General features: G+C 46.9%; 1 protein-coding gene and 1 long non-coding RNA gene across 3 annotated transcripts; both read right to left on the bottom strand.

Annotated features, from left to right (window-relative positions):
- Positions 1-52,253: 52,253 nt before the first annotated feature.
- On the bottom strand, positions 52,254-59,799 carry LOC125760157 (uncharacterized). Its single transcript, XR_007417798.1, has 2 exons — positions 57,710-59,799; positions 52,254-57,589 (listed from the first exon to the last, which is right to left on the bottom strand). It is a non-coding gene; the product is annotated as an uncharacterized LOC125760157 (long non-coding RNA).
- A 128-nt stretch (positions 59,800-59,927) lies between these two features.
- On the bottom strand, positions 59,928-124,385 carry LOC119373411 ((Lyso)-N-acylphosphatidylethanolamine lipase). 2 transcript variants are annotated; one of them, XM_037643441.2, is made up of 7 exons: positions 109,454-109,539; positions 97,219-97,370; positions 76,830-77,123; positions 70,668-70,937; positions 64,397-64,511; positions 60,961-61,147; positions 59,928-60,335 (listed from the first exon to the last, which is right to left on the bottom strand). In XM_037643441.2, the coding sequence occupies exons 1-7, from the start codon at positions 109,531-109,533 to the stop codon at positions 60,222-60,224; spliced, it is 1,212 nt and encodes a 403-aa protein (XP_037499369.1). In that variant the 5' UTR covers positions 109,534-109,539; the 3' UTR covers positions 59,928-60,221. The 2 variants fall into 2 exon arrangements, with proteins under 2 accessions (XP_037499369.1, XP_037499376.1); XM_037643448.2 differs by lacking the exon at positions 109,454-109,539 and adding an exon at positions 124,023-124,385 and having other exon boundaries at positions 59,929-60,335.
- Positions 124,386-144,179: the final 19,794 nt, after the last annotated feature.

Genomic DNA, 144,179 nt, shown 5'->3' with positions numbered 1-144,179 from the left:
AGGCTGGACATTGTGCAATCGCGGGAGCATCTACTGACTGTTTCTTGATTTCTTAATGTTGGTGTTGCTGAACATTGGGTAAGAGGTGTAATAAAGCCTCCGTTTTACGGTTCCGCCCATCGCGTCGGTAGAGGACGTCTCGTTGATGCGGGAGTAGACGCGCAACAAAAGGTTCCTGTTACCAAACGACAGGTACTTCGCCAGTACAGCTTATATACCGCCAACACATCCAGCGATAGATAATTTTCTATCATCCGGCCTATCACGAGTACAATCGTGACGAGCCACGACCCAACGTATAGTGATCTTTGAGATGCGTTGGTACTGATGTTACGACAACGCCAAGAAACACTCGTTCCCGTAGATAGAGTCATCGTTTGCATTACGTACGTGCACTTTTCGTCACTGTTGCACCGCACGTCGCAAGGTAACAGGAGCTTCCATACAGATGGCTGTTGGCGCTTGGTTTATGCAAACTTTTACGTATATTAGGGAATTTACGCCCTTCCGTGATAGTGCTCCGCTTTAAGGGAAAATATAAATGCAAGTCTTTTTGTCCAGACTATGCGATTGTTCGAGCATCCTGTGTAACAGGGCGAATTAAGATAGTAAGGTGACCTTTCTCTAGTATTGGTAGACGTACCCATACTAAGGACAATCCTTTGATGGCACTGGAAACACATCGATTAGATATCAGTCTTTCAGTAAGAGCCACGAGCCCTATTTTGAGTACTTCAGCCTGCCTTACCGAACTACAGTAGAGTGCCCCAGGTGAGCGCAGAAAACACCTTTACTCTGGCTTTTTTACCTTGGTTAGTCGTTGATCACTTTTCCCATAGAGGACTCCCAGAATGCGTAGCCACAACATCAACCACTCAACGTAGGCACATAGCGCAAGTGCTAAACCTCTCTTCAATATGAAAACTTGGTATAAGTACTCCATGCTCGTGCTCGAAAGTTTACACAAAATTAATATCAGTGTCAGTAAGCTGCCGAACCTACCGTTTATATGCAAGCAAAATATTTTTTAAAGCGCCTGGCATTCTAAAGCGGTTATCTGGCGCCAGGCAACAGTGTACCGCATAGCTTTCACCAAAGTGGTCTCCATCAGGCCCAACAATCGCGATTTGTAAAGCCAGTTGATGACTTCATAAAACGTTTGATGCTTGATATGATGGGCGGTGTTTAGGTGAAGGTCTGAAAGAAGCGTCGCGATCAGACAAAATGGTTGACGCTGCTCGATACAAAGAAAAAGACAGCTCGCGTGTTGGTCGAACAGTGAAGGACGGACGGCGCGACATTCGTGAAAGCGATAGCTAAAGGTACACTATTAAAAATTTTACGCCTTTAAGAGTGTTTTGTTGTCCCATGGTTACCACCCTTACCTTTACGGATATAAATTATTTTATCACGCATGACAGCGAGCTCTACCTACATACACAATAAGAAAAGGCGTCGTTAAAGAACTGCAGGCCTGCTAATAATACTTATGCTCTATGCTCCAACCACCTGTCAACTCACCAACCTCGAGCTATGGGAGAGAGAGAGAGAGAGATACGAAGAGGAAAGGCAGGGAGGTTAACCAAGCTTTGGTTCGGTTGGCTACCCTGCACTTGGGGTGGGGGAAGGGGAAATAATAGAAAAGAAAGGGTAAAGAAGAAAGAAGAAGAGTAAGAAAGGGATGGATGAACTACACAACACGAACTCGCGCTGTTAGTTCACTGGCGCTCGTGAAGTCCGGTGGTCCTCAAGAAGCACAAGAGGGCTTTCGTGGCCTTGCGCGTATGCGAGACCGTAGGCCAAGGTCCCAAGATCATCTTTTCTGTCAGCGGTCTTGAGTCCAGGTGACGGAGCTTGACTTCCATAGTACGTCGTTGAGCTTGGTATGATGGGCAGTGGCATAGAATGTGTTCAAGCGTCTCCTCGCAGGCGCAAATGTTGCATGCCGCACTGCTGGCCATTCCAATGAGACACGAATACGCATTCGTGCCGCATGTGGTTGGGCGTGGCGAGCTATGGGAGGCTGCGATGTCTAGCTCTGATCTGGCTGTGCAACAACAGCTAACGGACTGGGCTTTAGCAATCGCTGAGCTACCAGCCACTACACGCAGCCATGAGCCAACCCAGCCCTAGAATGTAACCGCATGAGGCTCGAACGACTCAATAAAGTTTTTGACACCACCACAGTCATAGCGTAAGCTGTAGTAGCGGACTTCTTAGAGCCCGTTGTAAACTCTCTCAGAGCACCTACTGCAAGTACGGTTACGAAGTACCCACTACGCCATAACATCCTCATCATTTCGCGAAGTAGCTAAGTACCCACTAGGCGTCTGTGAAGCAGTGCTAGGCAGTATCGAAGATACATGTATCTTCGATACTATCTTAGATACTTTTTGGGTATCTTGTATCTGTATCGCGATACGTCTCACAAGACGTGTATCAGTATCTGTATTTCTGATACAATGAAGAATGTATCGTGTATCTTAAGATACAAGATACTGCGATCGCAACACCGCGGTTCGAAACTATATAAACGTTGGTTGAGCTCCGCTTCTCAAGCTGATACTGCTCCCACTAAGCCACCAGATTAAAACTAAAGACAATGACATTATTTTATCTTTTCGCCAGAGTTTTCCAGCGAGGGCAGGTGATGAGCTCTGAGCGTCCCTATTGAGCGAGCAGAGTCACGTGGTGGCGCTCGCGTCGTCTCGACAAACGCGAGAACGTCTATGCCCAGACGACATTTTGTTTTCACGGTTTCTTTTTTTTTAGTTGTGTCAGTGCTATGGCACTTGGCTCTTAGCTACTATCCTGTGCCGCGTACTCCAGTGCGTGCAGTGTCTGTTGCACAAATTCTGACGCCGCTGTAGTGTCGTTATCGAAGTTTCTCTTGCGTTGTGCGTCGTTACGCAGTCTGAAGAATGCAAGAAAAGTGGTTGCTTTGCGTCTCGTGGCTTTAACACATCGGCGATTTGAAGGAATTCGTCGATGAAAGTTCCTATTCTCTATTCTTTCTCTATTCGATGAAAGTTCCTATTTTCTTTCCTCTTTCTTTCCCCCCTATCTTCCTTTCCTCTATGTTTCCCCTTTCCCAAATGAGCAGGCAGGCGTTGTGGCCCTTCAGGTGGCAGTTGTCAGCCTGTTCCCTCCCTATTTGCTCTGTGTATTCGTGTTTTCTATGTATTCAAACCAAATAAATAATAAATAATTCAATGAGTTTTCAAAATCATAATTGGATTGTTAGCACTTCTTTCTAAGCTGTCCCTTTCCATCCCATACATTACCAATGTCTCTGTATTGCTTTTTTCGGGTCTACTTACGGCAATATGTCTTTAACGTGCTGGCAACGTAAGATCTCTCCTTTATTCTTACTTTTAGCTGTCTACATTATTTCTGCTCCTGTCTACAGACTTATATTCTACTTAAGTTTAGTGTTACGTCAAGGCGACGTTGAGAACAAATATTTAATAATCTGCGCGCGCTTAGAGTATACAGTAACAAAAGTTCTGCCTACTGCTGAGTAAAATAGCGAAATTGAGTTCTCATTATAATAACGTAAATTATTAGGAGCCGTCTCAAAGTTGTTAGCAAAGGGATTGGACAAACATTGTTATACGAAATGCTCCGTTTTTCTAATGAGCGTCTCAGCGAGTCGGATTACGCTATTTTACATAAGCACTGAATTTTCTGTTGTCTTAGCTTAAATGCCTAATTGTCATGGCTGTTAGGGGTTACTCACCGCGGTGGTCTATATAGTGGTTATGGTGCTTGACTGCTAACCCGTAGGTCGCGGCGGCCGCAATTCGATGCCCGTGTGCTTATATTCAAGTTTTATAACACCACGTGGTCAAAATTTCCGGAGCCCTCCACTATGGCGTCTATCATTATCGTATCGTGGTTCTTCCGACGTTAAACTCAACAATTATTATTAGTTCTTGGGAGTACCGCCTTATCGTGTTCCTATACCTATTCGCTGCGTTTGATACATAACCGCTTTTCTATTTTACTTAGTTATGTTTGTTTTTCTGTCTTAGTCTTTTCTAAATATTTTTACTGTTACTAATCACCAGGTAATCGGAGCTTAAGTGGCAATATAGTGTGAATAGCGGCGGTGTCCTGCGGCACTTCATGCAACTATAGAACACGTCTGACACGTTGTCTGGGCTGCAGATGTTCTTTCATAAAAGAGAAATTGTTAGAAGATCGCGCATTACTCAGTACGTCGCTAACAAAGGCTTTACGCCAGCAGATAAGTAGAATATAAAAGTAATTGCAGTTTTATGTCCTCTACGTAAAAAAGATACGTCGCAAAGAATGTGGCTACCAATGTTCTCGCTGATGTACACATGTCCGATGATCGGATATTGCGAAAACCGTGATATGTTTACGGGAGAGGTAGGACTTAACGACGGTATTTGCACCATTGAACGAAGGCATCTTATTGAAGATGGCAGCCCGCTAGCTGGTCGGCAAGCAGAGCATCGACTCCACTCAATTACAAAAGCGCCAGGCAAAAACCGTTATCAGCGAAGTGTATAAAGAGCTGTCATGGTAAGCAGCTAAAGTAACCCTAATAAGTTGTTTCGGAACAAAAGAAATATACCTTCAGCAAGAAATGCAAAACTTTGGCGATACTAACAGATATTTCATTCAAATAAAACAAAAATGGTCGCAGCTAATAAACATTCAAGCGAACATTCTTGTGCATCTGCGTTTAGTGCTGCATTACCGTAAGTACCGATTTATAATAACAAATTTCCGAATGTATCGAAGTATCTTAAGATACAATTGGAATGTATCGTATCGGATACAATCAGCGTTGTCGTATCTTGTATCTGTATCTCAAATACTTCTTGCCTTAGTATCTTGTATCGTATCGCGATACAATTTCAAAGTATCTTTGCCCAGCCCTGCTGTGAAGCAATATGTGCACCTACGCGGCTGCACACTTTGTTAACGCGTGCCTGGTTGTGGTGACGGATTATGGCTGAGCCTTTTGTAATGGGTGGGCAGCTTTAAACTACCCACTCAATATGTTTTCACATGGTGCGACGCTTGGTGAGATTTTACGCTTCTGCCACGCAATATTTCCATAGCTGCCAACGTACGTGATACCTCGCCCGACATGGCACTTTCAAGCACTGCCGGTCCTCTGTGGTAGAATACTTGACTACCATGGAGAATCCCTGGGTTCGATACCAGCTCGAACCCTGTTTCTTTTCTTTTCTTCCTCGTTATGCGCAATAGCTGCGACGGACACCGGCTCAGCTACCGGTACATCGCCACCAAGATTGGCTGTTGTTGCGAGTTCATAACATCTTACGATGTAAATATTTGTAATAGTTATGGCGCGCTCTGGTGTGCACAGAAACTTCTGGCAAAATAATTTCGCATCTGTATGTACGAAATTTGATTTATCGCACTTTCCTTGTCGTCTGTTGCAGCTATCATCATTTTTACATGATGTTGAAATGTCGATAAAAAGAAAATCGTAGTTGTTCACATACGATTTCACCTTACCCTTTAAACCCAAGGGATTTGGCCATGGAACAATCGAACACCCTTTTAAACTCCCAGAGAGGGGTTCAAATATCTTGGGTTTCGCCTCAAGGATCCTAATTGAAAATATTGCAGTTCGCATAGTTCCAAATGGCGCAGAGCAAAAAAAATTGCCGCGTATCTGCGTGCTTCGCTGCAAATGTCGTCTAAAGACGATAGAAGAGGCGCTGCGTGAGATATGGACGCCATCTGGCAATACGTCGGGAAACATGAGTGCTGTGTTGCGGGCTGGTAGTCCCGGCGCAGCAGCAGGCGAAGACCGGCGGTGACCAACGCGACCGGCGGGAACGCCAGCCAACCCCGAACACGCGGTTTGGCGCGAAGCGCCGAAGCAGAAGAAACGTCCGCACTCAATGAGTGCTCTCCACACACTCTTTTATTTACACGTCGCCTGGGTAAAACAGGAATGCCAGAGCGGCGCCCCATGGCATTCGTACAGTGCAATACTGAACCGAAACCGAAACACGACAATGAGCTCGTGCAGAGGGCACGGAGGAAGGCAAGTTTCAGCGCAGTCGCATTTTCAGCGCAGCTTAAGAAACTAGGGTCTCTAGAATTACGTATCTATGTATTTTCTATTAAAGGAACACACCACCTAATACTTACCTAGTGATGTTGCGCCTCAGATATGCGTAATGTTTGCTTTTTGATCAACAATGTACAAAAGTATGAACCTAGTCAGCCTTTCAAGATGGCTGGCCCTTGGGCAAGTGCTTCAACTTTTGCCGGGTGGCTGAATCGAGTGACGTGCCGACAAACAGGAAGACAGACAGACAGAAAGACAGACCAAAATTTCTGCATTAAGTTCCCCAAGAAAGACTATCGTCTTTAAAAAGAAATTGCGATGACCCGTGTATGGGGAACATGCAAGGAAAGTCAAGGCAAAGCCCATTAAGTTTCAGGATCGTCTCAGAGACGCGCACGCTACTCAACACACTTGCAAACGCAACAGACACCAACACATCCGGCAGTCCTACACAAGTGCCGAGACGTTGGTGTTGGTGTGCGTGCGTGTTTAGAAGCGCGTGCTTGTGTGTGTGCGTGCGTATGCGTGTGCGTGTTTGTCGTGAAGCGTCGTCATTTCTCAGGGATATATCAGTTCAAAATATATTGAAGCTGAATTTAGTCTTCTTTTTTTTGTCTTATAAAAAAGATTGAGTTTGCTAATAACATTGCAGTTTTGATTCTGCTTTTATTAATATCGGGTGCATGCTCCTAAAACTTTATCTGTATTCTATTACTAAGCAGATTATTTGTGGCAAAATATTCCTTTTGTCAAGACGTTTATTAACGGGGACTCAGCGACGGCGCACGGCAGCGACAGTCAAAGCGGGGCCGACTCTCTGCACGAGGAGCGTGCTCTCAGAGAAGAGAACGACCCACTGGAAGGCGCTTGAGAGGACGACCCATTACTCAGTAGGAACGCTTCGCTACACTTTAATTAATATGCTGCTACAGACTCCAGACGACAACTGCGAAGACCAATTCGAGAGAAAAGGTGTTGGCCAGTCTCGAAAATCAACAGATATACGATTATAGAAGATGAATGCCTAATAACGAACAATTACGAGGATCATAAAGGTGGCTCTTTAAGTGTCTTCCTCGGGTGAAGTTCTCCACTTTTATCACTTTCCTCTCGGCGATCCGAGCAGCGTTCCCAAGATCGAATTGATTGGTGCACTGTTGCTATGGGTAACATCCGCTGTTCTGGATGTTACGTCTGCAATCCCAAACAATGTCTATTTTGTGGGGAGTGAGCATCAGGTAATGTTTGAAAAGGAAACGAAAAGAAGCCTAGAGAAGTAAAATCTATAGATTGAGCACGAATAATGGCCCCATCACGTATTCACAAAACTGCGCAGTCAAGCTTAACGTAGTACACGCGGCTTTTGCTCTGAACTGCCACTCGTACGATGTTACCCAATAAGAAGAAGACTGTACTTACAAAAACAACAAAAACTGTCTAAATGGTTTTTACTGATGACATCGAAAATCTGCGGTCTCCGCTGATTACTTTTTTGGGCTGCTGTGGGGGAGAAGGGGGGGAGGGCACGTTGGGGCCTAGATGTTGTGCTACCGAACGATGGACGTGGAAAACAAGTGTTTTACGCAACAATTTGCGCCAACACAACACGAAAACCACACATAAACATGATGAACTCAGATCGTTTGAATCAGATTTAACGAAATAGTAAAATGTCGGACCACCTTGTGGAAAAAAGGGACAGCTTGAACTAGTGGTGCAAGGCTGGAGTCAACAGCGGAGCTTGTGATCGACCTAGCTTCCTGCAGTTTCTCTAGGCTTGGCTAAGTTATGCTAGCCTTGGTCTAAATTGATCTTGGCTAAATTAGTCTTGACATAATTAGGATTAGCTTAGTTAGTCCTGACTTAATTAGGTGTGGTTTATTTATGATTCAATTAATCAATTCAGTCTTAATTAGTATTGGCTTAATTAGTCAGTCCAATTAGCTAGCTCTTAGTACGCCTTAGCTAAATTATCATGACGGATTAATTTGCTTGATCTCTCGCCCATCAGTGTTATCATTCATTCCGGACAAATCGGCTCACGTTTTGGAGAAGCGAAGCAGAAGATGAAGAAGAGAGAGCACGTGCCGGTTCATGATGATAATTTCTGTTCGCACGACCCGGAGCAACGAAAAGCTTAAACAGCTCCGCTGGTAAAGCAACAGCATACGCCTTTGGCCAAGCATACGCTAACATAAGGTACCATAGTCACGCATGTAAGCTATAAATAAATCTAACCTACTTTTAGAAATGCCAAGTCTGAGACTGTCGAAGTGGTCTCGTGTCTTTTCTTGTCCCGTCTTTTTAGCGCTGTTTTTCACTCGTAATCACGAACCAACCAGCCCAGATGCGTACCCTACTACATGTCAAAGTCTGTCTATATATCTAGATTATCACAAAATACGCTGTTATGCCATGTCAGGAAAGAAGTTGCGTAAATAATAAAGCCGATGAATAATTTATTCAATAAAGCAAAAAAATATCGATATTATAACAAGTATACGAATTTTAAAATGTTATTCTCACCTATAGGTCCGCATCTGTACCCCGAATAGAAACGTATAGTCCCTACTTTTTTCTGAAAGCTGCGCGTTTGAAATGCTCTATTGCAGGCAAACAAAACTGCATTACTCGAACGGGAAAGCCTTAACAATTGCATTGGGCGTGGCGCACTGTCAATTATTGTTTGCTTCTCGTGCTGCGAATCTCTTGCCTCGTACTATAAGCCCACGCAAATGTCACGGTATTTGACGTGGTGTCTATCCTAGATTCCCAGCCGCCTTCCCGTCTCTCGGCGTCAGCCCGCAACAAAACAGGCAGCGCTCGTCCTTTTGCGAGCGCACCAGTTTTCTATCGAGTGGGCGTCACCAGCCAGAGGCGTGGCGGCGAACTCCTTCGTATAGCTACTGTTGTGGACACGACGTCTCCTTTATTGTGTTTTGGAAGAAAAACACGCTCATTTCATCAATAATGATGACAATGGGCGGGGTCTCAACAGCTAAAACTGCATCACGAGCGTTTGTGTGCCCTTTTGAGTATGAGACATACCGATATATTCTTGTTGCGTAAAGGATGCTCTATAAGAATGAAATTTACGAGTTACCAGCATGCGCCGTATTGACTTTCTTTCTCTGTGTGCAAATTCTCCATTCATGCTTAGGACTGGGCAGCTCTCACAAAAAGGGCAAAGGACAGAAGAAGTGCGCACGACATGCGCTGACTCTCAACTGAATTTTTATTCAGAAAAACACACAAAAAATCAAGCTAGAAAAGTTATCGAGTCATGTGACATGTGCTCCAAACGAAAATAACTTTCCTGGCTGTTGCCCCCTTAATACATGCGCGCAACAAATTCTATGTCAAATTACCGCACGTGCTGACCAAATATTCGTACTCCTTATCCCAAAGCTTAATCGATGGCTGGCTAACGCATCTTTCGTTCCTTCGTCTGATGTGAAAGGCCTCGATAATTTCTCGGGCAAGCTGCTTTTTATGCATAGAAAGTGGTGTCCGTAAAGTGTGGGGCACACCCGCACTCACAACAATTATCTGCTAGGTGGGAATGTGTCGCTTGTGTTAATGTGTCCTTTTTGTGAGCGCTGCACAGTCCTAAGCACAAATCCATACCAACTAGCTCAGTTTTCTATTCTAAGTAAATTCTCTGTAGTTTCAGGGACTTTCTTTCTTTAACTCGATTCCTCCCTATACTCGTGCATGTGCCACGCGCATATATCAAAATACATCGAGCGTAAGGTGTTTGTTCTTTGTTCATTTGTATTCCTTAGTCTCCCCGTGAACCGCTTTCCACCACTGTTTTGTAATTTTTCTTCTTTTTTTTTTCAGGCTTCCACGTGTGGACATCCGCCTACCAACTTTGTATGCAGGCTGTTCGGAGACGCGAAGGTTTACTCTTCGCCTTATCTTTCATCTGTGCTGTGTTTGCTTGTTTTTCCGGGCTATAGGCGCTTCGACGTGCTTTCCAATACACCAACGCCTCGTTGGCCGCGGCCGTAGCAACAGCACATCACAACGCCCGTCACGCGAGCGCTTTATTTCAATTAGCAGCGGTCTACTACGCTCGCCTTCAACGGCGCGTAAGGATTAAAGGGGAAAAAAAACAAAACAAAAGAAAGCCCAGTGCTCCGCAGGAAGAGGTGAAACAAACCGGAAGGGGCTCCTACGCAAAATCTGCCGAGCGTTCATGATTCGCCGCAAAACCCGAAGTTGAAAGTGCTAAGCCCTGATAAAGGGGAAAATAATATAAGAGACATGGGTACTTACTCTTGGCGCATTTTTTCCGTATAGTTTTCCTTGTATTTTTTACTAAAATGGCTGGGATGCAGAACATTAACAGATGTCTGTTCAAATTCTTTCGTTGAAAATTCTGCGCACAATAAGAAGAAACAAGTTTAAAGTTCGTGCGCGCGTGACAAACTTTTAAGCGTTCACGCAACACGTCAGACCAATACCGCAGGAACGTCTTGGCTTTCTTTTTAACCTCTCGCTCACTTTCGCGTAGCAACAAGAAGAAAACCGCACAACGACATAAATGTACAAACGTGCGTTATCGAAACATTTCTTTCCCTTGCTTCCTGTACTTCGGAAGAAAATAAACGGCATCAGGAGAAGAAATTTCAACTTCAAAAGAGACGGCAGTCGTCAGACATTTCTCAGAATTCAATTTGTGGCAGCGAGGAACGCCTCGAGTACCAATAATTTCTTGAGCCGCTTAGTACTTACCACTTGCTACTTTAATTTCCATCAAAAAGGCGGTCCAGAACAGGGTCTATACGTTGTTCATCGTTTTTTCAGTGTTCACGTGGGTGGACGCACAGGAAAGGAATACTCGCCAATTGAAAATGATACACGTACATACACGCGTTTAACAGTCCAGTAAGAGTGCGCTCACTATCATCTAATGAGGAGGATCCGTACTGCATTGTATCTTAGTGGAGAGAGGATGGAGAAAAAGAGGCAACTTACTTCGATGTACGAAATATCCCTAGGGAACACTGCGCAGAAACCACATAAAATGTCCTGCAGTGTCTCAGTATCCATCCACGCATGAATGCGGAAGTAGCCAGCGCAAGCTTCAGATTCTAAGGAAAGTCATGAGAAACCTAAATGAATCTGTAGCCGAGTCTATATGTATAGTAACACAGGCTGCGAGAGATGTGCCATGTGCAATGCATGAGAAAACAAGTAATGAAGAGCACTTCCGCAATTTCATGATGTAGCTTAGGATTAGAAGAATGGTCAGAAGAATGGTTAGAAAGGTTAGAAGAACGGGTTTAGTGGTGTGTGTCATTAGCCCCTTTTCAGGCGGGATGCTCGTATTGCCATCAGCTTGCAGAGGGCAGCGGCGGCGAGGCTATACTGTCCATTATGAGGCGACAGTGCGTGCATGGTATGGCCGAACTTAATTATTTGCCGCGTAACCTCCCACCAGCGACTCCGTCAGCTCATCTATTGGGAATGGGCTGCCATGGGCCAAAGGCCACCAGTGCGCGCCGGAACTTTTTCTCTCCGCCAGCTCTTCTCATATATAACGCATCTTCGTCGACGACTGATTGCTATGCCGCCTCACTTATTTTTCACCTGTGTTCCCCCTAATGTGCAGGTGAAATTGGAATAAATACGTTTTTTTTAAACGAGCCTTCCTTTGGGTTTAGCAAGGTTCGGCACTCTTTTTTTTCTTTATTTTTCGTTTCTTCGTTTTTACTTGATAAGCACGCAAGCCGAGATTTAGAAAACACCCTAATATAGCACTGGTTGTTGAGGGACAAATTAGGGCCAGTGGGCGCGTCTTTATTCTTCATAGTCAAATAATAAAGCACGACACAAGTCTGAGGAAATTGATATGCCAGCTCACATATATCTGAAAGCTGCACGAATGAAATAGCGCATGATATTGAAACTAACTTCTTGTTTGGTCTTAAATTTCCCATACTTGGATTCCCTCATACTTGGCTGAATATATAAACGCAGTTGGGTACGTGCCCGTTCTTAGAATACTCCAATCACGTATATACCACTGTGGCAGAAAGGGTATGATAAAGAGGCGACATACATCACTGCGCGTACACGATGGGCGCCACAATGATGAAGTTCAGCTTCAAGATCACCGAATGCCGTCGGAATGCACACAACATAGAAACTATGCGCTCCCCCCCCCCTTTTTTTAAAGGGTACCCATTCGCTTCTTTAGTTGATCAACCAGGCATTGGTTACACTGCATAGAGTCCTTGAGATGAAGTAAGCCGTACAGCTTGAAATCGCCGTGTTCTTGGTATTTACGCGCTTCTTGATACTTCGAGTCGTTCTGACTTGAAGGAAAGTAAAAAGAAGCACCTTGTGCCGCCAGTCACTCGAACGAATCTATGCCTCACACCACCTCCTATCCGCTGCCCCCCTTTACCACAAGAGCAATGTAGTTTTCTTTCTTTTCTTCTGTCTTCACTTCTCAGGAAGCATCCTGAACAAAGCCTCAGCCTGAATCCTCGAGTCGAGACATCACGTGACTGTCTGAGACGAGGTGATGTTGACAGAGAACAGCAAATGACGCAGAAGGATTGTCTGGCGTCGCCGCTCAATCGCGCACAGCAGTTTTCGTATAGGAAGAAACGAGGAACAAAAGTAACAAATTCGGCGCAGGGAAATATAAACAGCGCCGGCAAAGCGGCGCAGCAACGCACAAGAACGTGCGTTGAGGATCAACCCGTCCATTCGATGGTTTCCACGTTGCTTTCGAAAAAAAAAAAAAAAGAGCGCAGGAAAGCTGGTATTGGCACCGCTGCATGTCGTACAAGCCTGCGGTTGTAATTTCGAACATAAAGGGAAAATAATATTTAAAAGGTCGATAAATCGAAAAAAAAAAAAAACGGGTCGATAAATCGTCGTCGGTCGTCGTCGCCAAGGGACCTTCGCGCTGAGCGCACGCCGCTATTTTATCCCAAGGCAGCGACATCGAGCGTAAACGAGCAAAAGCGATTGTCAAAGGTGCCGTACCAAACGTACAACAAGTGTTAGCCGCAAAATTTTCTTCTCACTTTTACTACCCTCCAACGCGTCCGAACTTTATCGCTCGTTTACTGCCCACTGCACGGTATCGACATCGACCGACCGAGACGAGCGAGAGAAATGATTCCAGTGCAACTGCTGAGCAGGCAGCCGTGATGGCTCAGCATGAAAGCAACGGCGCCGCACGGTTACGCGAGCGCATCCGTCTCGCGGCGAGCGAGCAACGGTCGAGCCGGGGGCGCTTTCTTTTTCCGTGACCGGGCGCACCCGGCGCATCCACGCCCGCAGCCTTGGGTCGAACGGCACGTGCCTTTATCGCTGTCACCGAGGGACCTTTCTAGAAGCGAAGTCGAGCACCGCGCGCACACCGTACAACACGCGAGCCTCATCTGCATGCGATGCCGTGCATGGGACGGTGGCGGACGACCCAGTTTGCGAGGAGGGCGGCTCTGTTTGCATGTCTCGCGTAAGGTAGCCAGTTTCCGTTTCACTTTATCGATATACCATACGCGCCGGCCTCGGGCAACTCTCGGGACTGGTATATGGCAGTGTTCGCCCTTAAACGCCCTTTATTTTCCGTTGGCTTGGTTTCTTTCCTTTTCTTCTGCTCGCCTACTGGAGCACGCGATCCAGCCGCGAGACGCCAACAGGCGCAAGAAATAATCGCTTGCACGGCCGGTGGTCGAAGCCTCGCAAGTGCGACGTGCGTGCGGCCCTTCTTTATGCACGCTTCAGAATTCGTAAAGCGATGCCTTTGCGATGCACGGTCGACACAGCGCGTAGCCCCGATTGAGACAATCAACCGGCGCGGCCACGCTCCCGCTTTTACAGTCTCTCTTTAAGTGCGGGCGTCACGTCAGATGACCTTAATAACGAATTAGAGGGATGTATAACATAAGGAAGACGAAGTGAACAATGCCTGGACACTATAGAAAGGTTAGCCTACAGCCGGAGTGATTGAGGCATATACTGACATGGCGGTATACTCGTTTTGGTTATGTTCAATATTCAAGAACGGATCGTTTTATTTAGCGAAGCGCATCTCTGCGAAACGAACGTGATGGGACACGAGCATGATAAATTATTATGTCATGCCGTGTGAACGTGTTTTCTAAGAGCTTCAATGACTGCAATTCACATGTGATTCACCTTTAGTTCATCTCGATTTACATTTTATATACCTTATGCACTAATTATCCCTTCTAATCACTTGGCATACCCTTACTACATTAAGTCCCCTCCTCTGCGCTTTCTTTACCTTACGCGGTGCTGCACTACATAAGGGATCGGCCCACCTTTTGGTACCATTCGTGTCCACGCCGAAGACACTGGTTATTTTTACTTATGAATCATATAAGGCATTGCTAAATTATACGCCACATTCTAGACAAGTTGCTGACTGCTCCCGTGTAAGTGCGATGGACTTAGTATCAACACGAAAGCAATCGCGCATGTATGGTTTTTATTCGCAACGATGACCAGAAGAGATGTCCCAGATGAACTCTCGCGATACCGCGGCTAAACGTACTTGGAACCGTTCTTTCGCGTGAAGCTAATATTACACCATTCGATCACTTTTTTCGGAAGCATCCACTCTACAGCTGGTTCCTATGCTGACGCTCTTCTGTCCGAGCATTAAACTTTAACGCTCTGTCCAGAGGCAATAGGCTGTGATCTCATCCGGCGCTGCGGTGGTATACAGTGGTTACAGCGCTCGGCTGCTGATCCGAACGGCGCGGGTTCGCCCCGGCCACGGCGGTCGCATTTTCGATGGAGGTGAAAATGCTGGACGCCCATGTAATTCAGATGCACGTTAAAGGCGCACGATTCAGGCGCACATCAAACAACCACCGATGGTCGAAGTTTTCCAGAGCCCGCCATCACGGCGTGCCTCATTATCGGTTTTGACACGTAAACACTCCAGCAATTATTGTCGACCATATATTCGACCATATTGGTAGTTATTGCACTCTTTCCACGCTTTTACGCTTGAATGAGCACAATTACTGATTTAAAATGTTCGACAGGTGTACGAGAAACATTCGTATTTACGAATACTGAATTTGATTCGGAGATCAAGCGCTCTTCATCTTCAGCTACTGGTCTCGTTACTTGAACGTTTCGAATATTCGCACGCCCCTAATACGGACCTCTTTCTCTCTCGTTCTTGTATACCCGCAACCCCTCGCGAGCCAAACATGCATCTGGTTGACTTCTCTACCTGTTATTTGCTCGTCTTTCTCTCTATCAGCATTACAAAACATCCGCCTTCACCCTTGTTCTTTAACGAGACAAACACATGTCACTGAGAGCAACTGCAAAAGATCCCGCTTTAATGATTTTCTTTTTAGCTCCTGAATGGGCTATGTTGCCTTAAATCGACTCCTGTTCACGCGCAGGAAGTAATCGTGAATGGATGAGAGGGTCCCGGTGTGACTGAATTTTCTCACTGGAAAAGTTCGCTGCATGTTCAAACACTTAAAGAGGCGGAAAAAGCTTCCAACTATACGTGATACGCATCCTATCTCCAGCGGTAAAATAGGAACGCTTACTTTTTGGGCCGAGTTAACGCGATAAAGACGCCCCAAAAGCATTGATCGTTATACCCTCCCTCGTCCTCAAAATCGCGTACCAAAAGAGTTAAAACACTTGGCACGACGTCCAACAGCGAAGACGAAATACTGAATAAATGGGCTAGGTTTGTCGAAGGGTGAGGCGTCTGTTCCCTCTGCTTCTTAACCTGCTTTGAGTGTGCATTAGCATTTCAAGTGCATCCCGCCGAAGGAATATGTCTGCACGAAGGCGAGAGCGGTAACTGTCAAGAGCTTAACAGCCAGCAAAGCATCCCGACAGAAGTATGTGGCTGTGGTCGGTATCGGTATAAATCAAACAGATGGTCTCCCCATTGCCTAAAGTGATTGAATAAGCTTGCGAGCAAAATTAGTGTTTATGCAGAAACGACTGATATGTACGAAAATTGTTGTAGAATATAACGCGAACAACCTCAGAGAACTTTTCATTTTTTTTTTTCTCTCATAAAATTGTGATGAAAGCCAGCGAATACCAACAAGGAAACAGTCGATAAACACGTCTTCTCTCTCCTTCACTCCCCTCGCAGCACAATTCCTCTCGTTTATGGCGTAAGGAATTACGAGCAACGTTATCTAACACAGAGGAGACGCTTGTATCTCAACCATTGAAATCTCGAATTACCACCTAGACGTGCGTACGTAGCTCCATGTACAGACTTCCTAAGTTCTTAAAGCAAATGACGTTTTGCCGCTTACACTGAGCCCGATATACGCGATTTCGGTGCCATTAGGTCTTAATGTGGCGTCGAAGCGGCGCGAGTCGCGTCAAAATACGTTATACAATGAATTACGGTGACGCTGGCATCGTGGCGCCGCACTGTAGAAACCGTGTTTCAGCGCCGCCTTCATTCGCGAACGCTTGGCAAGTTGCCTGCAAATGGAGGGTCGAAGTAGAAAAGGAGCACGTCGTTAGCAGTCGGGCGCTTTCGGCAGCGGAGAGAGTGATGACTTTGTGCTGGCTGTGAAGAACGTTGAGTGCAAAACACAGCGGTAGAGTAGCTTCGCCATTAGGCTTGCGAGTGATACCGAGGGAGGTTATGGAGAGACCTGAGGCTTTTGACATAGCGCGTCGACTAAGCGGTGTTTTATACATTAAGGCAGGCAGCGACTCTGGATAACTTCCGAGAGTGGTCTATCGATTCCACCAAGTATATCGTCCGTCTATATGATATTGAACGTTAGAATAATTACTTTAGCCAGAAAGGTTTCGGAGTTGCAACGTTGTGCCTGTTGTAACAGTGCATTGTGGGTTACACTGGCCTACATAAATGCCGTTCTGTTCTTATATAGAACTCATCTGCCTACTGCTATGTTGCAACCGGCGAAAGTGGAACACTAAGCGCTACCGTTCAAGCCAAACCCGTGGCTGCGGGACGCTTACGTTTCTGTATTATCTACTTTTTCGACTTTCAACATTATTATGTTGTACAAACAAGCAGTTTATTCAGGACTGCGTAGCAGCATAATCCTGCCTCCACGAGCAGCGTGTTCCGCTACATAACTTATTGTGTCTACTACTGTGTATACAGGCACCGCGGTTGTACAGTCTTTACGGTGCCCCGCTGCTGACCCGAAGGACGGGGGTTCGATCCCGGACACGGGGGTCGTATTTCAATGGAGGCAAAAGTGCTAGAGGCCCGTGTACTTCAGATGCACGTTAAAGTTGCACGATTCAGGCGCACGCCAAAGAACCCCAGGTGGTCGAAGTTTTCCGGAGCCCGCCACCACGGCGTGCCTCATAATCATATCGTGGTTTTGGCACGTAAACACTCCAGCAACTATTGTTGACTACATAATCGACCATGTTGGTAGTTATCGCACTCTTTCCACGGTTTTACGCTTGAAATAGCACAATTACCGATTTAAAATGTTCGAAAGGAGTACGAAAAACATTCGTATTTACGAATACTGACATTGATTCGGAGACCAAGCACTCTTCATCTTCAAATGCTGGGCTCATTATTTGAACGTTTCGAATATTCGCACGCCCCTAATACGGACCTCTTTCTCCCTCTTCTTTGTATACCCGCAACCCCTCGCGAGCCAAACATGCATCTGGTTGACTTCTCTACCTGTTATTTGCTCGTCTTTCTCTCTTTCAGCATTACAAACCATCCGCCTTCACCCTTGTTCTTTAACGAGACAAACACATGTCCCTGAGAGCAACTGCAAAAGAGCCCGTTTTAATGATTTTGTTTTTAGCTTCTGAATGGGCTATGTTGCCTTAAATCGACTCCTCGTGGTCTGCTGGTAATTCGTGTGTTTAAGCCACGCTGGTTTGCAGTGTAATACTGGCTGGTAAGCCCGATTTTATACCAATCGACAGCCGAGGTTGCCCTCTAACTCCTCGCCAAAATAGCAAACATAATGGCAGACTGCAGGCCTAAATCCCACGTCGGCAAGTCGCGCAATCTCTGAGCCGCAGAAGTGTGCTCACCACTGTAAGGAAGCGTCACGAGCAGTAGCGCGCGCCCGTGAGTAATCCTATTAAGCCGCAAGTCGGCTGAAAATACCATTGCTGATACTTAGCTCGTGCCGCGGGAGCAAAAGAAGCAACACCAGGCCACTCGACTTGGATAACGACAGCGCAGCGGCTCCAAATAATCCTGCCCGTATCACCAGACGTCAGCTGATTTTGTTAATTACTCAGCAGCATGCGGATTGCAGGGGCAATCGACGCTCCTCGTATATAGCAAACGAAGTGCAAAACACTCGGAGCCTTTCGGTATGATTATCCTTGTTTAGTGTTGGTAGTTCCCACTTCTCGTACTTGGAACCGCTTGAGCTGCAATGGCTTCTGCGTCGAGCAACCGGCGCCTGGCGACGTCCCCGCTGACTCCGCGTAGTGCGCTACGTGTCGCTGCTCTCCGACATCCTATTAACTAGTGCACGATGGACACAGAGAGAGAAAAGAAAGAATACGTGCTTCCGCGCCGTTGAACGCTGAGCGTATCTCGACATTGAGCAACGAGCTGGCCGCAGCACTAAGCCGGGCAGCAGCGAATAAAACCAGGAGCGAATAAAACCAGGAAGTAGAGGATTTTATTCCCCTCTCAAACTACGCCCCAGTTCGCACGAGCCTTGCGTACTAAAAGGGGTGTACGACGAAACGAAGCTGGGCTGTTGTTTTACCTTGGCGCCTGCTCGGCGTTATGTCCGCCGAGTCAAGGCTTCGCGAGACCAGGGAGTAGATATTCGTATTCTCGGGTCCAATAACGGCTTGTGGAAAGCGAAGTTTGTCATTTGCGTATAGACGTGTCCCAACTAAGATCCTATGCGAGGGACGCGCTTCACAATATTGTGCACCCAGTTGTCTGGCTCTTCGTCGTTCGGCCACCACTGGTCGCCGAACAGTCGACACTCACTCACTCACTCACTCACTCACTCACTCACTCACTCACTCACTCACTCACTCACTCACTCACTCACTCACTCACTCACTCACTCACTCACTCACTCACTCACTCACTCACTCACTCACTCACTCACTCACTCACTCACTCACTCACTCACTCACTCACTCACTCACTCACTCACTCACTCACTCACTCACTCACTCACTCACTCACTCACTCACTCACTCACTCACTCACTCACTCACTCACTCACTCACTCACTAAACAGAATCAATAATTAGCTAATGTGTTTGCGTATAACCTATAAGCATTTACTGTCCGAGTAATTAACTAACTGAACGTGGAACGTGAAACAGACTGGCGGAAAGACATACTATAGAAGTCAAGGAGCCGCACAAAAGAACCGCTTTGCTCGCGGGGCGTGCTCGTGGCTGCCGTTGTGTTCCACGTGGGCACGCTCGCTGAGCGTGAAAGTGGCGCCCGCCGCGGAGACGGGCACCCCGGAGGGATCCCTCCACGCCTACCGAGCAAGTAACCGGACACGCACTTGACCAGAACAATGCGCTACTGCCGCCTCATCGTTGTTCTATATGTAGAACAATGCATCATTGGCAGCCCCTCACGGGAGCACGCGTTTCCCGCACTGGGAAGCGTGGTGGCCGCATGTGATGTATTGCGAAAAGGTTCCTCTGGTCGGCGGCCACTATGGGAAAAGTACAAAGGACACTCGACACTGCCCGTGACATGGGAACGCACAATTTTCGACGAAACATCCGAGATACGCGGGGTGCTGTCGAAATCGACGTCTCTGCCTCTAATGGTCATATTGTCCCGACCGAACAAAACAGAGGCCGCTCCAAAGAGCATGTTCTCGTGTCACAGTTTACAAGAACACAATATGTAACGCGCTTCGGGAGCCGTTATACTCGGAAGCGAACAGAGATTGCGAAAGCAAACATATGAGAGCGGGCTTCGAAGCAAACGGTTTCATGTTCTTTTCGTAATTCCATCAAGTTTTTGATGCCGAGCAAGAGAAGTAAAAACGAATCTCAAGAAAACGCATACTTAATAAGAAAACACTAAAATAAATCTAGAACATAGAGCCAGCACGTTTATACCATGGTATCGCCATTTAGTTCGACATTTAGAGATGAATCTGTACATTCTCCTTGAAGCGTTACAAGTCGACCACAGCGACTTCGAGATTGCGACCTTCGTGAATGGCGCCAAGATCGCTTCTTATAGGGTGCGACAAAAATTTGCGGACAATTGCTATTTAAGACAAAGAGGGAAAAAAAGGAAAGAAATAAACGCTTGCAACGGTCAGATGCCGTTGGGAATATTGTGCTTCGGCAGCAGGTGAAGGACCTGTTGCAGAAGCTCAAAAAGACAATTATGGCCGATGCGAAGCCGTTTCAAATGGAAGAGTCAGCAACGAAGCTTTCTGTACACGACACCATTAAGTGTCATTCTTAACTAATAGATTTGCTTGCCTATACAGAGTCTGTGCCACCCGGAAGTTGGTGACCGCGACCTATTAAAGCCACATCACCTTCAGCGTGGTATCATAATTCCGAATAAACACCTGAACGGTGTCATATACATATTAGAGTATCATTGAGAGCGAATGTAACAAGCAGTCACGTATAGAATTCTAAAAAGCATGCAAATAATGTTATTATAGAAAAACTGCCCGACATCAACGCGCGCTATTTTATTTCATTACGTAGCCGCTGTCGAAGCACATCAAGTTAATCGAGGCTCAACGCAACTGCCTGTTGTTCTAGTTGAATAAAACAGCCAGTTATATTTAAGAGCCTTCGAAAAAAAAGGGCAAGGAGGTCGATGTAAAATTTTGGACCATACATGTGTTTTTGTCTAATGAGTAAATTTATACTTTATATGCCCTCCGAAAGAAGTTTGCTTTATTCAGACACACATATAAAATGTATCATGCCAACGAAATGAGACAAAAGGAAACAGGCAAAGCGTGCTTCCTGATGAGGCGTACAGCTTTCTATTTGTAATGCTTGTTGTCAATATATGAATACTCGACAATGTACGAATGTCAGCAAATAAATTCTGCGTTCACTGATGCAGAATTTATTTGTTTGACACCAATATGCCAAAAGAATTGTTTTCGTCTTTCTTTCATACTTTCTCCCGTTCTTCGGTTGGTTTTATCTAGTTTCCCGTTGAGTCTTTTCGCGCTCCCTTATATTCCTAACATGTTTTTTTTCTTCGTGCATTACGTCCTTTTAACGCGACAGCGTTAAAGAACACATGTACCAGGAAATGTGTCGGCGTAAGCGGCGTTGTCCGTGAATGAAAAATTCAGGTGGATCCAAATAATCAAAGCCAGGGCTCGAACCGGTATCGAACCCAGGCATTCTGCGTGACAGTCAATTACTTTACCACATAGCCACGCCACTGCTTGAAACTGCTTCGGTAGAAGAGCGAAGCACTTTCAAGCTTTCCAAATACAGGCGTCATGTCATGTGAGGAGTGACGTTAACAGGTGCAATACTGCGTGGCAGAAGCGCAGAATCGCACAAGCCGTATACATTTACATTTTTTATATACATTCGTTTTGCATTGCGATTGAACAATCAGGTGTGAATCAGGTGTGATTGAACAATTCATGGTGTGAATCGTTCACACCATGAATGAATTCATGGTGTACTCTACCACAGAGCGACGCCATTGCTTGAAACTGCTTCGGAAAAGAAAATTCACCGACGATTACGATACTGCCTAATGCGAATTCTGAGCGCAGCTTCGTGTTGGGGCAAGGACAAATGTGTTTGAAGTTGCGGCTTTCCGCAAGGTATCTACTACGCCATAACTCATAATTTTTGTGAAGTAGGACAGCACCCACTACGCCATTATTCGTCTTTCTGCGAATAAGCGAGGTACCCGCTACACATCTGTAAAGTATTATGTGCACTTTGTTGATGCCACATGTGGCTGATGACGATGAAGAATTATGTCTGAGCACTTTGCAGCGAGTGGGAAGCATTAAACCACACACTCATTGCACAATTAGCATTGTGGGACGACTGGTTGTTACTTTACTCTTCTGCCACACTATATTACATAGGTTAACGCGATTCCTTGCCCGATATGACGCCTGTATAGGGTTTCTTTTTTTCTTTTTTTTTTGCAAATATGTTTCAAGCACTATCGTTGCTCTGTAGTGGAATACTCGACTGTCACGCAGAGAGACCGGGTTCAAACCCCATTCGATCCTGGGTATTTGTTTTCTCACTCTATTTTTTCTTGTCTATCGGTTACTTTTTCATGTCTGTCGGTTATGCCACTGACGCCACCGATGACGCCGCTCAACGCAGGAACGGGCGCCTAAGAGCTGCGCTCTAAAACACATGAATGTCATGCAGTGGGAGGAGCCTCCATAACGCATTTAATATTGCGTGGCAGAGGCGATAGAATCGCGCCAGGCGTCACAACATGTGAATTGTGCAACGAGTGGGTGTTTTAACGGCCCACCCATTAAAAAGCGCTCAGACATATTTAATCATCATCAGCAGCAAAAACAAAAAAAAAGTGAGCACCTGCGTAGGTTAGCGTGTTGCCTTACGGTCGCATAGTGGGCCCTTCGCTGATTCGCAAAAGGAAGAATTATGTCGTAGTGGGCACTGCGCAACTGTACTTGCAGTAGGCATTCTAGGATAGTTTGAAACGGCCAATGTTACGAGCACAGACGTTTGTGTCCTTGCGGCACGCTTGAGGCATGCATCGAGAGCCGAAGCTAGGCTAGCAATTGAGAAGGCGATGCGCACGGGACCTGATTACGCTATCGGGTTCTAATTTTGAAGGCGAAGCTTAAGCGTCCTCCCTTTTATTTTTTTCTTATCTTTTACCCCACTTTCTTCTGAGAATCTGTCTGCCGTGAAGTCGTGGCTTCCGTCTATGGCAGTGACGGCCGCGTATATACGGAGTAGAAATATAAAAGTGGAATTAATTTAGGTGCACATTAAATCACGCTACATGGTCAGAAATAATGAGGGGCTCTCCGCAGTCACACCTCTAGACAATATCTGTTGTAGCAAAACCACATCAGCTGCTGTCGATTTAGGAACTTGATGATCATATTTCTCAAGCTTTGAACCACTCGCAAAGTTTGTACGCCATAAAGGGTTATGCGAACTACTGCGATAACTGTATTGCACCGCCACTCTACGGAGATACAAGCTATATACTGACAGCAAAAAGTTGGTCATTACAGACTTCTTATCAGAACACCCTGTTTTGACATGAATACGTCATCGAGCTACCGAAACCATTCCGACCATTCCTAATATTGACGCGGTGCTCTCCGAAATTAAATGAAACAAAGTTTGTAGGGCAGAGTGAGAGACAGAAGGGAGAGGGACGTGATGGAGGCATTGTACGTATACATCAAGCCAAGGGGTGATGGCCGCGTCGGTGCAACGTCTTTATCCATTCAAGATAAGTAATTTGGTTATATCGGCAACACTCTACGGTTGCTTTCACTATTATGCGCAGTTGATTGAGCATTATAGTGATGCATGCACACTTTGAGCACCCTTTGATGCATACACACTTTGATGACGTCATCATGACGTCACAGATAGAAAAGAATCTGTGATGTCACTATCAAGTCACATATCGGGGCGTCACATGATGTTGTAATCACATGACATCGTCGTTTGGTCAAAGGTGGGCTGATCACGGAGGCAGTGCAAAACCACTTTAGGTGCAGAAAGTTTGCGGGGGTTGGCGTGCGAGGATTAACAAATCGACTAAGAAAAAGAAGACGGCTTTCGCCTTCGAGTCGTCTTAGGCGAATGCATTAAGGACCCTTTGAGTTTTTATTTCGAAAGCTGTATGGAATTTCGAACGTAATTGCTCTATCAGCAAAATCTTTTCCACTTACTGTGCACGAACGCTGCCAAAAGTAATAACTGATAGATAGCAAAGGCAGTAGCACAAGGGGAAAACTGAGTAAGCGGAAAATAGGCTGCAGAATAGATGTTTTATCGAACGCTGCGATTGCTACCTTTGAAACAACCGAAACAATTTTCTTTGTTAATGTAGAGGTGTCACGGACATTTTGTTTTCATGCTTTGCAAGATTTTATGCAAGCGAAAGAATGGGCCTTGTAAGTACAAATCAGTGGGTGATAGCAAAGCCGTGTGACGTTAGCACAGAGGCTCAGCCCGAGTACTGCAATGCACGGCACTTCGTACACATGTATTTAATTTCTGGGGTTTTAAGCGCCAAAACTACAATATTATTACGAGGCACGCCGCAGTGGGGGCACTCCTGATTAATTTCAACCACATGGGGTTCTTTAACGTGCGACTAAATCTAAGCACAGGAGTGTTCTTGCATTTCAACGCCATCGAAATGGGGCCGCCATGGCTGGTATTCGACACCGCTTACAGGAGCTAAGTAGCACGACAACTTACCTGTTAAGCGATGGATTTGGTAAAGATATAAGAAAACTACAGACTTGTTCAGGGCTTCACAAGCATGCTAACCTTATGTGTCCGTGCACCAAATTGTGAAAGTTCTTGCGTTACCCGAAGGACTGCAGGACTTACTGCTTTAGCATAATTAACTTTATCCCTCAATAAGCGTACACGAAATTCGTTAGACGGCACCTCGCTTGGCTTGCTTGGCTCACACAACTTTAAATGACAACCCGATTCCCGAATAATAAATTATCCGGAATGTCTTAATTAAGTAAAAGTACTAATTGTTATTTGAATGGGGTATTCGATCAATCGCTCAGACAATGTTCTCGGCGGAAAACGAAAAACAACTTTCGTGCTTTTGGCCTGTGACGAACTAGCACTGTGGGGCTTCCGCAATGCGGGGCGTTGTTTCTGACACCGTAAGGCGGCGCAATTCAAAAGCGTAACGAAAGTTTGTGCCCACCTGCAGCTTCATTAACGTCACCAAAAGGCTCTTTATACTGGCTAACCCTGACTTGCGCAAGCGACTTACTTTGCCTTGTCTCGTCTCTACCAGAACTTTGTTGCGTCACAATGACCCGTTAATTACATGCACTGCATCACAGCTTTGAATACGATCAAGCCCTGTTGCACTCACCTGTACAATGCGTCGCCATGGATTCGCGACACGCCAGTGGTCTTTGCTGATCGTAGTTGGGTATTGTATTTCAGTTAGTACGGTAGAACCAGTTTCCTCGGCAACACATGCATCCAAGCGCTTTCGATGGCAACGCGCTGCACAAAGTGCGGTACATTCTTTGGAAGGCGCTTCGTGGGCCAATACTATTTTCGCCTAAACCGACGATCGATACGATAAGATACGAGAACGTATATATATAGACGTACCGAGAGATAGCTGAAAGAATACCAGGTAGGCTACGACAATCCCAAGGTGATCACTTTTTACTACGAATTGTACGTTTCTTAACATACAATACGATAAATACTTTAATCAGCTAACCAATTACCCGCTTACCGACTGCGCATCTGTAGGGATTCTAGATTTTGCGACCTTAATTTTTTTTTTTTTTTAAGTTTGGGCTGTACGGGTCTTCTTTCTTCTCGCATAATGTGCCCGAGAAAACGCTCTTCTGCTTTACGGGTTCCTTTTCCTTTTTCTTTACTTTTTCTTTGTGACACAACATGAACGGAGAAGAAATCGGTGGGCACCTCAACAAAGAATGTTTCGCATTAAAATTATGTACGCCTGAGCAGAGACCGTCAGAGGTATATGACGTCACGACGATCTGGCGCGAAAACTTCAAGGTGGTGTAACCTCAAGCATTTCCTTTTTACAGTGGTGCTGTATATGGCACACCTCCTTGATTTCTTCATGTCGCAGTCCGAATGCAAAAACCCTTAGTGCCCTCTCGGAAGTAGTGGAAGAACGAACTTTCATGCATTGGTTCTTCCACCGCTTCCTAGAGGGCAACCGGGGTTTTATTACTTTAATGTTTCAAATGTGTATTCAAAAGTATACGTACAAGCTAAAAGCCCCTAATAGGGACTTTTAGCTTGTACGTATACTTCTCTACGTTACCGTGTTACCGGATACCGGATGGAATCTGCGCATGCGCGAACCTGTACGGAACGTAAACTACTCGCCGGATAGGCTTTACGTTTACGGCCCCATTTCGCAAATCCACCTTCGTTCGTGGCTACTCGCGATATCCGCATTGCGGAGACTCCAGCCGCCGAGTCAAAATAAGCCGAAGTGCGAGCGCCACTTTCGATCACCTTGTTTCAGCCGGATTATTGAGGCTACAGCGACCTAGAATACCGAATCCGTAAACGTGAGAGGCCTAAAGCCCCTGAAAGGCTGGATAGGTGGCGACATCTAGCGGGGCCAAGGTGAACCAGGCAAGCACAAAATCGTTATTGCAGAAACATCGGGCATTCTATTTCCAATGTAAATGCCTTGCAGCGGCATAATTACGAATGAGTTGCCTTTTTAATCATTTTTTCCCCTGAAAAACACTAAGCGAAAACAAACGTGTCCATGACTGTGGTTGCACGAAGCTTCACAAGACGTCGACACCATCGTCCGGTAACCCGGTATTGCTACAGCCCTTTGCGTATACCGGGATACTGCACACTCTAAGAACCTGTCATGATTTTGCCGCAGCGTAATTCAATATTTTCTAAATCAAATGCAGTTTAAATGCAGTTACTATCACCATTAAGTGGTTTGCACAAACGTAAAAATATACGTTTGCGTACGTACGTAAACGTTTATGTATGGCGAGCTAAAACTTTTCTAAAACATGCGTTCCGGTAACACGGTAAACGCAATCCGGTATTCCGGTAACATGGTAACGTTAAAAAGTATACGTACAAGCTAAAAGTCCCTAATGTCTCTGTTTACTGTTCTTGTAAACAAGACCATGAATGAACTGAGAAATTTAGAGACGGCGTCCCTAGACCAGTGCTTACGCTGTTCGCTAGTCAACTATATCTATTATGATCGCTGCGGATCATTAAAAAAAATGCATACGTCTTAGGCGTATGCATAAGGGACCCTGTGAGTTTTTTGTCAAGCATCATCGGAAGCGGGAGCCAAACTGAGGCGAGGATAGGCGAAGAGTCCTCTTTTTGCTCAGAGGAATACAGGGGTCACCATATGGGGAGTGGTCTCTCCGACAACTGTCGGGAGTAGGGTCAGTGCAGAACTGTCGGAGCGAAGGGGCTGCCGTGGAACAGTGGACTCTCGTGGAGTGGGCGCGTTCGGAAGAGAAACGCGCGTTCTCTGGGTGAGGAGAAACAACTTTATTGAGCCGACATAAGTGTATTCACTTGCCGCGTGAGGTGGCGGTTAGACTGTGCTTGCCGGCGACCTCTCCTGCACGTTCCGCAGTCATCACCTGGGTGTTGGTGTTGGAACGCCGCAGCAAAGAATCCCACCCACCCCTTTTGTCGCAAAACCTCTAGCGGCGACGCCGATCAATTTGGTGCGAGACTACAGGCCACGTGGGACGAAGCTGACTTCGGGTGCTCTCTTGAATAAGGGGTTCCTGTGAGAACTCCTTCAAACGACGCAGTTGATTGAGGTTAGAAGGCTGTAGGATTGGGCGTGTTGGTACAACATGATCAAGCGTGCATATCAGCGCAACCGACAAGAGGGGACAGAAGAGAGGACACAGAACGCTGAACTTCCAACAATTCATTTCTTTGGAAGGCCTTCGCTTTTTATACAGTTGCACACTGGTACAACAGCCGTGCGCGGAACATAATGATATTGCAAGAATTCATTACGTTAGCAAACCTAAGTACATCTTTTCTTTATCAGGGGAAGCGACAGAGGGAGTGATTGAAAGAAGTAATCCTCGAAAGAAGTAATCTCGTTGAAAAAAAGTAATCTTCCTTGAAAGGAGTAATCTTTTCCGCCTCGATGATTTTGCGTGTGGTGCGATCTCTGCATTTTGCGACAGTGCTACAATCTTGAGGTTGTGGCGAATAATTGTGGTAGCCGACTCGGAAGCCTATGCGTAGCGATGGCGTGTAGTTTGTCGACAACACTGCGCAACACAGGTCCAAATCCGTTCCCTCGTCACTATTATGTCTGTGAGTGTCGTCGGCCCATAGACGTACGGGTAACTCGTGCTAGTCTACAAGGGATAGACAACCTCGAAAGGTTTAGGGTTTGTTTACTTGTCTGTCGTTGTTAGAGGCTGGATCCGAAGTGAGCAGTGGAGAGTCAAATTGTTCTTTCTGTGTTTTGAGGGAAACAGGGCCCAGCATCTGGTTAGCGGTTTCCCCAAAACCGGCCGGGAGCAGGATTGGTGCGGTGTCGGCGATAAAATAGTCGGAGCGATGGCTCAACCATCACAAAAACCCTAGTACAGCGAAATGACGCAATATTTCAGCTATGGAAGACGCTGTCAGGAAAAGAAACAACCTATCGATTACAACTGCGCAGTCAGAATCGGTAATGAAGATCCGAAACGTACCCTCTCGCGATATCATTTATTACTCGCTGAGCACTGCTGCGGAGAAAACTTAGGCAGAAAGCATCGGTTTAAGATCGATGAGACGGAACACACTTGAAGCGCTAGAAATTGATCGCCTCGTCGCACCATTCGTATACGAATGGAAACTGTGCAAAATGGCACAAGGGTGCAGGACACAACCGATCGAAATATAAGGCGCGTCGATAGTTGCCATATAAGTGCGCTTTCACCTGTTCTGCACGTGATCGGGTGACGGCATAAGGTCACGGCACCTCGTTCGATTTTTGCGCCATCGCTCAACTGAAAAGCGCAATCGGTTGAGCGAAGCTCCGAGGGCGACGTTGAGATTTCCTCATTGACGCGCGACTTGCTGCGCCCCGTCCGAACGGATTTATACTTTCAAGAGTATCGACACGCTCGTAAACGGCTAATAAATGTACGGTTATAATTATCAGCCTGATTGCTGATTGTTTCGATGATTTAAATAAGTGCGCTCAAAATAATGAATTGCTTATTTTGAATAAGCTAACTGTCATCTCCCGTTAATGACTTAGAAGGATTGATTGTTGCGCGACATTGTGAAAAGAGCACACTAAAAACAAGGACACAAGAGAGACGAAGGCGACAACGTGAGAGCTCATGTTGTCTCCTTCGTCTCTCTTGTGTTCTCGTTTTTAGTGCTCTTTTTACGCAATCGTGTTTATGCATGTCACTTGGTGAACTCGTTATGCTTCGGGCTGTTTTACTAATGCACGCATTTTATAGGATGTATACATATTCATGATGCTAGACTGCTGACCCGAAGGTCGCGCGATCGAATCATGGCCGCGGCGGCCGCATTTTCGGTGGAGGCGAAAATGCTCGAGGCCCGTGTACTTAGATTTAAGTCCACGTTAGAGAACCCCAAGTGGTCGAAATTTCCGGAGCCCTCCACTACAGCGTCCCTCATAATCATATCGTGGTTTAAGACGTTAAACCCCAACAATTATTATATAATAGGGTGCACAGGAGACTTTCTGTGAACAGTCATGCTTCTTCTTCTTCTTCTTCTCTACAACAACAACAACTACTACTACTACTACTACTACTACTACTACCACTACTACTACTACTACTACTACTACTACCGCTACTGCAACTAATCATTACTCTTGTTTCTCGCTACATGCAAAAATATTAATAATAACACTGATATTATTTGGAGAATATACACTTGTAAACAAGGCCTGGTTAAATGCCGCTTCTGCTGATATGCCATCACTTCATGCAGCTTGCACTTAGACGTGCAATATACATTGCCTATCATCAATAGCACGTAACTTTTCCCGTCTTTTCTTCTCGGTAATTACACTTTGCTTGACCTCCAGATTTTGTTTTTCCGATAGTCGATGTCATGTTTGAAATGTTTACTGGCGCGACGTTCACGCGCCTCGCATTGGTTGGCCTGCACAGACGCGCCCCGTTCAGCCTGGCGACGCCACAAGCGTGCCAAGAACCAGGCATCAAGGCCAGTAGGCAAAACATAGCGCGTGCAAGTGCAACACCTTCAAAGTGATATGCATTCGTAGTCCCATTCTATAGAGAAGAGTCAATATACGCGTATATATTCGGACGAGAGATGTACAACTGTCTTCCAGGTGTCAGTTCTTTTCATTCCTGTTTTGGTTTAACAAGTTGAAGTAGTCGTGACATAGACGCGCTTTTAAATGCGAAGCATTTCTTAGCGAACCTTTGGCACTTTGAGAGTTTCTATCTACGTATCTATCTAGCCGCCAACGTCTGGGTGCTCTCATGATCGCCTCCTTAACTTGGTGTAGACCAAAATTGGCATGGGAGGGTAAGAGGATTTGACGAATATGACTGTGGAGTCATGACATGAATAACGTGAAAATCTTGTCGCGTACGTCGTCCAACCCTTTCCTCCCGACACGTGTGGCACATACCCGTTTACCACGGGCCGCTGTGTACAGGTATGCGCCACAGGTGATTGACATTTTATATCTACCCATGAACGGCGAGAACAGACATGGGTAATTTAAATGTGAGAGCATTAAGAAAAACAGGACCTCGGCAGCGTTGACCCGGCATATGGAAAGAATAGAAATTAGGATTCCAGCAGGAATCGAACCCAAGAATTCTGCGTGGCAATCAGGTATTCTACCAAAGAGCCACGCCAGCTCTACAAACTGCTTTGGAAAAACAGCTTATGCAGGCGTCATGTTGGTGGAACGTCAATTGTGGTTGTGGTGCTGGCTATCTATAATTTTACAAGAAAGCAATTAACACTATATACATGTGTACTTCTACGATACATGAGTCATATCAGATTAACGTCTGTGGTTTCAGTGTTGGATCCGCTTTTACAGCAGTCTAATAAACATTACATCTGTATTCCTATGATTCAGCAAGCTATATTGAAGCATTGCTCGACCCTGGAGGATTGACGAAAGTTACGTATGATATTCACATGATTGCACCATAAAGTGCACTTAGTTTCGATAATACTGACGTATGTTCTCTAACGCGAGGGCTGACTTTACGTCGCACCATAACTTACCCTTTAAACGCCATTGTCGTCGACGTGCCTGGTAAGCCCACGATACATGTGTACACAGCTACTACACTTACAAAAACACTTCGATCCACCTCGTAACGCTTGGCTCAACGCCATAAAATACAGTGTAGAAGTACTCGCTGAATGCTTCGCATGAAACCGATTGCCACAATGCGTGAGATCTCCCGAATTTTTAACGCTTATCACGCAAAGTCACGGTGTGAATTTCGCGTCCATCATGTTAGCGCGTACAGCCGCCCAAATCTTTAACTATCGTGCGCGAGCGCCGACTTTCTTGTGCGTCAGCGTCGTACGACGGAGCCAAGTTGCAAACAGGGCGAGAGCAAGCGATGATATTTCGATATATCTGAAGCATGGAAGCACGTATGGCGCGGATATCGGCCCTCTTACAAGGAGAAAAAAAAGCGTTTGCGTCGCCAGACAACAAATGAACGATCCACATTTGTCAGCTTATCTCATGCGTGGGGGCGTGTGACGTAACTGCGGATTTCATTTTCTCGGTTGCTTGCTGATCTTCGGAATATAAGATACGAGCAAGACGCGCTGCCCGTTCGTCTGAAGTGAGTTAATGCAAGGTGACGTTTTCATGAAGGAACAGCCAAGTAGACGATGGGCCCAGCTGAGTGCGCTTCGTGGGCATGCACTTACTCTCGCCCTGTTTGCAACTTGGCTCCGTCGTACGGCGCTGACGCACAAAAAGGTCGGCGCTCGCGCACGATAGTTCAAGATTTGGGCAGCTGTACAGCCTGAATAAGTGAGCTATAGGTGCACGTGTGTCGAAACGTATAGTTGCGCACATAATACCCCTTTTAAACGTCAGTGTTTGCAACTGCGTATGCACAAGGGTGGCATGCACAGTTGTGAACACTCAAGGGTGCGAAACTTACAGGTCACGCAGATTTAGTGATTACCTTCTATGCTTTATTTGATTTTTCGCATATATCGAGGTTCATTTAAATTTTCCTAACCACTTCTGAATGCGCTTGCAGAATTTAGTAGTAAAGAGACTACCGCATGTTTGCTTTAATGGGGTAAGGTCCAGGCGTAGTGGTATAAGTGTATATTTTTTTAGATTCTTCTAAGAGCAAAAAGCCAACATTATGCAATGTTAGAGCCAGTGCTTTTTTTTATGATACAGTGTTCAGGAGATTTTGGCACTTTTGTCTAGCCCCGGCCACTCCTTTTCAGAGATAACAGTGTACGTGAAAGTCACAGCAACGAAAAGAATAACAACACGTAAAAGATTAGCTAGGCACAGTTCACATACCGTCAATTCACATAAAAAAAACACACTCACATAAGATACAGTCTCGTCAAATAACACTATAGTTCATATAAAATGTAATCACACGAACACTGCATATACTGCAAATAACACTAAACGTCCAGTCACTTAACAGTACTGAAATTCGAGTTCGCAAATTCCAGTCATATCGATACAAAATGAGTTCGCACATGAAGCGACACATGCGACACAGTCAGGTCAAAATGTATGCATAAAATGAGGTTTAGAAAGATTTTATATTACGCGAATATGAATACACTAGGCTTCACACAATATATAATAATAATAATATCTGCGGTTTAACGTCCCAAAACCCCGATATGATTATGAGAGACGCCGTAGTGGAGGGCTCCGAAAATTTCGACCACCTGAGGTTCTTTAACGTGCACCTAAATCTAAGTACACGGGCCTCAAACATTTTCGCCTCCATCGAAAATGCAGCCGCCGCGCTCGGGATTCGATTCCGCGACCTTCGGGTCAGCAGTCCAGCGCCATAACCACTAGACCACCGTGGCGGGGCTAGGCTTCACACGAGCTATTCATGTTTCTTTAAGGTAATTTTGTGTTCTAGTGTACATTACGAGTATTGATCATATACTATACGTGATGGTCTGTATGTTCTACTTTACCGAGGCTAGTTCTTTTTTTCTTTCTATTTCAGCATAGTGAGTGTTTCTCTTTTATGCTGACCCAAATACTGCTACTGAAGCCCCACTTCGCATCTCATGAGCGGTTTCAGAATAAACAGCCGTTCGACGCACTGCAAGTGTATTATGCATGATGCCCATGCAGTAAAACTGCCATACACGTTTTATGATCCTACCAGCTTGTAACTTGTGCTATTCTTAGTTGACAAATAACAAGAACCCTGTCCATTAGAAACATCTTACTTCAATGGATCTTGCTAACGTGAACACGTATAGCGTATATATACATAACCATTTGTTTAGAAAACCAGGAATCCTGGTGCATACATTAAAGTGGAACAGAAATTGGCATGCCAAAGGTCCGCTATGTTTTCTCACGAATTATGACCCCGTTAAGAACTGACAATACTATTTTAGAAAAATGCAACATGTGCGAGACATTAAGCGCCCTTTTTTTATTTTTTTTCATTTCCTTTGTGATACCGGCATATCATTATTAGTTTTCTCATTCCCCCTATGTGTACTGATTATGTGTCGATTTCTTGCTGGCTCATGCCAGAATTTTCATGCTGTGAACAAATAACCGACATCTATGACTGTTGACTGCTGTGAATAAATAACTGACATCTGATGACATGTCATAAAAAATGTAAATACCATATAATCGCAAAATAAAAAAAAATGGACAATTTTTTATCCTACCGTGGCAGACGCGTCAGACTTCTGAATGAACGCTACCACCGATCGCTGCACAATTTACTTGCACAACAGATTTTCGTTCTGCAAGCGCCACGATCTTTTACGGTTGACCAAGACAAGATCTTCGTTCGCGTGTCAGGGTGTGCGCTGCTAAACTTTCTTTATCTTTTAAACCAGCTAGGTGGTCTGCTGTGTTCGGCAAAATAATTATTTCTTGTAGAACACTAAAAATTGGAGCCCGTAATTAAAGCATACATTAGTAGTCGCCGCTGCCGATCACCAGCAATATTTCTTTTGGTTGGTAAGAGAAAGAAGAACGCAGTGAAGAGCTCACGTGCAGTGTACCACGCTTGCAGTAGATTTTTTTCTATGCTGTGGCGTCTGAGCCTCACGGAAGCCCAGGAGATCCACCACCCAACTTCACGTGCACACATGTAGTAAGTGGCTGAAGCAAGCTTTTTCCAATCTAGAATGTTCAATAATAATAAAAAAAACGCCCTAGGCTGCAGTGGGAGTGCGCTACGGTTCCGCATAGCAAGAGGCTGAAGAAAGCATTTCGCAACCTGAAGCGTTCAATCAAGACAGCCTGGGCTGCAATTTCAATGTGGCCTGCTCCGTAGAAAGCGCCTGAAGCAAGAGTTCCCTAATTTAAAATGTTCGATTAATACGCCCTAGGCTGCCATTTGAATGCGGGGGGCGTTCCAAAGAATGGGACTGCGACCAACTTGGCAAAACTATTGGGCAGGTGGCTCGACTCTGGTGCTTTTCTTATACTCTCTTCATTTTTTTTTTTCCAATATCCTTGGAATCTTAACAAGACGTGCGTCTGACACGAGCTAGGATTCTGCCAACCTCTTGACATCTCGAATTTTGCCACGAATGCTAAACCGAATATGCAGCCATAAATTACTCAGCAGTTAATATCTAATTCAGAATGTCCCCTTGCGACTGTCACTCTTTCCATTCCTACAATCTCAGGTTTTATGTGTCGCAATCGGCTTCGATGCGACGGCTGTTAGTTAACATGAACCCTCAACCTTCTGGCCCCGTCTCATTCGTAATTAAAGGTGGAAATGCGGGCGGATATGCATGCCATGTTGCATCTTTCCCAAGCCCACTGGTAATTACGAATCTTTACATACCTGATTAAAGTTAAAGTGAACTACAATTCGTAAAGGAAGGAATATAAAGCTTCGTATCCGGAGTCACACTGAGCAAAAAAAGATGTATAGTAAGCTTTCACAATTATCCTAGCATATTGCTTTACCAAGAATTCTTAATTAAAGTCTGCCATTACGTGAAGAGCGTGTTTATCGTTTTTCATCACCTAATATGGCAGGAGGGTACTTCGCGCTGTCTTTCTTTCGTTTTGTGTTTGTGCGCGTGTGCTTGTCACTTTAGCGTATCACCCGAGGATATATTGTTGATGTGTATGTCACAACGTCCACGATGACGCTGGCGTTTTTGCAGTGACGGCTTTGAGCTAGAGCAGCGAAGGACCGTCGCAAGAAACGTTCCACTTGGTTGTCACATGCATTACAGTTGCCCTTGAGTTGCCGCTCGGCAACTCCATGTATACGTATATATACACTTGACCATGAGGCCTTTTGTGCAGCGCCTTGATTTTTCTACTGTTCAAGGCTGTCAAGAAATGTGCGGTTAGCGCATTCTGTATATTAAATTGCAGCTCAATCTTAACGATTTCTCGCCGGCCTCATTATTTTGTTCATCGCGTTGTTGTCGTTGAGTAACTCGCCTATAGAACGCCCTCAAGTCCTTAAATTTTCTCTTCCATTTGTTACGCACTTGTCTTTCGCTTCGTTGAATGAAAACTCTCCTTTTCCGCAATTCTCATTTTATATTCGATGAGCTTATTTTCTTACATCACGTCCATTTATTCTCTCCTTTTGATATTTTGTCTCGTTTGTTTCCGTTCTGTTCACTGTACAGAGAGGTGCTAGAATTAAGACACCATGGTTCTTTCTGGGCGTGTTTAATAAAGAACTTATTACAGCAGAGGTGATAAGCTTTTCGTTATGCCGCGTGGCGTGACCTGAAAACTCGGCTGGCGCGCCACCACTAGTGCGAAGCTGCCTTAATTTATTATTATTATTATTATTATTATTATTATTATTATTATTATTATTATTATTATTATTATTATTATTATTATTATTATTATTATTATTATTATTATTATTGTTGTTGTTGTTGTTGTTGTTGTTGTTGTTGTTGTTGCTCGTTGAATGGGGGTGGCGGTGGCCTTAAGTAGCCTATAGAAGGCAAAACGATGTCTTCTCGTGAGGCACGTGACGGCACTGCATTATTGGCAGTACACAGGCTAATATATAAATTTTGCATGTCCTCGTGTTAGCTGTGCACGAGGGCTCCGATCTGCGGCCAGAAGCATGCACGGGGTAGATCAGAGTTCTTGTCACTAACCGCAGTGTGTATACCACACTGAAGTCGCGGTGAGGCTGCAGGCCCCGCACACAAGCGAGGTCAACTGGATTGCGTGGTGGTTAGAGCGGTCAACAAGGTCAATGGACAAGGTGCGCGCGCTGTCCTCCGCGGCAGCGTGGAAATATAATAGCGCGCCGTCGTTACACTTTAGTTCCCACGATACAGTTTACGCCGGAGCACATCCCGTAGCAATCCGCGCGAACGAGAGCTGCAGATTTGTGGCGGTGTGAACGCGACCCACGTTTCGCTTCGGATCATATACAAGCCTGGCGATGATTTCGCCACCATCATCAGTTCGTGACGAAGCTGGTCGAGGAGATCACGAAACGATAGACGACACGAAGAAACGTTCTATTCTCCCTCATGAAATCGGCAGGAGGTTGAGATAAGCGTGGCACAATTTAATCATGCGCTCCCCGGCAGCCGAGGCTTCCACAGCAAGTGGAAAAAAAGAAGAGGAACATGAGAGTAACTGCAGCTCTTCTTCCTTTAGGCGGCAATGACGAGGAAATGATTTCGAATGGTTCCGTGCAAACATTTTGTGAGGTCACTGTTGAACGCCTGGGAACTTTCGGCACAGTGCCAGTTCTAATGCTGGGCTGGCAAATGGCCAGCCTTACACAGAAATGGTAGCCTGCATTAAAAGGAGATCAGATCGACTTCATCCCCCCCCCCCCCCCAACACCTCGCACCACACAAAGGATCAACAGAAAGTAATTTTGTTCAGCAGCCACCGACGATGATTTTCAGTTTAAGTGAATGGCCGAACGCGTCTGTAGAAAGCTATTCGCCTCTATTCAATAAATGTTGTCGTTGTTGCTGTTGTTTTTCATGTAGACCGTGTACACGATTTTCAAGATTTGAAGTGCAAAAAAGTATCTTGCTCACACAAAAAAAAGCAAGACACTTAATCATCGTTTTTTTTTTTCCTCGACGCCCTTTGAATAGGCTCCCTTTTTGGCGGAAAAATTATAGAGCTTGGATTAAGAAAATAATGCGCGGGCTTTTGAAATACAGCGCTCCTTGTACTTTAATATAGAATACATTGTAGTCTACACTCACAACAGAAGGCTAATTAAATTTACGGAGGCTTTCATCCAAGAAAAATTGAGGATAAATGAAAGAAGTGACTGCACTCTCTTCATTGGCTTTATCTGCAGCTTCTTCTTGGTAGATAGCGACCGCCGACAGGTATACCATGCGATGCCACTCTGCTAATCTTTTAAAACGCTTAGGGTACGACCTCTGGTTCGTACTTTAAAAGCTACAACATCACTAACATTCATCTGTTCTCTACATCGCTCTTTCTCAAGGATAGAAACAACCACCGTACGAGGAGATATTTCTAACGATCAGCGTACCCTGCGCGTAAATCGGAAAGTCTTAAGTGAGCTCATATCGAAGAAACTAGTTTGGGATCTTTTGAAAGAATGAACTTTTAATCTTCTATAGAAAAGAGAAGATGATCTGGTTAAGAGTAACTGCTGGAGGTGTCACAGTTATTCTTATTTTTGAAAATGTGATCATTGGCATAAATGACTGTAGATACGTGTGGAACGCGTATACGCCTGTTTCAGCGTGATACGTCTGTGAGCTGTGGTTGGGACCATGAAGCCACGCGTTTTATGTTGGCGGCGTAGCAGGATGGAGGCCGGCGGCTTTCAAATGACGACCCTGCATACGCCTGTGAACAGCGGCACAACCACTGCGAATGTTCAGCTGTGGCCCTTGACGCACGACATAAGCAGCGTGGGCCCGTTTTCCCAAACAGCCCTTGAAGACGTTTCCAAACACTTTTGAGTGAGCAAATGTAAAAGCCACCACAACGCGGACGACCACCTCTTCCTGATGCGATAGGCCATCCTTAGAAGTTTGGACCGATCGGTGGAATGGTATTTCGCGCGGCATATTGCGGAGGGTTCATTCGTGGGAACGAAATATTCGCCACAATGTTGGCGTGCGAACGGTGGAATTACGTCCAGTACCCGTTAAGTGTTCCCGCCAATATCAGTCATTCGAGCTTTTCTTCGCACGACTAAAGTATTTACCGCTTACCGCAGCTTAGTTTTCGCAAAAATTTCGCGACAAAACGTTTTTTTTTTTTTTTTTTGCTTCATATGTTTCAGTTAAGCACTTGGTACCGTTGCTTGCCATGCGCAGCCCAAAAAAAAAAAAAAAAAAAGAGTCACAGCCATGTATCTATGCATAACCTTCCGATGCCGCCGAGATCATGGACGTGCGTAGGGTTCGCCATTAGGGGGGGGGGGGGGCGAAGTTTCACCACAGCGCCCCTCCCCACCCGTGGGTCGAGTCCGAAACAAAACAAGCTTCGCAACGGATGCAAAAGCGAAAATGGGGCGACGACGTGCTTCTTAAAGGCCTGCCTTTGGTCACCGGCCTTCCGGAGGTAAAGGTTGGAAGCAAGAAGTCCTTTGAATGAAACACCAGAGTACTGGGGAGTAAGTGGGCGGGGGGGGGGGATATTTTACAGAGTGTAACTCGTAAATTTTGCCGGATCTCAAGGGTCGGATCAGCGACGAATGGGTCGCAACAGTAAAGTTATACTGTTATATTATACATAGTTATATTATACATAACGTGACCCAAAGACACCCTCCACCGACTACACATCGGCTTCTTTGAGAAAACCGGCGTACTAGAGGAAAATGGCCACAGATGCCAAACGAACTGCTCACGTGGCGCCATCTACAAGGCATTACGAAAGGCTGAATTCCAAGGCCATACGGTAACGCGCGAAATATGAATTGTTATTTCCGACACTATGACTGCTATCATAGGACCCGGTGCACACATATAGATAAAGAACAGATTCATTATTATTATTATTATTATTATTATTATTATTATTATTATTATTATTATTATTATTATTATTATTATTATTATTATTATTATTATTATTATTATTATTATTATTATATTGCCAGTTGTAAGGTGTCTTGGCTGTTTAGAGGCACTATAATGCACAGTTGATTGATTGCACGATTAATTGATTCCTTATATAATTATTCATTTATTTATTTTCAAATGTAGTTGCAAGTAAAGTTTCACGAAAATGGACAGCCTTACACTCATGATCTTGGTATCAGGAAGCACAAATTCAACGAGGTCCCAAAAAATGAAGGATAGCAAGAAATTAAAAAAATATTTATATATCATAAGTCTGGATGCGCTCATGCGATCGAAGTGTCATCGCGAGTTAGACGAAAGTAGAAAGATATTGACAGCGGGAATAACAGTTTCTTCCACGTACAGCTCTGCTGAAAAAAAAAGGGAAAAAAATAATGCGGTGTGAGGCATTCGTAAATGCTTTTTTAAGCAGGTTCTTGTTATCTGGCAATGGCCGTACACTTGAGTAGAAAGCGACACTGTCTATATATTTAAACGAACTCGAATCCCTCAGAAATTTCAGCCGCTGACACTGCGAAAACCAACACTGCCGACCCTTATCGTAGATACATAAAAAAGCGTTGCAGTGCTGGACGTGGAAGACTCATCGTCATATTACTCAGAACTGGCTTCCAGACAAGACGTTGCCATATAGAGCGGAAAGCTGGTGGCGCTCGAGCAAACGTCAGCGCAAAAAGCGACAGAACTTTTTTGTCTGTTTGTTTTAGAAAAGCGCTAGTCGTCGAACGATAAGGCTTGCTTCTAATGACAAAGCTCGCGTAGGTTTCCCCGTTTTTATCACGAGACGGAAACACTCCTACACGCCGTTCGGTAGTAGCAGTGGGTGCAATCGAGCAACGTCGAGCGTTTGACGATAGCTGACCTGCTGATCGTGCGCTGATCGCGAAGAATCACCAGTTCAAACACGTCCATCGCACTCACCGCCTGCGCTGTCTATTCGCGCGTACAAAACAAGCTCAGTGCGATTTAGTTACATACGCCACGCGAGAACACGTGTAAAAATACACACTTACTGGGGACAGGCGTGTGGCACAGGTACAAAGAAAAATATTGATCGTTTTCTGCATGTCCTTAATTAATGCAGGACACTGTACATCAAAGTGCGTTGTTTTAAGGCGATATATCTGTTTCATATATTTATTATTCGACAATAAATCACCAGTTGCAGTACAGCGCTTGTGTTTGCTTCTTTTTATGTGTACGTATTCGTTGCCCTTTTGTGCGCTGCCTATTCGAAAATCATGGCTCACCAACTAGCCCATCAGTACAATTTAAGCAAATATATTTATTGGTTGGCCACACATATAGAATATTTGTAAAGTCAGTGTTACCGCGACCAGACACCTTCCGCGAAGCCGGAAAAACCCAAAACGAAAGACGCGTGGCTAGTGTGGGAGCTCCACGCATCCGCACCAGCGACAGCTGACGTCATCAATTTTGACGCCGCATGCTCAAGGCGAGCTAATCGTTCATCAGTAACGAAGGACATCGTCGTTTGATTTTATCATGACAGTACCAAATAGTTGACCGTAAAATTCATAAGAAACTCTTTCGGCTGAAAAGCAACCTAAATTCGGCAATATACCCGGAAATCATAACACAGAACGACGTCAAGCTGAGATATCGGCGGCAAAGTTTCGCCCGAACTGCGAAAGTCTAAGTTTGGTCTTCGTTTATTAGGCAATAAACAAATCTTTCTTTTCAAATAAACGAAACATGAATTTAGAAGGATACTGTGTCTGTTCTTCACTCAGTTTAATTAACACTAGCATAACCAACCCGCATATATGTACACCTTAAGTACTTTATGGCGCCCCTACGAGGACATTTATTCGACCATCCTATTTGTGCGTTGATGATGCGGGCTGTGAGGCTTTGTGTGTTCATTTCAATTTTCTCACAATGATCACATAACGCTGCAATAATTTACACAAACGGCACTTACTAATATTGAGAAATCCTTGTTGCCTGTACATTGAGTAAGCGCATGCGAATTTCCTCTATGATGGCTTCTATAAATATTGACAGTGGCTCTATATAACGCAAGGAGAGCACAGGCAAAGCCCATGCTCTCACGAGACACTAATTAGTTTACTTTTGACTCACCTTTATTTATCTTTAGCATATGATTAGGGTTTAATTCATTCTGTTGTTTGATTCACATTAGATACTTGATTCACTGTGAATCGCCATTTGATTCAACAATAATTGCTGAGGTTTTACGTGACAGAACCACAATATGGTTATGAGGCGCGCCGTAATGGAGGGCTGCGGAAATTTCGACCACCTGGAGTTCTTTAACGTGCACCTAAATCTAAGTACACGGCATGGCATGGCAAGAACTTTATTATTGTCCAGAGAAACTACGGCTCGAGGGCAAAGCCCCCAGGCTAAGTCGGTGGCTCCGTCCACGTAGGCACTGGTAGGCCAAAGGCGTGAGCTCTCCGGACGGCCAGGGGTTGATCTTGGAGGACTACACTGGTTATACGCCGACTCCAGTCCTCCTCACTGTTGAGATCCGAGGCCCTTTGGTTGGGGCACAGCCAGAACATATGATCAAATAGACACGGAGTGTACTCGGGCTCGAGTATTTTGCCTCCATCTAAAATGCGACCACTGCGGCCGTGATCGAACACGCGACATTCGGGTCAGCAGCCGAGCACCGTAACGACTGTACCACAGCCGCGACCTCCCATTTGATTCACTTGCATACCCCGATTGCTTTACCATTATTTCACATTTGATTCGCCTTGAATTAAGCGTAATTCACAGGTAATTTACCTTTAATTCGCGTTCAATTTGCCTTTCACGGTAATTATCACTTTTAATTGATTGCCGTACCCGTATTATATTAAGTCCATATCCTCCCAAATTTAAGCCTGCACCTCAACTGGCATTGCACCACACCCGGCATCGCCTCACCTTTTGGTATCGTTCGTGCTCACGTCAACGGACGCCGGTTTTTACAGCGAAAGCTGTTATGAGATCATTTCAACGGCCGTTCTTGGCGCCGTAGTTGTCCGCCGGCGGCGCCGCCGCCGCCGGTGTCCACAACCGCTGTTGCGCGAAGTAAGAAAAAAGAAGTAAAAATATCCAGGACGGAACGGGGTTCGAACCTGGGCCCTCTGCGAGGGAGCCTAGTATTCTATCTGAGAGCCATTCCGGTGCTTGAAACTGTTTTGCCAAAAGACCCTATGCAGGCTTCATGTCGAGAAGGAACCACATTAACATATGTAATATATAGCGTGGTACACAATATTAATGAGAACTAACAGACAATAATGCCAAGGAAAGTATAGGGGATGTTTTTAGTAATAAATGTAAGGTAATTGTGAAGAAAGAAAAGTGGACGAAAAGATAGCTTGCCGCGGGCAGGGACCGAACCTGCGACCTTCGAATAACGCGTCGATGCTCTACCAACTGAGCCGCGGTAGCTCAGTTGGTAGAGCATCGACGCGTTATTCGAAGGTCGCAGGTTCGGTCCCTGCCCGCGGCAAGCTATCTTTTCGTCCACTTTTCTTTCTTCACAATTACCTTACATTTATTACTAAAAACATCCCCTATACTTTCCTTGGCATTATTGTCTGTTAGTTCTCATTAATATTGTGTATAACAAAGAAAACGAGCCCTTGAAATTAACACTTCTTTCCTTCATATATAGCGTGGTAGAAGAGTAAAATAACAACCAGGCCACACACTGCGCGAATTCTGTAACCAGGCGTCACACAATACGAATTGCGCAACGGGTGGGTTGTTGAATGCTTTCAACCCATTACAAAGAACTCTGCCATAATTCTTCATCGTCATCAGGCACACCATCAACGAAGTGCACATAATGCTTTACAGGTGTGTAGCTGGTACCTCGCTTCTCCGCAGAATGACGAATAATGGCGCAGTGGGTGCTTCCCAACAACTTCACAAAAATTATGATTTCTGGCGTAGTGGGTTCCTTGCTGGCCTAATTGTATTAGTAGCTCCAACAGAATTTATAACGGGCTCTAATGCCGCTCTTCCACCTTTTGCTGTGACTGTGCTGCATTTTACGCACAGGCCTGGCGGTTTTCTTTCTTTGTTTTTTTTTTACTAATGAATAACTCGCATCGTCCACCTTCAGTGTTCTTTCTATAGAACGCACGGATGCCCCCGACCGTGCAGTGGTAAACAAGGTCCACAATAGCAAGGCAGTTTCTTTGTTGGCCAGAAAAATTCGCGAAGCTCCGCTCCGCAACACCAGCAGCCATTTCGAGCAGCATGCATTGTAGACGATGCGGACGGTCTGAAATGTGAGATTTGACGACGAGGAAACGGGCGTGCGTAGAATCTTCGGACGCACCTTCTTCAAGTTCGTCTGACGGCAGCAGGAAAGAACAGTTGATCAATTCAGCTTCCAGTAAGTGAACCAAGAGCACCCTCCTCGAGCTGTTTGGTCGAAAGTGGCCTTTATTTCATGACACTATCGCTATAGTTACATGTATGTCTGAAAGTGCCAGAGAATTATGCGTCTCCCGAACTGTTGAAAACAACGATTGCCATGCAGCTGTACTTTCAAGAACGTAAAAGAGAACTATTATCAATTCGCTGAAGAGAAAAAAAAAATTGGCAAAGCTTGCACTTTGCTGCGCCAGGCTTGAAACAGCGAAACTGGACGATTCTGAAGACTAACCTGGTTGCTTCTAGGTTGTTTCTAGGCCTTAGCTAGGTGATGCAGGTTGTTTATAGGTTGCTTCTAGGTCATTGCTGGGCTTTAGCTAAGTGATGCGAGGTTGTTTCTGCGTTGATTCTCAGCGGAGAGAGATTCGAGTTAAACCATAGCAGTCACAGACACGACATGGATATCCAAACCGCAGAGACAGAACCTAGCGCTGAAACCAAGAGTTCGCACCTCTCATAGATCTACGGGTACGTCGTCGTCGGCGTAGGCCTTCCATCGCTTAGGGGTCTTCTCGCAACCGCCGTTGCCTTTCCCTTTCTCTAGTATTCTCTTGTTGTACGATTGTACGTACTCGGGGTCTTCGGATCGCCGCCGTCGCTTTGCAGCCATTTGTTGGGCTCTGTTGCCTTCTTCATTTTTAGTGTAGGAGTGGTGGTGGTGGTAGCACCTTTATTCAGAACTCCGGCAAACTCGTGGAGTGGGCCAAGGCCGCCCCCGAGGAGGACCGGAGACCCTGACTCCTCGCCGCCTCACGGGCTTGCTAGATGGCCCACGAGCTGCGCAGCGTGGCCGTCCACCGCGCTGTAGCTTCATCTGGGGAGACTGCATTTTCTTTGCCTATGGTTATGAGGCGCGCCATAGTGGAGGGCTGCGGAAATTTCGACCACCTGGAGTTATTTAACGTGCACCTAAATCTAAGTACACGGGCTCGAGTATCTTAGGCACATTCCCATATCTTATGCACATTCCCAGAAATGCGCCTAAAAAATGCGTATGTTCAGCCACACAATTTGCAGTTATCGTCTGAATAGACGTCTGGGTATATCCTCCTGAGGTGAACGGAAGGCTGGGTTTGTAATTGCCTCCAATCTACCGACTGGGCGCTGTCGAGTTTGGGGCTTGGGGGTGGATAAACACGCCTGGATTTTTTATAAAATTTTGTAATGTCACAGTATCGAGTCATTCTGTCCCTATCTGTCCAGCCCTCCACTGGATTTCCATCCCCTGGAGAGGACCTTTCTGCACGGGCGCGGTACGTGAGACCTCGCGCTACGCGGTGGACCTCTCCATTGAGGTTGGATACGGGGGTGTGGGGGGACGTATGAGCCGGGAACCATATAATGTGTCGTTCTTCCTTCTCTTCAGAGGTGATATAGTTCGCGTTCGCTTTGAGGATAGCCGCGGCCTCTGGTGAAATTCTGCCTTGTGCATAATTTCTGACCGCCGCCTGCGAGTCACTTAGTACATATCTGCAACCGGGGCAAACGATGGCTAGGGCGATCGCCATTTCTTCCGCTACCTCGGGGTTTTTACCTCGTACACTACACGAGCTGACCAATTGTTTATGAGTATTGAGGACTGCCACTGCGAAGGCACGTCGATCCGCGTATTCTGCTGTGTCTACAAACAGCGCTTCCTTGTCCCTACCGAATGCTTGTCGTAAAGACCTGGCTCTACTCCCTCTTCGACCCTGATTGAGTTCGGGACGCATGTTCTTAGGTAGGTTAGCCACCTGGAGCTTTTCTCTGATCGAGCTGGGGAGGGATGTTTTGTCGCCGTGCTGCTTGTGATAGGCTATCTCCAGTTTGTCCAGGATGCTCCTGCCCGTTCGTGTCCTGGTTAGTCTCTCGAGTTGCGAGATTTGTTGTGCCTCTATCAACTCTTCGAGAGTATTGTGAATGCCCAGCCGTAGTAGAAGTTCCGTGTTTGTGCTGTCTGGAAGGCCCAGCGCCATCTTGTGTGTTCTTCTAATTAGAGTGTTAAGCTTGGCCTTTTCAGCACTGTACCAGTTGTGGTAGGCGGTCACGTAGGTTATGTGACTAATGATGAAAGAGCGTATGAGTCTGACGACACTCGCCTCCTTCATACCCAGATGTCTGTTGGTGATTCTTCTGATGAGCCTCATCGCGTTCGTGATTTTAGCCTCCAGATTCCTGATCGTTGCTCCGTTGGCGCCATTGGATTCTATGATGAGTCTGAGCACCTTAATCTGCTTGACCCTGGGTATTTCTTGTCCTTCTTTGGTGCGTACGCAAATTTCTTCGTACTCAGCATGCCGGATCCAACACTTGGGGGGTCTTCCCTTAAGCATCGGGCGGTAGAGGAGAAGTTCAGATTTTTCTGGTGAGCAGACAAGACCGGTTTCTACGAGGTACTGTTCCACTACCTCAACCGCGGTCTGTAGCCGCTGCTCGATTTCTCCGTCGCTTCCCTCGCATACCCAAATCGTAATGTCGTCTGCGTATATGGCGTGATGCACTCCCTCTATGGCGTTTAGGCGTTCGGGGAGGCCGATCATAACGAAATTAATACCCTTGTTACACAGACAGCCTAAACCTCGGTTAGTGTAACCGCGGTTCGCTTATGTTACACGGTATGCGAAACCGCGGTTATGCGGTTAACCGCGGTTGTACCAAACCGAGCTCGGCGACCTCGGTTTGGCGGTTAAACGAGAAAACGGCGGCCTCCATGGATGACGTGTGCACCCCGGCGAGCGTTCGTGAAAAACGAAGGAATTGGCCTGCACGAACCACGGAAAGCCTGATTAGGCTTTGGGGAAACAATTTGCGTCATCTACGGAGCAGCTCAAGGAATGCGAAGGTGGACGCGGCAATAACAGCCGATTTGAACGCCGGACTACCGCCAGACGCGGAGCCATTCACGCCAAAGCAAGTCCGTTTTAACCGAGGACGCTTGTGCGCCGTGTAACATCGGCGAACCGTGGTTGGCGCTAACCGTGATTCAACGCGTTTAACCGTGGTTGGTCGTAACTGCGGTTAACTTGCCTGTGCAACAACGGTATAAAGAGCATCGGCGAGATGACGGAGCCTTATGGGGTGCCAACGCTGCCCATACTCCTGTCTTCTGATGCGAGTTTGCCCAGCGTTAACGAGACACTCCGGTTAGTGATGAAATCCTTAACGTAGTTGTACGCTAGGTTGCCTAGATTTAGTGCGGCCATCTTGCGTAGTATGGCTGCGTGAGCTGCGTTGTCGAAGGCTTTCTTGAGGTCTAATCCTAGAATGGTCCTGGTAGTTCTCGTTTTGTTGTCGAGTACCTTGTGTTTGATTTGCAACATAGCATCCAGCGTGGGGAGATGAGCTCGAAACCCGAGCATGCTGTCCGGATACGCTTCGATGTCGTCCAAGTGTGCGTTGATACGATTGAGGAAGGCGTGTTCCATCAACTTTCCGACGCATGACGTAAGGGATATAAGGCGAAGGTTGGCAAGATTTTGAGGTTTTCCGAGCTTGGGGATGAGCACCATTTTCGCTCTTTTCGATTGGTCAGGTTTGGATCCTCGGGTCCAGCATTCGTTGATGTACTTGGTCAGTTCGGAGATGGTCTCGTTGTCTAAGTTGCGAGGGGCCTTATTGGTTACCCCGTCGGGTCCTGGGGCCGATTTGCCGTTGAGCTTTTGCAGAGCGGCCCCGATTTCCGCCTCGTCAAAGTCTTTGTCCAGAGAGGGGTTGTTTTCCCGAGTATTCCACGTGGAATAACCGGGTTCTGAGGGGCGTATCTGTCGCAGAGCTCGGAGACGATTTCTTCCCCTTCCTTGGTGTGTGTGTGTATTATCCTCCACATGGTTTCCCTATGTGTTATCGTGGTCTTCGTCGGGTCTAGCAGATGTCGGAGCAGGCGCCACGTGTGACCGGTGCCAATCCGTCCGTCCATCGTGTTGCAGATCTCATCCCATTGTTGTTTACTAAGAGCTCTGCAGTGTTCTTCAAATTGTTTGTTGAGTAACGCAATGCGTTTCCTCAACTTCCTGTTGTGTCTTTGTTTCTGCCACCTGGCCTGTAGTGATCGTTTGGAATCCCACATGCGCACCAGGCGGCTGTCTATCTCATCGACGGGAAGACCTGGCGCCATGTTCTTTGTAACATCTTTGACGTTAACCATAACTTTTTCGGCTCATTGTTTGATGTCCGTGATGGGCTCGTGAGTCATTCCAACCCTATTCTGACGGAACTTATCCCAGTCTGTCCATTTGAATGTTTTGTCGACTTCAATTTCTAAAGTATCCGATAATTTAGTTTCGAGAATTCTGTGGTCGCTGTCAAGGTCTTCGAACGTGTTTTTCCTACTGGATCCTCTCGTGTTCTTCACTAACGTTGGGTCGGGCGTGGTGTCTCTTGCCAGCCGCGGTTCCCATTCTTGTGGGGGAGCTGGGGTCGGTGATGAGTCAGCCCTGTCTTCTGTATATCGTAGGCGTAACCCCACGCTCCGTGCGGGGCGTTAAAGTACCCCGATTAGTAAAGGGTACGAGCCCGCAAGGTCGGCGGCCCTCCTAAATAGGGTTAGGAAGCGCTGTCGTATGTGCGCAGGGTTGCTGTATAGATTGAGGATGAACGTGCTGGATTGGCTTTTGCTTTTGGGTATAATTTCTACGAATACATGTTCACCTTGCGCTACTGTAATGTCATGACGAACGACCACTAAGCCTTTCCTGATCAAAGTAGTTACCGCGCGGTTCTCCCCAGAGGAGGGACCGATGGCTTGGTAACCTGGAAGTTTGGATAATTCGCGTGTCTCTTGTAACATTATTACATTTGGTTTTGATTTGTTTTTAATGTATTGTTGCAGGACTGGTTTTTTAGCGGCGTAGCTCCTGCAATGCCACTGCCGAATCGTCAGCTCGCCTCTTTTACCGCGTTTGCCTATTTTGTTCTGTTCGTGAGGTGGAGGAGTGGGGAGTGGTGGACTGAACGACCCCAGATACTGCCGCGGTGCTTGTAGCGGCGTTTTGAAATTGATTAGATGCGACCCCAGTTGTGGGGGCCCCTGCAGTAGTAACTGGCTGCAGTTTGGCTACCCTGAGACTTAAGGTGGCTACGTTGTTTAAGTCTCCACATTATGGTCGAGATCGCCGTGAGATTACCGACGGCTTCTGCTTGGTCTTTCAGTGCACTTTGCATTTCTGTTAATTCCTGCCCTAGATCAGTAAGCTGCGATCCGTTTTGGCTGATAACTGCCGGAGCCTTTTTCTTAGGAGGCGGAGGGTTGTCGTCTTCCTCCATGCGATTATCGGGGGTTTATCGGGGGCCCCTCCATGCGATTATCGGGGGCCCCTCCATGTGAACTATTTAGGCGGGGGGATATGCATGCCTTACGATTATTCTTAAGCTCCTGAATTTCTCTCGTGAGCTTTGAGATTAATTCCCGTAACTGCGCATTTTCCCGTCTCATTTCTGCTATTTCTCTAAAAGCTGCAGTCTCCCCAGATCCGCCGCGGCGCGATGAACCTTTGACCACGTCTGCACAGCCCACCTTCTAGGTCGCATCTTCCGCCGCCAAGCCGCTTCCTCTGCTGCGAAGTCGCGATCGGGACCGTTGTGCTGGTGGTCCGGACGTATGGCTCCTGGATCTGGGTCGGGCCGGAGCTGGTGTGCGGCTCCGTGATCTGGACTGTCTGGTTCTTGAGCGGGCCCTAGAGCGCGAACGGGATCTGGCCTCCAGGGAAGGGCGTCCAACTACTTCCCTCGTAGCTTCCGAGGCTAGGAATTCTTCCTGTTGTCGCTGTCTTTCCCATCGTCTTCTTTTGAGTATATACGGCATGTTGAATCAAGCCTTGGATTCCCTGTCGGCCGTTAAGTGCTCACCCCCACAAAGCTGGCAACAGGGATTTGGTGGTCGGGACCTGGGTTGGCCGTGCCACAGCCTCTGCAGAGCCGGTCCTGCGGGCTGGGGCACACGTTCATGCTGTGACCTAGTATGCCGTACTGGTGGCACAGGTCCAATTGTTTTCTGTATAACGCGCACTTGATCAGTGCGCCTCCGCAGCAGACGAAGGTAGGCACTTTCAGTCCAGAAAAGAGCACGATGACATTGGTGGTATTGCTGAGTCGTTTCGCAGCGATTGCCGTAGGATTCTTAGGGCTAACAATTTGGGCGGTGATATCCCGAGGGGAGTCCTCGAGAGGTATCCCCCTGATGACTCCCTTGGAAGTTAGGTCGGTTGCCGATTCAACGCATTGGTCTCATAGGCCTAGCCGTAGACCACGAGATGCTCGACTCTTTGGTATCTGTCTGCGTTGGATTCACTGGAGGTAGTCACTACGATAATGTTCTGTTGTACGTTCAGGCCCACGGTGTCGTCTTCCCTGTGCTCCCCGGGTATACCAGCAGCTTGATAGACGCACGAGGCCACTCTGGCCGCTCCTAATTCGGCAATGTTGAGTCCTCCCTTTGGGCGAATGATGATTTTGAAATCACCCTTCGGTAGATATGGCATACGGCTGGCCTTGATTAACTGCTGTTTCAGCTTCTGCTCACGCTGCTGCTTCCTACTGCCGGTGGCGGGGTGGGCGCCGAAATCGCTGGTAGCGGCTCTCTCCGTGGTTCGCTTTTTCGAGCCGACAGTACTCCAGCCCGTGCGAGCCCGAAATTCTTCTTGGTAAATGTTCTCTCCTTGCACGAGAACCTCCATTTCTTCCGTCTAGAGCGAGCGCAAGTTTGACGAAAATTTGGCGTAAAAGTCCAAGAAATGGAACTCCCACCTTGAAACTGGTATCAGCAGAATCCCGGCAACTTGCTGCAAATTTCAGCGATCCTCTGTGATTTTCGCTGCGAAAACGTTGACGAAAGACGGAGCTGACGGGAAGTGCGTCCACTCCGTTGGCGATCCTACCAGTGACGAGTAGTAGGATTTACCGAATTTCTGTGGCACATACCCGTTTACAATGGTCAAGTGAGGAGTAGTGGGATTCACCAAATTTGTGTGGCACATACCCTTATGATGATGATAGTTTTTTTTTTTGGTTCGCCGGACAAGGAACGATTTTCCAAACAGCTTCGCTGTTAAAATCCAAATCGAAGGGTACCTTTAGTTATTGTGAACCTTTGTAAAGTTATTGTGAATTTTTCCATTGTGACTGGCTTGCTGACTGTAGGCGCTCATGACTGCAGCCCCATCACCAGTCTGTTTTCGCCATCAGTAACAAATACACGGAGTTCAATACAACGTAGATAGTGAGCAGACGGAGTTCAGCAGAATGCACGGTTCAAACCGCTAAATGTTGCTACCTGTGCGCACTGACGGCTTTCTTTGTTTTTTCTTACAGGGAAACTGTATATGGCTAGGCTTCCATGTTTTCTTCGTTTCCGTGCGTTAACAGAAAATCTGGGCCGACCCAGAAGGCAGTGCAGCCAGGTAGTGAGTCTCACTAAGTCGCGAAGCTATCACATGCACCTAGCGTTTAGCCGGGTGTCCTTCAAGACACCCCTTTTGGGAAATAAATGATTCAACGCTACCACCGTACGTATATGATGTAGATCGTTGACCTTGTGCACACACTGCGTGGTATTGGCCAGTACATACTCGGATACCGAAACTACTTTGTCGTCGTCGACAGAAGATACGGGCCGATCCTGAAGACAGTGAATTCAACGATATCTACTTGCATATCACCAGCACTTGCTAGCGTTGACTGTTGGGTTGGACAGTATCACCAGGTACACGCAAGTGTGGTATCGAGAAGTTCATGACCACGCCCTTTGCACGGTTCGGTATTGATGAGCTAACCCCGATGTTCGCTGGAAGCTTCAATGTGCACATTTTAAAAGCAGACAGATGATTTCCTCAGTGTCCATGATCCAAGCCACTCAACCAATGAACAACGGTTGTGTATAGACTTTGGTCAATAATCTGTCTAAGCTTGTCACCGAACCGCTCAATGTGCATCACATTTATCGCAAAACTATCGTTACTACCATTACCGAATGAAATAAACACATGCACCCTTGACTAGCAGTGTATATTGTGCTACAGTTCCGCTGGTCTTCCCACACCGAGTCAAATGGCTTCTCCGTTATCTTATTCTTTTATTTAGTGGCTCCGGGACAAATTTACTGAGGCAGTTATAAGGAAGCTCGCACTCACCGTAAAGTTCATGCAGCCCTCAAAAATACGCGGATAAAGTTAAGCTTCGTCTTGTTCTTAATTTCCCTCGTTTTTGTTAGCGTTGCACGAACTAAACGACGACTCATTATACATAGTCGTGAAGTCATCTGTGACGGTTCAAAGCGAAATAAGTACGAAGAAAGCCATGATAGGGCCTCAGGTTAAATTTTAGCGCACGAGATTATTTATTATGCACCGAAATGCTGGCCAGACGAATAATTCTGCGCGCCACTTAAGTCGGAACGCGGACGTCATCAAAGCCGCAATAGCATGTTCAGTATAGTTGCACGCCATAACCGCTGAGCTGCATTCATTGTGAGCAAGGGCACGAGCAACAGTCGACAGACCGTCCGCATCGACTGCTCGGACGATACATGTGCAGCGCGCCTTGTGATTACGTCCAAGCTGAACAAACTTATTCGGCTTTTGGTCTTTCTCACTTTAAACCCTACCACCAAGAGTAGCGAAAAAAGTTGCAAGGAACAGTCTACAAAAACAGGACAAAAGTTTCGCAAGAATATGTATCGATTACCCTTATTCCTTACGTTTCTTTCGATTACCAGTCAATGTACACGCAAGAAGAGCAAAAAGGCAGTGTAGCCAACAAGCGCTCGTGGAGGTGCACATTTATTTTCCATAGAAATTTACACATTCATTGTTTATTGGATTCACGTGAAATTATCGGGACGCTTAAGATTGGGCCCCAATCTTAAGCGCACCGATCATTTGTCGTCTGTATCATTTTGCGGAGTCCGCAAAAATGACACAAACGTACACATTCATGCGCACAGCAGTTGCGGGAAAATGCAAGCACTGCGGAGGAGCCACACTAGATAATATCGATCATTTATAGACGCCAATCGCCAATTAAAAATTCCATTCACTGCTTTTGCGTGCCAAAATTACGATATAATTATAACATACGCAGTAGTAGGGGACTCTGAGGCTTCTTTGACGCACATTTAAACATACGTACATGGGCGTTCTTGCATTTCGGCCCCATCGAAATGCGGCCTCAGTTTCTGGAAATCGAACCTGCACCCTCGAGCTTAGTAGCGCAACACGTTAGCCGCTAAGACACTACGGCGAGTCACCCATTGTCAATCACAGCGTCAAGTGTCAGTCTTCAATGTATTTACATATGTACACAACTCATGGAGACCTTTATAAATACTTGAGTTCGTTCTGTCACAAAATTAACAGTAATGCGACGACATTGACACGCGACGCCGCTTATACAGGCGCAACACATATATATGCAAGTACAGCTAGTTCACTGAAATAAAGACAACTGCCAAAAGCAAGCACACACACAAAATAACAATATTTGGGGTATGACGTGCCAAAACCACGACATGATTATGAGGCACGCCGTAGTGGAGGGCTCCAGAAATTTTGACCATCTGGTGTTCTTCAACGTGCACTGACATCGCACAGTACACTGGCCTCCAGCATTTCGCCTCCATCGAAATGCGACCGCCGCGGCCGGGATCGAACCCGCAACCTTTGGGTCAGCAGCCGAGCACCGTAACCGCTACACCACCGCGGCGGACAGCACACACACGAGTTCAAAGAAAGGGAACGTGTGCGCTGGGTAAGAGGACACTTACACTGAGGTCCACGAATTGAGCATTCAGATACGAGAAGTGCAATAATGAAAAGCAATAAATGCTTTTTGTTTTGCTTTCGTACATGGCCACGGGGGATTTTTTAAATTATATCCAATTTCTTTTTGAGCTCCTGTCCACGAGTTACCTCAAGAACTCATAGAAGCAAGGTCCTTTAAATATTGTATAAAAGAATAGAAAAATACAAAAGAAAATGCAGGCTACGAGATTTCCTCGTTTCTTCCGCGAAGGCACCACGCATACCAAGAGTAACTATAGAATCGCTTCGGGCATCTTTCTCAGCCACTGAAAATTACAGCGGTGCTTTTCGAAGGAGCAAATAGCAAAACAAAGTATTGGAACTATAATGAGAAGAAATATTGTAAGAAAGACGGAGCGGCTCTAGGGCTCATGGCTCGCGGGGACCCGAAGAAGAGGCGAACCGAGTGCAGTATAGAAGAGGTTCATAGGACATGCACTCTCCCTATTTCTATTCTTACAATGGCGCGGTCGACAGGGAACACCATCCATGGTTTCCATGGCATGGATCCCGTGCTCCGAATTCTTTCGGCGTCTAAACCGCCAAGGGATGCGGTCCACGCTCCCTTGGTCATGGATACTGCCACCGTGAGTACTGGCGTCACCGCGAACGTCGTACCTGGCGCCTCGGGCGCCTCGATAGTCAACACCATGGACGCGATGCGTGCCGCAGAGCTGCTCTCCAAGCAACTAGACCATTACCGCCATGGTAACTTCCCAATTCCGGCTTGCAGCTTTACCATAGCCGGCTACGTGGGAACTATCGGAGTTTTGCGCTTTCCAGGACGACGCAGTCCTGTCGGTGAAGACACCCAATGCGCGCGCTCGCCACGTCTGGCCTGACCACAAACACTAGCCCGTTGCAATAAACCGCCTTCGCGGTGCCTCCAAAGCATGGCAACACTGCGAAGGCATCGGGTCGTGGCCTGAAGTGAGTGCAGCACTGGTAGCTGTTTTATGTCGTACTCACCATGCCACCAGAGAGTTCAACAATACCTCCACCGAGGACGGGGCTCAGCATGGGCACCACCTCGAGGATGCAGTTATGCAGACTGTGCTGGCGATAACACCCGACTCGGCATGTCTTTACCACTTCGGTTGTCGGACTTTCCGTCGGTATGCGACACGAGACCAGTATTACCAGAGCTCGAGACCACTTGCCAGCTACAGAAGTCGGTGATGGGGCCTTCGAGTTCGCTACCGCTTCAGCACATGGGGGTACCGGTTCCTCTCGTGCTTCACAAACTACCAATACAGGAACCGGACCAGTCTATGGAAACCACATCCACATATTCGAGCGGATTCATTGGCCAAATGTACAGACAATCATCATGCGCCGAGCGAGATCAAGGAATCTAATGCGACCAGCACGACTGATGTCCTAGACCTGCCAGAACAACCCAAGACTCCTGTCGATGGAGTGGTTGCTGACCTCATCTCCCAGAGTAAGGACAGCTCTGCTGCACGCCACATTTCGACAGTCATAGACATGACCATGCAGCCCAAATCTACCGATTGCTCGGCTGCTAAGTTCGTCTTCCTTGAACTTGACATTACCACGGTTCCACTACCTCTCACTCGGGCACTGAGAGACATCTCATTAAGAAAGGGCCGGGCGACCAGTAGGGCAGATGACGTCGAGGAACTGCCCACGCGTTCTAAGCCCCTTTCTCAGACGATACTGGAAACACAAGTTTTGGATCTGATACAGCTGCCTCCTGTGCGGAGGGCTGAAACAGTGGACACCGATGACTCGGCTGCACGAGGCATTTCGACTGGCTGGCAAGAGCGGATCGGCGAGCTTTGATCCATCGGCGCTAATGGTGCGTAGACGCACCCGACTAGAGACCAGATGATATCTCTTCTGCCATAGCGCTTCAGTCCGGCCAGCCATCGTTCAATGTCCAGAATATCCTGCAGTGCGTTCTGAACTGCAACGGGACAGTTGTCAGAGGCACTTGCAATCCTCCCGTAATAACCAGTGCCACCAGCTAGACACATCTTCTGCAGCAACCACACCGAGTAGCAGCGTGAATGAGACTACGAGACAGCAGATTCCGCTCGCCAAACACATTCAGAAGCTCCCCATGCAAAGTAAGTCGCATTGTGCCCAAGTGCAATATAGACGGAGATGCGCTCGAGCTCAGGGCTTGCGGGAACAGAAGAGGAGAAGGGAGGGTAGAATATAATAACCTTTCCAGAGAACGGCTGTTGTCCCTATTTCTCTTCTGAAAAAAATGCTACATTTCTCATCTTACAATATGTACATATGTACATAGGAATATAAGCGGCTTTTTCGAACTCTACAGCACGCTCGAATAGTCTTTACGAAAATGAACGTGCAATATATTATTATTTATGTAGCATAACATTGTACACTCAATAATAAATAACTAATTCCTGGGGTTTAACGTCCCAAAACCACGATCTGAATATGAGGGACGCCGAAGTGAAGGGCTCCGGAAATTTCGACCACCTTGGGTTTTTTAACGTGCACCTAAATCTAAGTACACGGGCCTCAAGCATTCTCGCCTCCATCGAAAATGCGGTCGCCACGGCCGAGATTCCATACCGCGGCCTTCGGGTCAGCAGTCGAGCATCATAACCACTAGACCACCGTGGCGGGTGACATTGTTTACACTGGAGAAACGAGCAAATGTAATACAACATTGAACACTTAAAAGTATGTAACGACAAATAAAAATAGAAAAGAGCAAGAGAATAAACTGGCCTCAGCCAACGCAATATATAATTGTAAATGTAGCATAGCATTGCAGATTCAAATCACGCAACGACAAGAATGCAATACAACATTTTACGGTAATCACGGATTCAAACGCGACATCAAATTTTTTAATATAACGACTGTATGCGCAATTGCTCGAGATAAGCACGTCATGTAGCGACGAATCCGGTCTCTAAAGATAACGTTGACTCTGATCTGCGCGTTCGAGTCGAAATTACACCGATGTGAACCAAACTGAAGACAGTGGAAACAAAAATATGTGCGTTACCTATCCCTAAATTGTCCTGTTTCAATCCGTGAGTACTGTACACTTAAAAGCATGTAACGACAAATAAAATAGGAAAAAAGACAATAAAATGGCCTCAGTCAACGCAATATATAATTGTAAATGTAGCATAACATTGTAGACTCAAATCACGCAACGACAAAATGCAACACAACATTGCGCACTTAAAAGCATGTAACGACAAATGAAAATGGAAAAGCACGAGAAAATAAATTGGCCTCAGCCAACGTACATTTACAACACAACTGAACGTGCAACATCTAAACGAGTTTTAAATCACTAGGACAGCAGTTAAAGGCCAAGTGCAACGAAATTTGGCACAGCGTAAAGAGCCTAGTGTAAGATTCTGTAGATATATGAGCAGCCCTTCAACATTTGAAATACGTGAGGAGGTATCACGAAAACCTCAGGCAATCCGCTCCCACTTTGTCGCTTTCTTTAAGGGGGCAACCATTGACTGATTCCTGGAGTAGCACGCGTTCCATCCAAGTACCCGACCGAGATAAGGCGGCGCACGTGGTTCTCCAGCGCTCGCTGAAACATTTCGGAGGAGGCATTCTAGGTCATTCGTCATACAAGTACCAGCCTTGCGCTTTGCCAAGATTGCTTCACTGGTCCTCACCACCAGCCTATTTTTATGCGCACTCCAGGACGAAGGCCTCTCCCAATTATCTCTAATCTACCCTGTCTTGCGCGAGCTGATTCCATTTTATGCCTACAATATTAACGCGATAGCGTTGAAGAGGTCGTGTCGCAGAAGTTCCTGTGTCGGCGTCGTTGTGAGCGAAAAATCAGCGTTGTCCGTGACCGAAAAATCGAGAAAGATGAAAAAAAAAAATTCACTGACGATTGCGATACTGCTTAATGCGAATTCTGAGCGCAGCTTCGTGCTGGGTAAGGCCTACTGTGTTTGAAGTTTCGACTTGTGAAGTAGGACACCACCCACTACGCCATTACTCGTCTTTCTGCGAATAAGCGAGGTACTCGCTACACATCTGTAAGACGTTATGTGCGCTTTCTTGATGCTGCATGCGCCTGATGACGATGAAGAATTATAGATGAGCACTTTGCAGTAAGTGGGAAGCATTAAACCACACACTGGTCGCGCAATTAGCGCTGTGTGATGACTGGTTGTTATTTTACTCTCTTGCCACGCTACATTACATAGGCTAACGCGATTCCTTGCCCGACATCACGCCTGTATAGGGTCTATTTGAAAATGAGTTTCAAGTATCAGAGTCGCTTTGTGGTAGAATACTCTACTGCTACGCAGAGGGCCCGGGTTCAATACCATTCCATCCTGGGTATTTTTTTTTTCATTTTTATTCTTTCATGTCTATCGCCTACTTTTTCATGTCTATCGGTTACTCCACCAACGGCGACGGCGACGCCGCTCAATGCAGGAACGCGTGCCTAAGAGCTGCGCTCTAAAAATTAGGGCAGCTTCGCAATAGGGGTGCCAAGCGTGAAGTAAGTGCGGAACTGGGCGGCCTTCTATGTTTCTCTCTATTTTTCTCTCTTTCTTTCTTCCTGATTCTTTGTTTTTCTCTGATCTCTCTGCTCTGTGTCTTTTTTGTCTCCGTTTATTTCTATCTTTGTCTCACTCTCTCTCTCTCTATTTCTTGCTTGCTTCCTCTATCTTTTTCTCCCTCCCTCTATTTCTTTCTCTTTCTTTGATTCCCTGTCTTTCTGTTTCTGCATTTCCTTCTTTCTATTTCTCTCTTTCTCATTCTTTATATACTATGCTTTACTCTCTTCCCTGCCCCTTTTCCTCCTCCTCACCCTCACTTCCACTTACTATACGATACTATACTATACAAGGCTACGCTTCTGTCAGCGTGCCTGGATAGCCGAGTGGTTAAGACACTCTCATTCGGATCGTGGGTATGCGGGTTCGAATCCCGCCGCATGAGCAATTTTTTCGCCAAGATTTTCTCTTTCTTTATATTCCTTTCTCTGTCTCTTTCTCTTCTTTCTTTCTTTTCTTTCTTTTCTTTATATCTTTCTTTCTCTCTGTCTCTCTCTGTACTCGTTCACTCCTCTCACTCATCAGGGTTATTACAGGTCCCGCCGGGGAAATCTGCGCACGTGTTTTGGGAGCGAAGCAGAAGATGAAAGGACTGAGAGGAAAAAGAGGCGAAGAGAGGGCGTACCGATTCACGATGATGATAGTTTCTGTTTGCACTACCCGGCGCAACGAAAAGCTTGCTCTTAAAGGGGGTGCGACGACACCCTTTGGGCAAGCTCTGGTGCGGGCTGGTGCACGCTTGCTTTCCCGTAACTGGCGCCTTTGTTCAAGCCTACTTTAAAGGGACACTAAAGTGAGACAATGAATCGGTTTAGTTTCATAAATTGTACTCTGAGAACCCTATTGTGCGTTTTCTCGCTTAACAAGCGTCTTCTCGCGGCAAGCGTGGTTACTTTGGAATTGTGAAAGAATAATTTACTAATATGAAAAAACTCGTTTTCTCTTTAGTGTTCCTTTAACAATTTTCCTGGTGAGGTTCTGAATCATTTGTTGCAGTTCGTCACCAGTATTTTAGGAGAACACAACGTCATCTGCAAACAGTACGGTCATTAAATATTCTCCGTTAATTTTCACTCCCAGTCTAGTCGTTTGGATAATTCTAAGCATGCGCTGAACAATGGTGGAGAGATTACATCCCCTTGTCTGACTCCTTTTTCGATCGTTGTCTTCTCGCTCTTCTTGTGGAGAAGCAAGGTAGCTGCGGTGCCTCCATAGGTGTCGAATAAGGTATTTACATGTTTCCAGAACTCGTTGACGACGTAATGCTTCCAAGACTGCTCATACCTCTACTGAATCGAATGCCTCTACCTGTGATAAACTGCTTATGCTTAACAAATTTGGCCAAACGCAAATATCGTTGTAGTTGGCCTCTAATGATACAGGATCAACAAATACAACAAGTACGTTTACGTAACCTCAGCTAAGTACCTAGAACATAAGCGAGATTCTAAGTACGTTGAAAGTAAGTATTCAGTTCATCGTATTAGGTGGTTACACAGAAAAGGAAAAATTAAAACAGATACCATGTACAACGACAGCTGGAACATTTATTTGAGTGCAACTGCCTGACTTGCATTGTTTAGAAAACGCGTTAGAGAGATAATTATGGTGCCCAATGTTAGGGTCTGGCCTGGTAGAGTGACTAGGCGAGGCCTTAACTTTACAAAACAACGGAAATGCGAACAAAGGTTTTGGGGCACGCAAATGCGCTTCAGGGGAGCATTTCTAAGTGCTCTCTTACATTTCTATTTTCCTTTCCTTCATTGAAGAAAAGCAGCAGAAGGAGAACGCGTGTACCATGTACTCTGCGTAGGTGACGATGATACGGTGGGTGCTTTAAGGAAGTCCCCAAGGCTTAGAAATGAACAAGGACAAATAGACAAAGAAATGCTGAAATTAAGGTGAGCAACAATTTAGCTCTACAAAGTGTCATATTAAACTAGTGATGAAAAAATCCGTAAACAGGAGGTGGGTGCTCGAGCCAACGTTTCGACAAGTGAACTTGTCTTCAAGGCTGAACTTGTCTTCTTCAAGTTCCAGCCTTGAAGAAGACAAGTCCACTTGTCGAAACGTTGGCTCGAGCACCCACCCCCTGTTTACGGATTTTTTCATCGCAGCTTCCATCTTCCACTTCCTGCCGTTTTTGGATATTAAACTAGTGGAATTCACACAGCGCTTCTTGACTACTCCGCGCTACTGTGGTAGGTTGTGGCACCGTGGTAGTTCACACACAAACAGAAACAAAATATGCCACCAGCGACCTGCACTGAAGGATGTTTTGTAAACATGCTGACATATTTTTGCTCTGAGTGTCTGCGTACACGTACGACGCAGAGATGAGCTCTCGTGTGCCGGCTTCATTTAGTCTGTTGTCTGCAGGAGCCTCTCGTCGACAAGCTCGCACGCTTTGTTGACCACATCGCAGAACTCTTCGGGCTTCTCGTAGTGCAGGTTGTGTCCGCAATCTTCAATCACCTATTTACAAAGGCATATATATAAAAAATTTAAGACTATAAAGCCCCCAGCACGAACTTAAAAAAAACCTCAAGCTTTATTTTTCAGTCACAAGTCACTCCCTGTGCTAGCTTTGATATTTAACCCAGCAGCGAGCACACTTACAAATGGCTACGAGTCTCTATATTTACTCTTACCTGTTCCTAGCACAATCACATGTCTTTCTATTGTCAAATGATGACGTAACAAAAAAAAAAAACTTCGTTAGCTTTCTTTCAGTGAGCAAGCGATCAGTGGAGGAAGCAACCCTTGCAAGTAGGATTTCTAATCATAATTCGAATATGCCCCTTTTTTTTCTCCGCGAACTTCAAGCGTGCGTTTCAATAGGACAGATCCTGATCTACTATTGTAAGTAGACTTCATTATGAACAGTTCCCAATTTCATCGTGATAGCCTGATAAAAGCAATCTCATTCATAAACAAGAACCCTCCCCTAGATCCGCTTCTGCAAATATGAGCAGGTGAACTTTATGAAAAGCTCTCAATAACAGTGGCTTTGCGCAGTCAGATAGCACGGTGTATGTTTTCATACCACGCATAACAAGTGGGCACATTACTAGAGAATCGCTCAGGCGCAGTCACTCACGTGCACTTGGACGAAGGATTGAGTCCTGGCATCGCGAATGGCGAATGCAGGCTTTCGACCCATGAAGCTGTGTGCTCCGTAGATGAAGGTGATCCCTACTTCCGGCGGGAGTGCCACGAGCCTGGTGCCCATCGGGTGCTTCACCCACGGGAACCTGTGCATTAACGCCTTAACCGAGGCCTCGCCGCTGCGAGAAGAAGCCGAGAAAAGAGAACACGGGTTATAGAGCTCGGTCCGCTCGAAATATTCCACCAAGTGCGCGGAAACAAGCGGATAGTGAAAAATCAATGACACGTAACAAACTGTATTATGCCATTGTGAGGTTTATGGTCAAAAGTAAGAAGACGCCGACCAAAAACTTAAAAAATAATAACAAAGACGTTTCGGCTCCGGTACGGGGGCCTTGTTCAAGAAGACGCCGACCAAAAACTTAAAAAATAATAACAAAGACGTTTCGGCTCCCGTACGGGGGCCTTGTTCACAAGTGAACAAGGCCCCCGTACGGGAGCCGAAACGTCTTTGTTATTATTTTTTAAGTTTTTGGTCGGCGTCTTCTTACTTTTGATCATAATTGTTCCCGACCAGACGAGTTTTCGTCGAACTCTTGATTTCATTGTGAGGTTTAATAGCGCTCTTCTAATTTAAGAAGTTACCCATTCGCAACTCCCTCCAAAATTACCGAAAAAGCAGTATTGGTGGTGTCTCCGTCTTAAGAAAATGCACAACGGATACATTTAGAGAAACAACTGGACTACTACAAAGTTAACATCTAGAAACTTGCACGACTCGCGTGCACTCGTTAGCTGAATTGACTCGATCAAACATACGAGTCTTGGACATTTTTATTTGTTTCCCGTGTGTCAGTTCGAATGTATTGGCGCATAAGTGGCTAAGGCTACGCGTGCCCCAATCCCAGGGTTGTAAAAGTATTTCAGGTTTGGCCGTGACCTAATGTCTCCCTTCCCTATACTTGGCGCAAACACCTCTTTACACAAGCATTTTTGCGAATGTTTTGTCTGGATGCATTTGCCTGACTTATGCGTACACTTTCTTGTCACGAGTAGGCCCTTCTATTAGTAATTGGCCTAGATATGCGTGCTGTTGTACAGATTCTAGGGTTTGGTTGCCAAGGGTTGACTCGTGAACATTATTAGCTACTTTTACGAGAGGAGGTGACACTATTTTTTCGCATTTTAATATTTTTGTTTCCATAATTGAGGCCGACCATGGGTAATCCATATAACGGCAATCGCACGTCATTCATATAGCGAAGCGAATGTTTTTTTTTTTATTTCGCTTCTAAGAACGTATCGCTTCGGAGGTAGACGGAGACGAATGGCGACATACAACCTTGGATCCCGTGCTGCCGCGATACTTCTCCCCCACGCACAAACACATGAAAAAAGAAACGAACAAACAAGCGTACGCGCGCGGACGTTAGAGGTGCCAGAGTGGAAAGATAGGTAGGCCTAAATCTTCTACACTAGCGTCGCCGTCAGAATGCAGTCGCCGAGGCCTGGGATCGAACGCGCGACATCTCGCTCAGTCCTAGGCGCTAACTTAATGGCCTCAGAGACTCAACTTTACGTCCGAAGGTGTATTCGGAGTCGTTCGAGTCGTCACGTTATTTACACGACACATCGCTTCCTTTTTTTCTTGCGCAGCTTCGCAAGGATGTCATGCTCAGTCAAGGGAATAGCACAATGCACGCGTCTTCATGAAAAGGACGCCAGCGTACGGGCCTTGGGTCAGTGAAAGCACCTTTCTCATCACCTTGGGCGCTGCTTCGAGAGCGAGCCACAGTGGCCACGAGACTTCCTGGCCTTGTTGTTCAATGAAAAACGACCCGTGACCATTAGGAAGGAACAGCGTCCACTGCGGTCGTACATACCTGTCCGCGAATCGGCTATGCCGGGGTCGACGCTTTATGGCTCGCTCATTTATTCCTCAGCCGGCTCGCAAGGCTTTCAGCGCCTCTGCCGACGCGATACTCGACTTCAGCCACGATTTGTGTACGCCTTGGAACGTTTGGTACTGAGCACTGTCAGCATTAATTTGCTAGAGAAGCTCACGGCTCTTGTTGGTTCAATGTTATACTGTGAACTCTCTGAGAGGCACACCTGAGGAGTTTCTTGTACATCAAACAGAAGGTTGACATTACGTTGTGCAAACAAACCACCATGTAAGCCATTCCATTGTGAGGGGTGAGGATTATGGTCCTTTAATTTTTCTGGAAATGCGAGAACGCGAGAGGGCGTTTTAATATACCGCATATTTTAAGGCGCACATCGACCAAACTTACATTTATAAATATATAAGCCCATATTTGATACATTACCACAAACGAATGCTAGAGCAATAGAACTGATGACAACAGGAAAAGAATAGGACACCAATATAGAGCAAGCTGAACACCACGCAATCTCAATGCACACAGTGCCGACACTTGAAGGGCTGCAACTCACCCCAGCACAACACCCCGCATCCTCTTCCCCATATAATATGTACAATCTCTTCTCGGCATAACAACAGGAGAGGTATCGTTTCGCGGAACAACAATCACGTTGTGACGCCGAGTTGGAAGCGACAGTGACCAGTATTACCAAGGGGACTCCCCATTGCGACCAGTGAATCTCGTGAGAATCATTCTTGTGTGCTCGTCGGCATGCGACCACCTTAAGCACCACAGAGTGTAACCGTGCACATCTGAGTACGCGGCTTAACCGTTGCACAACGATGGTGGTGAACTCATTATGCCCCGAAAGAGCATGTAATGACGTCGAATGCTGTTTTTATTGCAAGCACAAACATGCATGTGGTAGTCGGGCAAACAAAGATAATTACACTTCGTTTCAGTTCAAAGCTGTCAAGAGTCTTCGATTCCGCGCTTAAATCTCAGAAGTGCCTCACCACGCACACTTCAAGAGGTTATCCTGTCGGCGAGTTTGTTTAAGCAATGTTTGTACCCACCCTTCAGCGGTTATCTTTCCTTCGGTGCTTGTTCTCTACATGTCGAAGCGGCCCGTGCAATACTTAGATACGAAACCTGACAACACAACGCGAGAAGAGTACCTCAAAAGTGCTGTATTTTTATAATGGCCTCTACACAGATTGCGCAGATCGGTGGTTTATACCCCTGTATTTTTATAATACAGGGTCGTACATGGCGAGTTTTCATTACGCCTGCTTCCAGAAAATTGGCCGTCGTGCGAAGCCATACCATCGAGCTGTCACAGAAGTCAACAAGAGAGGGCGTTACCAAGGTCACGCAGCGACACATTGGCAGGGCACTCATCGGCCTATACTGTATGCCGCTACTCTTCACGCTTAAGAGCAAAGTACGCATCTATGACGCACCGCATGTGCGCGCGCAGGCGGCGTAACCGGGCTTAGTTCGAAGCAATATACGCACGGCAAAGCGTAGAGCAAGACTCACCTGGGTCTTCGCACATTGCAGTGGTAGAAATAGCTGACGACGGCCGTCTCGTCCTGTACAATTTTGCGGAACATGTTGGTTTCGTGAGCTAGCACGACCCCGAGAAACGGAGGCCCTGCGCAAAACAAAGCGATAAACGGCAGTTGTAATGTGACGTCCTTACGCACCTAATACCATGCATTTCGGGGGAACACGAAGCCCTGAATGTAACGAGCAGTTGTGAGAAACGCAAAAGTCACGCGTCGTGAGCCGCGTGCCCAATAGATAACTCTCAGCGGCATACTTAATCGAGGATGAGCGGACGCACGAGACACTCGGGCGATTTGCTTGCAATGTATGCGTGTAATTTTGTTGTCGCGAGGACAGCGTACGCGCCTGCCTAGTAAGAAGCAGAAATAATTATCGCGTGAATAGGCCGCCAGAAACAAAGGAGGCACGACTGCTGCGATCACGGTGCCGCGCAGCCCCTTTGTTCGTCGCGCGCAACTGTTTAGCGGGAAATCGATGAGTATGGTGCAGAAGTCAGCACATGGCATAAACACCAAGGTAAATTTCATGGCCTACGCGAACAACCGAGAACGAAGCTCGTTTACCTTACGGAATCAGCAAGGCAATGACGCTACGACCAAGGAATCCACATTTCGTGGCAAGCCCGTTAATTGTTCTATCTCAAAATGCTTGTTTTAACGCTTTTATTCAGCAAAGTACAAAATTTTCATCGAAGACACTGGGCCACTTTGGTGTGCTCACGTGAATGTGCCTTAAAAGTTAATTCTGCGTTTTTACGCGGCAGAACCCCGATATGACTCTGATGCATACGTTAGCGGGCCTTTCCATTGAAGCGAGGGTCCTTTAAAGTGTACATAAATGCAGGAGTGTTCTTGCATTTCGCCCCCACCGATATACAGCCGCCGGTCCCGGAAATTGAACCCGCACCCTCGAGCGCCATACAACACCTCAGCCGCTAAGCTACCACCGTGAGTATGGAAGAGCCTTCGCAGTTTCTCTCAAAATATGATAAAAGTGATGAAATGCCGCCGAATACCAAAAACATACGGCAGGTTTCTGGCATGATTACACGATAATGTAAGAAAATATATACTCATGAAATTACTGATTATGCGGCATATGTGCGAGTTCAGTATGAGCACTATTCGAAGCTTTGCATGCGGAGTTTATGCCTCGGTTTAATTTTGGTCTATACGTCTTCTAAATAATAGTTGTTGGTGTTTTACGTGCCAAAACCCCGATATGATACGGAGCTACGCCGTAGTGAGGGGCTCCGGACTAATTTTGACCACCTGGGATTCCTTAATAGAGAGTTTTAGTTTAGCGCGCGCAACGGCCTTGCGCACGCAACGGGTGAGAGAGAGCAAGACTGTGCATGCGCTGAACCTAAGAGAGATGCGTGCGTTTGCGCGCGCAAGAGATGCGCACGCTAGATCTCAGCGCTTACGTTGCGCCCGCTACGGCCGTTGCGTACCTTACGGGCGCTTCTCTCGCGAGATCTCGACCGGTCGAGACAAGCAAAATGGCTGCGTCCGACAGCAGCACAAGCGGCACGGCGGTCATGGCAGCGAATAAATCCCGCGTCCATTTCGGAATTGCCCTCGATTTGGAGCTCCTTGCCTACGTGAGTAGCTTCAATCCGTTCGCGGACCCAGTGCAGTGGACAGTGATCGCTGCAAAGATGCAGGAGATATTCGATGTCGTCGAGACTGCAGTCGCCCTTCAAAAGCCACCGCTCTCGGTTTGTGAGCATCAAATCGTCTATCTCTTCCCATGAAAGAGTGGCCAAAAAGCGCTGATTCGAAAGGATGCTGGAAGGCATTTTTCCTCCCTCGCTGCTGCTCGCCTCGTAGAAGTCGTACCAACCGTCACCGTTCACCACAGATCACCTCAACAAAATTTGCGCCATCGCAAAATCTTGCCTTGTCTCGTGCCTTGACTTGTGTCAACTATGATCGGCTATTGTTTATTTCTTAGCCACTAGATGGCGCAGAAAAACACGCCGAGACGAAGGTGCTGACGCCTAGACACAGTCCACGTTTCGGCTGTTGCCAAGGAGGTTTAAACTCCTTCGTTGTTGCGTACGGTACACTAAATATGGAGGAGACAGCCTCAACTCTAACGTACGCAGCGCGCAGGCCGTTGTGTACGTACAGGTTTGCGCGCGCTAAACTAAAACTCTCTAATCTGCACCTAAATGTAAGTACACAAGTGTTATTACATTTCGCCCCGCTCTAAATGCAGCTGACGTGGCTGGGAATTGAATCCGCGACATCAGCAGCGCTACACCTCAACCTGCTAAGCTACCAAGCCGGATTATATGCACATTTTCTATACACACTTTCATATCACCTTAGGTGCACAAAATTAGCAAGTATGTCTGTCGATACGGCACGGCACGAGACACAATCTCGTTTTTTTACATTCTCATGGCACTTACATTTAACAGGTACTTACATTTTGCCTATTATCAATAGGCAACCAACGAGCTTCGCAAGCAAATTTGCAGGCTTCTTATGCCGAGCTGTGTGCGGGACAGGGCATGTCTCGGTGCAACTCGTTTAGGGCACGCTTTCGTGCATATCACTTCAATTTTGCACTTTTTACGGGCAACCTTCTAAGAAAAAAAAAAGTTATTCGGCCATCTCCACGAAATATTTGTGTTTAAGAAATTCGGGGCTGTTATTTTACAAGTGAGCGAAAACATTAGTGCCCGACGACGCCTGTACCACTGGCGCGCAGAATTTCACTAGGAAAAACAGCGAAGCGAACACGTGAAAAAGGTGGCCATCAACAGCAGCAGTGCGCGACAGATTTGACCGGGTTTATGTAACGCAGATGTCTTTAAAAAAATTTAAAAAAAAAGAACGAAGCAAAGGCCGGACGACCGTTGTACAAACGATGAATATTTATTATTTACACAGGACAGCAGGTTCAACGCGAAACGCATGCGTTTTGTGTTGACAGGACGACAGCTACCGCAGTCGAGCGGTCGCCCCTCTAGATATAAGCAGGTCAAAATTTTCGCTTGACTTCGGCAGCATCAGCGAATTTCATCAGGATAAGTTGCTGAGACACAGAGCGTGTTGGTAAATGTTTTGTTTTGGAAGCTCCTACACATTAGTGGGAAACACTAGGTTGTTTCATCTGTGACCGTAGTTAGGATGCAGTGGGGTGTAGAGAATTTCATCGAAGAAAATTTTTTTTTTCTAGTTTCGTGGCTAGAAAGCAGAGTGGTTGTTTGTTTTCCGAGTGGTTGTTTGTTTGTGATCAGATGAGCAAGAAAACAATCACTGCTATGGCTGCAATGTTCTGTTTCTGGAAAACCCAAGGAAGCCACGTCCGAATGGCCATCCAAAAACGGAAAAAAAACTACAGTCTTAGTTAATAAAAGCACTCGTCAAATAGATAAAATCCTGTATGAATATATCAATGCCTTGTCATCTTACCAACTTGTTGTGAACTAAACTCATATGATCGCTTTGAAGCCCATATTGCTAAATTCTGAACGTATGAACACAATCTGCACACTCACATGGCATAGTGCATTTCAGAGCTCCTCAAATATATCTTAGGAATCATATTCTATAAATACATAACCAAGGCACTACCTCCAATCTGCTTCTCATCTACTGATCTGATTGCTCATAGTAATACTAGATTCACCCATAACAACAACGCTCCTTTGCCCAAAGTACGCACTAATTATGGTAAACTGACTGCTGAATTTTTATCGATATCACTATGGAATTCATTACTAGCTTCATAAAAAAATTCAAGACACTTACACCACTTTAAGTAAGAACTAAAATCGCGCATTATACATACTTACTAATAATGTTCTTTATAGCTTCATTTTGTCTCAATTTGCATATTTTGTGTATTATAGTTTCATTTTGTATTTTTTATTCAGCTCTACTGCAAACGTGCTTACAACTATTCATAGCTTCATTCTGTTTCATTGTGTATATTTTGTTTTCATTCTGTATATTCCTTTACTGTTGAACTGCATTAGTGTTTAGTCTACTCCATACTTGCGAACAGTGCTACTGTTGCGACAAACATTGTGTATAACCATAATCTGCCTTTAACAGGAGGTCCCGATACAGTCTGACTTTGGGACCTCCTTATGTATACTAAACACATGTAATATTCCTGTATTTGTATTAATAAAATTCTGATTCTGATTCACCGCTACTCTCTTATAGGAGTACTGACACGAATTTTAAATATTTTGGATTGTTGCGCTAAATAAAAACACCGGTGTCGAGAACCCTAAAAAGAGTATTGTGGTGCCTGGGAATGCATCGAATATATTTTTAATAGCACTACCTTAAAAAAACACTTTCGGTTTCGATATCTAGGGGGCAGCATCTCATTGACGTGTCAGTAGTGTGACGTCACGGGGAGACAGCAATTGGAGACGTACTAGCGGCAGATCTGTCATCTGCTCGTGGTGCACGTAAACAACAATGAGTGAATTGTAGTCCAGCGACCCGGAAGTGATTTCTGCGATTTAGCCTGCACGCAGGACGCAAAATTCGCATACTCAGTGGAACTGTGTTGACACGTCGGAATAATGTCCATTGCGGTTGGGCTGGCTTGCGGAGGTTAAGCGACGAAAACTTTAAAATCAAAGTAAAATATTTTATTTGTGTTTGACTCCGGCGTGTGGAGAGCTTTAACACTGCATACCAAGGAAACGTAAAATGTTCCATTTGCGATATCTCAAAATCGTGTCAGTACTCCTTTAAGACAGACGTGCAGGCTGAAGGGCTTACCTTGTCTGCAAACAATAATTGTTATCTGTCTCGCATGCATTTCTTTTCTTTAACATTGCCCATACGATACTTGCACGTCACAAACGGCGCGCAGGCATCAGCGTAACGTTGCTTTCTTGACAGGAGAGTAGAGATTGCGAGATGATAAAAAAAGATACATAACAGATATCTGAAGATTATTATTTAGGAACAAGGAACGCTTTCCAGTTAAGTGAGCGTCGTGGTCCTGTACACACGGCCGCTTATATACGGGAAAACTGTTGACTGCCCCTGCTAAGTACCTTAATCCAAATATCCCAGCATCACGCAAGCAATGAAACAGAATACTGTTTGTGGTCAAACGCCGAATTTAATCCCAAACGCCAGAGCAAAAAAACTGATTTATGGCGGAATTTAATCAACGTAACTCCACGTCACCATCAAAATACGTCTGCGAGCGAAAAATAATTTGACCAGTGCATGGGTTGGCATCCCTCTTTCTGAAGAACGTTGTTTGAAGATCAAAACTGTGTTCATAAATTATGCGTACTCCAATCAAGGAGAAGAAGTTCAGGAGAAGTTCAGGAGAAGATGGAGTCTTGAAAAGATGAATATTTTTTAACTGCGGGTGTCGCTTAAGGCAACGCTTCGACAAGTGCTCTTGTCTGCTTCAAGGCAGCAACTCTTGCCAAAACGTTGGCTCCTAAATTATATTCACCTAAATTATGCGAAGGCACTTCTTAATACGATATCACGATATTTTCCGTTTGCTTGTTCTCTCACATTGGGCATCAGAAAATCGAACGACTTCTGCAGGATCGAATCTGTACTCTTCGCAAGAATCACGACAAAAATTTGGAAGCGGGAATGTCTACTGCATGCTACGTACAACATATCTCACTAGTCGACGTGCATATAACAATAAAATACCAGTTTGTAGACTACTGAATTCGTTATCTGTAAAAAAACGCCGCTCCAGTGCTTGTTTCACGCTCGCCGACCTCAAAAATATCGATTGTATACAGCAAAGAATTTCTGACCACGCACATTCTGTATCGATAATCGGCCTCAGCAGCCTTGTTTGCTCAGTCTGTTTTGTTGTCTCCAGGAGGAGAAAACTATAGAAAGAAGCGCGAAAAAGATAGCTGATTATAGCGATTCCTTTCATTCTGAACGCATTTGCTGCGACCGCAGAATTTTCCCCAGTGAAGATAACAACGTTGTGGCTTGTTCCCTCGACAAATTTGTGGTCGGCTTTTTTGCAAGCCTCTGTGATTTCTGTGACTCTTAGCCGACGTTTAAAGCGTGGCCGCCTCCTTAAAATAATGGCTTTGTTAAAGGCCTCTTGCTTCTCAGCCTCTGTGAGCCACATTGAAGGTCCTGACTCAGAGGTTATGTATGTTGAATGTACTACAAGTTACGTGTCAACGACATTTGCTTCTTGGTCAGGCAATTAATTATCCTCTGTGCATGTGCTGCGGACATTCAAGATGGTCTCTCACCGAGGATGCCTGCGGCGCGCAGCACTGAGCAGATGTCGGCGCGGCTGAAGAACTTGAGACCTCGCGTGAAGGCGGCGACGAGCCAGGGCAGCAGCTGGAAAGCTGTGTCGGGCACGCGGCTCTCGGAGAATCCCCACGGGTCCTCGAGGATCAGGTGGGCCACATGCTCAGGTCGCCGCAGCGTATACGCCGACGCTACGAAGGCGCCGAAGCTGTGACCCAACAGCACGAACCGCTCGAGACCAATCTGGGAACGCCACCCCTCGAGAGCTGCAAACCGTGCAATGGGCGTAGCAGCAGCATAAATTACATGATTGGCTAATGGCGCGAGTCGTACCAGTAGACAAAACAGGTGATAAACATAAAGTACAACATCCATTACATGTGCATGCTGTAAAATATTCGAGCATATGCAATCAAAAGGTTGTTTAGTTATCTCGAAAGCTCAAACAAGTTAAATTCTAACCAGCATGGATTTAGAAGCCGCTTGTCCACAATCACCCAACTTTCAGAAACAGTGCACGATTTTACAGGTCAGATGGATGGAATTTGCTTAGACTTATCGAAAGCTTTCGATCGCGTTTCCCACTTATATCCACTTGGTAAACTACTTGATTTCGGAGTTAATTAATTTTAAATATAGTTAAGTGGATTCAATCATATAATCTAACTAATAGGACGCAATACGTGGAGGTGAAAGGGACTAAATAAAAAACTTTAAATGTAACATCCGGCGTCCCTCAGGGGTCGGTATTAGGACCTGTTTTATTTCTTTGTTATATTAATGACATTACAAATGGCCTTAGTATCAAAATTACTGCTCGCTTATTTGCAGATGATTGCCTAATATATTCTAAAATATCATGTCATGAGGATCAATTAGAGTTAGCTTCAGCACTACAAATAATTACTGATTGATGCACACGATGGAAAATGAAAATAAACCACGAGAAAACAGTATACGCGTGCATAACTAGGAAAACAAAAAATGTGTTAGTTTTTAATTATGTGTTAAACGGTAAGCCATTAACGCAAGTGAGCCACTTTAAGTATTTAGGCATTACGATATCAAATGACTTATCTTGGAAAAAGCATATTACTAACTTATGTAATGCCGCAGAGGTTAAACTTTGGTCACTCAGACATAAGCTGAAATTTGCTTCCCGAGATGTTAAAGGGACACTAAAGAGAAACAATGAATTGGTTTAGATTGATAAAGTGTGTTCAGTGAACTCTTGTGTAGTTTATTTCACCACCATAGGTTTATTATTAGAGGAGAAAACCAAGTTCAAAGTTTCATTTTTAAATTTCGCGCTGAACTTTGTAATTCGTGACGTAAAAGGTTTCAAAGAGCATTTAACGTATTTGGGGCCACTGGCTCGACTAAATTTCTACAAACTCGTTATGTCAAGTCTCTGGCCCCCTCAGAGGACAATGTACCTCGATTTAACCGATTAGGAACTACGTAGGCCCAAGTAGGCGCCGTCAAAAATATGTGACGTCACGGCAAATGGTGCGGGAATTCCAAGGTGGCGTCGCCACCTGTATTTTCTTTTTGCGCGTTTTCTCGCTTATTAAGCGTCTTCTCGCCGCCAGCGTGGTGTTTTTGGTATCATCGAAGACTACTTTACTAATGCGAGAAAAATCGTTTTGCTCTTTAGTGTCCCTTTAAACTAACCGCATACCTGACTTTGATACGTCCCGCACTAGAATACGGTAGCAAATATGGGATCCACACAGAAAGAACGAAATAAAGAAAATTGAAAAAATACAGAGACGTGCAGCGAGATTTATTATGTCGAAATATAGGTACACAGATTCAGTGACTGAAATGCTCACTCAACTAAACTTGCCTGAGCTTTCATTGCGGCGAATAGTGGCTAGATTAAAATTCATTCACTTAATAAAACACAACTGCTTTAACTTTAACCGTCACAGATACTTACAAAACAGAATGTCACGTATTTCACGGTCTGTTAGATCTAGCCATCAGAACCAATTTGTGCCCATACCTACAAAGGTCCACACCTTCAAATACTCCCTCTTTTCGCAAACTATTGAAGAGTGTAACGCGCTACCACATAGCATAACCAAAATGAACTCCTCAGAATTTGAAAAAATGGTACCGGCCTATTATTTTTCCGTGTAACCATATTTAAGCGTTATTACCTTCCCTTTTTTCCAGTGATAAGCGGCATGTATGCTTTTACATGATTTCAAACAATCGTAAATGATGTTGAAAAAGTTCCTGACTATGATGTTGAATATTTTGATGCCTATGGTAAAGCTTTCGTTGAGTGTATTGTTCGCAGTTGTGTTGCTATATGCTCATTGTTGGTCACTACTGTGTAAAACTTGAATTAATTTGCGTGCTGCACTTTTGGTTCGATTTGTCTTCTGTTTGAATTGCGATTTGTATGGTCTGTATGGTGTAGGTTTGTTTAAAACTGCCAGATGTGTTGTTTGCCCTGATTTTATTGTGTAGTGCTCGTGTCTTCAACGATGTGTGAAGTGTATTTCATTACTCCACCCTGTATCGGCCTTTGGCTAATAGTATAACTAAATAAATAAAATAAATAAATAAAACAAGATGCCTAAAATAATGGCAGTAGGCTTACCAGTCAAAATATTCCCCGACGTCATCGGAGGAATGGTTAGCCATGCATCTCATCAGCTCCTAGCGCGAAGTAAATGGAGGGCGACGCAGTTTATTTCACCAGATTCTTTACAATTTGCTGCCTGGTCAGGTCATGCGAAGGCCTCATACATCAATAATAGACATTGTGCTGCAAGCGTTGTGGCATGGTTTCCATACTTTGAAGTCAGCACGAAAACTACAGAAGACACCGTCGTGCTTATTGTGCTGTGACCGACATATAGCACGATAAGAAATTAACGGCAATAATTTCTTGACTCTTTTCGAGAAACTTTCTCTTTGTTATATTTTGATATCCCTGAAACAGGGAAATAGGGTAAGTGACACAAGTCAAAGTTCAAGTATCTGTGTAAACAAAATTATTTTATACATCGCTGTTATATGCCCTGACATGAAACAAAGCTATTAATATCACCACAAAAATTCGGAAACTCAAAAAAATGGGCACTCACAAAACAGCTCTCGCTTAGTTTCCACACATTACTGATTAAGAGCCTATACGAAGTACTCGACGCCGCTTGTTTTACTTTCTTGAAGGACATACCGTGGCGCCGTCAGCTGGAATCTCTCTGACGTGTAAAACGACATCACGTGGCTCGAACTGCACGAAGTGTTCGACGTCCCCAGCGATTCGGGCAGTTCAGCCACGGCTTTTCTCGCTTTGCAAGCGTTAAATGTGTTCGTATTAGCTGAAAAACAACCTAGGGTGTTTGCCAACAATGGCTTATAGCGAGCCAACGTGCGGTCATCGTCGCGTCGTGCACTTTCGACAGAGCGCGTGCGCGCGGCGCCATGGTCGCCGAACGTGAAGAGGCACTCTGGTAAAAGGTGAGTTGTTATGAAAATCACCTAGTAATCTGTAACTCGAAGCATTCTCACATATCGCGTAAATTTATGTTTACTGGGGCAAGCGCGACTTCGCAGACCTGTCTCTTGCTTTTGCGCGGAAGGTGCGCGGCCAAGAGGTAACGTTTCGATCTGCGTGGACTGCCGCGCGCGATTCACGGCAACAGCTCGCCCTATTTTTCAGCGCGTAATCAAATCGCCGAGTGTAAACGATGCTTTGACATTGGTTATTAAGTCACGTGACCTTTCATAAAGTTAGGCATGAGCTCTTTTGCCGCAATAACAGTACTTCACAACAACCGTGGTTTGTGCGGCTTGCCACTTTCGCCAGCATTATTTCCGCTCGATGATTTATAACAGATATGTTTTAATAAGTGGAACTTCAACCGCGTATATTTTTTGCCTCCTTAATCCACGCTTCCGCTACATGTGCTCCTCCGCGCGGGGCGATGCGATACCATGCGAGCACGTTGCAATCCCTGTGTGCATCGACTGTATATATTAACTAGAATTACCGTATCTCGTTTTCAGTGACTCTAGCGGTCTCTGGAATTCGTGGACTAGCAGCTCAGCACATCACGGCTGCTAGCAGAAGAAGAGACAGGGTATGAGGCCTACCACGTTCGAATAGCAACGCAAAAGAACTGCATCAGGGCAAAATCACTCTCGCCGCCCTTCTGCTGCAAACAGCTGGAATAAGCCTTCTAGCCTGGCGTAAATAAACATCGTAAATTTCCTTTGTGTACAGTCCCGGAAAGTCCCACGTCGTACTCACCGAACATTTTAGCTCCAACACACTACACAATATCTTCTTCACGAGAGTGCTTGCTACACACGCGATAATGAAGGGTGGGTTGCTTGCCCAATCTCAGCTTTATCAACCATGCACCTCGCTGCTTCTTGGTTTTGGGGTATGCATGGAAACTCACACTAGGCTTGGTCAAATACGTTCGGCACTGTGGCACAGAGCCATAAACCATGCTGAAGCAAAAAAACAGAACTGCAACCTCGTGGGTGAGGCGCAGCGAGCAGCGTTGGCGTGCCTTCTTTCGGCGGCAAAGGCGAGTCACGTGATGCCGTTTAACACGTCATTGCGACAGCAGCGCCGGTCTCTCCTGTGGCGGCCCTCGAGGCCGGCCGCCGTGAACCACCCGGCTAGCTGACTTTTTCGGAAGCTTGGAGTGCTCACAGCTAATGCTGGTGTCACATGGTCACTTTTGATGGCGATCGGGCCTGATCCGGATTGAATTTCACGATCGCCATTTTCTTATTTGCGCATGCTGCAGAAGGGAGCCAATCACTCGAGAAATTTGATCTAGATTGGGCTCGATCGTGATTAGCAGTGTACCGTATAACACCGGTATAACACATCCTCAAACAGGGCGGCCAGACGCAGCTGAATCCGGATCGCTGGCGAACAATAATAATAAAGTGTGAAATGCGGGACGTTGTCTAAAAATTACACCATCTCCCGCTAAAGGGGACCATGAGGCGATGCGAAGCCGGAGCACTTGCACGATCGCGTTCCGTTGGCGTTCGTTGGGCATGCTACCGACCTCGTGTCGTGGAACGCGAAGAGGGACGCTACGCGCGTCGTGTCTTCCATCTAGCCTGGCCGTTAATTCTCACAGGGCGAGCGGGGAACGGCGTCGACAGGCGGGCGAGAGGGGGGCAGCGTAGGAGAGGAGAGAGAAGGGGAGGGGACGCGCATGCGCTCGAGCTCATCGCGGCGTTGTGCAGGAGAGAATTTCGGCATGTCTAGCCCGCGTTTCAGAGGAAGAGTGGAAAGGGCGATGGGAGAGGGGACGTGGAGAGAGGAAGTGGAGAGGGAAAGTGGAGAGGGGAAGTGGAAAGGGGGTGGGAGAGGGGAAGTGGAGAGAGAAAGTGGAGAGGGTGAGTGGAGAAGGAAGGGGGAGGGGTAGAGGGGAGAGGAGAAAGGGGAGAGGGGTAGAGGGGAAGGGAGTGGTGAGGGGGAGTGGAGAGGAGGTATGTGGAGAGGGTTTGCGCATGCGCAGTGAGGGTGGTCACGCCGCACACCACCACCACCACCACCGCCGGATTGAGCTCGACCTTAAGATACTTCGCATCTAATATATATATTTGTGTCTGCTGCGGGACGCGGGACAGTAGTCCTCTATGAGGGACGGTCCCGCCAGTCTCGGGACGGGTGGTCACCCTAGTTGCAGTGGTGTGGTGTCTGTCTTCAATGCGGGCGGTACTGAATTTGATTCTCAGGGCCGGCTGGCAGCCACCTCACCCACTCCGACTTGGTGTTTGATGGTGTGGGTGAGGTGGCTTTCGGTAATAAGAGAAAAATGCCGCTATCTCCAGCAACTTTTGCGAGAGCACTGATCGGCGGCATCAGGGAGAGGGAGGTGGGACTCATCTTGTGGAGGTACCCCTTCCTCCTTTTATCTTTTACTTCTCCCCCGCCCAACAACGCTGATCTGCCTCAAAACGCTCTCTAGCGAGGTGTTATGTCATGGAAGGTCAAAAGATGATCCTGCACACTGAAATGGACTGTATGGTCTACAGCGGCTACGGACACCTGCGCTCGAGCCATCATTCCTTGAGCACAGGCATGAGCCGCCTCATCACCACTCAGAGCCGCGTGCCCGAATGTGCATAAGAGAGCAATTTATGAGTGCGGCACAGCATACCTTGCGCGAGCTGGACCTCCGCCGTTCCGGCATCGCTGGACAAGGCGGGCCTCGAGCTCTTGCCGAATCCGAGCAAGTCGATGGCGTAGACACGCCGGCGACGGGACAGCGCCTCCAAGTTGAGCACCCAGAGCGCCGAGCCGCACAGGTAGCCATGCACAAGCACCAACGGCAGCGCCCCGTCGTGTTCCTCGTCTGGGTCCAGCTGGATGGTCCACACGCGGCTACTACGCGGCGGGCTGTCGCTGATGCGCCCCACGTCCACGTAGTATCCACTGTAGGGCTTACGCATAGCTGCGACAAAAGCTCCACGTGTGAACAGGACCACCAGACAAAGCCACCTCAGGCTCAAGCACTTAAGGCCGAGACAGACGGTAGGTACGATTTTCCATGCGATGCGACGTCCGACGCGGCGGTGGGGCAACCGTAATGGTGACCTTTCATCGCATCGGACAGCCACCATTCCTGTTTCCCCACCGCCGCGTCAGACGTCGCATCGCATGGAAAATCGTACCGTCTGTCTCGGCCTTTATGCGACAGTTAACAAAACTGCTGAGATTGCGTCTATATTGACAGATTGTACTCCTCTGAAAAAGGAAACTGATCACGTTTACCAAGAGTACAGTAAGCGCTGACATCAGCCTAACCTAACCAGCACTGACGTCGCCGTCTAATTTCTTGAGCATAACTCATTTTCTAGGGAAGGCATGGTAGTTAATGCCAAATAGTCGCCTTAAAGGTACATGGCTATGCACGCCCGTACACGCCCAGCGTGACTCCCCCCCCCCCCCCCCCCCCGCACTCCTTCTTCCGAGCTAAGGGGTGCTAAAAAATGCCCGAGCTCTGCAGGTGCCTGCCCGGTTTCGGCCGGTGTCGATGACCACAGGCAACGAGGAGTGATTCGGGGCAGAGGGGTTAATACCCCTGTCACACGGGCACCCGCCAACTCCGCGTAACTCCCTCGTCGTTACGTCAACGGAGATGCGGTCCGTGTCACACAGTCTCCCTTACGCCAAGGAAGTTAGACGGAACGTTTCGCAAAGGGATTTCGGTGATCTCCATTAGCGGCGGAATGGAGTACTCTCGTCCCCAGTAATCTGTAGTGACGGAAAAAACTGCAAACGCAAAACAGCCGCAGTCAACACAATAATGAATTTTATTAATTTTGAAAGTTATTTCACTGCATAATTCATTCATAACGCGCAAAAAAATATACGCGTACAAGTGCACATACTCTCCGCACCATGCGTCGCGAAAAATCGTCGTGCCGCCATTTTGAATAAGTGTCTCCGAATCCGTGTGCACCGTTTTGTTTACGTCTGTGCGTCTCGTTCCCTTCTTATTGCGGCGCTCTTCATTCCACTTCAATACTACCAATAGTCAGGCCGGGAGTGACGCGGGTTTTCTACCTTCTTCGTCGACGCCGGCACTCGTGCTGGCAGTACATGCGGACTGTTGTGGGAGTCATCCACAGCAAAGGCTTCGCGGACTGTACGTGAGACCTGTGCTGAACCGATATTGGAAAGGACAACGTGATCTGCGTGGTAGAGCAACTTCAAAGAGCTCGACGACAACTTGCAGCGTGTTTGACAATCGGCACGCGTAGAGAAGACGCGTACCAAAACAAACGTACAGTGTTGCCAGCGCTCCTGTCAGAATTACTGCCAACATGCTTGCAGGTACACGTTTCTCTGATAGACAAAATTTTTTTTTTGGTATCGATGTGATTAAATTATAATTTTTATAATGACATACCATAGATAATGTTTTCAGCGTGGTTAGACGCGAAATCTTGCATGCAGACTATAGGTACAGCAGCACCTAATGGACTCATTGCGGCTTCTGTCCAAACCTCGTAAAATTGCCGTGTGGCATGGGCACAACTCCATCTTCGTCAAATTCCCTCATGGAGTTTTACATCGATGGAGTTTAACGGAGTTCGGTGGTGGCCGTGTGACAGGGGTATAAAAGGAGCGTCCCAGAAAGCCGTCTTTGGCTGATGACGAGAGCTTGCCGGCTGGACACCGGCACTGCTGCTTTAGGCCCCACTGCGCGCCATTCTTCTTTTGCTGTCATTCTCTATGTCATTATTTCTGTATATAAAGTTGGCGTCATAAAAGATTCAGCGGTGAAGACGTCTTCTCCCGGAGCAACTTTACAAAGACGGCGGCGATCTCCATCGCGAAGCAATGTGTGCGGCGCTGCTTCGTCACAAAGAACCGGCCGAATTCTACCCAATTTCGGACAAAATTTACTGGCGCCGTCACGCAGGATCACCGCTCTCTGAACGACCACTGGACAAGGCCTTGGGACAAGGTGACCCAAAATAAGGGCGATACAACGAAGGAGCATCAACCACTAGAGCAGCAGCCCAAAGTTCAGCTCATACAGCGCATTCTGAGTGTCTGGAGGATCCGGCAAGCATCAATGAGCGACTTGCAACCTTCGGCTTCGTGACCAAAGGGTGGACACTGAGCGGAAAAGACTTCGCCGCCGCTCTTCACGGAGGACAGCCCTCAGAAGCTTCTCCGGGAACAACCCAGCGTTAAGCTCCGACACGACGTCGAGAGCACCGCAGCAAAGTCTTCAGGTGAGCCTTTCCCGGTCACATTCCGGGCATACTCTGTTGTTTGGGCTGGCGTAATTGTATGAAGAGTGAGGGAGAATATCGGCACATACAGAAGCGCATCGCCATCGGATGGCTCGCACCGACAGTTCGCTCACTGGCTACGCCCTGCCTGCTGCTGCTACAATCGTCTCTATTGCTGCATACCTTAATAAACCCCCGTAACAATTGGTGTAGGTGCGGGGTAACGGAAATCTAGAACTTCGCAGCCGGAAACTCAAGCGCGTCTCTACAATGCCGAAAGAGGGACCAACCCAACCCCAACAACCCGGTGTCTTGGTGACTACAGTGATCTGCCCTGGCCCATTGCGTCAACGTGACCCACAAATCTTCAGCGGTACAGAAGAGCAGGATGTGGAAGATTGGTTCACTGACTACGAGCGGGTGAGCGTGATCAACCACTGGGACGACGCCGGAAAGCTCAATTACGTGCCATTTTACTTGAGCGGTGTTGCCAGCGTGTGGCATCGGAACCACCTACGTGACTTCCCGACATGGGCTGCTTTCAAAACTCACATAACGGAGGTATTCGGGCGCCCCGCTGTTCAAAAGCTTCGAGCCGAGCAACGTTTGCGCGGTCGTGCACAGCAGAGCGGTGAGAGATTCATAAGTTACATTGAAGACATTGTTGACCCATATGTAACCCCGTTGATGTCGCAATGACCGATGCCGAGAAGATCAGGCGTATCTTGAAGGGGATTGAAGACGATGCCTTCGAGATGCTGCAGGCAAACAACCCGTCAACAGTGTCTGAACTCGTCAGTCTTTGCCAAAGCTTCGATGAGCTGCGCAAACAACGTGCAACCACCCGCCACTCTCCTCCACTGGCGACTTCAATGTCGGGGTTGGGTTTTGCTCCTGATAGCCCATCCCTGCTGCTACAGATTAAAGATTTCGTCGGTGAACAAGTAGCTCGTCAGCTCTCGCTGATGCCGCTTGTTCACGGCCAGTCGATTTCTCCATTGGCGCCTGCGCTCCAAAACATCATGTGGGACCAGGTTGCCGACGACTTTCCACCTTCTCTGCATCAGGCTCTGACTGCTGCTCCCCTGACGTAAGCCGAAGACGCTTCGAGGCCTGTGCTGCAAAGTTACTGCCCACGTCGCCCGCCTACGCGCCCGCCAGTATCCCCACCCGCCCGACCAGTCGTTCAGTACGCACGAGCTGAAGACCCTTGGCGCACGGAAGATAACCGTCCCATTTGTTTTCACTGTGGCCTTGTTGGACATGTGGCACATTACTGTCGCCTTCGTACACCGCACGTCCCCATCAATGTGCGTCCACCATGGGTCACGTAACCACGCACACCGCACTTATTCGGACAACTATGAACCTGCTCCTGTCGCCGAACCAGCATTGTCATCTCGCCGTTTGCCTTCTCCTCGCAGCCGTTCCCTTTCCCCCATGGACTGTCGGCGGAGCCCTCTGCGCCAGGAAAACTAAATATCGCAGTTCATGAGGCAAGAACTGCGGTGTCAGCGAAATGCATAAGGCCTGAAATTTCTCCGAGAAACGCTATTGAACTAGCAATAGAAGGAATATTGACGCTAGCCCTTGTCGACACCGGCGCTGCTCTTTCAGCGATTGATGCCCGCATTTGCCGCCGCAACGGAAAAGTAACGACGCCCCTTTCTGGACTGTCTCTTCGCACTGCCAACGCGCAGCACGTCGAGCCGTCCGGTGCCTGCACAGCCCGTTGTTATGAATGGCAGTCGGCAGGGTTACCAGATGGTGCGAGCCTCAAACCGCCAAACTGGACTCCGAGGTAGCCCAAACATAGCCCAACGGGAAAATTTGAAGTAGCCCGAAAATAGCCAAAATCAGCAAATGTATGCGCCACCCCCCCTCGCCCCCTCCCTCTCGACGTCTTTTTTTTTTTTCAACCTGTTCCCCGTCACATAATCCTGCAGCAGCGGTTCGTGAGAGCCTTTAGATATGTGCACGATTTCTTAGTACTTGTACATTGTTATGTCTCGGGGTCGCATTCCGGGTTGTCGCAATTGTTGGGGTATTTGAAGAACGTCTTTCCACTCTTGTATGACACGTGAAATATCAGACGGACATCCTCCGATTCAGTAAAAACTGTAAATGCACGCGTATTCAACAAAGCATTTCATAGTAAACACAGGTGTGCATTCTATAGATGCACTTCCGCTGCTATCTTGCAATTTGGTCTGGGACTGAGCAAGAGGGCCCCCTCCACATCTTTCTTATTATCTTTCACTGTGTGGTGGGGGAAGGGGGGGGGTGCTTGGTCGGCATTTTACGGTAGTAGAAGTCAAGAAAGTTTAGAGAAAACGTGAGCCATCGACACGGTTTCAAACTGACGACACGTGAAGCCCTTTCTTGGGCTACGTCTCCAGGTGCAGGGATCGTTGAACACACTGGAATGTTTTGATGGCGGGACCTATTAGCGGCATGCGCATGTAAGCCTTGGCGTTCTTTGTATAGAGCTATGAATAGAGCTTTTTAACAGAGAGAACGATCACCACCTTTCTTGGCTTCTGCACGGGAGTACAAAAGCTGACGTCGCGCCTCGGTACTGCATTTTGGGGGGGTCAGGCATGTTAACAACAGCCCAAAGGGGCTTATGGCGGCGGCCAGGGGGCCTTCGCGATGACAAGGTGCATTAGAGTTACTAGAGAGTTTTAGTAGTTTTAGTGGCGGGGAACCATAGACGCTCGCGTACGCACGCTCCTGCTTTCCTCCGTGGGTGCAGCTGCTGGGGGTCCCCGGCACTTGTAAGGCTGGAGGTACAAACGAACGCAAGAGCGTGCGTGCGTAAGCAGTTTGTAGAGTCACTAGAAAAATTTCAGAGTATCGCATCTGTTTTCCGCGCGCCGCCGCCGACGCGATTGGCTCACTCGCATCACGTGACCTCTCGCCGCCATATCCCTTCCAAGCGCTTTGGGTGCAGGCGCGTTGAATGCAGAGCGCGGCCGGACATTTAGCAGTACCACGGTCCCTAGAAGTACTTCGTCGCTTTTTTAAACGCGTCATGCAGATGCCAGCGAGTAGCTCACCAGTAACCGAACGTTGCTGGTGAGCTACTTCAGGAATTTCGTATATTTTTGCATTCCGTGTGGGAAACATACGTGGCTGCATAGTTGGCCGCGGAATGAATTCGCCCCCCTCGATGAACACTCCTTTCGGTAGAGAACTACACAAACTTTGGTGGAAAAGCTCCCATGCAACAGGGTGCTTCACCTTTTCGGTTCGCTATGTTCAGCGATATTGAAAACTACATACCTTTCTATTTATTTGCTCGGCTGTTTATATCTAGATCTGTTGAACAGATTGTGCATGCATTTCGAGTTATAAGCATGCCACGCACGAGAGTGAAATCGAAGACTTATTAAAATAATAACTGTTTACAGTATACCTTGAAGGCAACTGTCGCATGATCATTTGCCACTGCGCAAAACTGAAGCGTGGGACTCTTTTGATAAGCTTGGTATAAGGCAATGTTATTAATCGCATTTTATTTTTTTCAAAAAAGAATGTTGCTAATTGCGGCATTGCGCCGAGCGTACCCTTACAATACTGTTTAGTGGGTAAGAAAATGTCACACAGCAAAAAAAAAAAAAAGGCTTATCCTCTCACGCACTGAGGGAATCGATTTCATGCGAGCCCTAGATCTATATACATACTGTGTTGCAGTAGCATGCGCGTTGAAGATTTTCGGGATGTGCTATTTCTGATCAAAATAACAAAAAACACTGCGCCGAGGAAGTTTTACAAGAGTGCATTACGAAAAAAAAAAGTTGAAATTAAAAGCAGTGCAGAAACCGAACCCCAGCCGTTTACGCGCTGGCAACGCCAAAAAAAAAAAATCTTTGTCGGAACACAGCAAAATATTTGCAAATGCACTGCAACGTTGGGAATATTAAGAGACAAAAAATAGGAAATGAAACAACTGAGTAGTGATGTCAATAATTTTTGATGGCCTATTTTCTACGTATCTGTTAGGAAATGACAACGTATTCGCAAAATAAGATGCACCTTACCTACCGCACGCCGATTCGCCCATGCGTTCGGCTGCTGGCGTCCCGAACCGAGACAAATACTTCACGCACAACTTCCACTTACCGTACACACACCACTTCTATTACAGATAACACCCAGCTGAACAGCAAGCATGGTGCGCAAGTAAGGTATGCGTCAGCAATCAGTCGAAGGACGCAATGCTGAATGTTCTCGGTGTTCGATAATGTTCTCGAATGCGCTATGAAGTGAACCTGGACACCGACTGCAAAGCTAGCGCAAACAGTCAACATTCACCAAGTGTCGAATGGCATCTCGCACGGTCATTACGCTAATGCAACTATGTCTACAGCTCCGGACCTTGCGAACACACCCGGCCGTGAAACGAAAAGAGACCGATGAAGCCACGAAGAGAGTTCTCGAGCACATGGCAACATTCGCCGCACGTTTCATTAGCTACACCGCTTACCGCGCAGTCGACTCATGACTGTCGATGACTCGAAATCAGTTCTGATATCCTTTTGAAGAAACACACACACACACACACACGCACATTGCAGTAACGCCGAGCGTAACACGGCATCGAGGCGAAAAGATCGGTCACTTCTTAACACACGCTACTAGCCACCATACGGTCAGGAAGGGAAATGGCCGCCGCCGCTCAATGTTGCCCGTGTGCAGCCTACCTTTGCGGTACTCTGAAATTTTCCAGTGACTCTAGCCGTTTGGGGTCCCCGATACTAAAATTATCTACATTTTGTAGCTTTTTGGAATTCTTGCCTAGTCGATAGCAATGTAGCCCAAAAATAGCCACATAGCCAAAGAGAAAAATTCGACGCCAACTGGAACAAAAAGTCGTCCAATTTGGCTATTAATAGCCCAATCTGGTAACCCTGGCAGTCGGTGGCGTCGCGCTGACCATGAGAATCGGCGGGCGAGGCGTTCTCACACTGCTAGAACACCTGCATCTTTCCTGGAAACGGCGTTCCCGGGACGGCAAAGCCGGAGACAATGGGCCACCTGGGATTGACTTGGTATGCTGCCGAAACGACATGACCCGTATCTTTAGACAGGAGTCGCCGCAGACCCTTTTCTGCCCTTCGGGGAAGAACTGGAGGAGCAAGCACGTTCTGCCCTTCGGGGAAGAACTGGAGGAGCAAGCACGTTTTGCCCTTCGGGGAAAAGAAGAGTACGAGGAACGAGCCCGAGGAACCTGTCGCCTTGCTTCCCCCACAAGCGTGCCGTTGACCACCTGACCCTTGCTGTTTCAAGAGTGTAACGACCCCTCAGCGTGGTGGGTGGGGTCGTGTGTGTGATTCGTGGTCATGAAGAAGGAGGAGCCAGTCTGAGGGGTTAAAACGACGGTGCTGAGTGAGAAATGGGGCTCTGACCCCTCGGTAACAGGCTCATCCAATTCGCTCGTCGTCTGAACTCTTTCCTTGTAACGATGAAATTGAGTGTACAAAAAGTGCCAGTAAACTTGTTATTGTTTTCCCATCTTGCTAGCATCAGTTCCTCAACCCGGAGACTCGACTACGCTACCAAACGGAGTCCGGGTACGACGCTGCCCTATCGTAGCAACAACATGGTTGCCGAGGAGGGACGGATCCAAATACCCAGGCACGACACCGTGTCGTCATCCAGAATGATCTCTATGTCATCGAATTCATAGTGTTGCCATCACGTTCTCACGACGTCATATAAGGTTGGCATTTTCTCTCCAACCACCATGCGATCATCAATTGCACCCGCGCTGAACTCGAGTTGTTTCCGTTTTCAACAGACGTTATCGATGACAACAAGGACTCTTGTCACAATATCACAGTTTCTGACGACACCGTTCTACCTGCCCGGTCCACTGCTCTTGTCAGCATCTCTCGTGACTGAAAATGATGGCACAGTGCTTTTAGCGCCGTCTGAACTTCTAGTTCGCCGTCGATCGCTACCATTGCCGTTTGCCGTCCTTGAGTTCAATTCTGGCGCCTCTGTGATGCACGTGTGATGTGATGGCTCGCACCGACAGTTCGCCCTCTGGATACGCCCTGCCTGCTGCTGCTACATCTGTCTGTGTGGCTGCATACCTTAATAAAGCCCCGTAACAGAAGACTAGATTCGGGTACTTAAGCCTTGACTAGCGCCGCGAAAACTTGGGGAACGAGAGCGAGAATGGCGGTGGTGACCAGAACAACGGTATGGCCACTCCCTCCATTTCGGAGAAAGAGATGGAATTCTGGCTGAAAATCGAACGGCGCCCCTGGAAAGAAGAACGGCGGCCCCTGGAAATTAAGCTGCAGTTTGCTCAACTTCAAAGGGATAGCCCACCGCGGACGCAAGATGTCGAGGGCGATGCAACGTCCCAGAGCAGATCAGTGAAGCTTCTCAGGCACTATGGGCAGATGCTAGCGGGCGCATTTCCCATATTTCCTGCCGACGGGGAGGTGCCCGTCTGGTTTGAATTGGTGGAGAGCTTGTTAGGGACATACAGCGTGCCAAGGGATTTCTGGGAGCGAATTATCTTCCCAGTGATCGCCGAGCGCGAGCCGTACCTTTCCACACGACTCACAGCCGAGCAACATCGGGATTATGACACCCTGAAAAGCGTCGTACTTGAGGACCTGAAACTGTCAGCAGCCGAATACCAGAGGCGAATTCTCACGGCCGCTAAGCGCCGCAGAGAATCATGGAAAACATTTGCTACTCGTGTAGAGTTTGAACTTCTGTAGAGGCCAGCGGCGCCTCCACTTTCAGATGCCTGGTCGAGCTTTTGGCCGTCGACCACATAAACGCGGGTCTAACCGAAGAAGCGGCGAACACTGGTTCAAAGCCAGCGAGCTAGCCGTTCGACGAAGCTACCGCGAAAAATAGTGCATGCAGAAAAGCTGGAGCCACGAAAAAAAGAGTCGATCGGCGAAAAAGTCGAGGGGCTCAGCAAACAAGTCCGTGACGTCGTGGTCACATGATCCGCAATCCCCCGTGTCGCCTGCCGATTCCTCCCTCGTGTGAATACCCCTTAAAGGGACCGACAACTGGGCAGAATGTGTGATAAGATCCTGGTAGAAATGAAAAGACCGAGAAATATAGTGACAGATTCCAGCAACCTTTTCGCGTTGTGAGTACGGTTTATATTTTTTAATCGTGTTTAAATGTAACAATAAACCGGTATGTCGCGCAGCCTAGTGAAAAAGCCTGGAAGCATAATTATGAGGTCGATCACTTTGCTGTACGTAGTCACGTAGTCTGATGCTGTCATGGGCGCCATAATTAGTCCTCAAAATTAGAGTATGTATATTATTATCCGTGAAGTGGCGCTGCCTTCACGGCGACTAGGGGAACATGCCGAGCCGCGGCGCATGCGCGCGGAATGCACGCATGCGCAGTGAACCACCGCGCTCCAACACGAAATGCTCTCGCTCTCAATGTCTGCAGCATGTTGTCACGTGTGTATACGACTTTATATTGGCCGCAGATAGAAAAATACAGATTACAAATGTTTCACGGCGTTTTCCACGTTGCCATTCCTTGATTTGACACTCTGACCGGTAAGCTTTCGGTTGCGCTAAAGAAAATAGGCACCATAAAAAATTGGCCGCGTATCTGCGTGCTCCGCTGCAAATGCCGTATAAAGACGATAGAGGAGGCGCTGCGTGAGATATGGACGTCATCTGGCAATACGTCGGGAAACATGAGCTTGTGCAGAGGGTTTCCTTCCTCCGTGGCAGAGGGCGTTCGTCGGCGCGCATAGCATAGCATTTTCAGCGCAGCCGCATTTTCAGCGCAGCTTAAGAAACTAGGGTCTTTAGAATTACGTATCTACATATTTTCTATTAAAGGAACACACGACCTAATATTTACCTAGTGATGTTGCGCCTCGGATATGCGTAATATTCACTTTTTGATCGACAACGTTCACAAGTAAGAACAGCCGTACCAGTTCAAGATGGGTGGGCGGTAAGCAAGTGGTTCAACTTTGGCCGGGTCGCTGAATCAGGTGACAGACAGACAAACAGAAAGACAGACAGACGACCAAAATTTCTGCGTTTAAGTTCCCCAAGAAAGACTATCGTCTTTAAAATTGGTTGTCAGTCCCTTTAAGGGGTGCTGAAAAATATCAGAGCTCTGCTGCGGGGTTCGTCGGGCTAGTCTCACTCCCTCGTTTCTTCTGTGTTACTGCCTGCCCGGTTTCGGCCGGTGTCGATGACCGCAGGCAACAAGGAGCGATTCGGGGCAGAGGGGATAAAAGGAGCGTCCCAGAAAGCCAGGCCGTCTTTACGACGAGAGCAAAGACGCCCCGGCGTCCCGCCAAGCGTCCCGGCTTTCTGGCACGCTCCTTTTATCTCTTCTGCCCCGAATGATTCCAGTTGCCTGGGGTCATCGAAACCGGGCAGGCAGTTACATGGAAGAAACGGGGAAGTGAGACTAGCCCAACGAACCACGCAGCAGAGCTCTGACATTTTTCAGCCTTCCTTACCTCGGAAAGGAAGGAGGGGACAGCCGCGTCTTTTTACATTCAATCTCATAAGTATGACTGGAAGGCCCATGTGTTTCGCCGCACACTCTGGAAATGAATGTTCAAAGTACATACGCCATGCAAACTCACTGGCTGCAGCTCGTAAATTGCAATATGTTTTGCAATCAGTTATGGCTCGTAAATTCATTCATTAGACAGTTATTGAATTTTTGTACACTTATTACGTATTTTGAATTTCCGAGCAATAAAGACCGCCGCTTGGAGTAATGGAGCTAGTGTGCTACGATTCCGTTAATAGTAACAGGCGATTTTTTTAAAATTGTGTTGTCTAGAGAAAACGTCCGGTATTTATATCACGTTAAATGATATTTGTGTGTTGATCAAAATTTAGATGAAAAACCTCGGCCTTCACTAGGAATCTTTCTCGACAGAAAATTATCTCGTTTTTGTCAAACGATGTTCATGAAGGTACATAAACCTAATTACCAAATACATAAATACGGTAGCCAATGCTCTATTTACAGTATAAACACATATCAGGTGTCACTTGGCCAAAAAACATTTTTTTTAAAGCAACTAGAGCTCTACATAAAGCTGCGTTTTAGCGATAGTCGTGTCTGCTTACAACCCGTATTTTTCATAAGTCGGTAAAGTCACTCACGAGTACACTCACTAAGATTCAGTCAATCCCCGAGTCTTAGCCGGAGTGAGTCAAGCTGAGAAAAATTCTGGCATGTCTGAGTGAGCCCGGCAGAGTAATTCTGGGGTTTCTGGGTCCGAGTGAACCCAACTGAGTAGAACTCCGGTGAGCATGAGTAGCCCTTCTCAGAAATACACTCACAGCGGCAAGAGAGTGCTAGCAACTCTCTTTGCGAGAGTAAACGCTTGTCCCATATGTCACTCCCTTTTCAGGACTGCTGGGAACTCTCTGCTGCACAGAGTAGGTACGCTCTCTCGACAGAGTTGTGGTACTCTGGCTGGACGAGAGTGAACAAGCTCCCTGGCCAGAGTAAAGTCACACTTTTGAAGTGGAGTACATACACTCTCGGCTGGAATTACGCTACTCCCTCGCAGAGTTTCACAATGCTGGTTGGGCTAGAGTGCATGAACTCCCTCCAAGAGTAGAATCACTCTTGCTGCTAGGACTAACGTTTAAAAAAAAAAAGAAGAAAAAAAAGAAATCCTTCATACGTTTTCTACAATGTAACAGTGAACCTAGCTGAAATGTCTCAAGCTTGCCTCACACATACACAGAACTCACATCCGCACACTCATTCATACACAACACAGCAACACTGAACATATGCACTACTGGCGCTGCACACAACCATACACCCGGTAACCGGTATATATATCCATGATGTTATGCCCCCCTTCCAGTGCCAGTGGCAACAGCTCTGCTGTGCGTGTTTACACAGCAGATATACACGGAACACGTGTAAATATCTAATGATCTATTGGGATACTGTTGGCACATCGGCCTTTTACTATACAACAGCATAATATTCAACACTGTTTTCATTTGTAAATTCCAAATATCAGCTGGGACTCTATGATATCGGCTCAATGCCGCTCACGCCCAAGTCTGAGTTATAGCCACGCGCTTACAAATACACTTGCGACGATCTTTTACCAGGGCTGGCTGATGAATACTTTACGAAGTTACGATCTGGTGTCCGATCGGACATGCGGTGCCGCGGCAGGCGCGGCACGTACGCGAGAAAAGCAACGCCGGTCAACATAACCACAATGCAAACGCATATCTGGCGATTCTCGCACTTGCGTTGAACCTCGATTTCATTTTAATGTAACAGTGAAAAGCTTCCGACGATAAAATACGCATTCTTCAACCTTCGTCAGCCACTTGCGCCGAGATCGGTCGCACTCAATATGACCCGTACGACTGCCAGCGAAGGTAGGCCTAGCGCACCTGCCGAGTCCGTGTGTACATGCTGTCGGCGCTTCTGGGTTTAAGGATACGCAATTCCGACGTGTAAAAATGAGTGTACAGTAGAGCTTTAGTATCGGTTAACCTGAATGAACCATTTTTTCTTGCGTACGGTGTTCGTACAAGGAGCGATGGGCATCGTTACTACGCCGCTTTCAGCAAACGCACCCCGGCAGCCACCGAAAGCCGCCGAGTGCACTCGCCGGCACTTCGCAGTCACAGACTTGTCAATTAGTACGCCTTGTTGAACTAATTAACATGATGGCATACTTTCTTGCACGTTCAATTTGGTGTTTGGCGATCGGGTATGCATGTAGTTGCACCTATCGATTCAGATGCAAATCAGTATATACACTGACACGGGCGCTGTGCGGGTGTATCGTCGATAGCGCGAGAAAATACACGTTATTTAATGTCATTCGTGGTCGTCAGCTGTTTTGTGTGTTATGAAGACGCGAATTTTATTTGAAAAGGAAGATCGCGTCTATTTTCAGTATGCGACCTGTAAAAATGAAGTCGAGCAGTGAGCTCTGTCTTGACTAGTATTTTTACGGCAAGAGCGCTGCGTTGGGGCGTGGCGTAGTGGTAGAGACCTCGGCTGAGAATCTGATGGTGGCAGGTTCGATTCCTCTTGCCGAACGTTTTTTTTTTTTTTCTCATGGCTTTTTTTTTTTATTGCAATGATGCTTTAGTGTCTACCTTATTCCAGTGGCAATTAGTTTGTGTCGTAAATTAAGTTGGCGATGCGTTAGAAGTTGCCGATGTTCGAGGCTTTGAAGCATGCCTCTGTTGCATTTCAGAAACCAAAGGTTTACGATCACAAACACTTTCTTTTTTTTTTTTATTACTGAAAGCTATCCTATAACTTGCACATTAAAGTGTCACCTGTGGCGACTACGCTCAAATGATTCATGGCTAAGAGACAGTTATATAACGCTGTGCGGCGTCGGCCAAAAGCTCGCGCTATAGTTTGTACTCCGCCTGCTTAGGAGGGAGTTCCCGACCCTGTTCACGCTACGTCGGGGCGGGAGTTCCGTGGATTGGGAACTCTATCAGAGTAGCAGAGAATTCGCGGTCTCTTTTACTCTGCCTTCAAGGAAAGAGTAAGTTCCGCGGCTAACTCTCCACTACTCCCCCATGGCGTTAAAGAACTCTGGCGAGAGTAATACAGTCGCTCTACCCTCGCAGTACTCCATCTACATCTGTGAGTGTATACTTTGTGAGCGAGACTGAGTTCTGTTTATTTGCCGACCATCAGCTTCAGTGCAGCCGAAAATGATGGGACGTAAACAGTTCACGAGCACTTTCTTCGCACTGAGGCGTCCGTGGTTACTGTAGAGCAAGCGTTTAGATATCTTCCTTACAGCCTCTGTCCACCACGTAGCATCAAGTAGAATCGTTTAACCTTTAGTCACAGGCGTCGTTATCATAAGTTAGGCCGCTCGCTTATGAGTCATCTGCTCACACTCATTTCAAGCGCTTGAGCATAAGTGAGTGAGGAGGGGTGTGAGGTGACGCGAGTATGAACGTAACTAAAACGGTGGCACTTTTGTTCCTATTCGCGTCCGCTCAGCAACAGTCACTGGCTTTCATTCCGTCAGCGGCAGTCGCTCCCTCTTTTATTTATATCCACCTACTCCCCGACTCGTTTTTCAGTTCCCGTTCACTTGCGTATACGTTTTTTGTTTGTTTTGTTGTTTTTTTTTTTCAAGCGTAGATCGGCAAACTCTCCCTTAAATCGACTCACTCACACTCAGACCGAACGACGATTGTGAGTCGGAGTCCGACTTAACTAAATATTGAGAATTTTGAGTCTGCGGGAGACCAACAGATCAAAATTTCAGTGGGGCTTAGTACGAGTGAGCCCAGTTCTGTAGGACTTTGGTGTGTCTGACCATGAATGAGCCCGAGAAAAAAAATATATCCTTTTAGTCAGTCTAAGTGATTTACATTTATTTTCCCCACGTATGGCATTTTTGCCTTCACCAACTATTTATTAATGATTGTTTTTATGCCCTCTTCAACTATTTAATTATTGCTTGAATCGTTAACATGTCAATTAAAAAGTTGTCAGTTGTCTCAAATAACCTCGGAAGCATGCAAGTGTTTGAGTAGCGCCGCGCGAGCGCGGATCTATTTCATATTTAGCGCATTTCGACGTCTTTCATTCTTTAACAAAAAAAAAGGAGCAGGTAAATTGCAGCACAAATTAAATTCTTGACTCCGGAGTTCTTTGAGACGAATCAGTAGCTAGAAAGCAGAACGGTGAACAAGCAATCGGCCTCTACGTCATCGACTCCAGGAATGGCAGGGGAGAAATGCCAGTGGAATTCGCAGAAAGAAATCGACTCCATATAATGAACAGCTTGCTCCGAAAGCAGAAAAAAAAAAAGGAAGTGCACATGAAAAAGCCCAAATGGTGAAACTAAAAAATCAAATTGATTTCACAATGTGCGGGGAACCATGGCATAGTAGAGGACACGGAAGTAGTGGGCAAGGTGAAGTGTATAGTGGTCATAGGCTAGTGAGGGCGAGGATAGCCCTTGGCCATGAGAAGAACAAGAGAAAAACTATCCACTGAAAAACGGGCCGACCTATAATGCAGGCCCCTGAGACCAAGTAATACGCCTAAGAACAAAAAGAAAAAAGCGAGATATAGGGGACGAACGAAACCATAACTACACCGATCTCTGAAGCAGCAGTTGAAGATGTAGATAAAGCACCGAGCCAAGAAGAAAGCAGGCTAGCTCAAACCATGAATAACCTAAAGAAGAGGCTGCAGATCAAAGTGACTACCATGAGAAATAAAATAGAATTTGCTGAGCTTGCGAAGCTGATCAACCAACAGAAACTCGAGAGACATACGGAATTATAACGTCAAAAAGATAGGAGCAGCTGCAAAAAAAAAAAAAAAAGCCGCATCAAAGAAGCTAAAAAGGAATTCTGCATAGGAAGGGACCAAACGCACGCATTAAAAGATCAGAAGCTGTCAGAATAATTCTATCCTCAACTGTACAGCCCAGAGATAGGCCATCCAACTTCATTTAGTGGTCATAGTCAATGGTCATAGTCAATGGTCATAATCAGTGAAATGAAAGTCGAACAGGCTATCAAAGTTCGAGGTGTAACTATCGATGAGATTAAAAAGGCCATATACGAGACGTGTCTTGTGGAATGGCAGCCGAATACGGCATAACATCTGATATGAACAAGGACGGAGGGGACTTCACAGAAAATCACGATGCTCTACGCAGAATGTCTCGATACCGCAGATGCACCCTTTATCTGGAACAACGTCAATATTATATTAATACTTAAAGAGAAAGGCGCAAGAGACTTAGAATTATAGACCCATCGTATACTCTCAGAATTACACAAATTAATCACGAAGGTAATTTCGAATAGTAAAAAAACAATAGACTCCAATCAACCTAGAATACAAAAATGAGAACCAACAGACGCGAAAGACTATGTTACTGATACGTATATATTCTTTTTTTGTTGTTGTTGTCGCTTGTTGCTCTTCTATCTACTTATGTTTCGAAGTTATCTAGCTTTGAAATTATGCATTTTTTTTTTCAATTTTTTGTGCAAAACACAACTGTCTCTGTGCTGCCGTGAAACCTTATTGTAATGGGGGCGGCGGGCTCGTCAAGCTGCCGAAAGACAGCTTTTATTCGCCGCTCCTTTGTTTGTTTTGAAATGGACATAAAATAAAGCTTATTGATTGATCGAATCTTGCCAAGGAAAGTACTGGGGACGTTATTTGTAGTAATTAGGAGATAAATGCGAAGAAATTAAACTAATTTGCCCTTCCCTCATTTAGACAGCAAAAAAGTGGCATGGTTACTTATGCACTAGTCTAAGACGACTCGAAGGCAAAAGCCATCTTTTTGTTGTGCGTTTTCTTCGCAGTAGATGGTTTTGACAGGCAATTTACCGCTGTTCTATAAAGCGGAAACCGTATAAACGTTGCATTTTACCCGTTCTAACGTTCGGCGTAGAGACTTGGAGGATAACAAGTACACTCGCGAAGAAATCAAGGACCACGGAACATGCGATGGAGCGAAAAAACGATAAACGTAACATTCAGAGATAGGAAGAGAGCAGAGCGGGTCAGAGAACAAACAGCGGTAGCTGATATCCTTTGATGACATTGAGAAAAAAAAGGGGGGGACACGGACAATTGAGGGTCACGTAAATGCGTCGGGCGGATAACCGATGGTCAGTGAGAAGGACGGAATGGACACCAAGGGATGACAAACTCAGTCGAGGCAGACGGCGTTCGGTGGAGGGGTGAAGATGAGAAATTCGCAGGAACGAAATAAAATCTGCTCGCGCAAGAGACAGTAAATTGATGATCATTGGGATACGCAGCGAACACGGGACAGGCTGGGGATCATGACGATGAAAAATTTATAATTAACATGTCAGCGCTTCAAGCAAGTAATTTGAAAAGTTGAGCGAATAAAAGGGACGTGGTAAACATTGTAAGTACACACGGCAGTTTGCTGTAATGCTGCACATACACGAGTTCTCGCATCGACTTGAGATTGTCAAAGCTTGTGAGATATATGTATGTTTTCGGGTTTTTTTTTTTTTTAACTCAGGGTAAAATGGAAGGACCTGCGCAGCAGTACATGGGAATAGAATAAGTCAGTCACGAAATTACCTGGGCTCTGTAAACTATCGCAATCGCTTTTAAAGCAAAAAGCCTCATGTCTCGTGAGTAAAAAAATTCCGGCGTACGGTGGCGTGAGCACGAATGGTAAAAAGTCACGTGTGACGCTTACCCGCATACTCTGTTAGTTAAATGTGAATGAAGAAATGTTAAAGGTGAAATGCGTATTCAAGGGAATTAAAGTATTAAGGGTTTGCCAAGTAATGTTATACCACGATATGATTATGAGGGACGCCGCAGTCGAGGGCTCTGGAAATTTCGACCACCTGGGGTTAACGTGCATCTAAATATAAGTGCACGGACCTCAAGCATTTATGCCTCCACCGAAAATGTGGGCACCGCGGTCTGCCAAGTGATTAGAAGTGATAATACGGTGCATACAAATAATCAAACGCGGATTATGGTGAACTAAATGGCATCAAAGGAGAAATAAAGGCTAGTCAAATGTTAGTGAATTAAAGTTGAATTAACAGTGAATCAAACGCGAGAGCATATCCTTTCGTCTTTGCTACCCTTAGCGTTAGCTAAAAGGACTGTCAGTTTTGTTACCTGCGTTTGTAGTGTAGTTTATTACATTCCATTACCATGTCGCACATTGTGTAATAAACAGACTGGCACTTCACTTTAAAGGTTACGCCAGCACAACAATAATTCATAGGGTACGCCTTCGTTTTATCTGTCAGCGCACTGTCGTTTATTGGGTTTTGAAACTCTTCCATGTTTTATTTAAGAACGCATGTCATTATCAGGCACATGGATAACAAAGGACGTGAAATTATACATAAAGAAAAACTGTGAACGTTGTATTTCCGTTGTCTGTCAGCCCGTTTTATCGCGTAATAAGCATTTTCGAATGGTGTGTTAAATACCAGCTGTGCGAGGGTGCGCGCGCGGACGGATTGTTTGTATTTGTTTTTTTCCTGATTGCGATAAATCTGATCAGCTATTAGTTCTGCGCCTGCCCTGTGTAGTTTGCGCTCCTGTTGCGCTAATTTTACGATGAGCATTATCACGCGCTCATAATTATGGGCTAAATAGAACTTTTAAGCCGAAAGGAATCGGCCTATCGCGACCCATAACTTGAGGCACTGGGCCCATGAATGTTGTATTGCCCGGGTGTGTTTATGCATAGCTTAACAAGGTAACATGGCGTAATGTAAACATCTTAAGACAAATGAGGACATAAAAAGAGCGCCAGCCTTCCAACGAACTTTATTTCTAGCACACCACCCACGTATGCTCACCAAATACGCTCGCACATCGAAAGAGCAGTCCGTGAAAACACTATCTTGCAAAATAATCTAAGTATTCATATTCACATCCTATGGAAGGATGGCTGTGTTCTTTCAATATCTCTGTACGAAAGTGAATTACAATACTTTTATTCGCCCGCCGTGGTTGCTTAGATGGCTAAGATGTAGCAGGGAAGTTTTTTCCGAGGGGCTCGTTTCTTTTGTTAGGCACAGCCAAAGGAATCAAATAGACAATTAAGCAGAGGAAAGCATAAGGTATATTAATTGTTTTTGTAATATAGTTTAGTAATTAAGACGTAAACCGAAATGAATTGAAGTGGACGAGAAAGCACCCCTTCTGTCGGTGGGATCCGAACCCACAACCTTCGATTTACGCGTCCGATGCTCTACCAATTGAGCAACTACGGAAGGCGTTTCTCTGTCTATTTTGTTGGGTATTTCTGTGCGTGTAATCCCTGGACGTGTTAGCCAGAGCTATTCATATATCCAAGGCGGCGAATGTGGAACACTCTGATTCGAACATGCATAATTCGAAGGTTGTGGGTTCGGATCCGACCGATTGAAAAGGCGCTTTCTCGTCTACTTTGATTCCTTTCAATTTGTGTCATAATTATTGCACTACAGTTTCAAAAAACAACAAATAATCTCCCCTATGCTTTCCTTTGCTTAAATGTCTGTTGAATTCATTCGGTTACCGCTAACCCTTATATCGCATATAGCACTCGGCGACAGAGACAGCGGCCAGCGCTTAATGCGCCACCGTAGAGCGCCGATTGATCGATATAGGCGACCGCATTCAAACGCAAAGGCACACTGCGTCAGCTCAGCGTACCCTTGCGCTCAGCGGTGGGGCGAAAGCTGTAGGCAGCCATGCACACCGAATATCCCGTTGCAGTTGCCGAGCATTGCGCATTAAGAGTCAGGCTTGATAGCGCAATGTTAATTTCGCGTATGTATGTACATCAGTAGAGCAGCGTTGTGCCCCATGGCCAGACCTGAAAAGCTTCCGCGTCCGATCGAATCCCACAGAATCTCGAATCAATTCCACTTCAAAAACAACCTTGAATGGTCAGTTTCACGGGATAATCATGTACTTTTTGTGTAATTACTCATTCTCACATACACTGAAGCCCGTAAAGAGCTGCAGGCATCTTGCGCACAGTCCACGTGCGAAGCAACCCCGTGCACACCCAACCAAGTGCTGAAGCGGGCGCACGAGCACTGCTCGAAGTACCCGCCTCGGTACCACGGTACATAGGCTACGCAAGTTATACAACCTAACAATTGTTATAGGGCGAACTCAGGACGAGCGCTCGTCTTTGTGTACCTTTTGTCCTCGTCCTATGAGCTACCAACTATAGCCCAAGCCGCCACCCTTCTAAATTATACAACCTAATAATTATAAGACATTCTCGATGCGAATACTCACAGCCAAGGACACGTCGCTCGGCTTCATCCAGGCTCTGTCTCGAGGACGGGCACCAACAGAAGAACGAGCGTAGCCGGAGGGTGAGGACAGTAAGGAAGTAGCTGAGTATACGCCGCACCATATCTAGCAGGGTTTCCTTGTAGTAGCGCCACCTGCATCGAGAGAGGGAGAGAGCAGTGATAAGGTGTTTTGCGAGGCTGCGGTACAGTGTAGAACAGTTGAGTTTGGGAAGCCGTGGTAAACGGACGTGTGCACGATACGTCTGACCACCTGGCCTTCTCGCACGAGAGCCCTCAACTACCATGAGCGGCCACCCGGCTGCGCAGGATACCGCAGGCTTATCCGCGCCGCCACCGAGCGTGCAGAAAGCCGGTAGTGGAGATGACTTTCCTCTGTCATACTCCAAATTCAACGCGCAGATCGCGCGCAAAATGGAGCAATGGCGTCGTGAGCGACTAGCCCGCGAGGCACTCGAGGAGCAGCAGCGACAACAGCAGCTGCTAGAGCAACAGGCGGTGACAGCCATTGGTGAAGGAGAAGGCCAAGGAACAGGGGCGGCGCCAGTGGGGGGTTTGGGGGGGCTCCAGCCCCCCCAAAATTTCCGCCTGCCCCCCCTTTGCCCCCCCAAGAGCAAGCATAGTCAAAATGCAATGCATATGTTCCCAGCCTCTCTGCCCCCCCTGAAGGAACCCACTTGTCGTGGGTGCCCCCCCAGTAAAAAAATCCTGGCGCCGCCCCTGCCAAGGAAGCGTCACCAGCTGCCCTGACACTACCGAGACTGCCGATTCACCTACGGCCGGCCTCGAAGAGTCGACGACGGCCCCTCTTCCCCCGGCTTCCGACGAGGACAAGATGGACGTCACGGCGTGGACGCGAGGAAGACACAACGGAGTGCCCGCGGAAGCAGGCGGGCACACAAGCAACAGCTGCAGCAGCACCTGCCGCCTCCCCCCCCCCCCGTGCGAGACGACGAGCTGAGCCATGGCCGAGCCATGGCCGAGCCTGACAGCAGCTCTTACAGTCCTCCTCTCGAATGCGGCCTCTGCCGGCTAGTGTGCCTCGATGCGTGCGCCCCCCTTGGGTGTTGCCATTCTTGAAGGGGCTGATGCCGCCACGACGCCATTTTTTGCCCCGCGTCTCGTGCCTCTCAGCGCAGCTGCCGTAGAGGGGTGAGACTGGGCTAAAATATGGCAGCCGCGCCGCAGTAGACGACGCAGATGTCCTCACCCACAAAACGCGCATGAAGGCACCCTACTGCCGGCATCTTGGCTGCGCCCCCTGCGGCCCCAGCGCGAAGGAAAGGGAAAAGTAAGCGGAAAGCTCGCCCCAAGCGCCGGCTCCCGGCGCGCGAGTACGAGACACCCGCAGCAGAGGCCCCGACAGCTCCGAGGCCAGTCAACACCATGGTCGCCGTGCCGTGCCCGTGTCCAGGCCCCCCGCCAGCCGAGGACGACTTCGTCACCGTCGTCTCCAAGGCAGCACAGCGGAGAGCCAGGGCACTCGAGGCCGCGGCTGCTGCGATCGATCCTGCCGTGGTAGGGACAGCCCTGTTCCGTCCCTCAGCCCCTGGCGGTTCTTTCAGCGGATCGCCGCGCCTGACACTCGTCGCGGCGCTCGCTAAGCGGCCCGGTGTGTTGGCAGTGCGCGTCAACCACCGTCTAAACATCGTGGCCGCGGACGCGTCGACGTGTTTGTCGGAACTCCTCGCCATCAGGGAGCTCGGCGGCGTCCCTGTCACTGCCAGGGAGCCCGCGGATTGTCGCTCCAGCACCGGCTTCATCTACGGCGTGGACGGTGGCCTGACGAACGCGGAGCTGCTCGCGGGCATCACATCGGCGGTTCCAGTCAAAGCCACCTAGAACAGGTTAAGGCCTGCGCACTCCCTCCGTGACGTCACGCGCCTTGCCCGAGTGCCGTTGTCAGATGGGAAGGAGACGCGGCGCCCGGAGGCGCTTTGTCCCGGAGTTCTACGATACTCATCAACCCATCATCATCCGTACGTCTATCCCGGCACTTCCTCCCCCTCGGGTTGTGGAGGGGAAGGTTTGTTTCGGAAAGACGGTCCCTGCCCGGACAAGGGGGCTACCGCTCGGCGCGAAGCGCCAAACAGACGTAGCCAGTCTCACGGCCCCACGCCAGAGAGACTCGGCCATGGGGCTACAGTTTGGTGCGGCAACTTCAGTCGCCACACACAAAACAGACGTACCCGAGAAATACCGCACGGCTGGGAGCCGGCGGGGTCCTACCCGGACGGGGGGGCCACAGTTCGGCTCGACGAGTCCAATCGTCGCGCACTGAACTGCAACCACATTGGGGCTATCGTTTGGCACGGCAACCTTGGTCACCGCACCCAAACTAGACGTACCCAGGGAGTACCGCGTGGCCAAAGGCCAGCGGTGTCCTACCCGGACAAGGGGGCCGCCGTTCGTCGCGGCGAACAGAGTCACCGAGCACAGAACGCAAACGACCGACGTGGACCTCGTGGGTGGAGCCCAACAAGGCGACTGGATTACCCGGGCGCATGCAAAGCACGGGTAAGCAACAGCGGAGACCTCGACCGTCATCACCGCGGTGTAGCAACCGAAGTCGCATGCACCCAGACCGGCTCGGGCTGTTGGTTCCGCAAACACAAGTGACTGGCACGCTAGGCCAGTTCGGTGTACCTTAAAGGGAGCCATCATTAAAAGGTGATGGTGATCTGCCCTCCTGACTCACTAAAGATGACTGCTGGACGGTGCCAGGTTTCGAGAAACTTCTTAACGCCCAGGCGCTGCCGTTCCCGGTGGAGGACAAACCAGATCTCCTTCCGTACTTTTGCAAGTACTTCGTGAAGACCCGGCCGCCTCCCATCGAAAACGGCAGCGCACCGTGCCACCCAAACTTGGTAAGAGCACTCGACGAGAAGAAGCACGTACTGGTTAACCGCCTGCGCAGGCAGGGGATTCAAGAACCGAACGGTTTCGAATGGAACTCCGGGGTGGCCATACAAGCTAGCTATCCTTTGAAGGAGGGCTGCTGGGAGTGCACACTGAGAGAAGATGTGAACCAAATCCTCCCTACTGCCACAAAACGGACACTTTCCTCTGGTAGGGATTTTCGTGAAGGGCCTGAATGTTATGGGCAGGCACCCTCTTGCCATGCGGTACATGAATGTAGCGCGCTTGGCGTCCAGAAAACTGGCAGTGATTAGCTTCCAGTTAGGACTGTGGCGGGACAGGTCATATCTCACACAGTGGGCCGGGAGGTCCGGCGTGAGTAAGTCGACTAGATCATGGAGCTCGAGAGAATCTAGCTCTATCCCTGGGTTGGCGTCACGGAGACGAGCCAGAGTGGAGGCGGCCCCCGCATAGAAGGGTGAAGGAGTTCCCGCCCGAGGCACTGAGTTAGAAAATGCCTCAGGTGAGAACAGCCGCAGTCGTGTGCTTAGGAAAAACGACGCAAAGCTTCGAGTTAGCAGCATATCCGATTCGAGAGCTACCCGTGTCCATCTAAGATGCAGCGCAGTGGCCACGATGCCCAGGTCGGGAATTCCGAGTCCTCCCTTATTCCTGGGCAACTTGATCACAGGACGCGCCACATACATAGAGGAGCCACTCCATAGGAAACGAAAGAGGAGCCCCTCCAAGACTAGCTTGGTTCGGGTTGCAACCGGCATAACGGAAGCTACATAGGTCAGAAAAGAAAAGAGCAGCGATCGAATGATCGTTACTCTGGCCGTCAATGGGCATCCCAAGGCACTGATTTCCTGAATCCTGTCGGTCAGCTTTTGCTTAGCCAGCCTCCAGTTTTCAGTAGTCAGGCCATCCGGTTCGAAATGGAAACCCAGAATACGTAGGCGTTGTTGCACGGGTAGGCCGTGAACAGGACGCGGGCTGGAAGGAGCGGAGTTCAGATACATGACTACACTCTTGGACCTGTTTATCCTGGCTCCGCTCGCCGAGCAGTACCCCTCCATGACGTCCAAGACGGTGCAAACTGTGGCCTCATCAGGGACAACAATGGAGAGGTCATCTGCGTAGGCAAACAGTGCGACAGGAGGGGAACCTGGTGGAAGGGGAAATCGACCGATGCTGTTGTCACTGGAAAGCCTCTGCAGAAGCGGCTCGAACGCAAGCACATAGAGGGCAGGCGAGAGCGGGTCCCCCTGCCTAACTCCACGACCTACGTCGAAAGGCTCCGAGATGCGATCCTGTATTACAACAGCCGAGCTGGGACGAGAATAGAGAGCCCTAACCATACTGATAAACTGGCCGCTGAAGCCGGCCTCTCTTAAAACCTTGAAAAGGTACCTGTGACTGATAACGTCAAACGCCTTTTCTTGATCGAATGAGCAGAGAATGCCGCTGAGATTCCGTGCATTCGCCCATTCGATCAGGTCCCTGATAGCAAAGCCATGAAGCTGGCAGGACCGCCCTGGAACACAACATGCCTGGTACGGACCCAAAACCGTGCTTAGCACTGGAGTGAGTCGTACAGACAGGCACTTGGCTATGAGCTTGTAATCGCAGTTCAGAAGGGTGATGGGCCGCCAGGCTCTCAGGTCAGTGCGTCTCGACTCGTCCTTGCACAGGAGAGTGATGAGCCCTTCCCTTTGAGTTGCTGACAGTGTTCCCTCACGGAGAAGCCTGTTTACAAGAGTGGTAAAAGGCTTCCCCAAAACCTTCCAGAACTTGACGTAAAATTCAACGGTCAAGCCATCCGAGCCTGGGCTGCGATTGCGCTTCATAGATTTGAGGGCTGCAAGAAGCTCCTCCTCAACAAGTGGGGAGTCGCAGATATCGACCTGTTCATAGGACTTGACGAAGGGAAACGAGTACGGGGAGGAAGGTGGTTTGGCATAAAGGTTCTTGTAGAACTGCCTCGCCAGTTCCAAAACTCCGTCCTGCGTTTCAACAAGATTGCCAGTAGTTGGATCTGTGAGAGAGGTCATAACCGCTCTCTTTCGAGCTAAGTGCCTACGAAGGACGTTCCTGCTACACCATGCCTCCATTTCCCACTGCTCAGCACGCGCTGTGGCTCGCAAGCGGTCCCAGCGTCGCTGAAGCAGGACTCTAAGTTCTTTGCGAAGCGAAGTCAGAGCCGCGGTTACTCCGGGGCCACCGGACAGCGGCTTTGAGAGCAGGAGGATAGCGTCTGAGACGATTTTGATCTCAGCACGCTCCTCGCGTGCCCGCCGCTTGCCCCACTCCCGAAAGCACTCCGCGACACTGGCCTTCACTGCATCCCATTCGCTGCCGCCTAAGTCCTGTCCGCCAAGCAGCGAACGGCAAAGAAGCCCAGCAACATCTTTAGCGGCTTCTTCATCCTTTAAGAGCCGTGGGTTCAGACGCCACGGTCTCTTGCCCTGTGCTACGAGGTTGGAATCGGCGAATCTCAAAGCAAGGAGGCAATGGTCACTCAAAGCGGAAGAACACAACCAGGAGGAGTGCATGCTGGGAACGAGGGATGGCGAGACATAAAAGCGGTCGATCCTTGATCGGCTGCCCCTCCCTGTCCATGTCATTCCTGACTGTACAGGGCGAAGGGTGCGCCAGGCATCGACCAGTCCAAGCTCATCAACAAGCTCCCGCAGCTCTAAGTCGCCTTTCCTGTCTCTATACTTTGGATTTCCCTTAAGGGATACGCGATCCCTTTGTTCAAGAACACAGTTAAAATCACCGACTAAAATAACTCGAGAAGGGCCAACCAAATATGGATCCAACGAGGAAAAGAAATCCTTTTGTTCCTTCCTCTGAGTGGGAGCATAAATATTGACAATCCGAATACCAGAGTCAAGATCTACTGACAGGACACGGCCTTCCGAATCCCTGGCGTGGCGCAGCACAGAGCCGGTGAATCGTGGCATCAAGATGATGGCAACTCCCCGACAATGTGCCGCGCCATAACTCCAGTAGGATTTGGTGCCAAACTGTCTGTCAAAGTTGTAAATCTGACCCAGTCTAGACACGAATGTTTCCTGTAAAACGAGGATGTCTATTTTTCGAGACCGAGCTAAGTGAATAACCTCAGCTTGTTTAGCTGCTCGAGAAATACCGCGACAATTGAAAGTAGCTATAGTTAAAGAAGGAGTAGCCATGATGAAAGAAAAAGGGGGGGAACAAGGCTAAGGACAAGAAGGGACTGGGGGGGAACTAGAAAACAAGAAAAAGGTGGAGAGAATGGGGAAGGCTAGTACACGAAAATACTAGCCCCACTGAAAGCTACCTGTGGAAGGCTACTGAGAACTCTCCTCGTCAGAGGAGGAGTCCTCGTGTGTGGACGAGTACACTCGCGAAAAAGTTTGTCTGCTAGCCGCCCAGGCTCTACTGGCTTTGACCCCTTTCCTCTTTTTCTCTTTCTTCTCTTCTTTTTCTCCCCCTTCCCCCTACCCCCCAAGGCACTGCGCCGTGCTCCCTATTGGGCTGCAGAAATTAGGTGCCTTTGCCTTCTCCTTTTGAACCACTACCACCACCACAGTGTACTCTAGCTGCGGAACCGGACTGGGCCACAACCGGACAAACGGCCGGCCGGAAGATCATATCTGATTCCCGAGACTGAGAACTGAGTGGCCCCCCAAACTCCTTTTTTTCTCCAGAGACAGGGTGGAGATGGGAAGCATCGTCTCCGTCACCGCACATTGCGGAAGAATACAAGCGCCGGGGATTCTCTCGGGAGGCCTTTGACCCTTTTCACAAAACCCAGTTTGTTCAGAGACCAGGAAAAAAGAAAAAAAAAGAAAAGGTATATGCTTGCTTTTTGTTCGTTTTTCCTAGCGAAACCGGCTCGTTTAGACAAGGCCCTCTGTCTGTACTGCAGCTGCACTGCGGGATGCAGTGTCATGAGTCAGACGCGAAGCACGTGGCGATGACGAAATATTTTTACGTGGCTTATAAGACACACTAAGGCGTTGAGAGGTTTCCGTACAATCCGGTGATTTATTTGCAAGAAGAACGTACGCGCCACAGCTTCTATTGCAACCCAAGCTGCATATTTATTTATTTATTTATTTATTTATTTATTTATTTATTTATTTATTTATTTATTTCTGCACACATACATATTGCTGCAGTCTCTTCGAAGAGTATAGCAGGGAGGGCACAAAGAATTCGCTGTTATAGGTGGTCAGATACAATGGTGAAATAGATGAACATAAAAGAGTAAAAGTTAAAAAAAAATGGTGCAGTAATAACAAGTTACAATGTTTCCGTAAACACGCATATAAGTGTAGTGGAATAGCAATAACACTTTTGGAGACGAAAAATTCTGAGGGAGGGGGGGGGGGGGGCGGAGGCAGCAATGAGTAAAGCGTCTAGACACAAACTGCTGCGACGTGTGCTTCTGCGTCCTAGTAAAGCTAAAGTCCCTAGATTTTTCGCGCCGATCCCTCCTGCCAACGGCGAGCTCCCCCAGGTCGAGCCTGCCTGCTGCCCCACCCGCTACGCCTGCAGAGGACCCACGGGACACCCTCATCACAAACCTGCTGGCCGCCCTGCAGGCTGTGATGCAATTCCTTCCTGAGGAGCATCCGCTGCGAGCCACCTGCCTCCAGGCGATCGGCACGCGATCCGGTGTCCCCGGGAGCGAGTAGACTCGCCCCGGGGACACCGGGAAAAATCTAGGGACTTTAAGTAAAGCTACCCGGATGGCCAACAGGTGCTCCTAAACCAAAGTTGAAAACCTGTTAAACGAGGAATAGTTAGTCATAGTCCTATTCAATGAGTTGTAGCCTCTGATTGCCAAAGGAAAGAATTGATATTCAAAACAGGGCTGAAGGAATATTCTGTTAGAACTGGGAATTCTTATGACGTGCAGGTCTTCTTGAGAATAGTTGACGAGTGTGGAAGAATCTATTTTTAACATGTTCCAAAAAATTAAACACGTACTAGTATCAGTCTCGCCAACTTCGTTCGGTTATGTAGGGTTAGAACACGTGTGTCATTAAGGACCATGGTTGGTGAATGAGTAAATGTGTACCTATTGAAAATAAACCTGACTACATTTCTCTGAATTGCTCCTGCATTGCATGTAAGTTTGCTGCATGAATGGCAACCAGACAGGGCATGCGCGTTCGAATACAGATCGAACGAGTGCAGTGTATGGTAATACTTTAGTTTCTGATGGGGCTACGTGTCTCGTTCTCGGCACAAAAAGCCGCTTCATAGCTGTTGAGCCAAAGTCCCTGATGGGAGATTCACAACCAGGCTTTGCACCTGGTTGTGCAAACAACCAGGTGCAAGAACCCGCCCTGGACGCTGAGCAGATAACATATTGCGTTCTTAGGTCCGGGACGCGGGTTCAATTCCTGGACACGGCGGTCGCATTCAGATGGAGACGAAGTACAGGGAAACTCGTGTATTTACATTTAGGTGCCCGTTAACCCCCAGGTGGTCGAAATTAATGCAGAGCCTGCCACTACAGCGTGCCTCATAATCATACCGCGGCTTTGGCATGCAATACCCGTGAAATTGATTAATTACACCTACGTATCTGGTTAAGTAACACTGGTTAGCAGAGTGCCCTGAAAGTTTTTCGTGTTACGGGGAGATTGCGGATCACGTGACCACGACGTCACGGATTAGTGAGTGGGCGCGATCCCCCCGCGCCTCCTCGGAGGACACGGGGACCTTTTCCCCGACAGGACAAGAATCCCCGGCGGTGGGGGGGGGGGGGGATATGGCGGAATTTCGGGCTCTGGTTTGGCCACATTGTTGCACTTGCTCCTGCAGAGAGCGGCAGTGGGTGTCCAGTCTAAATATTAAGTCGAAACCTCGTAGAAACCTCGTAGTGCTTGTTTCGCGCCAAGGAAATGCTTATTTTCAAAGGATATCACGTTTGCACTTCAAATCATCCGCCTGAACGGACCTTCTGACGTAGCAGTTGCCGTTCCCAACGTTGCCCGCCTCTACTGCCCGGCCGCCGAAGCTACGGTTTCTTGCGCAACAGCGGCCATCAACCTTGCCAAGACGCAGCCAAGGGTCACTCCGAAACTGTATAGTTCACTGTAACGGAGCTTAGCTTGGCCAGCAGCAGCAGAAGTAGAGTATCGACAGGGCGAAAATAGCGAGAGCCAAGCACACGCAGCAGTACGCGATACCGAAACTACCACTGAGACGCGCAGCTCGGCGAAAACGGAACTTTTGAACCACTCGCGCCGTTCCCCATGGCAGTGCCAAGAGGTTCTTTTTTCCATTAATCAAACAGAAACGAACAAGCAGCATTTTATTACGTCTTTTGATGCACGGAAGGTTCCTTTTTTATTGCAACTAGTTTGATTCGTAGTGGTTAATTGTACTCGGGACTCTGTGACGTCATCGGGATCATTTCCAAAATATCCCACTCGTGGCGCACATCGTGTCCTACATTTACCTTCATTTCTCGATTACTAGGTCCATGCTGTTGATACTATTGACGTTTTAGACGTTCTCACACATTGACCTTTCACTCTGACATAAATTATTTGCCTTTAGTGTCCCTTTAAGTACAATACACTGCCGGTGGCCAGTACGCGTGCGAACGCGTGATTAGACTGTGCGAAAAACTGTGTGCATTGTGGGCATCTTTATGCGTCACAGAGTTGACATGCATTTAATTGCAGTATCATGGGTGAAGAAAGGATGGCGAAGCAACATGCTTCACTATCGAATATAGCCTAAACCCGTTAAGCAACCTCGCGTTAGACAATGCAGGTGTGATCACGTGTTAGAAATTGGTTAACTTTTACAAGAACAAATCCCTGGAGTATGTAGACTCCTGTTCTTAGCATTGGACAAAAGCGGGAGCACCTTTAAATATGTACAAAAATACAAACAGAATAGTGTCAACCGAATGTATTCAACAGTTCGATGTGTCACAGCGCAAGGAACCAGGACGACCTTGAAATACGCGCACCATAGGCGGAGAGTACGGGGGGGCTGGGGGGCTTGGGCCCCCCCGGACTGCCTCATGGGGGGCAGAGCCCCCCCTGGCGCCGGCACAGGGTATTTTTTAAGAGCTTGGCTTAGGTCCCCGGGTCGTCCTGTCTGGCAGCTATTTCACAGGAGGCTTCTTTTTCATTTCAGCTATTTAAAGTTCGGCACATTGGCCAGTGACAAGTCAAACATTCAATGAAAAAGTGCCTCTCAAACGGATTTTTACGTGCAGAATATGTTGTGCTGATGAACAACTGAAGCGACGACTTAAGCTATGACAATTAAATGAAAAAATTCACCGGCGATTACGATACTGCCTAATTCGCTGAGCGCAGCCTCGTGTTCGGGCAACGCCAGCGGTGTTTGAAGTTTTGACTATCCGCAGTTGTAGCAATGTAACATTCGTTACATATTGCCACAGAAACTGCCAGCGCTCGAGTGCTACGCACATATATACTCTGTGCATTGCAGCTGTCGCGAACCAAGTGAAACGCCCACAGCCCCGTTACGACAAGCAAAGTCAGCCGTAGTGGACGTGCCAGGCCTGCATGCGCACGAGCTCCGCCCGAGGGGCCAGTGCGTGCGACAGAGGAAGAAAACGAGGTTAGAGGCCAGTATCCCGTGATATCGACAAACACCGCGTTCGCTCTCTTTCGTCGTCGTTCGCGCTATCGGTTGCGCCGCCGACGCCAACTGCGATGCGCTCAACGCAGGAACGGACGTCTGCGCTCTAATTGTCTTGAACCCCGTAGTGTATGGTTTTGAGAACACAAAAATGATACTGATAATACAAAGCAATCCCGACACAGTCAGTCAGTGAACGCTTTCGCACAAACTTACTCGCCAATAAAAAAACGGGTAATTTCTTGGTTGCCTACATATTGGTACTCTTCGAAATGCCTGCTTATAAAAGTGCCGAGAAAAGATTGTACGCAGTTTTAATTTATCAGTAAAGGGTTTTACTAAAAGTTCGGCCACCAATGAGAAACTCCATTACTCGTCCAGATTCATAACCGCAGCTTCGCACAAGGTGTAGTGGTAGCAAATGGTATTTGCTACCATCTCAGAATTACTTTCGGCCATCTTGAATTGAACTCACTGGCATATAATTAAAGCTTCCCGTGATAGCGTTAGCCTACTGTCTCCTGTGTGGAGCATGTTTTAACAAAGTAAAGCCTAACCCCACGCATTGCGTGAATCGATTTTACGCGACGCAGTCAACGAAGGCGACCTTTTTCGCTTCGAGTCAAGAGTTACGAGGTGGATCGATGTCTTTGTGTAAATTGAAAAATAAATCTAGGGTCTTCCACTTACAGATCTTCATTATGATATCGCGGGCACGTAAGAGACTAAAGTTACATTAAATTCTTTAATTTGGAAGTTGGACTCCTCTCTCTCTCTCTCTCCCTATATATATATATATATATATATATATAGGGAGAGTGAGAGAGAAAGGTGGAAGAGCAAGTCGGGCCCCCGCCCCCTCCGGTAAAATGAAAACTCTCCACCTATGCGCGCACAACGCTGACACAAGTAGCCTTTCAGGCACTCTGAACTCGATGCGCTTGTTTACTTGAAATGGTAAAAAAAAAATATCAGAGATGTTTTAGGGGCCCCAAAAGTGGGCGTGTTGGTATTGCATGATCTGCAGTGATGTAAAAGGCGCGAAGACGACGACGGACGAGAGAGACACTGACACGCCCATTTGTTCACCCTAACATCGTATATTTCTAGTACATCGGGCTCTCCGCTAAGTGTTTCTTCTAACCCGAGTGCCACAGTTTCATTGATCGCAGTCGCCACATGTAAAGCACGCCTGCTCTCGTATTGCATTCGGCGTAAAGTGCTACCAGAAGACGTGAGGCATCTTTTCGGCGGCTTCAACCCCTCAGCCGGTCATGGCAAGCGCGTGTGTAAAATCCTCAAGTCTGAATGGTCAAGGCAAGCTCGCCTCTAGGCGCCCTGTGTGTGTCTCTCTCTCTTGTCTGTTGTCGTCTACGCGCCTTTTACATCGGATCAGGGCCTCTTTATTTTGTCTTTTTCAAACTGCTACTACCACGGTCAGGAGTCGAGGTTTCAATCCAGTATTATCATGTCCGACGCCCCGGGAATCTTGATGACATTTATAAAGCGTGTACGCGTGCAATGCAAGAACAAGCCGGAACTCCTGAAGAATGTTAACAATGAATGCTGCCTTCTGAATGGTGTCCCAAGTGACAATGGGAGGTTGCGCGTTTTATAGTGACACTCCATCGCATTGTTCAAGCCTTTCAATCTTTCTTTAACCGAAGGAGAAGTGAAAACTGACGCCAGTGGGAAAACACAAATATTGCGCCGTGGTGGCTTACCTGCTTCTAGATTTCTTACGTGCTGACGATTTTCTATCCGCCCGCTGTTCAGCGGGAGCGATCCCGTAGCCTTCGCACATTCTCTCGTCCGCACTGCGGCGTTCGGCACCGAGAAACTGGGCTTTTAAAGCCTAGATAAAGCGTGACGCAGTTTTATCTCTCCGGAGTGAATCACACGGCGATACGGTCTTGTCGTACGATGAAATGCCACTGAAGGGAAAGGGAAGAGGAACTCCCCTTAGGACAACCACCTTCAACGTACGTTACAATAGGCGGACAACAAGGGACCGAATCTAAAGGGAGTTGAAGATGCCCGTGATGTTATCAAACGCTACTAAAACGGCAGCAAAACATAACTATAGACTAGATCAGCGTATTTAATTACGACGTTAAACGTTCCCAAGGTAAGCAAAGGGAGAAGAAGTCGTGGTGGGCGAACTCATGACTTTTCTGTTTTCATTGCGCCGCCGATCGATATGCTAACGGTAATCTAACCCGGGGCCTTGCTGTGCAGTGTAGAGCGCTGTAGCAACTGAGCAACCGCGGCGGACAGAATCTTTTGTATGTATTATGCGCATGATCCCTGCGTCTTATTAAGCGTCTCAATGGAGTAGTCTGGATTACCTTAAAAATATCTGGGGTTCACGTGTCAAAACCTCGATATGATTATGAGACACGCCGAGTGGAGGGCTTCGGATAGTTTCGACCACCTGGGATTCCTCAATGTGCACCTAAATCTAAGTACACGGGCCTCTAGCATTTCGCCTCCATCGAAATGCGACCGTCGAGGCCGGGATCTAACCCGCGACCTTCGGGACAGCAGCCGAGCGCCGCAGCCATTGTACAACTGCGGCGGCCATGGCAGTCTGGGCTACCTTGATACCATACCAATATCTCACAATCTCAGCTGTACTAGTCAGGTATACATCCCTGGCTCCAAATGTCAGTGAGAGAAATGACATGGTGGTAAAGCACAGACGACTGCCACAGTGCTGGTTTTTCTTTCAGCTTAACCAAAACACTGTGTATAGTGTGGAAAAAGCAGGAATCAGCTGGACACGTGTGTCTCTAAAGTGCTGGATCGCCAACCGTGGCCTCCGTTCGGAATCTGTTTACTCTTTCGGCGCCTCTCTCTACGACACATTTTCACGGGGTCTGCGGTGCACGCTATCGCGTTGCGCGGGTTGCAAGGCTTCCGTGACAACAGGCACGATAAGGCTGCAGGGCGCATGGGCGATACGCTCGAGCTTGTCGACTGAGGTGGAAGGGCACGAGTACGCACTCCCGATACCTCGGCCACTCTCGGGAGATAGCTGCTCACACGCCCCAGGCGTCGGCAGGGCTTTCCCTCGACAAACACTGCGCGTTGCCAGAGTACCGTCTTAACAAATTGTCATCGAGGCAGTGACGTTGCCTACGTGGCGTGACCACCTGATAGCAGACGGGTCGACGGTCGTTCTGCGTTTCTGTGTTGACAGGCTCTATCTCCATCTGCACGTTCAGCGTGTTCCTGCCCTCGAAAGACAGCCGATCTGCTTGGCGAGGCCTGTGTCACGCGAGGGACGCAAAATGACAGAAATGACATGCAGCTGAAAGGAAAGCCTAGGGCAGCTTTGAAATCTGTGACCAGGAGCCCTTGGAGCTGCTTCGTAAGCCTCGGTAGCGCCACCAAGGCTGGAACAAGCACTATTGAGGCTATTGTTTTTCCCAAGCTGCGCAGTGCTGAGAGCACTGAAAGCGTTAGAAAATTTAAGCGCTCAGAGACGTTTAGCGCCGTCTCAGTGCACGTACGAGCATTCCGTTCAGCCCTACTATCCTTTCTTTCACTTCCCGTGCACCGCATCGTGTTTTTGGCCTTGTGAGTCACTTGCTTTTTGGGGTAGCATTTTGCCACAGTTTGTCGCCTGCAGGTGTAGCGCACGTTTCCAGAACGCAGAGAGAGTAGAGAGTTTTAGTGCCGGAGCCCCCAAGCGGCCCGCGTACGCACGCTCTTGCGTTCCTTTGTACTCCCAGCCGCATCCACGGAGAATACAAATGAACGCAAGGGCTTACGTACCCAAGCCGCTTTGGGGCCCCGTCACTAAAACTCCCTAGTAATTCGAAACCCATTGGGGGGTGCCTTCTTGTTTCTAAGCTATTGCATCACATATTGTTGATAGCCGTCGCGATAGCATCACCTGAGAAGATACTGAGACGTCCTGCATTCTCTCAAATGACCCTTTAAAAGCTCTCATTGTAGAAAGTGAGAAAGAGAAAATCAAATGTGAGTGACCGTCCTTTGTACCTCGAGAACAGGGCAATGATGGATCGTTCACTGTAAGAAGGCCTGCGCCTACTCCATGATACAACGACAATTTTATTTTTGTTGGTTCTCAGCCTTTGTAATCCCAATCAGCACTTTGATAACTTTCAAGAAATTATGAAGTTTATTCGTGCCGAAATGCCGATATGATTATTAGGCATGCTATACAGTGGGGAACTCTAGATTAATTTTGACCAGAGCTTAAAACGCGTAACCAGTGTACGCTTCAACGCCAGCTTAATGCCATAGTCGCTGAGCTGCTAGAGCGCGTACATCAAGAGCGTCCGTAAAACTCGCCAAGGAACATATCATATCGGAGTTTCCCCTCCTCCATTCTCTCTCTCTCTCACACACACACACACACCTGTTTTTATCTCTTATTTTGCTACAATAACTCGTTTGTTCCTATTTCTATGCAGTAACGGTTCCCTTATTTGCGCATATTATTCATATTAACTACGACTTAACAGTGCAATGAATCGTGAGTTCACGTCACTTACGGCATAAATTACTCTCGGGAAGGCCAAACCCCAAATACACACACCACTAAAACCCCACAGAAGAGACACGTGCAAAGTGCGCAGGGCCAGAATCTGACGGGCGCATTACTGAATGTCGTTTTTCACAGTATTATTCTTCAGACGTAGACGTAGGATCGGTTTGACGGCAGGAGGAAAGAAAGATGCTCTGTCCTGTCACGTTTTTATTAAGCTTTTAGCTCCCGTTGTAATTATAATTGTTGGGTTTTAACGTCCCAAAACCACGATATGATTATGAGAGACGCCGTAGTGGAGGGCTCCGGAAATTTCGACCACCTGGGGTTCTTTAACGTGCACCTAAATATAAGTGCACGGGCCTCAAGCATTTTCACCTCCATCGAAAATGCGGCCGCCGCGGCCGGGATTCGATCCCGCGACCTGCGGGTCAACAGTCAATCACCATAACCACTAGACCACCATGGCGGGTTTAGCTCCCCTTTGTCGGCGACCTTCAAGTGGCCTTGAACCAAAAGCCAGCGCCGTTGTCCGGGCACTCAAAGAAGAATATCCGGGCATCGTTGCGAGAACAAAGCGAAGACGTCCGGGCAACAAGTCAAAAGCTTTAAAAAATGTGGTCTCTGGCCCCCAACACTTTGTACAGGACTACATTATATACGCTAGTTAGTGTCCAAACAAGTTACAAAAATATTGGTTCCGAGGTCTCTTTAATGGTTGTTCACAATATCTGAAGCGATAACCTCTAGTACGCTGAAGTTTTATTTGTCATTTCCAATAGCGACCTTCCAAAGGCAGATACAGGGCAATGTACACTTTGCCTGTGCTCTTTTCAATGCCAGCGGTCAGTGAGTTTCGCCGTGCGGATTTAGCACCGCCTGCTTGAAGAGATGACGCCGCGCTGTGGGCGGCGCACCAGCGTCCGGCGCGGCGTGGATGGTGTTTGGCCGAGACGAGACTTGCAACGAGGTTCAGTTTAAAATAGGTTCATTCCGGCTCAGTAAACTTTCAGGTCTGCGTCGCGTCGTGGCTGCATACGCTAGGTAAAGCCCAAGATTTATCCCACACAGTGACAGGAAGCAATGGCGTCCATATGGACCTGTGCGCAGTATGGGAGGGGGGGGGGGGGTGCCCTTGTGAACATGCACTATACGCATTTTAATATTGTGGCTAGTATCATCTCCAACCATTCTGCTTTGCTGGCAGCCATTTCATGCTTACATCTACTTTCGATGACGGGACGGCCAGACAGCCATTTTAAGCGAAGCTTCTATAACTTAAAGGTTTCGGTGGCGGCAGCAGTGGCATAATTCGCGAAATACCTGACGCCGGCGAGTGCACAGAAATGCGGGTGTACACGAAGCATTCGAAGGTGCGCTGGTCACATGCGTATTCGTATGCGCCGTTTTCCCATAACTGCTGCTCTCTCGATCGCGGGCTTGTCGGCAATCAGCCGTTTCTGATATGGCAATCGAGATCACTTGTCATTTTACGTTTCCACATTTCATTGTTGCACTTCATAGTTTCACTGTGACCGTCGTTTTTTTCTGTGGCAACAGAAGTGTTGCGCTGCTAAGCACGTGGGTGAAGATCAAATTCCTGGCATGGAGGAAAAGAAAGAAAGAAAGAAAGAAAGAAAGAAAGAAAGAAAGAAAGAAAGAAAGAAAGAAGGAAAGAAGGAAAGAAAGAAGGAAAGAAGGAAAGAAAGAAGGAAAGAAAGAAGGAAAGAAGGAAAGAAGGAAGGAAAGAAGGAAAGAAAGATAGAAAGAAGGAAAGAAAGAAGGAAAGAAAGAAAGAAGGAAAGAAAGAAAGAAGGAAAGAAAGATAGAAAGAAGGAAAGAAAGAAAGAAGGAAAGAAAGAAGGAAAGAAAGAAAGAAGGAAAGAAAGAAAGAAAGAAGCAAGGAAAGAAAGAAAGAAGGAAAGAAAGAAAGAAAGAAAGAAAGAAGGAAAGACAGAGAGAAAGAAGGAAAGAAAGAAAGAAAGAAAGAAAGAAAGAAAGAAAGAAAGAAAGAAAGAAAGAAAGAAAGAAAGAAAGAAAGAAAGAAAGAAAGAAAGAAAGAAAGAAAGAAAGAAAGAAATGTGGTATACGTCAGGCACGCACACCCGCCAAGCTTCGCTTGCCCCCATTTTCCCGATAGGGGAAGGGCTCGTAATATTTGTTTTTACTTCTGCTGCACCAACTGGTCTAGCAGACAACTATTTAGAACCTACTCTTTAGTTAATGAGGGCGTAAGGTATCCTGAATATTTATATTTTCAGCTAACAGACAAAAGCGACGTGTGCCTTTGATGATATAAAGGGCCAGACAAAACTTGGCGAAATTTTCTCGGCGCTCCGTTAAAAGGGTGCGCGCCTTCGTAGTGTACTTTCAACAAAACAGGCCCGAGTCCTGCCGCATAACACACACCCGTGTGTGTGTGTGTGTGTGTGTGTGTGTGTGTGTGTGTGTGTGTGGCTTTTTTAAATGCGAAGCATTTCTTAGCGAACCACAGTCTATCTATCTAGCCGCCTACGTCTGGGTGCTCTCGTGATCGCCTCCTTAACTTGGTGTAGACCAAAATTTGTATGGGAGGCTAAGAGGGTTTCGCGAATATGACTGTCTGGTCATGACGTGATTAATGTGAAAATTCTGTCGCGTATGTCGACAAACCCTTTCCTCCAGACACGTGTGGCACATACCCGTATACCACAGGCCGCGGTATGCAGGTATGCGCCACAGGCGAGTGACAGTTTTTATCTACCCGGGAAAGGCGAGAACAGACATTGGTTATTTAAATGCGAGAGCGTTAAGAAAAACCGACGTCGGCAGCGTTGAGCCGACGATTGCAAAGAATAAAAATCAGGATCCCTGAAGGAATCGAACCCAAGCATTTTGCGTGGCAGTCAGGTATTCTACCCCAGAGCCACGGCAGGCCTTGAAACAGCTTAGGAAGAATACCGTATGCAGGCGTAATATCGATGTAACGTCAATTGTGGTTACAGTGCTGGCTATTTAGTTTTACAACAAATTAATAACCATTACATATGTACTCCTATGATACAGGTTTCATGCCGCGTTAACGTCAAATGTGGTTTCAGCGTTGGCAACTCTTTCATAGAAGTCTAATAAACATTACATTTGTATTCCTATAATTCAGCAAGCTATATTCAAGCGTTACTCGACCCCGGAGGAATGCGCTAACGAAAATTAGGCATGATATTCACATCATCGCATCGTAAAGTGCACTTCGTTTCGATAATACTGACATCTGCGCTCTAACGTGAGTGCTGACGTTACGTTAGACCATAAGTTACTCTTTAAAGGGGCCCTCCAACACTCTCCAACGCCCAATTTTTTACTCGTGGGTTGCGTATACTAAGTACGGACAGGTTAGTGCAGCAAGAGCGGCAGCGATAGCGGCACGCACTCCGAAGTTATTCGATCTATAAAATGCAAAATACAAGAAAAAAAATGCCTGCCCTCAATTTGATATTCGCGGGGTCACATGACCGCATTTCACTCGCCCTGTGACGTTTCAGAGAGCCCCAATGAAATGAGCTGAAAGCTCTACGTAGTGGAAGCTTGCACACCATTGTTGCTTGTCCTTTCCAACGTATTGCTGACGTCATTGCCATAGTAACAAATGTGGTGCCTGACGCCTGACTTGTAAGAACTTGAGCGGGCGCTACTCGCGGACAACTTGGCAATGAAGAGAAGGCTACAGAGGCGAACTACGCGTGTGCTAGCGCTGAAGAATATAGTCCTACAATTGCGTCCGTGTTTTCTGCGTGAGAATAAAAAGCAACAACATCACTTTATTTACTACGGGACGCTGTTTGAAAAGAGGGTCAGCGCCAAGGAAATATTTATCTTTGATTTACTTATGCAGTTCCATTTCGCGTTTTTGCGCCTGTGTAAACGTCGCACCGTTTACGTGCACCTCACAGTCAAAATGGCGTCTTCGTCTTCAGGCTTTTCCCTAGCTCACCCTCCAGCTTTTCCGACGACTCGCCGAAGGAGCTTGTGACGAATTTTACTAACAAATATTTGTCTAAGCCTGTGACGGCCGCTCGAACAATCAAACGACCGTCACGGGAGATATGGCGTTCACAAACCAAAACTAAATTCGAAACGCGCGCCGAACCGGACTACTTCGCGGAGCAGTACATGTGCAGTAGCTCCGCCCCCGCAGTCTTTTATTCATTGCCAAGAAAAGTTGTCCGCGAGTTATAGCGCTACTGCTTCGAAGCGAGGTGTAAGAGAATGCACGCACTAATGTGTATGCCATTTGTAACGGGTGGCATGCTTTAAACCAGCAGCAATTACGCGCGTCATAGTTTTTCGAAGTTGCGATGCACCCACTACGTGGGAATACGCGCAGTGTGCTTTTGTAATGGGTGGCCGGCTTTAAACCACCAACTCGTTATGCAGTTCACATGGTGTGACGCCCCATGGCAATATACGCTTGTACCCTGTTTTACTGCGATATTACATCTCTCACTGTGACACCTGTACACTGGACGCGTATGTTTGTGAAGCATTAACGTTAATTTCAGTGCAGTTCTAAGCAATAGCGTGGCTGTGTGGTAGAACACCTGCTTGCCACGCAGACGGCCTGGGCTCAATTCTCACTCGAACCTAAGATTTTTTTATTATTTATTTTATACAAGATGATACTAGCGGTTGGCTACGGCGCAACGGCGGACAAGCCTCGACCTTAAAGGGACACTAAAGGCAATTATTAAGTCGACGTTGATTGCTAACTAGCGGTCCAGAAACCTCGTAGTGCTACTTTTGTGCCAAGGAAGTGCTTATTTTGAAATAAAACCACGTTTTAGCGGTCCGCATCGCCTTAGCGCACTTCAAATCACCCGCCTGAAAGCGGTCTTTTTCACGTCACTGTTGCCGTGCCCAACGTTGCCCGCCTTTACTGCGCGGCGGCGTGCACTGGCGGCGTGCACCATCCGGCAACATCACATGCATGCAGCATTTTGTCGAACTTTCAGTTAGAGCCACTTTCACGAGCGCGCAAAACACACGCGGCAGTACGCGACACCGAAACTACAACTGAGACGCGACGGCGTGAGCGAAGCAGGTTGCCGGGCGAAGCGCAGTTCAGCGAAAACGGAACCTTTGAACCACGCGCGCCGTTCCCCATGGCAACGCCAAAGATGTTCTTTTTCCCATGAATCAAGCAGAAACGAACAAGCAGCATTTTATTGCGTCTCTTGATGCACGGAAGGTTCTTTTTTTTATTGCAGCTAGTTTGATTACGAGTGATTAATTGTAGTCGAACTCTCTCACGTCATCGGGATCATTTCCAAAATGTGCCGCTCGTGGCGCTTATCGTGTGATACATTTAGCTTAATTTCTCTGTAAGTAGGGCACTGCTGTTGCCGTTTTAGACGTTGTCATACATTGAGCTTTCACTCGGACATAAATTGTTATTTGCCTTTAGTGTCCCTTTAAAATACTAAATCATTTGATATCGGTGCTTTGACCTATGCTGAAATTATCCCCAGCTATCAGTCTACGCAACCCGCAAGTAAAAAATGGGGGGTTGAATAGTGTTGGAAGGCCCCTTTAAACGCCTGTGTAGTCGACGTTCCTGGTAAGCCCACGATGTGCACACAACTACTACACTTACAAAAACACGTCGCTCGACCTCGTAACGCTTGGCTCAAAGCCAAAAAATGCAGCGTATACAATCACTTGCCGACTGCTTTGCATTAAACCGATCCCCACAAGGCGTAGTATCTGCCGAATTTTTAGATCTAGTTTACCAACGCACAATGGAGCCGGAATGCAGAAGCACTCTCGTGTGATTAGTTTCAGCTGCACTTCAAGGAATCCATCTGGTATACTTATTTCTTACAACGCCATACCCCGCTCCTGTGTTGCATGCATGGGACGTTCACCTAGCAAATACATTTTTTTTTAATGATATTGCTCGATACCAGCATATGATACAATTTCAACGTACGCTCATTTCACCAGGTTATAGAGTGAAAGTGTGTCCGCTAAACAACCAATCGCCGATGTAATAGCCGATAGGCTTCACTAAAGCGCCGTGACGCCTTCAGTTCATGAACAGGGCTGGATTCACTTGCAGTATAATACAACTATTTCATAAGCTCAAAAAGAGAGGCAATTAGGTAGTGCTGTTTTCTAGATTGCACTTTCCTTGTATACTTCTTGCCGAAAGAATGCTTGTTCATCATCATGCACTCGTGAGTCTAGATTGAGATGTAACGAACACTTAAGAATTCAGGAATTATTCTCCTGGTCGGCTATGACAGATTATTTTTTGTTGCTTTCTTAGACGCAAAAGATGCCGCAATATTTTGTACTGGCAAGTCATATGAACGTCTGGGTGCGGCAGCCGATTGAAACAATTGCTAATTATCTATTACCCTGAGGAACCAACGAGACAGCTGGCATTGCAACGCCCCTACAGATAAGTCACGTGTGACATAGCCGTTAAATTAAGTGCTATTATTTCCCATTGAAATTAAGACAACGCGAGCGCATTAGAGCGATTCGAAACCGCGAGATTCTATACTCGTCTCGAAGCCGTCTTTGACGTTTGTTCTGTGAGGCTAACTGGGTGTACTTACAAATAAAAAATTGTGAAAGAAGTAATTTCAAACGTTTGTAAATGTCAGCGTTAGCTTTCTTTTGTGATGTTTAGGCAGGGTGTCGGAACGGAACGAAAACCGAAAACGAAAAACGAAAAAAAAACGATATTTTTGACCGGAACGAAAACATAACCGAAACTTTATATATTATTTCGTTCCAGAGTGAAACCGAAATTTTTTCAATCGTTTTTCGGTTCACGTGAAAACTTCGCGATCCGGAACAACTGAGCTCGTGCAATGTGAGCATATCTCAGGGTACAGTATTAGCGCGTACCTCAGGCAGGAATTCCAAAGCAAAGATATGTTGAAATTGTGCGAAAAACGAAAACAGTGGCAACCAGAGATGTCTATATTAACGCAAGTGGACTTTTGCACACCTGTAACGCAGGCCAAAGTGGAGAGGGCATTGTCGGCGCTGAAGTTTGTTACAGCGAAAGCTATTATGCGATCCCAACAGCCGATTTTTGCGCCATAGTTGTCCGCCGCCGCCGGTGTCCGTGACTGTTATCGCGTGCAATAAGAAAAAAATGAATGAGAAACAAATTTCTAGAGTCGGACGGGATTTTAACCCGCGCCCTCTGCGTGACAGTAGGTTCTTTCACCACAATGCCACGCTGGTGCTTGTAACTGCTTCGCAAAGATACTCTATACAGGCGTCATGTCGGACAAGGAATCGTGTTAAACATGTAATATAGCGTGGCAGAAGAGTAAAATAACAACCAGTCATCACACAATGCTAATAGCGCATAGTGTGTGGTTTAATGCTTCCCCAGTGTTGCAGAGTTAACACTCCAGAAGTGAAATGACTTCGAAACCATTCCACATTTTCACGACCCCGGAATGGAATGGGGACAACGCTTGGAGGAATGGAATGGGAATGGAATTAAGCGCCTTTTACACGCAATGGAATGGGAATGGAATTACGTCTTTTACGAAAATAGAGCACGTTTTCGTCCCCCCCCCCCCCTACTTCTGTTTTTCAAACTTCAAACATTAGTAAGTCAGCCTCGAATTTAACAATAAAGCAGTATTTTTAAAATGGCTTGGCTGATTACAAGCACGGTACATTTATAAGCAACGCGCCTACTAAAAACAGAGGCATAAGTTAGTGTACAAACAAATGCATTATCCCAGCAGATAGTGAAGGGAGAAACAAACTATACCCCTGCGCGTTGGTTCGCATCGATACCCCCACACGAAAGTGGCGAATACTCTATGCACAGCCTGATCTTTATCTCACGAGCAGTTTAGTACCTGACACACGTAACTAACCTTTGGGACAAGAAAGACACTGCATACCTGCGCACAGACGAACACAGAAAGTTCTCCTCACCCCATCCATGTTTGCGAGGCGCGCTTGACAACCATCAGTGCTGACGAGCAGTGTGGCCCAGTGAAGTTGTCCTAGCGGTGCACTGTTCCAACTAATACCAGCAGATCTAGAGGGTTTTGTTCCCCATTAGCCAAATCTTAGTTTTCTCCATATTCACGACCGCTCCAGACGCGTGGCAAAACTGCTTAGTCTTCTTGAATACTACTTTTTTTCAGCATAAAAATACGCCATGTCGTCATTTTAGCATTACCACATTTAAGCTTAAACATTATTAAAATATCACTATTCGTTAAAAGATGCTGACCATGCAAATACTATAGGTAGTGGAAGAACTGCCCCTATGGGAATTAGTACAGTGGTTGTACTGCACGAGATGTCACCAAGCTACTATCCCTCGACCTTGGTAACGTGTTTTGCGTACTTTTGCAGTTCTTAATGCATCTGATGGCATCACCTTTATGGGGCGTTCATTCTTAACTCGATAAAACTATCAAGGTGCCCTTCCTACTTTGAGGAATTACAGGAATGGAATTGAACTGCCTGGCCATTCCCGGAGTGGGAATGGGATAAGTTTATTTATTCTGAGGAATTGAAAGGACTGGAATAGCGGCAAGTCCTAATTCCCCGGAATGGAACAGGAATGGTATAGAGGCTCCCATTCCACAACACTGCAAAGTGCTCAGCCATAATTCCTCACCGTCATCAGCCGCAGCACAAAGTGCACATGCCTTACAGATGTGTAGCGGGTACCACGATTATCTGAAAAATGACGAAAAATTGCATAGTGGGAACTTCGCTACTTGAGAAAAATTACGATGATTTATGGCATAGTGGGTACCTTGCATGTGTACTTGTATTAGTTGCCCCAAGAGAATCTACAACGGGTTCTACAAAGTCCGCTCTTCCAGCTTTCGCTGTGACTGTTGTTGTGCCTCAGCACAAAGGCCACAATGTCGCCGACTTTCCGACAAAGAGGAATCCTGGAAAACGGCGTCTTGGCCCAGCCGGCCCCGACAGCTGATACCAGTCGTCACGCTTTCACGCTGCCCAACGACTGAGAACAGCATTCCTGAGGGCGATGGAGGGAGCAGACATGCCGGCGCATCCCAATTCGGAGAACACGGAGGGGAGTCGACACCTACGGAGGGAAGTCGACACCTGCGTGCTGCTCATGCCGGCGCATCCCCGTTCGGAGAAAAGTCGACACCTGCGCGCCGCTCATGCCGGCGCATCCCAGTTCGGAGAACATGGGGGGAAGTCAACACCTGCGACTGGCGGACGGTCAACAGGACAATGGATGGCTAGACGATTTAAGGCCGTACCGGTCCGTCGATCGGAGAGGAACGAGGTCGAACCGAGTCGAACCAGCCGACGTGGTCGGGCTGGCAGTCATGTTGACTGAGAGCGAAAATATGTAAATAGTCTGTACATAAAATCTTTTCCTTCTTCACCTTGCCCTTACTGACTACTCCGAGCACGATGCACACCCGTGTTCGCACCGGCCACGCAACCCGAGTCGCAACAGCGGTTCCAGAGGTGGGATGCAACGACGCGTATTCCCAGCAGCGAGCCTTAGGGACGAGATCGGAACATAACGGTGGCGGTAGCGATGGGCCACGCTACCTCAGTCATAACAGTGGTGGCAGCGGTGGGATGCCACGACCCCGTATTCTACGCTGCGCACCGGATGGGCCCTACCTCAGTCATAACACTGTGCTGCGTGTTCCGCGCAGGCCTGGCGATACTTTTATCAGAACATCGGTCTCGGACATCAGAGAGTACACTCAGTGACGTGCTGCTTCTGAGATCGTGCTCACTCCCTTGACACAAAGCACTGAGCCCACTAAAAAAAAAATCGTATTTGTCTTTTGAGAAAATAAATAAGCACTATGACTTTGAAATTAATACTGTTTTGCGAATGTTGGTAGGAATTCGTGGTAGAGTTGCTTCCGCTCCTCTGAAGAACGTGTTTTACCCTGTCCCACTTTCCAAAGAGGAGGGCAAGTAACTACATCACAAATCCAATCTTTTTTTATGATTACTTTAACTTCAAATTTTTGCGTAAAAAACCGTTACGAACCATTACGGAACATTTTTTTGTTTCGTTCAGGAACAGAAACGAAACGGAACTTTTTGCGGTGAACGAAACTAAAACCGAAACGAAAAACATTTCGTTCCGACACCCTGTGTTTTGCATATCATTACGCGCAACTTGGTAGTCAAAAAACGTTATGGGTGCATCAAAAACAAAGAGGGGTGGGGGAGGGGGACACACGACGCGGCTAGCCACTGTCAACAACAAGGGTATGCATATCTTGCAGCAGTCACTGCGCCCCCATTTGAAACTCCGTAGCAACCCAAACTATCCCTAGCACCCTGGATGCAACTTGGTTGCAATAACTGCGTATCAAGCGACCGCGCTCGACGCACAGAGGTGTCGGTTGCGAATGGGGCGCTAGCGCTTTAAATGTAAGGTTACATGCCGTTTGTATCGCATGCAGTGGCACATCCATTCTGCAGGACTTGTCAACAAGGGGCCCTTACTAATACACGCAGTGTCGAAGTTTTCGTCTGTTCAGACAAACACACAGTGCCGCTTAGACACTAACCCAAATTGTCGACTAGGCCAGGCAACAGCTAGCAGTAAACGTTACCTATACCGCCACATATCCGTTGACCAATGTCTGCTCGGCAAGACAACAGCCAGCACATTTCTAGTGGCCCAAGATATATCAGACAACTTGGGTCACCGGGCATGTGTCATTGTTTTATTATTCGAGATAGTCGAACCATCCAAAATGACCTAAGCAGCCAAAGAAAGTTATTGCTTCAAAAGCGGCGAGTGTAGCCATTACGAGCCTGTAAAACAGTAGTGCAGTGGTATTCGTCAATGGTTCCGATTGCAGGAACTGTCATTAGAGGGACATCGTAAATTCAGCAGTAAAATGCCGAGTACAATATTTAGTAAAAGCCACAAACTATTAGGCGAAGAAAGAGACAAAACAGCGCCGTCAGCGTTGCTTCGTCCAGCCTTTGTCAACAACACACGCGGAACGTGCACCCATCACCAGATGGTGCTTGTGCGCTGCTTGTCGGCTTGTTATATGGCCGGGAATGCATTTAACGTGAGATTTTAATTGTAAGGACTGAGTGTACTGTTGTCATCAAACAAAGCAGGCAATTTGCAATTAAAATCTTACAACCAAAACAGGAATCCCACGCACCAAAACCGCCCCATACACAACGAAAATTAATTTGACCAACATATATAGAAGCCCTCTCACACGCAGGTAATAATAATAATATCTGTGGTTTAACGTCCCAAAACCACAATATGATTATGAGAGACGCTGTAGTGGAGGGCTCCGGAAATTTCGAAAAACCAGAGGTTCTTTCACGTGCACCTAAATCTAAGTACACGGGCCTCAAACATTTTCGCCTCCATCGACAATGCAGCCGCCGCGGCTGGGATTCGATCTCGCGATCTTCGGGTCAGCAGTCGAGCGCCATAACCACTAGACCACCGTGGCGGGGCTCTCACACGCAGGTCAAGGTTCTCCGTTTCTGAGGGTGCTGTATAATCTCAAGAAGTTGTTAAAATAAGAGGAACGTTTTACACGGACAGTCACCGAACCGCACGAATGAATGCTTGCTTTCGTTAGTGCATATCTGGCGGTCCCGTTCATTTGTGACGCTCAAATTTAAGCGACATAAGACCGTGTCTTAAGTTTAAGGGCTTCGACCGCAGTCGCGATCCTCAAGTGACTGGTGTGGTCGTAAATAAAATCAGGCGGACACCCGAAGAAAGCGATCACAGGTACCTCATCATACTGGTGAGCATCGTGAAGAAGACCGGTGAGCCAACGCGGCGGCTTGCCTCGATGTCTGTCAGTCGGTCCCCACGGTTCGGCGCTCGAGCCTCTCAGGAGGGACGCCGGCGACGGCCCACGCCCGTGTTTGCTGTTTGCTTTCCCTCGGACGGTGGCAATAGTTCAGAAGAAGCTGGCCCAGCGAGAAAGCTCGCGCGGGTGCCAACGCGCGTCGTCACGCGAACGATAAATGCTGCGGAACACTTTTGTGCGATAAGAGAGGCAAACCCCTTCTGTGGCGTCCCTTGAGATCGCAGCCCTTGGACTATCTGAAACCACTCGGGCGCGGAATGATGCGTCGTATGTCAGCGACACGGCCGATCTGGCGTGTTTTGGCACGCGCCCCTCGTCGCTGGCGAGAAACCTGTGCGCCGCAGCCGCCTGACCGGCTGGTGGTCACAGACCGCGCGTCTTCGGCCCTGACGCCCCGGGGAACTCGGGTAACGCCAACCCAGACGCGAGTGGTGGGCGTGCAATCCATCTCGCTTTCCTACAGGCTTGCGGGTTTGTTTTTTGTTTTGTTTTGTTTTTCGTGCTTCGCAGGCAGTGCTTGCATAAGAACGAATGACAGACGTTTCAGAAAAAGACTCAGTGTCCCCAGAAACGCAGTCGCCTGACCCGATGAGCGGAAATAACGAGCGGAATATTTCATTACATATACTGGGTGCTTCCCGTAACTATAGGACCAAAGATTTGGAAAAAAAAGTGGTTAACCGCAACTGAACGAAACCGATGATATATAAGGTTTGGCGTCACGTGACCATCGTTAGAGATATTCTTATATTGCGTTTGATTAGTTCATTAACTAAGATCAACTATATGCAAAATTTTTAATAACTTTAGGGCCAAGTGCATGTCGTAACGTTGGGGTATTCCAAAACGACCGATCTAATTTTTTGTGGCAGCGTACTACATGCTACGTGGCGATTCTTTCCGGCGTGTGAAGAAAGCCCGCGAAATATGAAATAAAGCCACGTGACTGCGCTCGTGCGCTACCGTATTGCAGCGCTCTCAACCGTACATCGAGCGAAAGACGCGTGCGCGCGGACCGGGGTGAAATGAGTGGCTGCGGCTCTAGGCATCGACTTCAAGGGGTCATGAAGCACCCCTTGGGCTTGTTGAAAAAACACATCCTGCGGAAAGCTGACACGGCTACGAACTGCTCTGCCGAATATTACAGTCGTGCGCGCCGCGCAAAGGCCACAAGCGGAGCGCGAAGTTGCCGTTTCCTCGGGCACCCTCTTTTCAAACAGAGGCTGGTTCTCACTCTCGTCGGTGGGCACGTTGACTTCGCGGATCTGCCTGATTACGTCGCAAGAGGCATAGCATGCTTATTGGACAATAGCCGACATAAATCAAGAGCGGTGTTTGGATCAGATGCGCTTGTTCCCGTTGACACTGTGTACAATAGTTGTTGTAGTTAAATGAACAGGCTGAAATATGGAAAAACTTCGTTGCGAGTTTTCAAAGAGATGACCCACTTCCGGTAGAGGCCAACTGTCGTCTGCTGAACTCAGCGCGCCCGCCCACCTTCGAGCGTAACCTAAATTTGGCCACACTGCCTTTTCGGTATCGCATTCTCTTGTGCCTCCCTTGTTTCGATTAGTTTTGAATACCATAACTGGCCTCAAATCTTACAAGACTTGTGTGTGGCGTTGAGTTCTAACGCCACGGATCTCGTGCTGACTTGATCAGTGCGTGCACAGATCGAGTTGCAAGCAAGTTCATAATTAACAGGCTGAGAGCGGTCCCTCGTGAACCATGAGGGTTGGATTATAGGTGAGGGTTTTAACACTATTATTCTTTTGACAGAGAATGCGCACGATCATTTAACCTTTGGATAATACACTTCACGTCAAAGATATCCCGAAGATGGATTCAGCGGTAAGGTCGAAATAATACAACCTGAATTCCACTGTCAACTCACTGAGAGTACTTTTGCTTCCAGTCGTCTTCAAAGAACAACCATCGGCCTGTGTTTAAGCTACATAATTTGTGGGGCGTAATGCAGGCCGAAGTGAACACCTTCGGCTCCAAATTCTGCGGTTCGTCGTGTCGTGCCGTTATAAAAATGATAAACGTGTGCCCTCTTGAGTGCTTCTCCATATATCGACAATGCTTCGCTCGCCCGAAATTCGTGGATACCAGCGTGACAAAGGTATCTTCAGTTGGCCGAACGTATCTGCATTCCATGGGCGTATGCTGTGGGGCAATTTTAGAAATTTCTGCCGCAAGCTGCACGCGTCCAGTGGCAGCAGCGTGTTCCGAGCTGTTCTGAGACCGCCTGTGTTTGCATTTTAGGGGTCGTGTGCATACGTGTCTTGATACCGGTGGTGGGCATTTTCAGTATCTCTCGTATAGTGATCGTTGCACTGCCGCAAATATTAAAGCTTGAAATTTTAGAGCCACCATTTCCACTGCCTTATACATTGCAGAAGCCCTGTACAAATATTACATCATTACGTTTTTCTTTTTCTTTCTTCAGTAAAGAATTCACAGCAAGTATTACGCCTTTATTCTTTGTAGCTCTTTTACGTTGTAACTATCTATATCACTGGCTTGTTGATCAGCACTCACAATTCAGCAAATTTTATTTTATCCCTTGAGGTAGTCACTTTGATCTCTTTTTTATTCTTTATTAGATCTTTTGGGGTTTGGGAGAGCTTCCCTACTTATTTTGTTGCCGCTTTATTTCTAACTTTAACTTCGGCTTCAAAGGTAAGTCTAGTTACGGTTTCGTTCATTCATTTGATGTCTTCATCTACTTGCTCTAAAGCATCGTATTTGTTTTGAAAGGCAATTCTAAATTCATCGATTTTTACCCCGACGGCATCTAGGTTGGCCCGGATTTTTTTTTTTTTTTTTACGAATAATGTTGCTCTTGTTCTCTCCAGGCTGAGAGCGATCATCGCCCTCTACAACCTTGCTAACTCAACATCCTCACAGAACTGTTCTATTTGCTTGTCGTCATGACTCGACGCTGGATCATACGCCTTGTGCTACTTTCAGTTTATACTTCCTATTTAGTTTCATTCATCACACGACACATGCTGTCCTTTCATTGATGCTGTACGTAGGACTCATGAATGTTGCCCGCAATGCCTCATTATTGCCCGCAGTGCCTCAGTATAGCCTCATTGGACCTTTGTGAAATGTTTTCCACAGCCAGGCGACACGCGAAGCTCGCTGTTTGCGCATGAAGCGTGGGTGAGGATTTAGACCGAGACGTGGCCGAGTTGGCTGGATAACTGTGCCTCCGAGGTTTTCTTGAGGTGGGATATCTTCGAACTGCTTTGACTATCCGGGTCACGTCCGGTCTCGAGATGTCCGTCAAGTTTTCGTGTCGGTTTCCAATGGTAGGAGTAAATGGTTGACTGCCTGTGCCATAGGAGTGGTTTGCGCGCGTCTCTCCGCGAAGTTACCCCGAAGAACCGAATAGCTGCCGGCAGCCATTGACTGTGCCAGAGACGCTACGCCAATTTCAGGGGGGTCCACCCCCCCCCCCTCTTTCTCCCGAATATATTTACATTTTGTATGTGCAGGCCTACATACACGCGCAAACATACATAAAGGGGAACCGGACCTCCCCCCCCCCCCCCCCCCCTCCGAAAAAAATTTCTGACTACGCCCCGCCGACAGCTTTCCCATTATTTGAATGCATATGGCTATCGTACGCGATGCTAAGACTGTCGGGAATTACACCGAACACTTCCTCCTGTCCGTTGACAAGGAATACGTGTTAGGAGCCGCCGGGCAACCCGAAGCGACCACAAGTCTCCAATTGTCAGTGTCTTGCGTCAGTCAACTTAATCTTATCTGTGCTGAGTTCCTAACCTCGACACGACCCGTACGTGTGCCTAGTCCTCTTCCTTCGTCGACTGCTTTTCTCTGTCGACTGTTTGTCGAGTGCCTTAGTATCCGTTTTGCTACATTAAGATATTACTGGGTATCTATATTACCACGCGCTACACGACCTGTGCGTCTCTTCCTAGTCTTAATGTCAAACTTTAGATCAAGAGAAAGAAGACTCGACAGGCTATATCGGTCAGTAATAAATATGTCGGCTTCACCCGCTTGCTCCCTATTCTTACTCTTAAAGGGGCCCTGCACCCTCAATTACGCACGTTGTTTTTATCGACCGTTTGCTTTCTATGGGTCTTGATGACTGCTGTGGCACCAACGAAAGCGGCGAGAACGAAGAGTTTGATATTTTAATTTGCTTCCGAAATGGGTTTCCGCGCCGATTGCAGGGTAGTATAACGACAATTTCTGTTACAGGAAGTGAGGTAGCGTGCGTGACTTATGCTGTTCGCTTTGAATGGTGGGAAATAAATAATGTATAGTACACGCTTGCGACATACTCAGTATGTGGAATTTACTCATTTTAATGTGTTTAATGCTCGTTACAGATGCGAAAAGGACACCAATTTGTGCATCGATTTTAACTTATCAGAAACTGCGACACAGATGGCGCTGCCGAACGGCCTACTCAAGGCGCAGCCTTCATCAATACACTGTGCTTTGCATTTCTACCTTACACAGATTTTCCATGTGCTCGAGGTGTCTAGGTGTGTTTGCGTACCTACCATCAACTGCTGGTGTCGTCTTTGGTATTTGTCACCTGCCAGCACTGTGTTGAGTAAACTTGATTGTGTGCACGTTCCTCATGGTTCGCTCTCGGTGACGGTGCTGAAATTTCCAGCGGCGTGTCGTTATACGGAACGACGCTTAGCGCTTCGCTTCTCCGTAGGAGTTCACGTTCAAGGTCCGTCCAGTCGGAGGAGCTCATCGTTCTGAAACGTTCGAACGTCCTCCCGCCTACCGGCCTACCGTTCTTCCCTCTCATGTCAGCATACATTGATACAGTCATCTGCTAACTTGTGCGGCACAGAAGCCGCCAAAAGGAGCGGCGCCCGCTTGCGACTAGAAGGCCACCATGTGCTGCGGGGTTCCGGTATGGCAAAATGTAAGTCGCGTTTTGATTGGAAGCAGACAAAACTCCAATGACACGTCACTGGACGAGTGAAATACGAAAGGGTACGCCAATTTCTGTCGTCTGCTTTTATTTTGAATTTGTAAGTTCAATAACTTCCGTTTTCGTGCGTCTATCTCCAAAATTCTTTTTCCATTCATCTCAGGACGATACAAGGAACGCGTTCCGAGGTAAAAATCGGAGAGTAAAATATGGGTGCAGGGCCCCTTTAAGTGCTACGTATCTCTTATACGCCGTTCACCGGCGCTCAGTTAGTGATAGCGTGTACAGTTAATTGATTACATTTTGCGTAAAAGATTTTGGCAAGCTACCACGAATGACTCATACGCGCCTGTTACGCCCGCATAGATGCGTCTTTTTTTTTTTTTTTTCCCCTTTACACCGTTTGTTTGAACGTCCGTGTTGATTTAGAGGTCAGCTTTGAGATGTCTGAAAGAGCGAGTTCGCGTCTACGATACGTGAAAGCCGACTCACATGCTGGTGACAGTCAGCCTCAGAGTAATGGCGCGGTTCCAGTTCGAGATCCATGAGGAAGAACTCACCCAGCTGAACCGTGCGAAAGGAGAAGCTTCGTGGGATTTGTGCACCAAGCCTCCTCGCCGCCAGCGCGCCGCCTAGCGCTGAACGTCTTTCTTGTCCTCTTAACGGCATCCTCTTGAGGCGTCAACAAATTCTTAGATGATGACGACGATGATGATGATGATCATCATCATCCGCCTCTACACATGGCTCATACCCACACTGGGGGATCGGCCAAGACTTGTTCGATATGAAGTTTTAAAGTTATATCTAATGATTTAACACAAAGACAAACATATAAAAGAACGAGCGCAATAATTATTTGTAAATTCAGCCCAGACTTCTTAGTTTTAATACGCTTCTTTTTCCTTCCTAAAAGTATTGTAGACAGATAGTCGCGGAACACGTTATTTTTTTCTGTGAGATTTATTGTGCCCACAAATAAAAAAATCTACGTGCCGAAATAAAAAAAAAGTTAAAGGAAAAATAGCAACGATTAAGGTGTGACTGCAAAAATTGACTAATTGACGCGCAATGTGTTTTTAGAAAACGCTCATTTCAGAGATTTGTCCGTCGTAAACGATAACCGTTAAAAACAACGATAGGCCCACACCCACTATATTACAACTGTGTGATGACGACGCGAGAGACGCGAGTGCTCGTGTCGTCCACTATCCTGTCTCGTGTGTCTCGGTGATATAGACAACAATATTTGCGATGGTCGTATTGAAAGAGAGAGAGAGAAGAGGGAGAAAGGAAAGGGCGAAGCTCCTTAAGGCGGCACCCGTTCGTCCCTCGTAGTCGTAGTCGTAGTAGTCGTAGTGCGTAACCAGTCTTACGCTTTGACCTCCAAGGTGGTGCCGGTGGGAGATTTTTCCTGTGCGCTGTTGAACAATAAAAAATTCGCAGCGTGCGCGTTAACTAAAAGCCGAATTCTTCTGTCTCTCATTCCCCATTAGCAGCCATTGGCATGTTCCAGTAGGAAACGTTAGTAGAAGTAGAAGTGTAAGTGTTAGCTAAAAGCCGACTTCTTCTGTCTCTCATTCCCATTAGCAGCCATTGTTTACCTTCAAGGTAGTGCCTGGTGAGATTTCTCCTGTGCGTGATTAAACAATAAAAATTTTGTTCAAAACGCCATTGATTGATGAAATAAACCAACGAAAGACGCCAGATGTTTTGTAAAAGCAAAACGAAAGAACGCCAGATGTTTCTAAACCAAAACGAAAAGACGCCAGCTGCTTAACGAAAGACGCCAGATGTTTTCTAAAGCAATGGTTTTCTAAACAATGAAAATTCACAGCGTACATGTAAAATTAAAGTGAGCTGCAAGTCGTCATAACTCATCGAACCTTTAGTATAAACGCGCCCGATCTCACGTCGGTGATGATGTACTGGGCAGAATTCACGGAAGATTCACGGTTTACCGATGAACCTAGGCAGCTTCGCCCACTCATCATCATTCACTCCGTGTATATGCTGTGATTTTTTTATATTTATTTATAATTGGGCATCTGTTGCCTTACGTTTCATACGTGATAGCGACAGTTAGGGGAAACACTGGTCCGAATAAAAAAGACTGCCCTATATGTGACGGAACGGAACTTAAGTAAACTTGCGACTGCCGCTTCTCACGGTGAGGGTAGTTGTGTGTTGGTTTTTTTTTTTCTTCTTAGATTTCGTGGGCTTACTAACTTTTTTCCCTCTGCAGTTCTTCAGATTAATCTGCCTCTTTCTCGCATTTTTTAGTATAACAAAGGCTGGAGCGCTTTGCTATACCAGCGAAAGCACGTTTTTCGATGGCGTGTGCCCCTTTAGATTTTTCTGTCGCTTAACGACAATGGAGTCTGACGTGAGCGCACGGCACATTCGGATACTCATCTAATATATGACGCCTTATTTCCAATTTCACCAAGAAAAAGTAAATGAAGAAGTCCAGTCTTTACGTAGTTCGTAGATTTTGGTGCTCCGTGTTTTTTTGTTTTTTTTTGTGTGTGTGAAAGGAACGAAGGTGACGACTGCCCGCTGTGACAATTGGAGACAAAACGGACGGATTTTCATTGGACCCTTTCCAGTATTCGATGTTGAACACAGTCAAGGAATCCCACACAACAGCTGCATATTCTATCAGCTATCTAATAAATGATAAACGTCCTATATGTGAAAAATTTAATGCTCGATGTGGAATGATCGTCTCCATTCTCAGGTAACCAAGCTTTTTTTCATATAGCTCTTTTTTTTTCGCTGTATTCAATATGGTCATTTCAATTTTTCAATTATGCCATATGCGAGTATTCTACCTAAATATTTATGATGCAGACCTCTAACAGGGAACGACCATCGATGGGCTAAGTAAACAAAAACTATCGTTCTTCCGTGTGAATTTCGTAGCAACGGTTTTTTTTTTATTATTTACATGTCATCAGTCAATCCCCACGTACACCGTGTTATCAGGGTGGCTAACGGTGTGTTTAAAATTTTTTGATCGTTCGTTCCGCGAATTTCCTCATATAATGTAAAGTTATATTTTTACATGTAAATTTTGTGGCATGTTGTTGATAAATGACAGGAAAAACAACGACCCTAAAATAGAACCTTGTGGAGCACCTGGTAGCCCGAAGTGAGAGTTTGAGCTTACAACATCGTTGGTTACACACCGCATTCTCATAGAAAAATATGCTGGTCTCCACCGAAATAATCGAAGGCTTCTTTTTTTCGAAACCTAATAATATAATAGCTATTCGAACATGCGTATCAATCACCGCTGCAACGTCATAGACATACCGTTTCACTGAGCTGATTTACCCCGAGAATCGTTTGCCATGTTGGTGGGACACAAACGGTGCGACGTTTAAACGCTATGTTATCACCAGACATCAATATTATATACCGAATGACGTTCGGTATAGCATCTACCTCTAGCGCGTTCTTCGGAGATGAAAACATCCTTGATAGGCGGTATTACGTCAGAAGTGGCAAAATTGGGGGTGAGTATCACATGTGTGAACCTAGCAGAAGTAATCATTCAATGCTTCTGCTATTGCCCTCTTATCAGTTACAATTCACTGTTTATCCATATGCTCGAAACTAAATTTTTCTTCTTTTGTTTTTCTTTTGGCGAAACGTACCGACAGAGGTTCTGGTGGCGTCAGAAGAAACTTCTTCAGAACTTCGCTTTGAAATTTTTCTTTCGATTTTTTTTTTCAAACTGACTTTTAGATTTAGACGCATCTTAGCTATCTTGTCTGTGCGAGTGAATGACCGTCAAATTTTCTGTGTTCCTTTTTATTTTCCTTTTTCAGTTTACGTACGAGGCGTACGATTTCTTGCAGCACAGGTGTTCGAGTGATTTAATACATTGCGCTTATGGACAACAAAAAACTTGGAGGACACTTGAGCTTCGCCTTCAAGAGCAGAACGCCATAGCGTAATCGGGCCCCGCGCGCATCGCCTTCTCGGACAACTTTTCTTGGCAATGAAGGGAAGGCTAGAGAGCCGAACTACGCGTGTGCTACCGCTGAAGATTATAGTCCCACAATTGCGTCCATGTTTTCTGCGTGAGAATAAAAGAAACAACATTACTGTATTTTCTACGGGGCGCTGTTTGAAAAAAATGGTCAGCGCGCACCAAGGAGATATTTATATTTGTTTTGCTTTATGCAGTGTCATTTCGCGTTTTTGGACCTCTGAAAACGTCGCACCTTTTACGTGCACCTCACAGTCAAAATGGCGTCTTCGTCCTCAGGTGAGTGCTCGTCACCCTCCAGCTTTTCCGACGATTCGCCGAGGGAGTTTGTGACATATTTCACTAACAAATGGCTGTGTAAGCCTGTGACGGCCGCTCGAATAATCAAACGGCCGTCACAGGAGATACGGAAGGTTCACAAACCAATAGTAAATTCGAAACGCGCGCCGAACCGGACTACTTCGCGGAGCAGTACATGTGCAGTAGCTCCGCCCCCGTAGCCTTTCCTTCATTGCCAAGAAAAGTTGTCCGCGAGTTTATAGACGATTTTCCGCAGCGGTAGAGTGTACTAGCAGCGGCGCACGGGCGCTGCCATGTTTGATCACGTGATCGTAACTGGCCTTCCCCCAGCCATTTGCCCCAGCCAACGCATTGGGCCAGCGAAGCGGCCGTGGCCGTACTACACAAGCTGGTAGCTGCAGGGTGTATGTAAGCAAGTCACATGCTTGCGCAGCAAAACATAGTTCTACATGTGTTCACCTCAGAGTTGAAAACGTTGAGACATTTGCGTTTGTTTGGTACGTACCACGCCACAACGATAAGGGATATGTTTAATCTGCGTCGTATTTATGGTGTATGTCTTTAATTGTTGTATTAGCAACCGCCAGTAGCTGGGGTTACAAGCCAACATGGCAGCACCCATGCAGACGCGACACCCCGCTTCGATCCGAACTCGCGTTTGCTACTCGCCCACTGTCCTCACAGCAATAAATAAATGGCAAAATCGGCCATCGCTTTGTGTCAGCTCACGCTGGAGAAGAAACGTCAGGTATGCTTTGTCTTTATTATTGCGATCAGCTGTGTTTATCTAGCCATGCCTGCTAAGCTTTGTCTCGGATAATATGAGAATTAATCTTGGAAATACTGCAAAATACCGACGAGTACATCGCTCTCGAAGCTTCAGGACGCGAATATAAAGCAAATAAATGCGTAGTTTTTTTAACTTACGGGCCACACAGCACAGGACGACGACGTGATAAATTCGAGGCGGAAGGAAACTACATCCACAGGTGCCGCCATGTTTACTTTTCCGGCGCTGCCGTCTGCGCCGTCTGCTCGCTTTTACTCGTGTGCGTGCAGACGCTATGGGAACGCCGAGCAGACGACGCGACACGGATGGAGGCATATTGAGCAGCGCTGCCGAAGGCCACGGCAGGGCGATGGCCTTGGAGACGGCCACGGTAGGGGGACGGCCACGGTGCGGTGGCGCCAGTGGCGACATCTAGTTTGATTTAATAAACCAGCTGCGGAAAATCGTCTATAGCTTCGGTTCTCGGTGCATGCCTCAACCGTGCCGGAAGGAAACGAACATCTGTGCGCGTAACATTGGCCGCTTCAAACTATCCAAGAATGCCTACTGCAAGTACAGTTGTTAAGTGCCCACTACGCCATAATTAATTGATGGGCGAACGGCCCACTACGCGTCCGTAAGCAACACGCGAATCTACGCAGCTGCTCACTTTGTTGACGCTTTTGCAGTTGATGATGATTCAATATGTCGGAGCGCTTTGTAATGGGTGGGCCTTTAAAACACCCACTCGTTGCGCAGTTCACATGTTGTGACGCCTGGCGCGATTCTACGCTTCTGCTACGCAATATTACATGCGTTAAGGAGACTCCTTCCGCTACATGACATTCATATAGTGTTTTTTTTTTTTTTTCAAAGCAGTTTCAAGCAATAGCGTATCTCTGTGGTAGAACACCTGCTTGCCGCGCAGGACTGGGTTTGGTTCTCACTCGAACCGAAGATTTTGATTATTTATTTTATTTGCATCTTTCTCGATTTTTCGCTGACAGCTAAAGACGCCGATACCGGAATTTCTGCGAAATGAGCTCTTTAACGCTATCACGTTAAAATTACAAATACAATGTTGTAATGTGTTTTCAGTTTCAGTTTCGTTCTGTTCTTTTTACCCGAGGGGAGGGGGGGGGCGTTCTGTATGTGTCTCTGTCCTGAATATATGTCTGTCTCCTTTGTAATAAAGCAGGATTCGAGCCTATGTTTCGGACTGTTCGTGGTCCCTCTCCAGTTACTACATACAATGAGTAACCATGTCCTTGAAGGAACGCCACAGTTGGTCGACAGAAGACTGTTGAAAAAGCGTTGAAAAATGAGCAAAAGAATGGGCACAAGAACTGTATTCATTTAGAGTTAATTTAACCGGGGGGAGCAATTATTTTTCCGAACGACTATGTAAGGGGTCGCCACGTGTATTCTCCATTTAAAATGTTGTGGATATTTCATACTAGTGATGCGTAATTTTCGCCCCTTTCTGTCCACGCTTGAGAATATTGTCCCTGCAAATTCAGTGTGCCTGGTCACCACAAGGAAGGTTTCGGGAGATTATTATTATTATTATTATTATTATTATTATTATTATTATTATTATTATTATTATTAGGGTCGGTATTAGGCCCACTCCTATCTTTAATTTACGTTAATGATGTTTCTTTTGCCATTCGTAATTCTTCTTTCCTCTTGTATGCCGATGACATCAAGATTTTTAAGGAAATTCATTCAGTTAACGACTGTCGCTTGCTGCAGTCAGACTTGCGCTCTTTTTCCGAATGGTGCAACTGTAATAACCTTTCTCTGAATACCTCGAAGACAAAATTCATGTCTATCACTCGCAAAACATCTAGCGTGTCATTTCAATACTCTGTCAATTCTGTGCCGTTATGCAAGGTTTATGAAATCAGTGATCTTGGTGTTGTTGTTGACAGCGCGTTAAACTTTTCTTCTCACGTTAAGCGTGCTGCTATGCGGGGCCTTCGTTCTCTCGGATGTGTTTGTAGAATATCTCGAGAATTGAGGTCTCCCATGGCGCTACACAAATTGTACACGGCAATATGTCTTCCGCAACTTGAGTATGCGTCCGTGATATGGAATGGCATAGCTCAATCCAGCGGTAACACCATTGAACGAGTCCAGAAAAAATTCCTCAGCATATGTAACCATCGCTTTGCTAAAAATGACTCTGGATCTCGTTCAAATACTGCTGAATTATTATCACTGCCATCACTTCACTGCCGACGAAATCGCTCTGATCTCTTATTTCTTTACAAGCTAGTCCACGGTATCATATCCTGCCCTGTACTTCTCAATTGTGTAAATTTTCGAATTCCGCGTAAGTTAACCAGAGAGAACAGACCGTTTCATGTACCCGCCTGCTTCTTCCCACACTCTACCGTTCACAGAATACAAAGTCTCTATAATGTTAATTTTCTTGATCTTGACGTTTTTCATAGCCCACAATCATTGTTTTTATCCGAGCTTTGCACTGTTTTGACATAGTGGGGCACAATGTACAAAGTCTTCCCTTCTCAGTCTTTCCACATAGTTGTATATATGCAATCTAATTTTTTATTCCCCGTCAATATTTCTCGTGTTGTCTTATTTTACTCCTCCCCTTTTGTGTTCATTTCTCTTTGTCTACGTGTTTTTGTTCTTTTTATTTCTGAAAACTGTCTGTATTGTATTGTTTATTTTTATTGTTTTCTTTTGCGTGCGCCAGCACAAAGACCTACGGTTGTTCCTGGGCACGTTAAATAAATGATTGATTGATTGATTGATTATTATTATTATTATTATTATTATTATTATTATTATTATTATTATTATTATTATTATTATTATTATTATTATTATTGTTTCATATGAATACACGAAGACACAGGAGAAATATAGAGGGAGCAGACTCAGAACTGCCACCTAGTGGGGCACAACACCCGCAAGGAGCCTCCAGCATCGTCGATCGTACCAAAACAACCTTCGAGTGTACACATTTGCCCCCTTAAATTCCACCGAAACACGCTAAATTTTCCCAAAATGCTGGCACCCTAATAAATCTGCAGGAGTCTTCATTTCTTGTTCCCTACAGAAAGTTCAATGGGAAAGAGTACCCTTCAAAAGAGGGGTGCAATTCATAATTTGGCGCGACTGCTTCCCGCTCTCCCGACGAGGATGCGCCGGTTGCCGCTTTATGCGTCTGACGATAACATTCCTAGTTTGTTGAGCCTCTAAACGCAATTACTCGAAGGCACCATGCGAGTGCCTTGGCCTAAGGCGGTTTCGAGGAATCACCAACCTCCGCCAATGCATTCCTGGGTGGCTGCAACTCCCGATATATTACGGTCCCAGACAGACGGGGAAGAAAACCGCAGCCCTAGCCTCCACGTTGTGCGAAAATATTTCTTACCCTTTCGTCGTCGATTGCCTGATAACCGTCGGCGCGAACGAGCGTGCAACATCATGGGCGGAACGAAGTGAACACTGGGGATTCTCTGATTGGTCGAGTCGAGGTCACCAAGCTCCCTCGACTAGGTATTTAGGTAAAACTATGGGTTCAGTGATATTCCCTCAGTGTGCCAGATAGAGCGCTCATTTTTTGAAAATGCAAATAAAGATCATTCTTTGTCGCGGTACTGTTCTGTGAAGCCCTTATCCCTGACTGCTGGAGGATAACTTGCCTGAAGTCATGACCCCGAGTCATGACCCCGAACCCGAGTTATGTATGATCTCCAAGATGACAGAGGTTAGGTAGGATGTCTAACTTCATTAAAGGGATACTGTACAAAATCCTTGCCGCCAAGATTTTCAGCCAAATTGAAAGATTGGGTGCTGAAATCGATAGGCGCAACCTTCATTTCAGGTATAATTAATGTTAGCGTCGTTAATAGAGAATAATTTTGCGTCAATTCGAAACGCCCGCCTAAATACCATAAGAAACTAGCGCCCCACAGTGGGGGAGCGCTAAGACCACGTGCATTCAAGCTTTGGTGTCGTTGAAAGCGCAGTTTACAAATCGGGGCCCCCGCGCGCGGTAGAGAATGAAACGATGCGGGTGCTTTGGTATTGTTCGCGTGCCCCCCCCCCCTCCTACCGGAAAAGAAAAGCATTCCTGGCCGAAGCCGCCAGAACTACGCTAAAAGGAGCCCGACAACAGAGCGAGAGGAGTGACGAACAATAGTCGTCGCCGGGTGCTGCAGTCGTGGTATTGTGCACGCCCCGCAAATCTCTGACGTCGACAATACTCGCCGGTCTGGAAGCGCGCGATCGCTCCTTGGAACGAGCGCGCGTCTCCAGACTGCGGAACGCTATGCGAGGCCTCGGTCTACGTCAAACCAGTGGCGATGTCGCGAGGCGCTGCCAACTCAGATGATCAATCACGCTTACTTTAAAACGAAATTAAAATATCTTAAAGCTAATGTCCGGCACTAATAATCGGTCAGGAGTGCCCACTTACACAGGACAATCAAACAACACCGACATCTTGAGGTTTCAATTTTTGTGTCAGGGGTCCTTTAAGCTCCCATCAACAGGCTTCGGCCGGATCGACCCCCAGTCGAGCCTCAGCAAGACCTAGGTTCCACAGTCGTTGGAGGCCGCTTGGTAGGCGAGCTCAGCGTATACTTTGACGGATCGAGAAACGACCCACGGACACGAGAAGACACATCAGGATGCCTTACGTGCCTTCATTCTCACGTCCGTGTGTCGTTTCGCGCTACATCAAAACTGCTCAGATGATTCACAAACAAGCCCACATTGCAACCCTTGTCGAATACCTCGACCACCTTAAATAGTTTAATAAGAACTTGTTGCTGGGCTAGTTGGTGTATAGGTCTCAAAGGAGAAATGCACGAAAGACCACGGGACAGGCGCTACTCACAACTGGTTTCTTGCAATGGTTTGCAGTAAGGTGATGCGTAGCAAGCTGATGCGTAGACCTAGCAAGGTGATGCGTAGACGGATCGAGCGCATAGCTAGACCAAGACCACTTATCAGGCTACGGACATGTTGCATCAAAAAACCTTAACTCGCTCTTGTAAAGGGAGATGGACGTATCGCTAATAAAATCAGTTGCTTTTTTCTTCATATGGTACGCCTCTCAGAGTTCACGGGCTGATTCGTTCCGGCTTCTACCTAGAATCTTGGCTTGGCTAAAGAAAGTTGACGGTGCCCATCTTTCATGCCAGTGCAGAAAGCGCACGTGCGTGCCGATGTTTCTCCATGTATATGCTACCTAAAGGTAGCGTATACAGTAACTCTAGAATCGACCACTGAAAATTAAGCGTCATCAGATAGCCGTCGCAGTGGATCTGTTGACCTTGTCTGCCGCGCGTAGCTGAAATGGTGTAGGGGTGGACGCCGTACAGATGCTACGAATTTTTTTGTGCGTTCTACCATCTATACCAAAAAACTTGTCGTTGTAAGACAATGTTAACGGCAGTTACTTGTAACTCAACGGCGACAACTGTGTCTGGAGCCAACATTATTGACGCGATGGCGCTCCTTTTCTGTACATCTACAGAAACCTGCCTGGGGTGTTCATGTAATTGCTGTCGCAATAAAAACCCAGGTCGTCAAAATAATTCAGGAGTCCACCACTACACAGGTTAATTTATGAGCAATGCTTTGGAAAGAGAAAGGTTTCCTGACAAAAGCAAATTTTCTGTAATTGTTTTCTGTTTTTAAAACTTCTTGTGTTTTAATTGTCTTTTCTTCTGTTTTTGAGTAACCGAAAATTACGTAAAATGAGTTTCCGTAGAATAAAAAGCGCGAAACCTCAGGAATAGAAATTGTGTATTTCAGCAGAAATTGCATTGAAGCTGGCCCTCCAGGAAGTAGTCGTCATTTTTGTTGCTGTTGTTTTGCTTTCAATTACCGTGAAGTATGTGGAATCAGAATCTATTCATTAAAAAAAACATATTTTCCGAGCTACGTTTTCCCTTTACTAAGTATAAATAAAGGTATTGCTCTGTTTATACTTAAAATGTCTAACGTTATTGCGATTATTGCTGCATTTGATTTATGAAATGCCCAGTACGATTGAAATATGCCTAGTAGGCTGAGCAAGTGAATGGTTCAGTTATCAAACAATAACCGCGTTTTCTTATATATATATATATATATATATATATATATATATTCAATTAATCGCTGTCCTGTTGTAACTGGTAGGCGTAGTACAAAGGCTGAAGGTGAAGGAAAAATGTTATCGTGTTTGTATTTGCACAGATGCGTTAAGCACCAAGCTAAGTAAAAGCAGGTACAATATGCAAAAAAATATTCTAGTGTAATGATGGAATGGGCCTTCTTTTTCTTTTTTGGTACGTGAAATGCTCGTACCAGAATATGCCACTGATGCTGGTTTACACAAATGTATTTTTTGGCTCTGTTGAGAGTTGCGAAGGCTGGATGGATGGATGGATGGATGGATGGATGGATGGATGGATGGATGGATGGATGGATGGATGGATGGATGGATGGATGGATGGATGAAAATGTTTATTGTGGGCCTTTACGTCTCGCGAAGGTTGGTGTTGTAATTTTATTCTTCAGCGATTGTCGCATTGTACAAAGGATTAAAGGGACCGACAACTGGCCAGAATGTGTGATTAGATCCTGGTGGAAATAAAAAGACCATGAATTATAGTGACAGATTCAAGCATCCTTATTTTTTTTAAATCGCGTTTAAAAGTCTAGTGGAAGAGCCCGGAAGCTGGATTATGCAGTCGGTCACTTGGCTAACTTTGCTGTACTTATCCTGATGATTTCATGCGCACCGCATTTAGTGCTCAACATTAGAGCATGTATATTATTATTCATCCACGCTCTATTCTGTGCTACCTACGAGGTAAAAAAAAGTGGCACGCTGAGAAGTGGTGCTGCTTTTGCGGCAACTAGTGGAACATGTCGAGCCGCGGCGCATGCGCGCGGAGTGCACGCATGCGCACCGCACCGCCGCGCAGAAACACGAACCGCTCTAGCGCTCACCTCCCACTGTTTGCAGCACGTTTTGCATGTAAACTACTTCATAATCACCGCAGATCGAAAATTTTGATTACAAATGTTTCACGGCGTTTCCCGCGTAACCATTCCGTGATTAGACACCCTGACCGGTAAGCTTTCCGTTGCGCTAAAGAAAACAGGTGCCAAAAAAAAAAATGGTTGTCGGTCCCTTTAAGAGAGAGAAGACGCCTGGCAATGTTCTACTTTACTCGAACATTAGATTCCGCAAAACGTAATTAAATACGGTATGTTGCAGTGTTGGCTTGTGCTCAAGTGTATAAAAAAACCGTCTTTTCATTTTCTTTGCTGCATTCGCATCTGACAAGTTTTTCTTTTTTTTTCTCTCCACCCCTTCATTTTACTGGCTACCATTGCCAAGCACGTACACCCTCTGTTGGAAGCGTTATGGATTCAGTACACCATGTATCTCCATAAAAGCAACTTTATTTACATGCAGAAAAACAGAAGTTCGAAAGTCGTGGCCTTTTACCAAGTTAGCAACCTTCGGAGTCATGTAGCGCACTCTGCCGTTATGCTCCGCCGCCTAGATGCTCCTCCCTGGATTGACAGTACCGATTGTCCTAAAAAAAGGAGGGGGGTTGGAAGGGCTGAGCAACAAAGCTTCTGCTTAGCGTTTTAGAGGTATCGAAATATTCTTACATACGTCGTCACTATTGCTCCTCAAAGACGCCACTATAGCTTCTCGTTATAAAGATTCGTTTCTGCACGCGCAGCTCTACACATTCACTTCATTAAAAGTGTTACATGCACGATTCCGACAAAATCGTGCGCATAAGAGCAACACAAATCCCTTCGGACAAACTTGTCAAATAGCGCAGGACACGCGAGTCATCTGTCGTATTTCAAGTGCCGATATCAGCACTTCTTTACACCTTGCACACGCGCGTGACAACGCAATCAGTTCACAGCTACAACATGCGTATCATGTCAAGTGGCTTTCACGGACGTACTCCTTTTTCTTTTTAAGTGGCGTAGCGAACGTAGCGTCATGCAGCCGTGGCCCGGAGACTAGGCGGTCAACGGTGCTCAGCGGCCACCTCTAAAAAACGTGAGCGCCTCGCTGTAAGAATTCGGCACCCTGTAACAAAAATGGTTAGCTGCTACTCTTGCAAATGCCCGCTGCACGAAGAAGCCGGCTAAGCTCAGCGAAGTGCGGCGCGTATATATGCTTCCAAAGCAGCGTCGAGCGGCGCCACTGCTCTTATCGCAACTGGGAATATCCACGGCGCGTCTTTCGCCACAACACTGCCGCACCCGCTTCCGCGCACGCGCAGAGCTCTCGGATTGCATCTGTAGTGTGCCACAATGTAACTACTGCTGACCAGCAGTGCTCCGGGGCGAATGAGGAGCGCATGCGCGCACGTGTCCTTGCCGCCGCCGCTGCCAAATCCGGTGACCAACCGCCTTCGGCGGCAGCGTCTATCCCCAGTATGCATAGCTCGGCCGCGCGAGCGTCGCGCCCAAACTTGAGCTTGGGCGGTCATTCTGTGTAGCGCGACACAATCCGTTTTCATCACGTGCTCTAGCAACAACATAATCCCGCGTAACACTTCAGTAATACTGGATAGAGCTGACTAATCACGCAAAACAGTTAAGAAACTACGTTACTCACCCGAATATAGAAATAAGTGCGACATTTTTCACGACATGTCACGACGCACGTGCGGCGCCAGGCGCCTTCCAAAATGCACCGTACAAGAAACGAGGACCGCAGAATGTACAAGACCCCTTTAAACTCCAAGTTAGGTCTCTTACTATTTTTTGTTTTTCCTTAAAAATTGGGATTAACATTTTGCCATGCGACTTATGTTTTCATATGCTTCTCTTATGCAAAAACAACAAACACGTGGCCCCCAAAACAAAAATTGTCGATTTTTCGTGAACAGATTTATGGTAATAGAGAATAACAGATATTTTCGATTGACGACTGAAAATCACTGTAGAAGTGCCAGTAACGTTACGCATATTTTTTTAACAGCGAAGCTGTTTAAGCCGCCCATAAAAAAAAAAAAAAAAAAACAGGGTAGCTTGCAGTGGAGGTGCAATGCAAGTGTAGCTGATGGGCACCTAAGTATGCCTGGCTTTTGCTGTTTTGCTAAGTTTTGCAAATTATCTATTTCTTTCTTTCTGTATCTCTTTCTTCATCTCTCTCTTCTCTTTGTTTCTTCGACGTCTTTTTTCCTCTGTTTAATTCCATTTGTTTTTATCTCTCTCTCTCTCTCTCTCTCTATTTCTCGCTTGCTTCCTCCTTCTTTCTATCCTCATCCAGCTTCGCTTTTTCAAGCCTTGCGCGACTTAGTGCAAGCTTCGCCATTTTTTTTACATTGATACGTATGGTTCATTCACATGCAAACAGCGCAAACCTTCTGAATTGCGACGTGCTACCAAAGGAGCGAGACGTATGCATTCGTCGTGAATATTATCTCTCGTGTTTCCAACGTCCAAGGTTAACAACAATACACTAGGTGAAAGCTCACATGATGAAGCGACCGCCGCAAGTCAACTTCCCTCTGACTGTCACTCAGATAAGCGACTTGTCGGCGGCGCTTATGTCGTGCCCAATAAGTTAAAATGTACTACCAGGCTTCTTCATGGTTAAGAAGCACCACGTTTTCACGTGCTTTTAGCATCAACCGCATCTTGACGAGTCAAGCGGTTAGGCAGCATGAATGTGCAACCGGCGCACAATATATGCAAGCGCCATCGTCGCTGATGTCAGCCGCAGCGGGCAATCTGTTTTCCTTCGGATCTTGTGTATGCTGTGTTGCGCAAGCCGTGCCCTTTCGCTTGGAGATAGGCTGAATACGAGGAAAGACATTGCGCATCTCGGCATGTGTCTCGTCGGATGATTCGTCTGGAAGTGCGCCTCGGGGGAGGCCATGCAGACTTTCCCAGACAATACGGCGCGAAATAGCAATCAGAAAGAGCGCCGCCTGTAGATCGACATGTCGCATGCATGGCGATGACAGCGGCAAACGCCGCACGAATGGCATTCCCCAAACGTAGATGATCGAGCAATCAGCAGAAATCCCACAGCTGGAG

Source organism: Rhipicephalus sanguineus, chromosome 1, assembly GCF_013339695.2.
Source record: "Rhipicephalus sanguineus isolate Rsan-2018 chromosome 1, BIME_Rsan_1.4, whole genome shotgun sequence".
Taxonomy (NCBI): Eukaryota; Metazoa; Arthropoda; class Arachnida; order Ixodida; family Ixodidae; genus Rhipicephalus; species Rhipicephalus sanguineus.
This window is presented reverse-complemented; position numbering and strand designations above follow the sequence as displayed.

Bases quoted from the DNA above. Each gene is read 5' to 3' on its own strand.
- LOC119373411 (XM_037643441.2), bottom strand. From the start codon at position 109,533: ATGTGCGAAGGCTACGGGATCGCTCCCGCTGAACAGCGGGCGGATAGA. The intron at 97,371-109,453 runs GTAAGCCACCAC...CTCTCGATGCAG, and splicing joins CGTAAGAAATCTAGAAGCAG to GTGGCGCTACTACAAGGAAA. The intron at 77,124-97,218 runs GTGAGTATTCGC...CTTTTGTCGCAG, and splicing joins CGAGCGACGTGTCCTTGGCT to CTATGCGTAAGCCCTACAGT.